The sequence below is a fragment of the Engystomops pustulosus genome, chromosome 7 (genome assembly GCF_040894005.1).
Source record: "Engystomops pustulosus chromosome 7, aEngPut4.maternal, whole genome shotgun sequence".
NCBI classification, from domain to species: Eukaryota; Metazoa; Chordata; class Amphibia; order Anura; family Leptodactylidae; genus Engystomops; species Engystomops pustulosus.
In genome coordinates this window covers 110,092,373-110,236,551 of record NC_092417.1, presented here as the reverse complement: position 1 = coordinate 110,236,551, position 144,179 = coordinate 110,092,373, and the positions used below count along the sequence as shown (strand labels likewise).

General features: G+C 42.7%; 1 long non-coding RNA gene across 1 annotated transcript; it reads right to left on the bottom strand.

The window, feature by feature from the left end:
• Positions 1-67,211: 67,211 nt before the first annotated feature.
• Positions 67,212-137,908, bottom strand: LOC140068928 (uncharacterized). Its single transcript, XR_011848637.1, has 4 exons — positions 137,830-137,908; positions 76,087-76,160; positions 74,338-74,381; positions 67,212-67,454 (listed from the first exon to the last, which is right to left on the bottom strand). It is a non-coding gene; the product is annotated as an uncharacterized lncRNA (long non-coding RNA).
• Positions 137,909-144,179: the final 6,271 nt, after the last annotated feature.

Below are 144,179 nucleotides of genomic sequence, written 5' to 3'. Positions count from 1 at the left end.
ACAAAGCAACGGAAGTGTCCTATGTGAATGGAGCAGTGGTGTACATTTCTGACCATTGCTCCATTCACTTCCTTTGGGTGCAGTAGATGCTGTTCCTGGCAGTGCAATACATTGAGAATTTGGCATTAAACACAGCACTCCAGTTCCATGGTGCATTTCAGTGGACTCGCAGGAACCCATCATAGTGATCCATGGGAAACAGATACTATTCCATAACCCGTGGATAGGGACTAAGTGCCATTAGTGGCACAACTCCTTTAAGCAAATAATTATGTGCAGTAGATTATTGTTAGGCTATATTATCGCACTTCAGTTTAGATAATAACATGAGAGTAAATGCAAGAAAAGTCTTAGGAAACCATGGTGATATATTTTGCATTCTTCCCATTCTCTTGGTATTTACTTGTGTATCAGCATTGAATGTTCATGTCAAATAAAGTAGATCAAGAATTGTGTTTAGTGATAAATATCTATCATTAGGGAGAGAACAGCAGTTTAGTTTTGGAATTGGATGCGTAGTTCAGCGTGTATAATCTCAGCATATGTTGTAATAGAATGCGGGAATTCACTGCTAGTTTCCTTTTTTTTTGGACGGAATCTTTAAGCTTGGATCGGAAAACATGATTAACTGAAACATTAAAATGGAATTTGTATGGAACTTAGGAAGTGGAAAATATGAGTAGACATTAAAACGGATGCTCAGCTTAGATTTAGTGAATGGATTCAATTGTGTGTTGTACAGTAGAAAATAGACGGCACAAATGACCTGTTACGATATACCTATAACTGCTGTAATTCTTCAACTGATAAGACAAAGTGTCTTACAACTTCCTGGGTGTAAGACTCCTGGCACTATACTACTATTCCAGCAGTCTCTCCTGTGTGTTTACAGTAGAGATCGGCAAAACGATTCTAACAAAGTGGGAACAATTTTTTTCCCCTTTTGACACCAAAATGGCCATGAGCACAACGTGTTACATGGGGCAGAGAACTCTGGGAAGAAGAAAGGAACACCCTCGATCACATTTGCAGACAAGGTTCACATGTGCAAGGTTTTGTATTCCCCAAATTTCAATTCTTTTTTGTTGCTAAAGTTGATATAAAGATATCCGTGTAAAATCAACATAGTTGATGGACTGGGTTCGTCAGATACAACACTTAGTTGGCATGGCCCAGGAGCAGGTCAGCGGCCCTCACCTGTCCTCAACTAGCCTCTGTCCTGTTAATTTCCCTCAGCCAGAGATCTGCTAGGTGGTCTGGGCTCAGCGCCACTATACAGCGAGGACAAACTCTTTGAGGACAGTCAGAAGCTGCTTGGCAGTGAAGAGGTGGGGCAGACATCCGCTTCTTCATGCAGTAGGCGGGAAAGTAGAGATGTGAAGAGTGGCATGGAAGGTTATGTTGCACTTGCAAATAGTCAAGCTGTGCATACTATTGACGAAAATAGCAGGGACAGATAGCCGGGTGAAGCAAGGGCTTCATCATCATTGTCAGGAGAAGAGGGTGTCAGCTTGCGCGTCAGGCAGCGAAGCAGGCAGAAAGTCACTACTGTTGCTTTGAGTCAGCAGGGTGGCAGCAGTGCGAGGATGGAAGCCAATGCTGTGGGATACAAAACCTGCTTCGTAGGTCCAAGTAAGCGGTGGCACAGGGGCTCAGTGAGGCAGCGGTGTTAGTAGTCACTGAGTGCAGAGTGTTGGCTGTAAAATCACCAACTCAGCGGTGTGGCAGTTTTTGTTAAGACGCCAGAGGAGCCGAGCATGTGTATATGTAGAATCTGCGGGCAGAAAGTGAAGCGTGGCCAGGTAGATAACGTTGGCACCACAGCCCTGCATCAACACATGCAGCGTCACCATCCAATGGCCTGGGAGAAACGTGTCTCAGATGTGGTGATCCATCTTGCTGCCGCAGCAACAGCAGCAGCACCTTGTGGCACACATGCCACTTCAGCCAGTCAGGGCTCCAGCACCTCTCCCAAAAGGAGCTGTTTGTCTTTGACATCATCTTCTGGTCCAGATGCTCCTGCTCCTTTCTATGCATGGCGCCAGCAGTCATTGAATGAGGCGATTACATAGAGACAACCATCCTAAGGTGCAGAAGCTTACTGTGCTCCTGTCCAAGTTATTGTTACTGCAGTCCCTCCCTTTCCAAGTCGTGGACTCTGCACCCTTCAGAGAACTAATGGCTTGTGCCGAACCGAGGTGGAGAGTTCCCAGCCGAAATTTCTTTTCATAAAAAGGCAGTACCAGCCCTTCACATATATATAGAACAGAAAGTAGGCCAGTCCTTGAGCTTATCGGTTTCTTCCAAGGTGCACAGCAGCGTTTCCACCAGTTGGAATTCCAGCCTCCGTATGTTAGACCGCCTGTATGAACAGAGAAAAGCCATTAATGATTTTTTTGATGATGCAAGCGGACAGGAGTAGTCCCCTGTGTAAATTTGATGTCAGCCACTGGCAGCTCATGCGTGACACCTGCCGTTTGCTCAGACCATTTGAAGAGGCCACGTTATTTGTCAGTCACCAGGACTACAGGATGAATAACATCATTTCACTGCTTCATGTCCTGGAATAGATGCTGAAAAATCTGTCTGGTCAGTGAAGAAGTGGCAACTACATCTCATGGCCACATGAATCCAGTGGGGGCTGAACTGGAGGAGGAGGAGGACACAAGCAGAGTCTGGTAAAATTGGTGGTTTTTCTACTCAGGTGACAGGAGAGGAGGAGCAGGATCATCCGCAGGAGGTAGAAGACGTGGCAGTATACAGTGGAGATGGAGGCCGGGAGTCCCTCAGAGTCACTTGCGCAGATGGCCCGCAGCATGCTGCTTTGCCTAACTAGTGACAGCCAAATAGTCAACATCTGGCATAGGGATGACTCTCCACCCTCTTGGATCCTCGCTACCGGTCCAAAATGGGGGTCCAAAACAGGTGCTTTTATTCCAGCTGCCTAGAGGGAGGAACAACTGGTGTAATATAGAGAAATACTGTGCAGACAGTTAGCAACTGCCAATGTGTGCCATTATCCATCCTCTGTCAGGTCTGACCAGGGGATTCCTCTGTCATCGCTCACGTACTACTGCCACGGCTGCTGTGGGGAGATGGGGGGAGGGGTAGGAGAAGTAGCAGCTCCATCAGCAGCTGCTTAAGGCCCCTTTCACACTTGCGTTGCAGATCACGTCAGAGTTTGATCAGGGTGCGATCAGGGTTTGGTCAGTGAAAAACTGACATTTTGCATCAGAGTTTGTTCAGTGTCTCAGTTTTTCACGCGCATTTTCAATGCAATTTCAATGCGCAATGAAAGGACTCAGGACTGAGCTCTATCTTTTCTATGGCAATTGCTGCGTGAAAAAGGCATTGCACTTGCATGTGTCTCTGAGTGCAATGCATTTTTGATGCCTCTCCATAGACTTGTATGGTGCGTTTTTTTACACGCGTGACTTGCAAAAGTAGAGCATGCCGAGATTTCAATGCGCGTTAAAAAAAATGTGTGTGTGCGCGTGAAAAAGAATGCAAGTCTGAAAGGACCCATTGATTACAATGGGTCAGAGTGCAATGCAAGTTCTGCGTGTAAAAAAGCACGCGCAGAAAACATGCTTGAAAAACGCAAGTGTGGAAAGGGCCTAAGTCTGGAGTCCTTAATCACCAGCTTCCTTCACCAAACTAGTGAGGAGGGTAGCCGCCACCAGAAGCAGCAGCAGGACATGGAGCAGCACAGGTCATCTGCAGTAGTTTCCGGGCACCAATCCAATTTGAGATAATGTCTTCAATTTTGAGATCCAAATTTGTCATTTATATCAGTCTCTACATCAACCTTGTAGTAGTGTGGCTAACTTTGTGGCTAAGTGTTGCAATTAAAATCAGATAAACTCACACATAAGTCTTACCAAGATTGTCCTTTGTTGCTTATGGCAACCAATCAGAGCTCATATTAATGACCTGTGTCAAAATAGAATCTGAACTGTGATTGGTTGCAATACGCTACCTGTTGAATATCCAGACTAGATGCCACAACATGAAATGGCTCAAGTAGTTTGGTGGTTATGTTATGTTGGCAAATTATTAGAAAGTGAAAGGTAAAAATTTCCACTTAAAACATAGTCTATGATGTTCCCCGAGTCATAGGAGGTGGCTGTGCAAAATGTTGTGATTGTAAATACAATGGTGGGGATTAATTTAGTGGATATACATACATACACTCTTTGCGCTTTATATACTACTGCATTTAGTTACAATACTAGTGTCCTCCGCCATTCTAGGAGAACTCAAGGCAGAAATAGTACAGTACTTTGTCCCTTTCAGCTTTCAGCCTGCTAATTGAATGGAACACATCTGTAGTTAACCTCTAAGTTGCTTTTCTCATGCTGTGCAGGGAAGTCTATCGCTTCTCTAGATTATAAGTAGAGTGTGTGGGTTATGGAACCCTACCAAAAAAAGGAAGTTCTATGCACCCTTGTTCACTTACCCTTATATACTTTTATTGAGAAGCTTGGGAGTCCCTTCATATAAAATATAAATCTATTGCCAAGTTGTATTAAATGATAGCGCAAGAAAAAAAAGAAGCCCTCTGAAGAATCAGTGCTTAATTACAACTTAATTAGCATAATTATGCATGCTAATAGCATCTCAAATGAATAGCAGTTGTCAGGAGGTTGGGACCATCTGTAAGAGTGTCGGATTAATACATCATTTTTTATATCTAACAACGCAGTAACTCTTTCCCTGAAAGTGATTTTCATTAATCAAGTTCATTTTTATTATATAGAAAATTTGGCATTTTTCATTATGGGCTATTATCCCTTTCCCCATGCAGTCCTAATACAATACTAATGAGACCCCATGTGGCTGCTCCACATTGACAATGGCAGTACAGGTGTATTATTATAATTGTTACAAACAGTACATTGTATCTCTGGAATAGCCAAGTTCTAGCCTGAAAATATCACAGATTTGTTCCCGAGGGTCCTAATGCAATTTCCAGAGCTTTATGAAAAAAACATACATGTATGCATCTGGCTAGAGAACACTGTAACTCCTTGTTTCATCTACTGCACTGAAAAGATGGCTTGATGTAGTGCACAAGATGGGAGGTAGCCTTCTAAATATCTATGCAAGGCCAACAAGTCGAAGATGAAACATGACTGCTTACTTTTAAAAACAGTGGTGCTCCTTTTCATAGAATCTTTTGTCATCGACCTTGATACAGCCCAGAGTTTTGTAGTGTTTTCTATATAACAGTGAGAATCATGGAACTTTCAACTGAAGGCTTCTAAACATTACTTGAAAAACTTTCCAGTAATATAGAGTTCCACTGGCCAACCAGATGTTAGAGACTCCTATAGTGAGCCCAGCACCCCAAAAGTTCAACAAAGGACATCCCTGATTTATATACAAGAAAATAAAGTAAGGAGATATACACATATATATTTAGGGTTTGATAGGGTCAGATAGTGTTTGAGGTTGAACAATCAGGAAGCATGAACCCAATGGAAGATATGGTATTGGTAGGGAAGTTGGCCAACCATCTAGATGCCACAGTTTGTAGTGACTGAAACTTATTAGGTCATGCCTGCAGTTAAAACTGCATTGTTCTCAGTTTTGAGGTGGTTTTAGGTGCAGTTTTGTTAATTAAGCAGGTGAAAGATATGAACTGAATGGGTGAATTTCATTTTGAACGGGAAACCTGTTCCCCAAATGTAATTCACCTGTTCAATAAATGTAATGCACCAATTCAGTTCATGTCTTTCATTGGTTAAAATAACAAACTGCACCGAAAACCACCTCATACTGATGTCGATGTGAACACACCCAAAATAGCCTAATACTTTGCTTATTAATTTTAAAGCATTATATTATAGCCACAATGCAATTTTAACTTCTTGATTAATAAAATACTATGTAATAAAATATCTGCTAACCCCTCACCCCACCCAATAAATGTGTAAAAATATATAAACCAACATTTAAATTGGACAAAGTCCCCAACATGTGATACAGCTTCAACAAAAATTACAAAAGTAAATAATTTTAATATTTACCGAAAATAGTGACAGTGGCAGAAGAAAAGTCTACTGAAACATCAAAAATTAGGGGTTTTAGGATTTGGTATGGTCAAAATGATTTAGTTCCACAACAAACATTATTCTGCTAACATGTTAAACAGAAACTTTATAAAATTAGCTGATAAGTTATTAGCGCCTCCACTTGAAGCCAATATCAATCACAAGTCCTTTTGTAGAGAACAAGCCCTTATGCAGCATTCTTGACAGAAGAATAAAAAACTCATGGCATAATGAAATTGCATAGTTATTAAAGCCCAGAACAGACAGGCCCTTCTTGCGTATACCATGTGCAATTTTTAAGTGATCATTATGTCCAATAGCCCAAAGCAAACAGACACCCTTCTGACTTCTATTATCGAAATTAAATCCTATGGATATGTTACATATACAACAGAGTTTCCGGTGTAAATGGTAACGCCAAGTATCGGCTCAAATGGTATTTATACGCAGTCTTAGGGTGCAGTCACGCATTTTGTTTAACACATGTGCAACATCCCCCACCGGGCCTAGCCTTTTCTTGGTGAACTGGGGGCAGCCGGGGCCCAGAATACCAGAGTGGCTCGCTATTGCCGCCTTGGGCATGCTGTGGTCATGGTGCTTGGTATGAGGACTGGAGGGCTGACCTACAGTCTGTCTGATCTTCAGGAGGTTGTGTGTGCAAAAAATATGGAGGGAGAGACTGATGTAGTGGTTTCTCCCTGGGGTAGCCTGTTGCGGTAAACAGCCTGGATCCAGGGATCAGACGTAGGCAACGTTATGCAAATCAACTTACAGTTCTTTGTTCAAAAGCAGGCAAGGGCCAAACGATTAACAGCAGATTCAGCAAGCTGTTGAGAGATAGCTGGTCCCCAGCTGCTAGGATGCGCAGGCTGGGCTGGTAGAGATGGAGCTAATTCCAGATAGGGACCTCTGCTCTGGGCTTATGTCTCCTGACTTTCCCTCAGGTATCAGGCAGCGGCCTGAGGTACCTCTTCTTCATGTCAGTCTGGAGGACAACACTGACAAGGAGAAGGAGCTATTCGCAACCACCACCTTGCCTATGCATTGGCAGGGGTGTTGCACATGCATTTCAAAAAGCATTGCAACAGCTAAAGAGATGTTAACATTGCGGTACATTGTTAATGCTTGCGTTAACAGATGTGTTAAGTAAATGCTAATGTTAGCAGCTGTTAAATTAGGCAAATCTCTCTTCAGCTGTTAAAATGTTGAAACACAAGTATTTTAAACATAACATGTGACTAGAGAATTATAACTTATAACCTCCTTAATAGAACTTGGTTATAATGTTTCTTCAATCTTCACCTATTGATATCGCTGAGTCACTGATACGTGCACTCTTTTAGTACACAACATTTGCTACATATTCTTTCATAAACCTCTCCTTTTTGTCTTATAAAAAAAGTTTAGGAGTTGCACCCATAGAGAACATGCACGCTAGCATTTTCTGTTTCTAGTGCAGTCTCCTATGTCAAAGAATGTTCCTGCCATGATGAACATGTAACACGTGTGCCCTAACACACCACATAACAGCCAAATTATTGCCTATAAAGACTGTAATGAAAAATTATTGCTGAAAACAAACTTTGCAAGGCCAGCTTGTATAGATATTTTTCACTGAATGAGATGTTTGATGATGTACATAGCAGCACAATAGAAACATGATTCAACTGTACCCACAATAAACTTTCTGAACTTGTGTTTAAAAATGCAATAACCAACTATATGGAAAGTATGGAAAGTATTCAGAGCCATGTTTTAAACTTTGTGTAATTTCAGCCATATTAACTCTGCAACCCATCTTGATAGAAAAAAATAGAAATGTTGATATTTTTGCTAATTTATTGAACAAGAAAAACTGAAATACCCCATGGTCATAAGTATTCCGACCATTTGTTCAGTATTGAGTAGATGCAACTTTTGAGCTAGTACAGACATGAGTCTTCTTGGGAATGATGCAACAAGTTTTTCACACCTGGATTTGGGGATCCTCTTCGATTCTTCCTTGTAGATCGTCTCCAGTTCCGTCGAGTTGGATGGTGAACATTGGTGGAAGCCATTTTCAAGTCTCTACGGTGATGCTCAATTGGGTTTAAGTCAGGGCTCTAAAGCCACTGCTTTGTTATTTTAGCTGTGTTCTTAGGGTCATTGTCTTGTCGGAAGGTGAACCTTCGGCCCATTCTGAGGTTCATAGCACTCTGGAAGAGGTTTTCATCAGGATATCTCTGTACTTGGCAGCATTCATATTTCCTTCAATTGCAACCAGTTGTCCTGTCCCTGCAGCTGAAAAACACCCCCATAGCTTGATGCTGTCACCACCATGTTTCACTGTTGGGATTGTATTTGGCAGGTGATGACCCGTGCCTGTTTTTCTCCACACATAGGGGCAGATTTACTTACCCGGTCCATTCGCGATCCAGAGGCGCGTTCTCTGCGGTGGATTCGGGTCTTCCGGTGATTCACTAAGGCAATTCCTCCGATGTCCACCAGGTGGCGCTGCTGCACTGAAGTTCCCCGGAACGCACTGGAGTACACAGAGCCGGGCTGAGTGAAGGTAAGAGCAAGCTCCGCGACACATTTTTTTTAAAAAATGCGGCGGTTTTTCCGAATCCGTCGGGTTTTCGTTCGGCCACGCCCCCCGAATTCCGTCACGTGCATGCCAGCGCCGATGCGCCACAATCCGATCACGCGCGGCAAAATCCCGGGGCAATTCAGGGGAAATCGCCGCAAATCGGAAATATTCAGGTAACACGTCGGGAAAACGCAAATCGGGCCCTTAATAAATGACCCCCATAGTGTTTAGAATTAACACCAAAAAGTTCAATACTCGTCTCATCAGAACAGAGAATTGTATTTATCATAGTCTATGAATGCTTCATGTGTTTTTTGGAAACTGTATACAGCCTTTAATATGTATTGGACTAAGGAGAGGCTTCCGTCGGCACACTCTGCCATAAAGCACCACCCGATGGAGTGCTACAGTGATAGTTGACGTTGGGGAACTTTCTCCAATCTCCCTACTGCATCTCTAGAGCTCAGCTACAGTGAGTGATCTTATGTTTTTTGTTTACCTCTCTCACCAAGGCTCTTCTCTCATGATTGCTTAGTTTAGCTGGACAGCCAGATCGAGCAAGAGTTGTGTACGCCACAAGCTTTTTCCTTTTATCAATTATGGAGGTCACTGTGCGCTTGGGAACATTGATTGCCACAGAAATTATTTTGTAACCTTGGCCAGATGTGCCTGTGCCTTGCCAGTTCCTTGGGCAGTTCCTTAGACCTCATGATTCTCATGTGCTCTGACATGCACTGTGAGCTGTGAGGTCTTATATAGACGGGTGTGTGCCTTTTCTAATCAAGTCCAATCAGTTTAATTAAACACAGGTAGACTCTAATAAAGGAGTAGAACCATCTCAAAGGGGATCGGAAGGAAATGAACAACATGTGAGTTCAATATGAGCAAAAGGTCTGAACACTTATGGCCAGGTGATATTTCAGTTTTTCTTGTTGAATAAATTAGCAAAAATATCTACTGTAAATGAACTTTAATTTTTTTTCAGTCAAGACGGGGTGATGGAGTGTGCATTAATGAGCAAAAGAAAAGAACTTTTTTGATCTTACCAACTGGCTGCAGTGAAACAAAGAGTGAAATATTTAAAAGGGTCTATATACTTTCCGTACACACTGTACATGCTTAGGCTAATACACACACGGGCACATTTACTTACCCGCCCCGTTGACGCCGCCGATCCGGAATGTCTGATGAGGATTCTGAGCTTCAGCAATTCACTAAGATCATGCGTCCGATTTCTTGCATGTGTCGCTTCCCCTGCTGAGGTCCGCCAGAGTTCACCTTTTTATTCCCGGTGCATGTAAGTGCTGATCTTGCGACACAATTTATTTTTTAAATTTCACGGTTTGTACGAATCAGTCTGGTTGTCTGACGTCCACGCCCCCCGATGTGTGTTGCATGCAATCCAATCGCGTGCGCCAAAAACCCGAGGCAATTCAGGGCAAAGCTGTAAAACGTCGGGAAACCTGACGACAATGCGGTGTTCAGACCCTTAGTAAATGTGTCCCACAACATTCTTGGTCCATGAATGCTGGTCAATGTGGTAACCACATTGAGCAGACCAAACAGGAAACAACAGTGTTATACTGATAACATATGTTAATGAATATTTTTTCAGGAATTTTCAAATGTAGCATTATGCTATATACTGTTCACTAACCTGATAGACCTTTCAAGAAAACTGACTGTAGGTGGTCATAGATTATCTCCTACCTCTATGTACAGAGCAAGTCTAAAAAATGGACATGAGGCTGCTATAAAGCATATAACTAGATGCTGTTAAAAGAGCAGAGGAGATGCTTATGTAATACAACAGCCTCTGTGGTCATGGAGAAAAAAAGAGAATTTACAATCAGAAAATAAAAAGGCTATAAAAAAGGAATCTGATTACCGTATATACTCGTGTATAAGCCGAGTTTTTCAGCTCAAAAAATGTGCTGAAAAACTTCACTTCGGCTTATACACGAGTCAAGAAAAAATATAAAAACCGTAATACTCACCCTCCGGTGTCCCGATCTTCAGCGCGGGTCCCGATCTTCAGCGCGAGGCTCCCGATCCTCGGCGCGGTACCAGGCGGCGGCGGGTCCTCTTCTCTCTTCTGTAGCCGGCAGATCGCGTCCATGTGATCTGCCGGCGGACGCACAATAAGATGCAGCGGTGTCGCGGCTGATGACGTCATTAGCCGCGACACCGCGGTATCCTAGTGCGCGCCCGCCGGGAGATCACATGGACGTGATCTGCCGGCTACAGAAGAGAGAAGAGGAGCCGCCGCCTGGTACCGCGCCGAGGATCGGGAGCCTCGCGCTGAAGATCGGGACCCGCGCTGAAGATCGGGACACCGGAGGGTGAGTATTACGGTTTTTATTTTTTTATTCGCTTGGCAGGGGGCAGGCTGTATACTCTATGGGGGCAGGCTGTATACTCTATGGGGGCAGGCTGTATACTCTATGGGGGCAGGCTGTATACTCTATGGGGGCAGGCTGTATACTCTATGGAGGCAGGCTGTATACTCTATGGGGGCAGGCTGTATACTCTATGGGGACAGGCTGTATACTCTATGGGGGCAGGCTGTATACTCTATGGGGGCAGGCTGTATACAACATGGGGGCAGGCTGTATACAACATGGGGCAGGCTGTATACAACATGGGAGCAGGCTGTATACAACATGGGGGCAGGCTGTATACAACATGGGGGCAGGCTGTATACAACATGGGGGCAGGCTGTATACTACATTGGGACTGGCTGTATACTACACGGAGACTGGCTGTATACTACACGGAGACTGGCTGTATACTACACCCTCGGCTTATACTCAAGTCAATAGGTTTTCCCAGTTTTTGGTGGTAAAATGAGGGGTCTCGGCTTATACTCGGGTCGGCTTATACTCGAGTATATACGGTAATCAAGTTTAGAATGGTCAAAAATCAATGACACTATGAATTCTGATCCTGTCTTTGCCTATATGGTCTTTCAATATAAAATATTCTCAACAAATTGTTCCACTGTGAATAAATCATATAGAGCTACTTTCTCCAACTCTTATCTATGGTCCGAAATGGGAACTGAGCTGCAATAGCAGTCACAATACATAACAGCTATTTTAACTTAAACCTAATATGTGGATGTGGACGCTCTGTTTCTTGATATAATAGTGTATATGAAACCCATAATGAAACAATGTAGTTTTGCGGCAACCCTGAGACTGATAAATGACCCATGTCATGGATTCCCTGTAAGAGCAAATAATAATCCTGTCTGTTCGTTTCCTCAGCCTGGTGCAATTTGTTGCCCTGATGGGGTTAAGGTAATATGTTCTATATGTACATTGCATTGTCTTAGAAACAGGTGCAAACTTCCCCTTTGGTCCCAGTCCTCTCCATTAAAAGGGAAAAGCAGAAGAGCTAGTTATGAATGCATCGGGCTCCTGGGAGACCCTCTGACACGAAGGCATTTGCATTAGTTCCTCTGCATCAACATTATTGCCACAAATGAACATCTTTGCTGATACAGAATCCTTTAATCTAGCAGTGGTTATGAAGACTGAATTGCTCCCATTCTTTATACAAATGAGGCCGCAAGTATTTGCCAAATCACCTCTTACTGGGATTGACTCCATGGATGTCTTCCCCAGGGCAAATGCCTGCATAGTATATACTGTATTTGGTTATGCTCTAGACAGGGCAGAGCCTTCACTCCTACAGACGGATCGGTGGGATCTGTCTTTGTTCAGTGCAGCTCAGCAAATCCCATTTCCAATTAATTCCAGAGGGATTCCAGATATTGCTAGCCTTAAAGTCTAAACACTTGGATGAGGAACATCATACTTGTGTAAACTTGCTGCACCATGGGGAATTTATTAACCCCTTAGAGTACCAGCAACTCTGCCTTGTGTAGATTATATAAGTTTCGCTCTTCATTATCATAATGATCTGGAGTTAACTATCATGCTCTACTGATATATAGGCCATAGTTCCTTAGGGGCCAATTCCTGCCTTTCCATACATCTGCTGAATTAAGGTGACCCTCTGTTTTACCCATTTCGGACACCATATATTTTGGGTGCATCAGACCGTGTTCTGCAGGGAGAAACACACACTGTACATGTGCTGCCTGCAAATACTTCAGCCCTAGGTACCTGCTAGCCGGCAGTGCTGCGTCCTGCATATGCACATCATGGCGTTTCGCCCTCCTATGTGTGAGATTTAAAACAAGAGCACCAGAGGACTGGGACTGGCATGACCAGTACACCTGGAGTACTCCCACCACCCTGACTAGTTCCTTTCTGTGCATATATCTTTAATTTTTTTAGGAAAAAAGTAGCTTTTAGCGTTATATGAACATGCTTAGAGAACACTTAACAGCCACTATAATGTTTGTGGGTATGATGCAGCTGGTGACAGATTCCCTTTAATGGCCAATGCTAAATCCTTACTGGGCTCCTCAACTGTAATGTAAGATGTAAAATACCAGTCTCCTATGACAAGGAAACATCTTATGTGCTCCTAAGCCTCTTGGGCAAAGGTGTGACTTTGTAGGCGTGAGCACACTGCTGTCTCAATACTAGGGGGGAGGGAGGAGTTCCCCTGGAGGCAATGACTCCTAACAATATGATGCCACTTACCTCTTGATACTATCTTACTGACTGAACAATATTGATAGTAAAGGATTCAGAGATCCTATCAGGAAAAAGGAGTTCTGACTACTAAAAAGATATATTAAGAAATGAATCTGTGCAGAAGTAGACCCTAAAATCGTTAAAGAGCCAAAGAGCAAACATCGACTTTATGATAATAAAGCATGAGCATGTGACACATTGGGGAAAATAGTCATCTTCCAACATGAACATATCACACTTACTCAATATTATTAGCTTTAAAGAAAATCCTACTTGTCCTTAATTTGCTTGAAAGGACTGTAAGACTTTTAATTGGCCTATAACAATTTAGCTAAAGTAAGTTAGATTTTAATCAACACACTCATGAAATGGCAGTATTTTTAGCAATAAATTGCTAGTTAATAAACTTACTTGGGCTTTCTTTGTAAATGCCAACTAAAGACTTAAGCGTTACTTGCAAATTTAATTACTCATTTATTGCTCATGTAATTTTGAATTAATTACATGCCGAATAGATTTATATTCTATGTACTTAATAAAACTCTTTAAGTGCTCAGTTAGCAATCAATTGGTATTTAGGATGTTCTGCATTTACAAAAGAAAATGGCTTATTTTGGATTCCGGATTTCCCTGCCATCTGTAGGATCTGGATGATCAGTCTGTTTTGTGTCACGGCAACACCCTCGGCTTTCGAGGTGAACTTCATAACTCCTGTATTGTGCACCAGAGGTTTTATTTGCAATGTTAATGTGTCTTATTTTAATATTTGATGTGAGGTCTGTCTATTCTTTATCTATATATTCTCAAGAGAAAACCCTGATGGCACTCATTTTAGTAAAACTCAAGAATATATTCGGGTACCTAAATATCATGTTGTTTTCTGTTGTTTTATGAGGTCATTGTGCTGAAAAATTTGTAAGTAGACTTTTTACCCAGCAGGAAATAATTGGTTAAATACCTTGGTGAAATCATATTGGCTTTTGGTGGCCTCACTGTACAAGTACCTTCAGCACACGCCCCACACACCAACAACGTAGTTTCTGAGCACCAAGCAAGCTCCCAATTGTACTGAAATATGAGCTTTGAGTAAAAAAAAACTGATCTGTACATTTCTGTAAATACCTTTGAAAAGTCATATTTAATTTTCATGACTGATATAGGTTCCATAATAAAATAAGCTGTTCGGAAATACTTTCATTATTCTGATAACTAACTTTTTAAAGTGCAATTTTATATACATAGTAAAAATTAGTTGCTAAAACTGTCAGCTCCTTCTGAAGACTCTTCACTATTCAATAGGCATCCGGGTTAGCAGCTACCATGCTCTTTGCCAGTATTGGAAATGGTGGAGTCTCCTCAGTATGACCCCACTAATTCGAGCCACAGGACATGGGACATCGCATGAAGTCCTGAGTCCTGCTGACCAGTGACCCTGGACTCCAATGGACTGCAGTGAAATTTAACCAGGGGAAGTACCGTATGGTTGACCCCAGTAAGGTATTTACTGTGGTTATATTACTATATATACTCGAGTATAAGCCGACCCAAGTATAAGCCGAGACCCCTAATTTTACCACCAAAAACTGAGAAAACCTATTGACTTGAGTATAAGCCGAGGGTGTAGTATACAGCCAGCCAGCCCTCATGTAGTATACAGCCAACCAGCCTCATGTAGTATACAGCCAGCCAGCCCCCATGCAGTATACAGCTAGTCAGCCCCATGTAGTATACAGCCAGCCCCATGTAGTTCACAGCCTTCCAGCCCCCTGTACTATACAGCCTGCCAGCCCCCTGTAGTATACAGCCCACCAGCCTCCTGTAGTATACAGCCAGCCAGCCCTTTGTAGTATACAGCCAGCCCCCATGTAGTATACAGCCTGCTAGCCCCCTGTAGTATACAGCCCACCAGCCTCCTGTAGTATACAGCCAGCCTCCTGTAGTATACAGCCAGCCAGCCCTCTGTAGTATACAGCCAGCCCCCATGTAGTATACAGCCAGCCAGCCCCCTGTAGTATACAGCCAGCCAGCTACCTGTAGTATATATAGATCCTTGGCATAGCTTCTCTTCTTTTCTTCTCTAGCCGGCAGAGTCACGTCCATGCGATCTGCCGGCGGGCGGACACTATGGTGCAGCCGTGTTGACACTGATGACGTCATCAGCAGCGACACTTCTGCATCATAGTGTGTGCCTGCCGGCAGATGGCATGGATGTGACTCTGCCGGCTAGAGAAGAAAGAGAAGACAGAGACAGCCGAGGTGAGGTTTGTCAGCACATTTTTTGCGTTTTGTGCTGAAAAACTCGGCTTATACACAAATATATACAGTAGTTGCCAAACATACTACTGGTTTCCCAGCCTCATCAGTGAAAACATTTTTTGTGTATTTTTTTGTGGAATCATAAACTTCTATTGTCTTCCGTGATCCACATCCGTGAAAAAAATAGGAAATTGGAGGTTTCCAAGTTTATTTCACGGACAGTGGATCAGTTGAAAACAAATGAAATTTGAAAATATCCATTGAAAACAATGACAAGGGGTTTAAGAAAAGCACTGAATCACACCAATGTGAAAGAGCCCTTATGCAGTGTTATATTGCCAGGCAAAAGATTAAGGTCATCTGGAGTTGACCTCTTACAGAGGTGAGAGCTTGATAACAAATATTGGCACAAAAATTGTGTATATATAAAAAGATTGCAAGCTTTACTCTGCAGCAGCCCTTGCTAGTTCATTTTTGGCAATTAAGATGCTTAATATAACCCTTCATAAATTCCTTGTGGGATATAGTTTCTGAAATGGGATACATTTTTGGAATTTGCATAGACTCTAGCAACAGTGTAGGGTTAAAGTAATGTTCTCTTGTAGGTTTAAGCTTGAAAATGTGGTGATAATGCTAACTATACCCCTTAACACCTTAACCCCTTACCGATGTGCGGCGTAATAGTGTGGGTACATGGAGAGGGCTCACGGGCTGAGCCTTCTCCATAGCTGGGAAGCCTTTGCTGCATATTGCATATTGGTGTTATCGCCGCGATCGCATGGTGACGCATGGGTGTGACATCACTGGGCAGCGGCACTCGATCTTCTGAAGACCCGAGGCTGTCTCTTTTTAACCTATTCATTACAATGTGCGCTTTGCACATTTTAATGAATGAGGTGGAAAATCCCCATATACTGCCATACTGTATCTGCCTGGATTTGCTGTATAAATGTCTTTATACAATTAAGGAAACTGACAAGATTGACGAGTGCCGTGATCTTTATTCTCACAGATCTTCATCAGACCTCTGGCTGCCATTTAACTTCCCTGGCACCTCGCCTCTGTCTTTCTTCTTATCTGCTGCAATACTGCAATTAAAGGGTTAAAATGCCCGGTAAGGAGAGATTTCCCTATCGGGCAGACGCAGCGAAGACCAGGCTGTATGTAACAGCCGCTCAGAATTACGAAATAGATCATCCAAATGTGGCAACGGGTCGCTAATTTGGACAGTCTATGTTGTTTTGAGTCCTTGAAAAGTTTATACAATTTATATGAGGTGTAGTTTCCAAAACGTGATCATTTGGTTTTTGGCACTTGAAAACTATTCCAAACTTTCCAAATCTGCTGGGTCGCCGGTGACCTGGGTAAAATTGCCTAAAATTTTTTGTGTAGTATTTGATACTCCTACCCCTTTTGGCAATGACACATTTTGGCCTAGAGTGACTTTTTTTTATTTAAAATGTATTTTTCCATTTTTGCAACCCAAAATACAGCTGTGGTGTAAAAATGTTCACTATACCCCTTTTAATTCCTTGGGGGTGATTATTTTCAAAATGGTCTTATTTGTTGGGGATTTTCAATTTTTTTTGGACCTTAAATGGGTTGGCCACTTATATGAAACCTTACAGGGTAAGTATAAGACTAGAGATGAGCGAACATACTCGTCCGAGCTTGATGCTCGTTTGAGCATTATCGTACTCGAAACTGCTTGTTGCTCGGACGAATACTTCGCCCGCTCGAGAAAATGGCATCTCCCGCCGTTTTGCTTTTTGGCGGCCAGAAACAGAGCCAATCACAAGCCAGGAGACTCTGCACTCCACCCAGCATGACGTGGTACCCTTACACGTCGATAGCAGTGGTTGGCTGGCCAGATCAGGTGACCCTGGAATAGACTAGCCCCTGCCCGCGCTGCTCGGATCATTCTGTGTCTGGATGCCGCTAGGGAGAGAGCTGCTGCTGGTCAGGGAAAGCGTTAGGGTGTTCTATTAGAATAGTGTTAGGCAGGAGTGATTCTACAAGAACCCAACAGCCCTTCTTAGGGCTACAATAACGTTATACATTTTTTTTTATTTGCTTGTGGCTGGGCTTGCTGGCACTAGTAGTGCAGCTAGTACCATATTGTGAGGAATTTGCAGGGAGACTTGCGACCGTTGTGTTTAGCTCTTAGTGACACGCATATCCACCTCAACCACCGAAGTGGGACAATTTATTAGGGGTTTGAGTAGAATTAGGCAGAGTCTGCTGATTTTTTTTTTTTTTTACCTTTATTTCATTTTATAGCTCAAACTCATCTTGCAAAGCAGTGTGCTTTCAGTGTAGGCTACAAAATAGCCATAGGAGAACCCCAACGGCTTACTTAGGCCTACAATAGCGTTATATTTTCCTTTTTTTTGTTTGCTTGTGGCTGGGCTTGCTGGCATTAGTAGTGCAGCTAGTACCATATTGTGAGGAATTTGCTGGGAGACCTGCGACCGTTGTGTTTAGCTCTTAGTGACACGCATATCCACCTCAAACACCGAAGTGGGACAATTTATTAGGGGTTTGATTTGAATTAGGCAGAGTCTGCTGATTTATTTATTTTTTTACCTTTATTTCATTTTATAGCTCAAACTCATCTTGCAAAGCAGTGTGCTTTCATTGTAGGCTACAAAATAGCCATAGGAGAACCCCAACGGCTTACTTAGGCCTACAATAGCGTTATATTTTCCTTTTTTTTGTTTGCTTGTGGCTGGGCTTGCTGGCATTAGTAGTGCAGCTAGTACCATATTGTGAGGAATTTGCTGGGAGACCTGCGACCGTTGTGTTTAGCTCTTAGTGACACGCATATCCACCTCAAACACCGAAGTGGGACAATTTATTAGGGGTTTGATTAGAATTAGGCAGAGTCTGCTGATTTATTTATTTTTTTACCTTTATTTCATTTTATAGCTCAAAGTCATCAGGCACAGCACAAAATCCAGTTGTGTGCTGTCAGTGTAGGTTAGAAATTAGCCATAGCAATAGGATAGCATCGTTTTGTTAAAAAAAAATAAAAATAAAAAAAAATAAACACAAAAAAAAATTTTTTTTTAAAGTTTACACTTTAATTTGGAAAATGTTTAACCCGAGGGCTAGGGGTAGAGGACGAGGGCGTGGACGTGGGCGTCCAACTACTGCAGGGGTCAGAGGCCGTGGTCCTGGGCGGGGTGAGACACCACCTGCTGATGAGGGAGCAGGGGAACGCCGCAGAGCTACACTCTCTAGGTTCATCATGTCTCAAGTTACTGGGACTCGTGGTAGAGCACTGTTGAGGCCAGAACAGTGCGAACAGGTGATGTCGTGGATTGCGGACAATGCTTCTAGCCATTTGTCCACCAGTCAGTCTTCCACGCAGTCCACCCATGTCACCGAAATCAGCACTCCTCCAGCTCCTCCACCTCAGCCTCCTTCCCCCCAGTCTGCCCCCTCCCAGGAAAATTTGGCATTTGAACCGGCATACTCTGAGGAACTGTTTTCTGGACCCTTCCCACAGTCACAAACCACTTGTCCGGTTGCTGCTGAGCAATTTTCCGATGCCCAGGTTTTCCACCAGTCGCAGTCTGTGGGTGATGATGACATTATTGACGTAGTGGAAGAAGTGTGTAAAGAGGTGTCGGACGATGAGGAGACACGGTTGTCAGACAGTGGTGAAGTTGTTGTCAGGACAGGAAGTCCGAGGGGGGAGCAGACTGAGGGATCGGAGGATGATGAGGTGACAGACCCAAGCTGGGTTTATAGGCCGGGTGAACACAGTGCTTCTGAGACGGAGGCGAGTCCTATAGCAGAACAGGTTGGAAGAGGCAGTGGTGGGGCCAGACGGAGAGGCAGGGCCAGAGCTGGTGCATCAGCGCCAAATGTTGCCCGTAGTCAAGCTCCCGTGGCGAGGGCTAGATTTTCAGAAGTCTGGAGGTTCTTTAAAGAAACACCGGATGACCGACGGACTGTGGTGTGCAACCTTTGCCAATCCAGGATCAGCAGGGGTTCCACCACTACTAGCTTAACTACCACCAGTATGCGCAGGCATATGAATGCTAAACACCCCACTCAATGGCACCAAGCCCGTTCACCTCCGGCCGGGCACACCACTGCCGCTTCCGCTGTGTCATCTGCTAGTCAGCCCCCTGCCCAGGACCACGGTCCAAACACCTCCCGTGTGAAAACCCCCATCTTCGCCTCCACGATCCTCCACAGCATCCACCAGCGTTCAGCTCTCCATACCCCAGACGCTGGAGTGCAAAAGGAAGTATCGCGCTATTGTGCCATGCTTGGCCCATGTGTTAAATCTCATAGTTCAGCGTTTCCTCAAGACATACCCCAATCTGTCTGATTTGCTCACGAAGGTGCGCCGCATCTGTGCGCATTTCAGGAAGTCCAGCACAGATGCTGCCACTCTCAGGCAGCGCAGCGCTGCCTCCAACTGCCCGCTCACCGACTGTTGTGCGACGTGCCCACGAGGTGGAATTCAACATTAACCATGTTATCCAGAGTTTACCAGCAGCGCAGAGCGATTGTAGACTGCCAGATGTCAACTTCCACCAGAACTGGTAGTCAGGTCAGTCAGCTTCCTCAAGTCTACAATGAGGAGTGGACGTGGATGTCTGATATCTGTCAGGTGCTGAGTAACTTTGAGGAGTCAACACAGATGGTCAGTGGCGATGCCATCATCAGCCTCACCATCCCGCTGCTTGGCCTGTTGAAAAACTCTCTGGTCGTCATGAAGTCGGAAGGAAGAAGATTCCCTTGTTGATAGCCAAAGCACCCTTAGGTCTGTTTCTCAGCGCATATCGGAGGAGGTGGAGGAGGATGAGGAGGAAGAGGAGGAGAATGTTGGCGAGACAGAAGAGGGGACCATTGTTCAGTCCTTCACTGTTCAGCGTGTATGGGCAGAAGAAGAGGAGTTGGAGGAGTTGGAGGAGGAGGAAATGGGCAGTCAGGCCAGTGAGGGGAGTGAATTCTTGCGCGTTGGGACTCTGGCACATATGGCAGATTTCATGCTAGGCTGCCTATCCCGTGACCCTCGCGTTCAAAGAATTTATTCCAGCACCGATTACTGGGTATTCACTCTCCTGGACCCACGGTACAAGCAAAATCTTTCCACTCTCATCCCTGGAGAGGAAAGGAGTGTGAGAATGCATGAATACCAGCAGGCCCTGGTGCACAAGCTGAAACAGTATTTCCCTTCTGACAGGGCTAGCGGCAGAGGGCGTACTTCTGCGGGACAAGTAGCGAGGGAGAGTAGGCGAGCAGGCAGCTTTTCCCGCACTGGCAGGGGTACGCTTTACAAGGCCTTTGCCAGTTTTATGTCACCCCAGCAAGACACTGTCACCTGTCCCCAGTCTCGGCAGAGTAGGGCTGATCTTTACAGAAAGATGGAGAGGGAGTACGTAGCTGACCATACCATCGTCCTAAATGATCACACAGCTCCCTACAACTACTGGGTTTCAAAGCTGGACATGTGGCACAAACTGGCGCTGTACGCCGTGGAGGTTCTTGCCTGCCCTGCCGCTAGCGTGTTGTCCGAGCGGGTTTTCAGTGCAGCTGGTGGCATCATCTTTGATAAGCGTACACGCCTGTCGACTGACAGCGCTGACAGGTTGACGCTTATCAAGATGAATAAAGCCTGGATTTCTCCGGATTTTCATTCTCCAACAGGTGAAAGAAGCTCAACCTGAATAATTTATGCACTCCTCCTCCTCATTGTCCTCCTTCTCCTCCTCTTTGTACACTAAAGCATAGGAAACTGGCTATTTTTTGCCAGGGCCAACTGGCTCTAGCTATAGTATTCTATGTATTTAATTTTTCTGGAGGGCCACCTACCCGGTCCTCTGTTTTAAGCAATTTTTGGGAGTGCCACATACAGGCACTCAATCTATTTAATTTTTCTGGAGGACCACCTACCTGCTCCTCTGGTTTGAAAACTTTTTTGGACTGCCACATACAGGCACTCAATTTATTTAATTTTTCTGGAGGACCACCTACCTGCTTCTCTGGTTTGAAAACTTTTTTGGACTGCCACATACAGGCACTATCCAAATTAAATTGTCTCCATAGCAGCCTCCACATGTCGTCTTTTTAGCTGGCTCCACACGTTGTCTCCATTGCTACCTCCACACGTCATCGCCATAGCTGCCTCCAAAAGTCGTCCATATAGCTGCCTCCATACATTGTCTCCTTATCAAACGAACTGTGTCAGGCAGAATTTTGGGTTGTTTTCATGGATTCCACATCAAACTTGTTAACTTTGTCGCCACCCTGCTGTGTAATCCACAAAATATACTGGCAAACTTTTATCATTTACCAATATTATTTCAGCGCTTCTTGCGCATCTGTTTACATTCCCCTCACCCGCCATATCCTAAACTTATAAGAACGCTACTACACTTGATCTTATACAAAAGGTTCTTAGAAGTGCTGTTTGGGGAGTAGCCTAGAGACAGGGGCTTGGATTGGCGAAAGCTCGCCTGGCAGCGGAGCGCCAGCTCCATCTCAAGATCCAACTAACATAGTTTTAACTGCAGCACCTTTAATCTACTACTAGTTCACTGCCTCCATACATGGTCCCCTTATCAAACGAGCTGTGTCAGGCAGAATTTTCAGGTGTTTCACCAGATACATAGTGGAACTCGGCCCATCTGTCGCCGCCATGCTGGAGACCTGAAGTTGCAATCATAGCAGCGCAATATGGATGCCCCATACTGTCGCTCTTAATCATGGAACCATTTCCGTAAAAACAATTAAAAATAGAACCACTATGCTATTCCATTATTCCTAGGTGAAATATTCAAACGACCCGGCCTGATTTGAAAATTATAATTTTTTCAAAGTAAACGCTTCTGGCTCCCAGGCCCATTTTGGGTGGGGAGGAGCCGAGAGACAGGGGCTTGAACAGGCGAAAGCTCGCCTGACTGTGGACCGCCAGCTCCATCCCAAGATTAGGCAGCCTCAGAGGCATCCATGCATGCTGCCCCTGCTGTTTCCTGTCCATTTTGCCTTCACGATCATCCACAGCGTCCACATGTCTCATTTCAACTCTCTATACCCCAGACGCTGGAGCACGAGAGGATATGCAGCACATCATTCCCTTATCAAACGAGCTGTGTCAGGCAGAATTTTCAGGTGTTTCACCAGATACATAGTGGAACTCGGCCCATCTGTTGCCGCCATGCTGGAGACCTGAAGTTGCAATCATAGCAGCGCAATATGAATGCCCCATACTGTCGCTCTTAATCATGGAAGTCGTCCCCATGGCTGCCTCCACATGTCGTCCCCTTATCAAAAGAGCTGTGTCAGGCTCATTTTTCGGGTGTTTCACCAGATACGTTATGGAACTTGGTCACTATGTCGCCACCATACTGTGTTATCGACTAAATATACCGTCAACCTTTTGTTCACATAGGAAATCATTTCACCTCCTTCGGTGAAACCTGAGTCTAGAGATGAGCGAGCACTAAAATGCTCGGGTACTCGTTATTCGAGACGAACTTTTCCCGATGCTCGAGTGCTCGTCTCGAATAACGAGCCCCATTGTAGTCAATGGGAGACTCGAGCATTTTTCAAGGGGACCAAGGCTCTGCACAGGGAAGCTTGGCCAAACACCTGGGATGGAAACACCACGGAAATGGACAGGAAACAGCAGGGGCAGCATGCATGGATGCCTCTGAGGCTGCTTAATCGCACCATTATGCCAAAACTATGGGCAACAGCATGGCCATGACAGAGTGACAGAATGAAGCTAGATAGCATGTAAAACATCCAATAATTGACCCTGACACTATAGGGGACGGCATGCAGAGGCAGCGGCAGCAGCGGCAGGCTAGAGAGTGGCATGGCGACATACTCTAAATGGACTCAGGCTTCAAACCAATGGGTGGCAGAGAGGAACCAAAGGAGGTGAGCAAGAAGCGCTCAAATAATATCGGTACATGATAAAAGTTTGCCAGTATATTTTGTGGATTACACAGCAGGGTGGCGACAAAGTTAACATGGAAGCCATGAAAACAACCCAAAATTCTGCCTGACACAGCTCGTTTGATAAGGGGACCATGTATGGAGGCAGTGAACTAGTATTAGATTAAAGGTGCTGCAGTTAAAACTATGTTAGTTGGATCTTGGCATGGAGCTGGCGCTCCGCTGCCAGGCGAGCTTTCGCCAATCCAAGCCCCTGTCTCTAGGCTACTCCCCAAACAGCACTTCTAAGAACCTTTTGTATAAGATCAAGTGTAGTAGCGTTCTTATAAGTTTGGGATATGGCGGGTGAGGGGAATGTAAACAGATGCGCAAGAAGCGCATGATGCGCATGGAGCTGGCGCTCCGCTGCCAGGCGAGCTTTCGCCAATCCAAGCCCCTGTCTCTAGGCTACTCCCCAAACAGCACTTCTAAGAACCTTTTGTATAAGATCAAGTGTAGTAGCGTTCTTATAAGTTTAGGATATGCCGGGTGAGGGGAATGTAAACAGATGCGCAAGAAGCGCTGAAATAATATCGGTAAATGATAAAAGTTTGCAAGTATATTTTGTGGATTACACAGCAGGGTGGCGACAAAGTTAACAAGTTTGATGTGGAATGCCCTGTAATAGCTCTTGGGCGGTGTGCCTTTTATCGCCTAGGCTCAGCAGTTTGAGCACCGCCTGCTGTCGCTTAGCGACGGCACTGCTGCTGTGCCTAGAGCTACCGACTGATGGCGCCATGGCCACGGATGGTAATTCGGAGGAGGAGGAGGTGGAGGAGGGGTGGGAGGAGGAGGTATACTAGACCTTTGAGACCTGGACCGAGGTAGGCCCCGCAATTCTCTGCGTCGGCAGTATATGACCAGCCCCAGGGTCAGACTCGGTCCCAGCCTGCACCAAGTTAAGTGTAGTAGCGTTCTTATAAGTTTGGGATATGGCGGGTGAGGGGAATGTAAACAGATGCGCAAGAAGCGCATGATGCGCATGGAGCTGGCGCTCCGCTGCCAGGCGAGCTTTCGCCAATCCAAGCCCCTGTCTCTAGGCTACTCCCCAAACAGCACTTCTAAGAACCTTTTGTATAAGATCAAGTGTAGTAGCGTTCTTATAAGTTTAGGATATGCCGGGTGAGGGGAATGTAAACAGATGCGCAAGAAGCGCTGAAATAATATTGGTAAATGATAAAAGTTTGCCAGTATATTTTGTGGATAACACAGCAGGGTGGCCACAAAGTTAACAACTTTGATGTGGAATCCATGAAAACAACCCAAATTTCTGCCTGACACACCTCGTTTGATAAGGGGACGATGTATGGAGGCAGCTATATGGACGACTTTTGGAGGTAGCAATGGAGACAACGTGTGGAGGCTGCTATGGAGACAATTTAATTTGGATAGTGCCTGTATGTGGCAGTCCAAAAAAGTTTTCAAACCAGAGGAGCAGGTAGGTGGCCCTCCAGAAAAATGAAATAGATTGAGTGCCTGTATGTGGCAGTCCAAAAAAGTTTTCAAACCAGAGGAGCGGGTAGGTGGCCCTCCAGAAAAATTGAATAGATTGAGTGCCTGTATGTGGCAGTCCAAAAAACTTTTCAAACCAGAGGAGCAGGTAGGTGGCCCTCCAGTAAAATGGAATAGATTGAGTGCCTGTATGTGGCAGTCCAAAAAAGTTTTCAAACCAGAGGAGCAGGTAGGTGGCCCTCCAGAAAAATTGAATAGATTGAGTGCCTGTATGTGGCACTCCCAAAAATTGTTTAAAACAGAGGACCGGGTAGGTGACCCTCCAGAAAAATTAAATGCATAAAGTACTATAGCTAGAGCCAGTGGGCCCTGTCAAAAAATAGCCAGTTTCCTCTGCTTTACTGTACAAAGAGGAGGAGAAGGAGGAAAATGAGGAGGAGGAGGAGTGGATAAATTATTCAGGTTGAGCTTCCTTCACCTGGTGGAGATTGGAAATTATGAGAAATCCAGGCTTTATTCATCTTAATAAGCGTCAGCCTGTCAGCGCTGTCAGTCGACAGGCGTGTACGCTTATCGGTGGTGATGCCACCAGCTGCACTGAAAACCCGCTCGGACAAGACGCTAGCGGCAGGGCAGGCAAGAACCTCCAAGGCCTACAGCGCCAGTTCGTGCCACATGTCCAGCTTTGAAACCCAGTAGTTGTAGGGAGCTGTGTGATCATTTAGGACGATGGTATGGTCAGCTACGTACTCCCTCACCATCTTTCTGTAAAGATCAGCCCTACTCTGCCGAGACTGGGGACAGGTGACAGTGTCTTGCTGGGGTGACATAAAGCTGGCAAAAGCCTTGTAAAGCGTACCCTTGCCAGTGCTCGACAAGCTGCCTGCTCGCCTACTCTCCCTCGCTACTTGTCCCGCAGAACTACGCACTCTGCCGCTAGCGCTGTCAGAAGGGAAATACTGTTTCAGCTTGTGAACCAGGGCCTGCTGGTATTCATGCATTCTCACACTCCTTTCCTCTCCAGGGATGAGAGTGGAAAGATTTTGCTTGTACCGTGGGTCCAGGAGAGTGAACACCCAGTAATCGGTGCTGGAATAAATTCTTTGAACGCGAGGGTCACGGGATAGGCAGCCTAGCATGAAATCCGCCATATGCGCCAGAGTACCAACGCGTAAGAATTCACTCCCCTCACTGGCCTGACTGTCCATTTCCTCCTCCTCCAACTCCTCCAACTCCTCTTCTTCTGCCCATACACGCTGAACAGTGAAGGACTCAACAATGGTCCCCTCTTGTGTCTCGCCAACATTCTCCTCCTCTTCCTCCTCATCCTCCTCCACCTCCACCTCCGCCGATATGCGCTGAGAAACAGACCTAAGGGTGCTTTGGCTATCAACAAGGGAATCTTCTTCCCCCGTCTCTTGTGACGAGCGCAAAGCTTCCGACTTCATGCTGATCAGAGAGTTTTTCAACAGGCCAAGCAGCGGGATGGTGAGGCTGATGATGGCGGCATCGCCACTGACCATCTGTATTGACTCCTCAAAGTTACTCAGCACCTGACAGATATCAGACATCCACGTCCACTCCTCATTGTAGACTTGAGGAAGCTGATTGACCTGACTACCAGTTCTGGTGGAAGTTGACATCTGGCAGTCTACAATCGCTCGGCGCTGCTGGTAAACTCTGGATAACATGGTCAGTGTTGAATTCCACCTCGTGGGCACGTCGCACAACAGTCGGTGAGCGGGCAGTTGGAGGCGGCGCTGCGCTGCCCTGAGAGTGGCAGCATCTGTGCTGGACTTCCTGAAATGCGCACAGATGCGGCGCACCTTCGTGAGCAAATCAGATTGGGGTATGTCTTGAGGAAACGCTGAACTATCAGATTTAACACATGGGCCAGGCATGGCACATGTGTCAGTCTGCCGAGTTGCAGAGCCGCCACCAGGTTACGGCCGTTGTCACACACAACCATGCCTGGCTTCAGGTTCAGCGGTGCCAGCCACAGATCAGTCTGCGCCGTGATGCCCTGTAATAGCTCTTGGGTGGTGTGCCTTTTATCGCCTAGGCTCAGCAGTTTGAGCACCGCCTGCTGTCGCTTAGCGACGGCACTGCTGCTGTGCCTAGAGCTACCGACTGATGGCGCCGTGCCCACGGATGGTAATTCGGAGGAGGAGGAGGTGGAGGAGGGGTGGGAGGAGGAGGAGGCATAGTAGGCCTGAAACACCTCGACCGAGGTAGGCCCCGCAATCCTCGGCGTCGGCAGTATATGACCAGCCGCAGGGTCAGACTCGGTCCCAGCCTCCACCAAGTTAACCCAATGTGCCGTCAGCGATATATAGTGGCCCTGCCCGGCAGCACTCGTCCACGTGTCCGTGGTCAGGTGGACCTTGTCAGAAACGGCGTTGGTCAGGGCACGGATGATGTTGTCTGACACGTGCTGGTGCAGGGCTGGGACGGCACATCGGGAAAAGTAGTGGCGGCTGGGGACCGAATACCGAGGGGCGGCCGCCGCCATGAGGTTGCGAAAGGCTTCGGTCTCTACTAGCCTATAGGGCAGCATCTCCAGGCTAAGCAATCTGGAGATGTGGACATTAAGGGCTTGGGCGTGCGGGTGGGTTGCACTATATTTGCGTTTCCGCTCCAGCGTCTGGGGTATGGAGAGCTGAACGCTGGTGGATGCTGTGGAGGATCGTGGAGGCGACGATGGGGTTTTTGTGGCAGGGTCCTGGGCAGGGGGCTGACTATAAGCTGACACAGGGGAAGGAGCAGTGGTGTGCACGGCCGGAGGTGAACGGGCTTGTTGCCACTGAGTGGGGTGTTTAGCATTCATATGCCTGCGCATACTGGTGGTAGTTAAGCTAGTAGTGGTGGAACCCCTGCTGATCCTGGTTTGGCAAATGTTGCACACCACAGTCCGTCGGTCATCCGGTGTTTCCTTAAAGAACCTCCAGACTTCTGAAAATCTAGCCCTCGCCGCAGGAGCCCTCGCCGCAGGAGCTTCACTAGTTGACACATTTGGCGCTGATGCACCAGCTCTGGCCCTGCCTCTCCGTCTTGCCCCACCACTGCCTCTTCCAACCTGTTCTGGTCGAGGACTCTCCTCTGTCTCAGAAGCACTGTGTTCACCCGGCCTATCAACCCAGCTTGGGTCTGTCACCTCATCATCCTCCGATCCCTCAGTCTGCTCCCCCCTCGGACTTCCTGCCCTGACAACAACTTCCCCACTGTCTGACAACCGTGTCTCCTCATCGTCGGACACCTCTTTAGAAACTTCTTCCACTACGTCAAGAAGGTCATCATCACCCACAGACTGCGACTGGTGGAAAACCTGGGCATCGGAAAATTGCTCAGCAGCAACCGGACAAGTGGTTTGTGACTGTGGGAAGGGTCCAGAAAACAGTTCCTCAGAGTATGCCGGTTCAAATGCCAAATTTTCCTTGGAGGGGGCAGACTGGGGGGGGAGGAGGCTGAGGTGCAGGAGCTGGGGGAGTGCCGATTTCGGTGGCATGGGTGGACTGCGTGGAAGACTGACTGGTGGACAAATTGCTCGAAGCATTGTCGGCAATCCACGACATCACCTGTTCGCACTGTTCTGGCCTCAACAGTGCTCTACCACGAGTCCCAGTAACTTCAGACATGAACCTAGGGAGTGTAGCTCTGCGGCGTTCCCCTGCTCCCTCATAAGCAGGTGGTGTCTCACCCCGCCCAGGACCACGGCCTCTGACCCCTGCAGTAGTTGGACGCCCACGTCCCTGCCCTCGTCCTCTAACCCTAGCCCTCGGGTTAAACATTTTTAAAATGAGAGTTTTTTTTTGTGTTTTTTAGTTTTTAAAACCAAACGATGCTATCCTATTGCTATGGCTATTTTCTAGCCAAGTATGAAAGCACACTACTATGCCAGATGAGATGACGCTGAGTTATTAAAAAAATAAACGTAAAATAAAAAAGGAAATGGCAGACTGTGCCTAATTGAAATCCAACCCCTAATAAATTTTCCCACTTCGGTCTTTGCAATGGATATGTGCGTCACTAAGCGCAAGACACAGCGGTCGCAAGTCTCACTACAAATTGCTCACAATTTGCTAGTAGATGCACTGCAGCAAGTACAGCCACCAGCAGATCAACCAGAAATCAAATATATATAACGCTACTGTAGGCGTAAGTAAGCCGTTTGGATTCTCCTATGGCTATTTTCTAGCCAAGTATGAAAGCACACTACTATGCCAGATGAGATGACGCTGAGTTATTAAACAAAATAAACGTAAAATAAAAAAGGAAATGGCAGACTGTGCCTAATTGAAATCCAACCCCTAATAAATTTTCCCACTTCGGTCTTTGCAATGGATATGTGCGTCACTAAGCGCAAAACACAGCGGTCGCAAGTCTCACTACAAATTGCTCACAATTTGCTAGTAGATGCACTGCAGCAAGTACAGCCACCAGCAGATCAACCAGAAATCAAATATATATAACGCTACTGTAGGCGTAAGTAAGCCGTTTGGATTCTCCTATGGCTATTTTCTAGCCAAGTATGAAAGCACACTACTATGCCAGATGAGATGACGCTGAGTTATTAAACAAAATAAACGTAAAAAATAAAAAAGGAAATGGCAGACTGTGCCTAATTGAAATCCAACCCCTAATAAATTTTCCCACTTCGGTCTTTGCAATGGATATGTGCGTCACTAAGCGCAAAACACAGCGGTCGCAAGTCTCACTACAAATTGCTCACAATTTGCTAGTAGATGCACTGCAGCAAGTACAGCCACCAGCAGATCAACCAGAAATCAAATATATATAACGCTACTGTAGGCGTAAGTAAGCCGTTTGGATTCTCCTATGGCTATTTTCTAGCCAAGTATGAAAGCACACTACTATGCAAGATGAGATGACACTGAGTTATTAAAAAAATAAACGTAAAATAAAAAAGGAAATGGCAGACTGTGCCTAATTGAAATCCAACCCCTAATAAATTTTCCCACTTCGGTCTTTGCAATGGATATGTGCGTCACTAAGCGCAAAACACAGCGGTCGCAAGTCTCACTACAAATTGCTCACAATTTGCTAGTAGATGCACTGCAGCAAGTACAGCCACCAGCAGATCAACCAGAAATCAAATATATATAACGCTACTGTAGGCGTAAGTAAGCCGTTTGGATTCTCCTATGGCTATTTTCTAGCCAAGTATGAAAGCACACTACTATGCCAGATGAGATGACGCTGAGTTATTAAACAAAATAAACGTAAAATAAAAAAGGAAATGGCAGACTGTGCCTAATTGAAATCCAACCCCTTATAAATTTTCCCACTTCGGTCTTTGCAATGGATATGTGCGTCACTAAGCGCAAAACACAGCGGTCGCAAGTCTCACTACAAATTGCTCACAATTTGCTAGTAGATGCACTGCAGCAAGTACAGCCACCAGCAGATCAACCAGAAATCAAATATATATAACGCTACTGTAGGCGTAAGTAAGCCGTTTGGATTCTCCTATGGCTATTTTCTAGCCAAGTATGAAAGCACACTACTATGCAAGATGAGATGACACTGAGTTATTAAAAAAATAAACGTAAAATAAAAAAGGAAATGGCAGACTGTGCCTAATTGAAATCCAACCCCTAATAAATTTTCCCACTTCGGTCTTTGCAATGGATATGTGCGTCACTAAGCGCAAAACACAGCGGTCGCAAGTCTCACTACAAATTGCTCACAATTTGCTAGTAGATGCACTGCAGCAAGTACAGCCACCAGCAGATCAACCAGAAATCAAATATATATAACGCTACTGTAGGCGTAAGTAAGCCGTTTGGATTCTCCTATGGCTATTTTCTAGCCAAGTATGAAAGCACACTACTATGCAAGATGAGATGACACTGAGTTATTAAAAAAATAAACGTAAAATAAAAAGTAAATGGCAGACTGTGCCTAATTGAAATCAAACCCCTAATAAATTTTCCCACTTTGGTGTTTGAGGTGGATATGTGTGTCACTAAGAGCTAAACACAACGGTAGCAAGTCCCCCTGCAAATTCCTCACAATATGGTACTAGCTGCAAATAAAAAAAAAAAAGTATAACGTTATTGTAGCCCTAAAAAGGGCTGTTGGGTTCTTGGAGAATCACTCCTGCCTAACAGTAAGCTAATAGAACACCCTAACGCTTTCCCTGACCAGCAGCAGCTCTCTCCCTAGCGGCATCCAGACACAGAATGATCCGAGCAGCGCGGGCAGCGGCTAGTCTATCCCAGGGTCACCTGATCTGGCCAGCCAACCACTGCTATCGACGTGTAAGGGTACCACGTCATGCTGGGTGGAGTGCAGAGTCTCCTGGCTTGTGATTGGCTCTGTTTCTGGCCGCCAAAAAGCAAAACGGCGGGAGCTGCCATTTTCTCGAGCGGGCGAAGTATTCGTCCGAGCAACGGGCAGTTTCGAGTACGCTAATGCTCGACCGAGCATCAAGCTCGGACGAGCATGTTCGCTCATCTCTACCTGAGTCCATTTAGGGTATGTCGCCATGAGACTCTCTAGCCTGCCACTGCTGCCGCTGCCTCTGCATGCCGTCCCCTATAGTGTCAGGGTCAATTATTGGATGTTTTAGATGCTATCTAGCCTCATTCGGTCACTCTGTCATGGCCATGCTGTTGCCCATAATTTTGGCATAATGGTGCGATTAAGCAGCCTCAGAGGCATCCATGCATGCTGCCCCTGCTGTTTCCTGTCCATTTCCGTGGTGTTTCCATCCTTTTCTGAGGTTTCCAGGTGTTTGGCCAAGCTTCCCTGTGCAGAGCCTTGGTTCCCTTGAAAAATGCTCGAGTCTCTTATTGACTTCAATGGGGCTCGTTATTCGAGACGAGCACTCGAGCATCAGGAAAAGTTTGTCTCGAATAACGAGTACCCAAGCATTTTAGTGCTCACTCATCTCTATATAAGACCCTTATAGGTTCAACCATCATAGTTACCCTAGTAAAGTTTCTCTACAGTCTATGGGAGCTATGGATAACTTGTGGACTCCAGACTTCCTGTGATGTCAATTGTGTTGCTGGCTTCCAGCGAAATGAAGGGGCAGTGCAGTCATTACTGTATGCACACCCCCTTTGTCATAACTACTCCCATGCAGTGGTTTGAATGGGGCACAGATGTCCTTGGCTCCAGCCACTTGCATGGGAGTGGTTAACATAAAAGTGAAATGCAGACAATAGTGACCGCACAGCCCAATTCATCCGCTTATGTGACTCCTTTGAAACATTTAAAGGTTTAATAAACTTCCTTAAAGTTGGTTTGAATATTTTGAGGGGTTTCTGTTTTAGGTACAGTGTTTTCTATTTCTATTTTCAGAATCACTTAAAAAAATGTTTTTTTGTGGTTTAAATGGTGAAAATGTAAACAAATTGCTCTTAAAGTTGTGACACATGTCAGATTCTAGAAAAAGTTTTTTTTTAGAAATAGTAAAATCAAGATTTTGGCGTTAATTGCCCCTAAGTGTTATTACAGGCAGTCGCTGGGTTACGTACAAGATAGGTTCCTTGGGTTTGTACTTAAGTTGAATTTGTATCTAAGTCGGAACTGTAAATTTTATAATTGTAGCTCAAGACAAAAAATTTTTTTGTCCAAGTGACAATTGGATTTTCAAAACTTTTTGCTGTATTGGGGCCAATGATTATCAATAAAGTTTCAATATAAACACCTCACAGCTGATCATTGCAGCCTGGGACTAAAGGAAAGCATCCAAAGATCACAGTGGGCAGAGGGGTCCATCTTTAACTAGGGGTTGTCTGTAAGTCGGGTGTCCTTAAGTAGGGGACCGCCTGTATTTTACTTGTTTAGCTAAATATTGTATTTGGGCGAAGGTGACTTGTTCCTCTGTGCTTTGGCAACAGGTTAACTTTAGTAAATGTAGTATTGCCTATAGTTGAGAGCTTGGTGGGAATGACACATATAGTGCATACATGAGGAAAAATGACCAAATTATTAACCCAGTGCCTCAGAATATGACTCCTATGAATGCTGGGAACACAGCTCTACAGTAGAGTATGAGCCTTAGGTAGAAATACATTTTCCATGAATAAAGAGACACGTTTGTAGATAATTCTTAAGTTAATGTTCAATACACATGTTTTATCCACCAATATTCAACCAAGATGTCGAATTTCAACATAGATAATTCCCTGTTATGTTCCTGGAAGGAAGAGCCCTTTAAAGCGGGCAAGGAAAGAATCAGTCTCTTGGCCTTTTTATGCAGAGATAAATACATGGTGGCTGGGGAATAAAGAGACAGGTCAAAGTGAAGGGAAGAGGTCGGCGGAGAAATGAAAAAGCTGTTCTGCTGGGTCTGCTGTGAACTTCTAGATAAAACAGAATTGTTGAATCTCCAACACTGCATAGTGCGCTCTGATTTCCCTTGCTGTAAGGGGTCGGGTAAGGCAGTTTACCAGCTACACATTACTGAGCTTGTAGCAATGTTAAGGATGTAACTTTTATGTCTTGCTGAATGATTTAAGAAATTATAAACTTTAAACATACGATATGTGATAAAGCACTTTGTTAAAAAAAAATACCAGAATGTCAAAGGGTAACTCCAGTTGCAATTATTATGAAAGTCAATATCATTATGAAAACATTTGCTTTGCCCCTAAATCTGAAAGTCTGATAAAGAAATTTCAAATGTGTATCTTTATTACAAAAATTGCTTTACCCTATTTAGATATAAAGTGGTAGTGACTATTACATGCCTAGACATTGTACAACACAGCCTGCACATGATGTATAAGGAAGTGGTTAATAAGCCCATACTGCTAACGCACGCAGTTGATTTGCAAATTTGGTTGGTTGCCCAGGGAAACAGACAACAGTATATCTATAGTTGGTTGTCAGAAATGTAGCAAGCCATGGAGTGAGTTAGATCATCTAACAATAAGTTAACATAAAATCCCACCGAAATTGGAGAGATTCCTTGATAATCAGTTAAAAAATATTTATGTCACAATGGGGTAAATGTATCACAAGTCTGGCTTTGTCTGTCTGTTTTTTGGGGCTTTTCTTGGCTTTTCTGCTGGTCATATGTATTTAAGTGGTTTTTCCTTATTGCTTCATGTGGTGTTTGGTCTTTGGTGAATTTGGGACTTTTTAAAACAAAACTTGCAAAAAGTCTCCTAAAGTTACAATCAGTTCCAAGCTAATTTCTATGCCTGGTGAAGGGCAACCGTAGATTTGAAAAAAATATACAACTTTTTTGTAACTTTTGCAACTGTCAAATCTGGATTCAGGTGATAACTCAGGGAACACTGCACTAGACAATAGCGAACATTGAAAGGAGACTCTCAATAATTAAAGAAAAAGGCACGCCAAAAGTTTGATAAATGTGCCACTAATTGAGAAATGCTGCTACAACCGATTTGTAACAAAATGTGTCCTCATCAAACCAATTCTGGCGGTAAAACTATTATTACATTATTATTCATTTTATATCATTTTATGGCAGCTTTTAATTGAGCTATAGATATGTGCTTATCAACATCAACTGTGCCGGGCTGTACAAATGTCCTCCAAGTTACATTTAAAACACAGCGCTGCACTACTGTTGTCTCCAATGTGTCTGAACAGACAAAAATTTATGGTTCATAAGAAGCCGGAGTATAATGCAGGACAACCTGGTGAGGGATCATGTATAAGGGATTGATAAGAAGTTAGAGATCTGTGAGACATTCTGAGCTGTCCTACTATCATACCTAGAATATCTATGGGTCCATCATGCATTACACATGTACTAGCCAATGAGAAACATGGTATTTATATTACTTTATATTAACCTTTTCATGCCCTCCATTCAAATCTAACTACAATGCACTGGTACTAAAGCCACTAGGACCATTTGTCATGTAGCACTTGCAGTTGTCACGAGACTCAGAAATTGGGTTGAACATACTGTATGAAGCAGAAAACGTTTCTTTTTAAGGACTGGTGAGTTTCTGAATGTAAGGACATCTCTTAATTCAAAGAGATAACCAAATATGGCCACATTTTATCATGTAAACTTTGTTTTATCATTGATTTAGTTCATTCTTCATTCAAATGGCCTCACCAGAAAACATTAAGGCTGATATCATTGTTATGATGCAAAGTTTATTTTCTGCATTGGTTGGTATTAACAACCCTCTATAAAATGCCCTAATATCACCCAAAGTTCATTTATAGCTGAGACCTTCATTCAAGTCATTAAGTAAAATAATCATTTGGATTGTATTCAACACATTTTCCTGATTAAACGTCTGTTCAAGCCAAATAACTGCAACGTTTTTTTCTTCAAACTATAAAGAGATCAAAGGTCATTTACAATTATAGGTGATACAAAATAAAACAACTACAAACCATTGGCAGTATACCCCATGCTTCCTCAGTGGGGATAAATATTGTGCATACATCTTGTGAAGTAACATCTGTCAAGTGGTCAAAGACTTTATTGTTTGGCTAACTAACCTAAGGATGCTATACAGTACTGTATGCCAGAGGTTTCTAAAAAAAACTCAAGAGAGGAACCAATTTTACTAATACTTGCCATTGCCCTCTCTTCTCATGGATGAAAACTTCCAAAAATATGGTAGAAATAGCTGTGGACTTGCCTGCCTCATGAGCTGGTCAAAGGAAAGCTTCAAAAGGGACGTAGGTGCTGTCTTACAGCAAAATAACAGTAATAGTTATATTATAATATAGAACTGTGTTACCCATCCTTTCCTTTTACTTCCTTGGTTGATGCTAGATGAACATATGTCTTTTTTTTTTTTTTTTAAACTTTTTATTTAACAAAGAGAAGCATACATTAATCAGGTTACAGTGTGAGTTCACATAACATATAGTCATTTCACAAACTTATAATCAACTCTCAAGACAGCTAACCCTTCTTGATGTCAGTTAGGCGTTCAACACATTGATTTGTCAATTTAAACTAGGTCGACAGCTATCTATAAGATGTTAGGTTAGGGTAAGTCCAAAGTCTGTCTTTAATGTTGATGCGAGAATGAATAGTTTTCCATCCGACATGAGCTAGATATGGGCTAGATATGTATACTGCTGCGGATTATCCTGGACATCTTATTCATCTGCGATCAGTCCATCTGTAACTGTTATCTTAGGCTTCTCAGGAAACGAGAACGACAATAAAGGGAGTAAACAATAAACATTCACCTATTGAAACAGGTAAAGTAACTTTGCCCATGAATTCAGGAAGTATAGGTACATAATCCATCTCCTATTCCTGGAAAAATTTTGAGGTTGCCCAGACACCCCACTGTTTGGTAAAAGCGGCTAGGGAGTTGTACTGAAGGGAGAGAGCTTTCTCATAAGCGTAATTTGTATTTACTTGCTCTATGACTTCTCGGATGGACGGGCAGGGGGATTGTTTCCAGTGTCTGGTTAAAGCTAATTTGGTGGCCATTAACACATGAGCCACTACGGTTCGCACATTAAAGGGGAGCTTGTTAACATCTATAAGCAGTAGGGTTTTTTCTGGGGAATCCAAATTTTCTGAGACCCCAAGGTTAGAGATTATAGAGCTTCCTTCCATAGAGCTCTGATTTTAGGACATAGCCACAAAGTGTGTAATAGTGTGCCTCTCTGCCCACAAAGTCTCCAGCAACCCGGGGGGGAAGAAGGAAATATTCTATGTAACCGTGAGGGGGTAAAATACCATCTCATTTGAGATTTTATTATAGCCTCTTGGTGTGCAACACACCTAAACGAGGAGTGCGTTACCACTAATGATTTTTGCCATTGGGTTATGGGCAGAGAGATATTGAGATCTCTCTCCCAATTGATCATATAACGAAGTTTAATCATCTCTTTCTTGTTGTTGAGTAAGTTGTAAAAAAGTGTAATCCCTTTCTTTTTCATGTCTTTTTCAACCATGTTATCTATGTAAATCAGCAACTGCTGAGATAGGTAAACAATGTAAGTGTTACGCTATGTATAGGTATAACTTTGTAATGAGTTATTAATTTTTTACATTCTGCCATCTAAATCCAGATGATAAACCACTTACTCATTGATCCAGATACTGTGATTGTGGTAATCTTCTTATAGATTATCGTGGCCTCCTCCCTTCTAAAATCAACTTTTAAAATTATGCTAATAAGCCAAATGGGCTCTGGTGGCATTACACAGGCTGTTACAGTGTGCAGGAGCATGTCTTACCTTACACACGGCTCACTTGGCACTTCCCTTCTGTTTGCTGTAATCTCACACAGTTGGAAGGGGGAAGTGCTCCAACAGCCTGTGAAGTCCGAGCATTTAGGGGCCCTTGCAGGGGCATAACGATCGTGGTCACAGGGTCTTACTGGGCCGCTGGAAAAGAAGATATTACAGGAGGGCCTGGGTTGCACGCTAGGAAGATATGACATCCATGACCCTCCTATAATATATCTTCCGCGGCAGTTCCACCGATAACGTGGGGGGCTGCGGCTGTCACAGATACAGAGCTGTCCTCCGAGACAGAGCAGGAAGTGATGCGCGCTGACACTTCCTGCTCTGTCAGTCTTTTCAGCAGCGCTCGGGCCGTCATTATGCTGCCAATGCTGCAAAGAAGACAGTCGCTCGTCACTGATGCAAGTGTATATTTTTTTCCATCCCGCTGCTGGTAGGAAATATGGGGTGAGGGAGGGGGTAGCTCCAAGTATGTAGTAAAGGTTGGGAGGGTTAATAATGGCTCTTAGCATGTAGTAAGGGGGTGAGAGGGTCAATAATGGCTCTGAGTATGTAGTAAGGGGACAAAAGGTTAATAACGGCTCCTAGTATGTAGTAAGGGGGTGAGAGGGTTAATAATGGCTCTTAGTATGTAGTGAGGGAGTGGGAGGGTTAATAATGTCTCTTAATATTTAATAAGGGAGTGGGAGAGTTAATAATGGCTCTTAGTATGTAGTAAGGGGGTGGGAGGGTTAATAATGGCTTTTAGTATGTAGTAAGGGGGTGGAAGGGTTAATAATGGCTCTTAATATATAGTAAGGTGGTGGGAGGGTTAATAATGTCTCTTACTATGTAGTAAGTGGGTGGGAGGGTTAAGAATGGCTCTTAGTATGTAATAAGGAGGTGGGAGAGTTAATAATGGCTTTTAATATATAATAATGGGTGGGAGGGTTATTAATGGCTCTTAGTATGTAGTAAGGGGGTGGGAGGGTTAATAATGGCTCTTAATATGTAATAAGGGGGTGGGAGGGTTAATAATGGCTCTTAATATGTAATAAGGGGGTGGGAGGGTAAATAATGGCTCTTAATATGTATTAAGGGGTGGGTGGGTTAATAATGGCTCTTAATATGTAATAATGGGGTGGGAGGGTTAATAATAGCTCTTAGTATGTGGTAAGGGGGTGGGAGAGTTAATAATGGCTCTTAACATGTAATAACGGCCTGGGAGGGTTAATAATGGCTCTTAATATGTAATAAGGGAGTGAGAGGGTTAATAATGGCTCCTTGTATGGAATAAGGTGGTGTGTGTGTGTGTGTGTGTGTGGGGGGTAATAATGGCATTTGGTGTGCAATAAGGGGACTGGTGGGGATAAAAATGGCCCCGAGTATGTAATAAGGTGGTAGGGGGGTAGTAATGGCTCCTAGTATGTAATAAAGGATTGGGGGTAATAATGGCTCCTAGTATGTAATAAGGGGGGAAGGGGTTATGATAATGGTTCTTGGTATGTAATAAGGGGGGTAGGGTGGGAAATAGTGGCTACTGTTATGTAATAAGGGGAGTAGGGGGAGTAACACTAACTACTGGTATGTGATGGGGGGATAATGGCTGTGTTGGCTATAGTGGTATATTATAAAAGGGGGCAGGGAACAATGGCTTCTGGACAATATAATATAAGAGGGAGGATGGGTACTCCTTGCTGGAATTTTAAGGGGCTCCTGGTTAGAATATTATAACGGGGGGGAGGGGCGCTGTATATTATAGGGATGGGCCTCCTGGAAGGTATACCATAAGGGGGGCTCCTGGACCGTATAATAATAATGGAAGACAGCTGGACAATTGGAGGCTGACAGAATATTTATAACTGGGGGCTGCTGAACAATGCACTAACTAAATTAATTAATACAACCAAAATGTTGAATGCTCTAAAAAGACTAAGTCAAATGGATGCCAAACAAATAATTTTATTGAATACACAAATACACGGCAACAAAAGAGTATCAATAAAAGTATAAAAACAGAGAGTGCCAAAATACATATACAATCAAAAGCCAATTAAGGGGATAAGATTCGGTTTATAGGACAAAGTAACACTTAGAGCCATACATAGAAGTCCCAACCAATAAGGGAACACATAGTACCTCATATGGAGTTAGCACTAAAGTATAATTACCTATACCAGTTGGACAGGCACACGCTGTACACCCCGACACGTGTTTCGCAAGTAGCTTTATCAAGGGGAGTGTCTTAGATTGTACTAGGTGAGGCTTATATATATATATATAAGAGTCCACCAATGAGAGAAAATATGACCTTAATTAAAGATTATGCGCTCTTGTGTCCCAAAAGGCGCAGGAGAGCATAGGAGAGTGAGCTGGATCTTAGCGATCGCGAGACCCTGTGACGCGTCCGCGAAATCTCGGAACTCGCGATACTACGACTGAAGCCGCAAGAGTGAGTTGCGCATGCGCAGTAACTCGGCCGTGCATCGGACAGAGAGTACTGAGGCGCAGCCGCAGTAAAGAAGAGGGATTGACAGGTAAGTATATAAAGAAGCATCTTTTTATGTGGGGCAGCGCTGGCCAGTAGAGAAAGGAGGACATAGTAGGGCAGATTTATCAAGCAGTCTGAAAGTCAGAATATTTCCAGTTGCCCATGGCAACCAATCACAGCTCAGCTTTCATTTCACCAGTGCTCATGAATATTTTAAAGGGGAGCTGTGATTGGTTGCCATGGGCAATTGGAAATATTCTGACTTTCAGACTGCTTGATAAATCTGCCCCAGTATATTTTATGTGCAAACTACCGCTAAAAAGGAAAAGATCAGAGCCACATATCCTAATACCATGATGAGTGTATTAGATAAGGAAAATCTAATGTCTATATATATACACAATTTACATATATCTTATGTGCAAGCACGCTAAAAATCATGATGAAGACAACAACCTCATAAATAAAGTGACAAGTGCATACATAATAATAAATATATATATATAACAGAATAAAATGACTAGTAGTCACATATTTTACATAGTGAAATGACAATAGAAGTCAACCAACATACAATTAATTAAAGTGACAAATGCATGAAGAGTATTAGTGTATATAAATAATATAATGTACATATGTCTTATGTGCAAATAGCGCTATAAATAGTAGTAATACAGACAAAGATTACATAAATAAAAACATAAGTGCATACATTATAGTAGGTATATGTAGCTATCTGATAAATGCATACTTTTACAAAGTGAAATAACATGTAGAATATACGGCACCATAACTATACCAATACGTATACATCTTAGATATATTGAAAGGGGTAGGTAATACCAGTAAAATTATAAGATCTTAAGTATGATAAACCAAAAAAGTGACGTGCAAAAACGTGCAAAGTGCAAAAAGTGACATGCAGTGATATTGAATAAAATACTTATGATGCAAAGGACAATGGTCAGAGAAAGGGGGAGAAGGAGGGGGGATGCAGGAACGGAGGCTGATGAATCGGGGGACAAAGCTCAGCGAGTGTCACCTGTTGCTAGGCCAGCGGTGAGCGGGGGAAGAAGAAGACTTTAGCTGGCAGACCAGCAGTTATACGATGCGGAGCCGCAGAGTAGCTCCGCCCCCAGGATGGAAGCAGCAGCAGCAGGAGTAGTTAGAGGGCAGAGGGAGGGGGAGGGCGCTGCAAGTGGGGTGCAGGCTTTTCTGGTACCCCTTGCTGGCAGTGGAGTTGGTCAGGGGAAGGGACTCACCCCAATGGCTATGGAGACAGATCATGCGTGCATTTTCTCTCCTGTTTTTTTTTTTCCCTGCAGGCGCAGCGCAATGCAGAAGGCGACATTTTTAATGCTGTGCGGTTGGCCCTTGGGCACGCTGGGAACAACAGTGACGGCTCCTGCATCAGGACTAGCGACTTCGGCTTTTCCGTAGTTGACGGCGGCTCGATTGGCGGCATTTCCACAGACGGCAGCGGCATTGGAGGCTGGACGGACGGGTCGTTCGGTGGTCACCTTAAAGTTGAGTCAACAGTATCAACATTCACACATGATTTACGGGGTTCTGTAGGAGCATCTGTTCCGAGTGTTCTGTGCCAGTAGTGCGGAGGTTACTGTGTGCAATACTAATATGGGAGAGATGGGTGAGATTTTGAAGGGGTTGAAGCAGTTAGTGGCGTCCTAGAAATGGGCGTTGGGATCACAGCAGAGAGGGCTGGTGGGGGCCTGGGCTGGTGCCGCTGCAGTGGTGGGAGAAGAAACTATAGTTCCTCTGGTTGCTACGGAGGCTGGGGTTCAGATGGAGAAGGAGGATAGGTCAAATCAACCGCTGCCAGTATCAGATGCAGCTAGGAGAAGTTTATATTTGTGCATGGATGCTCCCTTAGGGGCTTACTTGAAGTAGGAGGTGCGGGAGAAGATTTGGCGTTGGGAGAATATAGATATTTTCATGTTACTGCCATTGGAGAGATTTAGCATTGAGCACTGGGAGAAGGGAAAAGAGCATCTCAATGAGGAGGAGGAGGAGCGGGCCGTTATAGATTGATACCATGCATGTTTGGGAATTGGTTGCAGGCATTTGCTATTCTAGGGAGCATGATAGGGGAGAAGAATCCAGAGTGTTGCTCGGGTTTATTTTGCTATCTGGATACAATATGGGAAGCGCATAAATCTTATGGGGGCGTGGCCTGGCTACGATATTACGAGCAGTTTAGGCAGCCTATGGCAGTCCAACCTACCCTTCAATGGGATCATAAAGATATTGCATTATGGATGCGATTGATGAATGCGCCAGGAGGAACGGGGAGGGGGCAATACAGGAGTTACAGTGGAGCGGGTGGTAACCCCCTTTTGTCCACGCCCGATGGGGCTAAGGCAGGAGGCACATCAGGCGGGCCTAAAATAGGAGTCTGCTGGGCATATAGTGGACAGTTCTTGCAAGTGGGGAGCGTCATGTATTTATAAGCACCAATGTGCAGGCTGTGGGCTGTCCAATCACCCAGTCTCCCAGTGTTTTAGAAGAGGACGGGGGCAAGGAGCAAAGGCTGTAGATAGTGCTGGAAAAGGGAGTGACACTGGTGAGACTAGACCCCATAATGAGGGGGTTAAATAAGTACCCAAATAGGTTAAAGGAGGAATTGCTGGTTAAGGGTTTTCAGGAGGGTTTCCGTATTCCATTTAAAGAAGTTTTGTTGCATTGTGGGATTCAGAATTTGCGTTCGGTGATGGAATACTCTCATGTTGTGAGGAAAAGATTGCGTAAAGAGGTTAGGTTGGGGAGGATGATAGACCCCTTTTTGGAAAAGCCAGTTGGGAACTTACGTGTTTCTCCGTTAGGTGTAGTCCCAAAGTTTAGGATGATATATCATCTATCTTATCCAAAAGGGGGTTCTATAAATGATGACTCATTTAGCTCCCTTTCTGCAGCATCTTATAGGTCATTTGACGCAGCAGTGGAGTTAGTATGGGAGGCCGGTCAAGGGGCGTTGATGGCAAAGGTGGATGTGGAGTCGGTTTTTCGGTTGTTGCCTGTACATAGTGGTTCTTTGCATTTGATGGGCTGTGTTTCGAAGGTGGTTACTATGTGGATAGGTGTCTTCCTGTGGGCTGCTCCATTTTGTGCGCCTACTTTGAAGCTTTCAGCACGTTTTTGGAGTGGGTCTAACGGGAGAGGGCAGGGCTTAAGGGAATCATACACTATTTGGATGATTTTCTGTGTGTGGGTCTGGCTGAGTCCATGGTTTGTCAAGTGTTCTTGGAAACAATTTTGCACGTTTTGATAGCTTTTGCGTCCAATTGGCGAGGGACAAGATGGAAGGGTCTTGTTCATGCCTTTGTTTTTTGGGTATTGAAATTGATGCGGTACGCATGGAGTGCAGGTTGCCATTGGATAAGCTGGAGGATTTGAGGAGAGCGGTGCAGGAGGTGCTAGTGAAAACATTTAATTGAAGTTACTACAGTCATTGATAGGCAAATTGAATTTCGCCTGCAGAATAATGCCTATGGGGCGGGTGTTTTGCAGGCGATTGGCACAAGCGACAGCGGGTGCTTGCCGTCCGGAGCATTTAAATCAGTTGAAGAGGGATCACAGAGAGAATTTACGGGTATGGGATGAGTTTCTGCTGTTGTATAACAGAAAAACGATGTGGATGGAGGCCCGGTTTTAAATGAGGAGTTGCATTTATTTACAGACGCAGCTGGGTCTGTGGGTTATGGTGCATATTGTCAAGGTGAATGGAGTTGGCCTACAGACTGGTGTGAGAGTGGATTGACAGTAAACCTGTGCCTGTTAGAATTCTTCCCAATTGTGGCGGCAGTGGAGTGTGCAATTGGCTTATCGATGCGTGGTCTTTCACTGCGATAATATGGAGGTAGTACAGGTCTTATTCAAACAATTGGCATCGTCCCCTCCGGTGATTGTATTATTATGACATTTAGTGATTTTGTGTTTAATGCTTAACATTTTGTTTCGGGCACTTCATGTGCCAGGCATCAAGAATAAAATAGTGGATGCTTTGTCTCGCCTGCAGCTGGAGAGGTTCCGGGAAATGGAGCCAGAGGCAGCGGGGGATCTTATTCCTTTTCCGATACATCTTTTTAGAGTTCAGTGCTGTGAATTTGCTGGCTTGGGTAAGGCAATCACTAGCTCCTTCCACATGGAAGGCGTATCAGGGTATGTGGAAACAATGGTTTGAGTTGGAAGATGGAGGGAGGAGTGATGGGTTGTCGTGGAATTATGCAGAAGGCTTGCTTTGTGTTTACAATGTTTGAAAAGGGGGTGTCGTTATCAGCTTTGTCCTTTTTGTTTTGGTAGGGGGGTCGCAAAGACGTGACTCAATCTTTTGTGGTACAGCAAGATGTAAAAGGTTTTCTCAGGGGTCGTGTGCAGGCTGACCGGAGGCGGACAATATCTTTTTCATTGTTGCAAAAGATTTGGGATGTTTTGGGGGAGTTTTGTTTGTCAGAATACGAGTGCTGTTTATTTCAATTGGCTTTTGCGCTAGCATTTTTTGGAGCTTTTCGCATAGGGGAATTGGAAAGCCCAAGTAGAGGCAAGCATCTGGGGGTACAATTGCGGCATGTGGTACTGGTGAATGGGGAATTGAGGATTTACATTTTTGGGTCAAATATAGATCAGAGTGGTAAGGGATTGCTAGTGCGCTTGCATGGCTTGGGAGGTCACAGGGTTTGTCCGGTGGCAGCTTTTAATGATTTCATGCGAGTTAGAGCCGCAGGAGGAAAATCGCTGTTGGTGCATGAAGATAGGGCGGTGTTGTCACGGTACCAGTTTGTTGCAGTGTTTTGCAAATGTTTAAAGAGGCTAGGACTGGTGGCCAGGGATTACAGCTCTCATACATTCCGTATTGGGACGGCTATTGAAGTGGCGCGCTGGGGCCTGTCTGAAGTGGAGATAAAGAGGATTGGGTGTTGAGAATCCGGTAGGTTCCGAACGTATGTGAGGATGCATATGGTTGAATGAGTAAAATGGGTTTGGTGTGCTGCTGTTTAGTTAATTTTGTTTCATTATTATGTGGCAGGAAGTGTGTGCTTTGGCTTTTCGGCCATTCCTTCATATTTTGGGCCAAACGAGTGCGTTTTGGGAGTAGGTGTTTGGGTTTGAATGCCGAGTGTGTGGAGGTGAATTGGCTTGGTGGTCAGGGGTTGACATGGGATCAGGTAAGACCCCGTTTGCAAGATGGTTTCCTGAGGTGGGGAGCCCCAGATGTGCTGCTGATACATGCCGGGGTAAATGATGTGGGCAGTTATCCCATTAGGGCCCTGATAAAAGCCATGAAGCGGGACATGTTATGTTTCTGGGATTTTCACCCTCAAATGGTGTTGATATGGTCGGAGATGGTGAAATGACAACACTGGAGGAATGCAATTTCCAATCGCACGAGACTTAAAATTAATGGAAGTGTTAGTAAATTTGTGCGTCTGAATGGGGGATTGGTTGTGCACCATGAAATGTTGGAAAGGGACCGGATGGAGTGCACCTTCCAGAGGTCGGGTTGGATGTCTTCAATTTTGGTTTGGCTGAAGGTTTGGAATTTGCTTTGCAGGTTTGGCACTGCATGTCGGCTTAAGGGGTCACGCCGGCATGCTATGATGGGTTATTGGCAACAAAATGAAGTGCAGTTGATGGAGAAGGTGGCAGGAGATTTATGCAATAGATGGCAGTTAAAGTTAAGGCTCGCCGGGGGGGGAGGGGGGCGCCCTGGGGGACAAGTTAGATTTATGATGTTTTAGCAGGCATGGTTTCACCGCTTATCTGGTTTGTTTTGCGGCTGGTGGATTTGGAGGCGTGGCTAATCTTATACAGAATTTTGAGAAATTGAATGATGTAGGTGCCACCGTAAAAATATGGGTTGCCAAGCACCTTGTCATTAAGATGTTATATGTATTTATTTTATATGTTATTAACTATTTTTGTCTTTTCAGAATGTATTAAAATTTTTAATAAAGATGTGACCATCACCATTACAACGAATTTAAGTGTTTGGTATTTTTTATTTTAGTTAGGTGGTGGTAGGCAGTTTTTCTTTTCACCTGATGGGGTTAAACCCATGTTAGCCATCGCCTTGTCATGCTTTGTATGGGATAAAAAGAAACCTGTTGGAACGAGAATATTGGAGGTTTCCTTCACACACCTGCTTAAGCATTTTGTGTGTGCTTCTCTCCTCTGCCACTCACTTATTAACCGATTTGCTTCTCAAGTGACTGAGCTGTATTTGGACAGCATGTAAGGTCAAAGAGTCCCACTACTAATCAATGTGGAGCCTTGTACTTAAGGATTAAGCAGGATCTGGCAATGCATACACTTATTTATGCTTCCATTAAAAGCCACCCATGTAGTAGCTCTGTTCAGCCTGAGAGAGGCTCCTTAGGACTTCCGAACACAGCCAAGTGGTTGATGTCTGGGAAAACAGAGCAGGAACAGCAGTCTTTCACACATACAGTATATTTCATGTGAATGCAGAGTGTCTGCAATCCAAACCTTCAGTGCACTACTGCTGTATAGCTAGACAAATACACATGATTTCCCAGGTAAGGTGATATTCATCAGGATACGTCTCTATGCACCTTCAGGCGTATTCACACATAGCACTTCAGTTGCGTTTACAATGTGTTAAAATTATGTTAACATTGGGGCACATTTACTAACAACAAATTCAGTTTGCCTTTGTAGTGTACAGAGGGCACCAGATGCAGGATTTCTGGCACATGTTCTTCACAAATCTGGTGCCTCCTGCCCTGTTCCGACAGAAGTCACCGCTTTTATTTGTTGCAGCTTTAACATGGTGCATGTGACACAATTTTGTCGGACTTTGCATGTTAAATCTGGTGCACGGTCCGACTGAGCCCTGGAACGCCCGCTAATTTGTTTTGTATGCTGCCTAGGGTATCATGCGACACAAATATAGCACAGGCACTTCTTAACCCCTTAACGCTCTGTGCCATAGCTCTACGGCGCAGAGGTATAGGGAATGTATGAAGAGGGCTCACGGGCTGAGTCCTCTTCATACAGAGGTGGGGGTTGTTGCATATTGCAGCAAACCCCCACCGCTAATAACCGCGGTCGGTGCTTGCACCGATCGCGGCTATTAACCCTTTCGTTGCCGCCGGCAAAGTCGCCGGCAGCATTTAAAAGATGGCGGCGCGCGGGCGCCGCCATCTTTATTCCGGTTGCCGCACCCTGGAACGTCATCAGGGGGCCGCGATCGGTTGCCATGGTAGCCTCGGGTCTTCGTTTGACCCGAGGCTATCTGGCATCTGCAGATTCGTTACAATGAGCCAGTGGCTCATTGTAATGAATGAGCTGCAAAAATGCCATATATTGCAATACAGAAGTATTGCAGTATATGGTAGGTGCGATCTGACTATCTAGGGTTAATGTACCCTAGATGGTCTAAGAAATAGTGAAAAAAAAAAGAAAAAAAAGAAAAAGAAAAAAAAAAAAAAAAATTAAAAATTCAAATCACCCCCCTTTCGCTAGAACTGATATAAAACATAATAAACAGTAAAAATCACAGACACATTAGGTATCGCCGCATCTCAAAATGCCCGATCTATCAAAATATAAAAACGGTTATGGCCGGTGGTGACCTCCGAGATGGGAAATGGCGCCCAAATGTCCGAAATGCGACTTTTACACCTTTTTACATCACATAAAAAATGGAATAAAAAATGATAAAAATGTCACACAGACCTAAAAATGGTAGAATTGTAAAGGTCGGCTCATATCGCAAAAAATGACACCTCAAACAGCTCCGTGCGCCAAAGTATGAAAAAGTTATTAGCTTCAGAAGATGGCAAACATTTTTTTTTGTATTTTGTCAACATTCATTTAATTTTTGAAAATGTATTAAAATACAATAAAACCTATATAAATTTGGTATCAATCCGATCGCACCGAACCAAAGAATAAAGCTGAGGTGTTATTTTGAGTGCACAGTCAAAGTCGTAAAAACTGAGCCCACAAGAACGTGACGCATGTGCGGTTTTTTTTTAATTTTTCCACATTTGGAATTTTTTTTCAGCTTTGCGGTACATGGCATGTTAAAATAAATAACATTACAGGAAAGTAAAATTTGTTACGCACAAAATAAGCCCTCACACGTCTGTACACATAAAAATGAAAAAGTTATGGATTTTTGAAGGTGGAGAACGAGAAATGAGCGAAAAAACCCTGCATCCTTAAGGGGGTAAATACCTGTGCAATTTGCACTAAAAAGAACATGCAAAGTCTGACAGTGGGGCTCATTTACTAAGGGTCCGCAGTCTGCACTATTGTTGGAATACCCGACGATTTCCGATGTGCGGCGCATTCAAAAAGGGTTTTTGGCACACGTGATCGGATTTTGGTGCATCGGCTCCGGCTTTCACGCGACACAAACCGGGGGGGGGGGGCTTCGTTCTGTCGGACGATCCGATTCGGATTTAACAAAGCAATTTGTGTCGCAAGACAAGCACCGGGAAGAAGAAGGTGAACTCCAGTGGACCTCAGCGAGGGAAGTGACACATGCAGGATATCAGGCGCACGAGCTATGTGAATTGCGCTGCGCAGGACCGGGTATGTGTTTACAGTGAAATAACAATTGCTGCGTAAATGTGGCCTATCTGGGTACATATTTACAGGTGTTTCTTTAAAGAAATCCCTTCTCAATATGGTTTATTACAGCATAGAGTAGAAGACTCAGATGATGATCATTCAGATGATGAGCCAGTACAATTGTGGCTGGATGGTTGTTCATCATATGATGGATATAAAGGATATCATTACATCATGGAGGAGGTGCATCTTGCCTGTAAGAGCAGTATATGTGTCGGGTCACTTGAACCATCCATTTACCATGGCCGCCTTGTAGTCAGTGGCTGCAGCTTCTTCTGGCAAATTCATAGTCATGTCCTTCGTGACCCCATCAGGCTTCAGAATTGTCATAAATGTATCTACAAAAAAAATATGTCCATCTAATGAATCTGTGACTGGGATTTTCACGCATTTATTGCAACGGTTTTTATTTAATGTTCACAAAAACAATGATAACTGCTGTTATCACCCCTAGGAAGGTTTCCCTAACAAGAAAAAATAAAAAAATAAAACAGATCACACTTGGGCCATCTTCTGTGTAGCCCTGGCTAATGCCCTCAGATGAGAATTGTGCACGTATAGTGTACACATCAGTAACAATGGATCTGTATTCTATCTGCTAAATCAAAGATAGCATAAGAATGTAAAAAATGAATGAGCCATAAGTAACCACTACAGATGCACCCCTAAAATTAAACCCATATCTGATGTACCAGTTTTCTTTTGTAGACATGCTATATGGTGTGTGCAAAAAAAAAAAAAAAATTAAAATATCTGTAAATTCCATTGATAGAGCACATTTCATTACATAGGCACCTAGCACCAGTATAGACTACAGACTACCTTGTCCTGTGCGCAAAGACTTTTTGGATGCTATTCTTGCTGATGAGAGGTAAAAATAAGCAGATTCTGCATCCATTTTCCCTTTAAATTACTGCATCTGGACATCGAAACAGATAAACGGGATACCAATTTGTACCGGTCCAGGGGGAAATCTCTTGGGTCAATAACTGTCCGTTAATCCATTTATCATTGCCCACGCTCTGTGTGAGCTATTTGGACATGATCGCATTACTGAAAATAACATGGCTATGGTGACTGCATCTCTCTGAAGGTGGCTTCTATAATAATTATATTACATGTATTTCCTAAGCAGCCAGTAGCAACGAAATACTGTATACAGAAAGTAATTGATGTCATTCAGTTGGAAACAATACATTAGTATGGACATAGGAAAGATCATTTGATGAATTTCTTAACAGAGGTATTAATTTGTACATACTATGTGACTTCATTCTTCACAGAAACTGTCACCTTGTTTGCCTTGTGATATACTTTTCTCATCTCAAAATTTGATGGAAGGTAAATCTATGTAAAGTCCATCAAGGATGTAAACACTTAACAATCAGCTATTAGATAGCAGATAGGTGACCCTTGTGACAGGCCTCCAGAATTGAGCCACAGTGTACAGTCACCTTCCTCCTTTGTGTTAACACACCCTAACTCCTCACTCTGAACTCAGATGGTTGAACTGTTTTGAAATTGCACTAAAAATGTACATTTTATTTGCAAAATAGGCTTTGTTATATGCTGTACGGGCTGTCCACTTCACTCCTTAACTACTTTATTAGTAGTAAAGGGAAGTGTATTATTTGGGGGTTAGCAGATTGTACTTCAGCATTGTGGGGAGATTTTAGTGTTGTTTGGTGGCATTATTAAACTAGCTTTCCAAAGTACATCATAGTTTGCCCTGCTGCTCAACAATAGTAGCCAATCAGATTGGCCTCTGGGAGAGGACAGGTTTGTTTTAATTCCCTCCCTGCTGTGGGACAAATTTTAATAAATAGAAACCTGTGTGAATCCATTTAAAAGGAACAGAAATTGATCATCAGTTTTTTCACCAATTTAAACCCAACCGCGGCACCTAACATACAGTTAAATGCTGGCCGCCATCTTGGATGCCCGATCGCCGCCCCCTGCAACGTCATCAGAGGGCGGCGATCGGTTGCTATGGCAGCCTAGAGTCTCATATATATATACATACATACATATACATATATATATATATATATATATATATATATATATATATATTACAGTATATAGTATTAGCAATCGGAACCTGCAGGGTTAAATTACCCTGGAGGATCTAAAATAATGTTAAAAAAAAATTTAAATAAATTTAAAAAAATGAAAAAATAGTAAAAAAAAAGTAAAAGTTTAAATCACCCCCTTTCCCTAGAACTGATATAAATATAAATAAACAGTAAAAATCATAAACACATTAGGTATTACTCGCGTCCCAAAATGTCCGATCTATCAAAATATATTAGCGATTTTTTCCAGGGTTTGACCCCGTAACGGAAATTGGCGCCCAAAGCCACTTTTTTGCCATTTTGAAAAATATAAAAAATTCTATAAAAAGTGTTCAAAAGCCCATACAGTCCTAAAAATGAAAGCATTAAAAACGTCATCAAAAGTCACAAAAAATGACACCACCCACAGCTCCGTACACTGAAGTTTGAAAAAGGTTTAATTTTTTAAATGTATGAAAACATTATAAAACCTATACAAATTTGGTATCCTCGCGATCGTACCAAACCAAAGAATAAAATAGACATGTGATTTGGGGCGCTCAGTGAAAGCTGTAAAATCCAAGCCACAAGAAAACGGCGCATATGCGGTTTTTCATCATTTTCACTGCATTCTGAATTTTTTTCCTGCTTCCCAGTATACGGCATGGAATAATAAATACCATCACTATGAAGTTCAATTTGTTACGCAGAAAACAAGCCCAAACAGAGCTCTTTACATGGAAAATTTAAAAAGTTACAGATTTTTGAAGGTGGGGAGTGAAAAATGAAAATGCAAAAACGGCCACGTCCCTAAGGGGTTAAGTCACTGATTGCCTATAGTGTGGGCATCAACTGGAATTTTTAAAATATGAATGATATTGGATAGTATTTGGAAATGAACATGCAGCAATGAGCGAGTTAAACAGATTAATAGTTTACTCATGACTATACCTTCTATATTTTGACATCCTTTACAAGCAATAAACATTAACCAGTGTTTTCTGAGCTAGATCAGCTTTTATGCTTCTTACATAAAGTTATACCCTGCAAGGATTCCAGAGTCGTTCTATTATATACCGCAGTTGTTTTTTCCCGCAGACATTACATATACTCAAAGCAAGTGTTGAATTAAGCGACAACCCCTAGAAGCCGCTTGTTACAAGTAGTTAATGAACTGTGGCCTGTGATAGTTAATGCTCTGTGAAATCGGTCATTAATTTTAGAAGCTACCGATTTCTGGGGAATTGGTGCAATTATAAAGCTTTTATAATCCAGCAACAACAAATGGGAGAGAAAAGATGAAGGAAAATATGAAATAAAGGATAGGAATGATCTCATGTCATGTTATTAAGGTAGCTTATTTGCAGCCATAAAGATGGGGCTATTACTAACTAAACTTGTACATAATGATCTGATTTATTGTACATAAATCTCAATAATTCAATACTCTCGCTTCTCTTACTCTTTTGTACAGTGCTACCCAGTGCCAATAACCTGTGTGCGATTAACCAAAAGTTGGCCTACGCTTAAGACGAGGGGTATCAAACTCAATCCCACCAAGGGCCCTATCAGACAAATGGTTTGCGTTTAATGGGCTGATTGTATTTTTAAGACTTGTAACTCTTAACTATTCTTCTTTAAAAATGCATTACAGCCATGCCCTCAGCATAGACCATAAAATTTTGATTATTGGGATTGGGTGTTCTTAGCCGATATGTAAGGGCAGAATATTAGATTTATTTGCTAGTTCCTGGACCAGGGACTTGCATCAAGGTTTGGCCATGGGTAATGTGGCGTTGTTTCTAATAGCTGAAATAGGTTTTCAGATGCTGCAGATCTTGTGGGCTCGTAACATGGTAGATGATGCCCACATGCCTTGTGTTTGATGCATGTGCTTTAGATAAATAGCTACTTCAAACCTCCAGTACTGCATGACTTGCTAAAAATAACAAATACCAACTAGAGATGAGCAGACCCCACGTTTGAGTTCACATTCTGGTTCTCCCAGGCTACCTGGACATGTTGCCGGATTGGCGGCTGCACAGCCAATCCAGCAAATTGACATGGCTATCAACTAGCTATTACTTCTGCTTTATCTCTCTTGCTCTGTTAGCTTAATATTAATTTAATATGTAGTCAAGTGGTCTTACTTCTGAAGTAGTAAAACTTACATCTGCATTTCCTTTATGTACTTTCCCTCAGTAGATATATTGGACACTGCCCACACACGTCTTCAACTCTATTTTATGAGTTCACCATTTTATATGTTCTTGATAACCCATTCCACTTCTGGATTAGTTACAAAGCTGTTTATTCCATTCCCACTGGGATCTCATGTGCCAAAGCTGTTTTGCCAATATTCCACCAAAGTAATGGTGACTCCTTCAGTATAATTGTGAATGATTTCAGAATTGGGTTGGGATTTCAGAATTATAAGCTGTTATTTTGTGGCCTCAATTACTATTTCTATTCCAAACAATTCTGAACATTTTTTTCCTTTCTAGGAAGTCACTTTGCTTTTACCCAGTTTATGAAGATTATTATTATTATTAGAAGATGTGCAATAAATTCTAAGAGCATCGCTCAACACAACCCTTCATTTTACATTTAAGTGTTTCTTTAAATATAGCTCTCAGTTGATCTGGTGGTCATTTGGTTAGGTGTTATTCCAGGACTCTTACCAGAGAACATATTTTTTGGTGGTGACTCCTGTTACACTTTTGATCACTTTCCTTTTGCTTCACATCTTAATACAGAGAATAATTATATATAGAATGCAATGGGTTGGTGGGCCGGTAGAATCGGGATACATAACCCTGTCTTTATGGTTTGTGGAATTCTTGGTTTGGAATTATTAGGAACCTCAGTCCTGTGCTTTCTGTATATCTAGTTGCGTTTTTCAATTTCTAGATTAGCTCACTGGAAATTTTGAAGAGACAAATTCTTTTTAAATTATACCTTCAACGAGACTGCAAAATAGTATTACCTCTTGGATTATTCTCAGTTTTTTTTCTCGTTTTAATATTTACTTATACTGCTGTGAGTCTATGCTTCAGTATTATACAATGATTGCTATACAGTATTTGTTTAAGAAATTTTTATGCTGTCCTGTATTATTTAACTTTTTACAAGGGACAAAGGAAGTAGGACAAATCAACTATGTTAATAGTTATTTAAATTTGCTTTAGTTATGATAGATCCATCTATATCTGGTAAGCAGCACTATAAATGATGCATAATAGTTTGGGGCCCTAGAGCGCCAGGTTAACCGTTCCTCCTCTAATCCTCAGAGCAGATAATAATGTTACATATGCCCCCAGATGCGTTTTCATAAAAATATTTTATGGTGAGAGAAAAATACAGCATTAACCGAGATGCTCCTTCTATAAGACCTCTACGGACATTCCTTTGAAAGAAATTTATGGAAAAACCATAAGACAAGTACTATGCCTAAAAAGTAAAGTGGAATGTAAACAGGCACAAAAACTATAAAATGTACTTATTTGGTTGAAAATGGAAATGTAGCAAAATGTATTAGTAGCTTTGTAAAGTCCTTGCCAAAATGTCCTCTATCCTCAGTGTCAGAACAGGTGGCATTAATTTGTTTGTATCAAATCATAACAGGAGTAAAAGCGGTGCTGGCACTACTCTCATACACCTTGAGATCCTGAGCGTGGCGGGACCACTGTTGGGGTTTAATGACTGGCGTTATACTGCAGGGACGTGAAGACCACAGAGGTGCTCAGCGCAGGAATACAGTAATCGCAGGTAAGCAGGAAAGATGACCGCGGCACTCAAGTCTTCAATTTTTATTCAGATATACACACTGGTACAGGACGCATGTCAGCGTCCTGTACCACCTGTGTATATCTGAATAAAGATTAATTTGTTTGTGTTTTTTGTGTGTAAACTGTGGCTTAGGTTTCTGTGTTTGGATTGATTGAGCGACAACCTGCTTTTAGTAGTTCAGTCCTGTCCAGCTAGCGCCAAGTCTGGTTGTGGTTACGCTGTTGCTGTACAGGTCCATTACAAGCTTATTGTTGTTGTAGATTGGTGTTTCGCCCACCATGGAATTTTTTGATGCATTATTATTATTATCATCATTATTTGTATATATTTGTTATATTTTTAGCTACCAGTTTTTTAATAACCAATATATACATTTTACACTTTGTTTATTTCCTGTTTATATACCTCTTTCCATTTTTGATATATATGTGGTAAGTGCAAATTTGGCTATCTACCGTGCGGGGAAGCAACACATGCAGGATATCGGGCGGACGATGCACTTTGGGTGAACTCCGTCGGACAGGTAAGTAAATATGCCCCACTGTATTATACTTAGCCTAGAGCCTGAGAGGTAGGTATTTCAAAGAAGTCCAAATATAAAAAAATTTATGCTCCATGTGACAGCGGTGACTTGTGGCTGCCTCTACGTAGGCACAGCTGCCAATATGCTGGTGTCTCTGTGGCTGATTTCTCCATTTAGCATCCTGACCACATGCCTCTGTCTCATGCTTTCAGCTGATAGCTTTTGGGTCCTCAGAGGTGCATGAGCATCACTTGCTAGTATTTAAAAGGCCTGCCTGCAACAAACGTCTTCCCAAAAGGTAATAAGGTTTGGAATTCTATGTTGGGTCCCTGGCTATAACTCTTGTACATCAAACCCGTGTTCTGACCCGTGTGATCTGACTTGCTATAATATCCACTCTGAGAGGTAGCGGCGTTGTGTCCACGTTGCAGCAAACACTAGATTCCCATAAAAAAGTAAATGGGTGAAAACTGGGTAAATGGGTACAGCTGTACAATGCCTTTTGCAAGCAAGACCAGCAAGATGACAAAGAGATTTCAGATGTCACTCTTTGTAATAGCTCTGTGGTAGAACATAATTTATCAGTTACTTTTAGTTTGTTCCTTTCATCATCATAAAAGATTTGTAGTAAGAATCTTTTCAGTTCTTAATTCTTTTTTGAGAAGGTCTTAGCCTTAGTGTTCTTAACATTCTGCCTGCTTACTTAGGAGAATTGTTTTTATTTAGCATATTCCTATCTATAAAGCGGTTACTTTATATGTCAGGTCACAGAAAGGCCTCCTAGGCTGCACATATAGGTTTAATATGCTGGAGAAGCATTATATACACTTATACTGTTTAATCACTTTTATTAATCATTGTCTGTTAGTATGTCAAGGAAATGCATTCTGCACACTTCTAACAGGAATTTCTGTATGTATAGGATGTCAGATATATTGTGAGGGAATAGAAATAAAGAATGAATAATTTTCCAACTAACTTCACAGTATGTTACATTACAATTCTTTAAAGTGGGACAATACACGTCAAAGATGGCACCACATTAATACTGCACTAATCTTATTAGAAAAATAATTCTGTGTGGAAATAAATCCTTCAACCTTCTTTGATCACATTGATGGGTAGCAAAAAGGTAAAGATATTTTAGAAATATATGGATATATGGATATGACTTTTGCATTGGATGAGGGCCATATTATTGTGAATACAGAGAGGTGCAGAATGCTCAAACATTATAGTAGAGCTGTTATCTAGGGTCTGGGATCTGGGGTAGAGTGGTCTCTGCCAAGCCGTTTCTGCCCTGATGTGTGAAGTAGATCCAAAACGCATAATGCAGTGTTGCCATAGGTCACAAAGAAAGGTCATCAAGCCTTTAGATGAAGAGTGTGGTAATATGGAAGTCATATTGGCTTTCCTATTTACCTTAAAGAAGTATTCCAGGAATCAGCATATTTCATATAAAAATGGGTCCTTAAATATAAGCTTATATCTAATTGGTTGTTATTTAAAATTTTGCTCCTCTTAGCAGAAAAATGCTGTGGACATACAATGAAGAAATAATGAAGAAATAAAATGATGCTGGTCCTTTAATCAGTCCAATGATTTTCTCCATGCAGAGCAGACACAGGACAGAAGATGGCCGCTGGTCATATGACCACATGACATGTCCTGCACCTGCCTGGGGAGGTCATGTGATCATCATTAAGTTTGGCTGTAGTCGGTTGGTTGCAGTGCATCCAGTATGGCCAGTGCTGTGGTGAGACATCATCTTAACCCCTCTCCACCTTCAAAAATCCATAACTTTTTCATTTTTCAGTGTACAGAGCTCTGTGATGGCTTATTTTGTGCTGCACAAATTGTACTTCTCCGTTACATTACTGTATTTTTTGGACTATAAGACGCACTTTTTAGCAAGAAAAAATCTTGCTAAAAAGTGCCTGCGTTTTATAGACCGAAGTTCAGCTGAGTGTGTGACTATGGATGATGCAGAGCTGAGTGTGTAACTATGGATGATGCAGAGCTGAGTGCGTGTAACTATGGATGATGCAGAGCTCAGTGCGTGTAACTATAGATGATGCAAAGCTGAGTGTGTAACTATGGATGATCAGAGCTGAGTGTGTGTAACTATGGATGATGCAGAGCTCAGTGCGTGTAACTATAGATGATGCAAAGCTGAGTGTGTAACTATGGATGATCAGAGCTGTGTGTATGTGTAACTATGGATTATGCAGAGCTGTGTGTTTAAATGTATGTCTGTGTGTGCTGTGCTTTAGTGCGACCAACGGATATTTTAATTGGTGTAAAATATATTTTTCCTTTTTTTGGAAGCCTAAATCTGGGGTGCTTCCTATAGTAAGAAGCGTCTTATAGTCCATGCCGTGTACTAGGAATCTGGGAAAAATATTCCAAATGTGGAAAAATTGGAAAAAAATCAAATACGCATCACGTTCTTGTGGGCTCAGTTTTTACGACTTTCACCATGCGGTCCATATAACACCTCTACTTTATGCTTTGGTTTGGTACAATCACAGTGCTACCAAATTAATATAGGTTTTATTACGTTTGAACACATTTTCAAAAGTTAAACGATTGTGTACGAAAAAGATAAAAAGAATTTCCCCATCTTCTGACGCTAAGAAATTTTATGAATCATTAAATCGAAGTATTAAAGCTTCATTTTGTGACTAATGAGATTGAGTTTTGTTATATTGATTTATTTATAGCATCATGGGTTTTTGTATCAGATTTTCATATTCCTGGAATACTCCTTTAAGTGAAGGTTCAGTGATAGTATTGGGGTGTAAATGCTGGATGACATATAGTTTTTGACTCTATATTCCAAATTCCAACCCAAATATAAGGCATGCCTGCAAGAGGGAAAAAAAAAACATGAATGGCCTCACATTGATTTCAATTGGAGAGGAATTGTTTTTCATGGATTAAAACAAAATGTATTTACACAGTCAACCGTTTTCCAATTGGATAGACCTCATAAATTCTTTCTCTAATTTTGAGCTATAGTCACACAGCCAGGCCATTTCTTGTCTGAGAAAAACTAATTTCATCCGTTTTTTGTGATCAAGTTTTATCCATCTGTTTTTTATTGATCTATAAAAATAATACAAACTATATGTACATACAGTCCCTTAAAAAGGCTACATAACTTGGTCCATTCCAAAAGTATTGTATTTAGTGTAACCATATGCTATTCGTTGTGATGTGAATAAGCCCTTTGGGAGTTCAGTGCAAGCTCTATGGTCTAGGATAAAAGTCTTAACTGCTGCATTTACCCTTATGTTTTTCATTCCTGTAGTACATGCTTGGGTCCCAAACTCACGTTCTCATATTAATCGATAAAGCTATGGCAGATTAGGGAGCAGTCGTTTCCTTGCACTGCCATTCACAGTAGAGCCCCTAGACATAGCGTTACTTGGTCCCCCTGAGTATATGGTATTTACCAGTATTGTATTAAAAAAGCTTTTGAAGAGGTTGGTTCTATATCCCTATAGTTGCATAAAGTGAATGGAGATGCATCAGTGCTTGGAATAGGCTATCAGTAGTAATTCCTAACGAACACATTTAATATAGAGTTTAGATCTTAGATCAATGTAAGATAAGATCATATGTAAAGGGCTGCAGAAAATATTAGTTCTTTATTGATTAAAAAGGCGTAAAAATCTAGATGGCCACCAATGTCTTGTACCTGAGATCCCTTTAACAGTTTTTTTTTTTCGGTTGACATTGCATGCTTGTAGCACACATACTAATGTGCAAGCTGCCTTAAGGAAATCATTTTTATATTTATCATTACAGGGTATCTATCATGCTAGCAAGGACTCAATTCACAAAGAAATCAATGAGTTGGATCACATAACAACCACATGCTTTTAAGCATTACAAATGGTCTTTACTTTGACGTTTAATTCATCAGAACGATATTGGCTGGTTTTGCTACTACATAATAATAATAATACTGACACTGAACTTGTTACCTAAAAATAACCTACCTGAAAATCTGAAGCTTTTTTACATGTAGTGGCAGAGGCTGCATTTCCATTCTTTACTCGACAGGTTGTACCCAATGATGCCATTGCCTTGCTTTATCTTTTGGAAAGAATAGAGGGTTCATATAATCAGAGATGAAGAGGACTGTGAACAGTGTCTCCATAGAAGAAGCAACCAAAATAGCTAGTAATAGTTCTCCAATGACATTGCTTCCTTTACAGCCTGAGCTACAGATTCCTCCCATGTCTCTGTAATAGTTCACTACATCGCCCTAAAGAATCTTGCAATATTGTCCCTACCAAAGAACCATCATACAGTAAGGCAATGATGAAAGAGGCCCAGTTCAGGTTTTCTACACCCCAACAAAGACTTAGTTCTCTTAACTTTTGAGCCCTTGTGATTGAGTCCTAGAAGCAGACATCTAGATATGCAGGTATCATAGAGGAGGTTCCTTAATTAGGTTATAAGATGAACTTTGGCAGAGTGGCAAAACTGATGGTAACTGAAATAAGTGGATAGAAGACATGAAAACCGGTCAATGTGGCTTGATTATAAGAAGATACCTAGATGATTCAGGTATGCCATCAAGTGCTGTGCTAAGAGCTGTGCTCAGTCCATGCAAAGTGCCTCAGGAACTTTAGACAGGGGGTAACAGTACCTCCAAAATTGGTTTGCCTATGAAAGTAGATTCTCAAATTACAATCTCCTAGTGATGTTTATACAATAAAGATCACTTTTAACCCCTAATCTCCCAGTGATGTTTATACAATAAATATCATTTTTAACCCCTTACTTTACAGTACCCAGTTTTATAGCTGTTTTAGCTCCTATCACTCTCTGTGCAGACACTTTATGATTCCTCTAGTTCTGTGTGCTGACAATTTGGTTAGATTATCAGGGTACAAGGTTTATATACACTTTCATTTAGCTTCTGAACATTGCACTAGTATCTGACACAAGGAAAGAGAAATGTGTCTGTGTGAGTTTTTCCTGCAATGCAAGGGGTGGGGGCTATAGGCAGAGAGCAGCTCAGCTCAGTGCAGTGTCACACAGAAAAACAATATATCACCTGTTTACCCATATAAAATCTCCCCCAAAGTCAGGAAAATATTACTCTTCTTATTACATTCTCACATGAGATGAGTCAAATTTAGTGGTTGAGGCCCCCATTATGGTTCTGTAGTACCTAAAAATATGCTATTTGTTTCATATTAAAAATAAGGATGTCATCTTTCAGATCAGGCCTATGCCTAAAGAACCAGAATAAAGGCAGATAAAGGCATAGGGGCTGATTTATACATCTGTTTACAACAGAATTCTGTCATACTATGCCTTAAGAAACAGTTTATTCCACATTTATCAAGTATTTTACTCAGTTTTCAGGCACTTCTATGACTAGTACGACAAAAGAGGTGTGACCTATGAAAAGGGGGGCATGGCTTAATTCCAAAATGTCAGTGTGCCAAAAATAATGCTAACCTGAACTTTGTCCCTGTTTTCTGGCATCTTAAGTTGTCTAAAGAGTACAAGACAGTCTTTTGTTACGACAGATTTTCCATCCAGCATCAGTCTAAATTAACTCTGCACTGTCTTTCCCTATGACATTTTTTATAAATCTGCCTCAAAATTGGAAATGTGAGCTGCAGGGAAAGATCCAGGGGGACAGTAACGCCCCACGCCGGCCCAATCCCGTCCGGCCGCGCCCTACACTCGGCCAGCCGCGCCCCCCCCCCCCCTTCACGCCCCACTGGCGTGAAGGTGGCGGATCGGGGCAAATAATCCCAAAAGCTAGCAATAAGATAGCATTTGTGATTATTTCAGGGCCTCTGCGCCGCTGGCGTTGCGCAGAGGTCCTGATAAATATCCCCCCCAGTTTCCACTTATTTTTAATGCCTGTCCAGTTCTGTAGCGCACGGAACCAAAAGCTATAAGTGATCTGAAGAGATTCTTATCTTTAATATGACGGCTGGCCTGGTAATGGGAGCAGCCACTGGGGAGTGGGCCGGCTTAGAAATAAACGCAGCTTAGGCCCCTGATGTGTCCGGCTATGCTGGAGCTGTGGCATGGCTATCGTACTCCCCATATAAACCCCATTGGCCCAAATATAATAAAAATGGTGCACTGTGCATTAGTTTTCTTTCCACTTGCTTTGTGTACGTTGCGCCATACTTTGTAATAATGTCACTTGCTCTTAATTTAAGAGTTTGAAGGGTGTACAGACAGTTGCACCTATTTTTTCTTGGTGCACTTCACTTCATGCTGTTGCAACTGAATTGTAGTTATGAATGTGTCCTAAACCAAGATGGTGGAAAACTTTGTATATTTTCCAAAATCCCCTAGTGGAGCATCCATGGCTATAAGACTCCACACGCCTACACGGCAGTCTTAATTGGCAGTGTCTGTAAGGAGAACTGTTACTTCCCGTCCAAAATTAGGAACATGTACTTACACGCCCCATTAAGTGCACAGTATCAAAAATGTGCAACTGCAACACAGTTGCGTCGCACAGACATGATAAATACACGTGAAAGAACCAAAAGACACTTTTTATATGCAAACCAGGACAAAAACTGGCCCAGACACAATAATATGTCTGCCCCAATGAGCTAAACTTTTATGATTTGCACATGTATAGCTGTATGTTTAGCGTCAGTCTGTACAGCAGCTATCTACGTACCTGCTTAGCATACACTTGCTTTGCTATTCTCTATCTTTTCTGTATGAGAGGTCTCCTTACATATCTGCATGACCCTGAACAATCAATGGATTGATGGATTGTGTTAACATTCATTGGACAAATCAAGGAGGAACTATGGAAGGACTACAAAACCGCTCCTTAAAATATCTATTTCTTTGTATACTCCAGGGTCTGGAGCTATTGGCCTGTCAAAAGGGACTTGTCTTTTTCAAGGTCACAAAATGAAGTTGTGCATCATATTGCTACCAGCAAAATAGATTATTGATCGGTTTTAAAGGAACATCATTTTGTGACAGTACTGCCTGCGTCCTTAACTAGAAGCTTATAACTGTTTGATGAGTTAATAAGGATTTATGTCAAAAACAGGACCATGTAAATTACAGGATTAGGAGATGCGCAGAAAATGGCTGCATTTAGGACCAGCACCATGCCAGTCCAATTGTTATGTCTGCTCCTATGATGTAAATAGTTGTTAGCATTGTTGCCATTCCACCTAAATAAATCATGATGAACCCACGAAGATAGAACAACACATTTTTGTTATCTTTAGTAGATGTTCTTCTAAAACCAACAATGTGCGAAAAGTCTCAAAATGATGAGATTTCTGAATAGGCAACTAATATAACATAATAAAAAAACATTATGTATACAGTAGATATGAATCTTCCCAAATGTATAGGAGCGTATGCATATGTAGACTATTGGTGAAAATTATCTGTACCTCCTTTATAGAAAGTAACTGTTATTTGAGGCTGTTTGGGCCTTTAAATCTGCACATATTCAGTGAGAATCGTCTTCATATTTCCTCGCCATTCATATGAAGTCATTCATTCTCTTAACCACAATTTTTTTTTCTGAATGACAGCACCATCTGCTTGATTGTTTCTTTTCCTATAAATATATACAGTGTATATCCAGTATCATTGTATGAAGTAATAGCCATTTACGCAGAGATTTTCATCCATCAATAATATCATTCCTCTAAGAATATCTTCATGACCTCGGCCTGCAAAGTTAATCCCTCACACGCATCCTTGTGCTGTATCATATGTCTCTCTTATTAATCTTTAATTGCATTTCTATGATGTCATTATTGGACTATAGGTGGCAGTGAATCAAGGTGCACAGCAGGGGCCATGATCTGTACATTAAAGCTTTAGTCGGATTCATGATATATGAACAGGTCTGATAAATCATTACCTTCAAAGTCGAATTGGGACACTAAACTTAGTGTAAAAGCTATGCAATGTACTATACATACACATTTTGTTCTATTTCTACAGCACCAACATATCCCACTGCGCTATACACATATCACTCATTGTCACTGCCAAAGTTTTTTGAGTTTGAGTAGAATCCCATGTAACCATAGGACAGTAAATATGAACTCCATTAGCCCAGGCTACCAGTTCTGCAAGCATTTGTGCTAACCACTAATTTTAGTATGAAATAATACTACAAAAAGTATGATTTTTTGACTAAGAACACTACTGCAGGCCAATGTAAGCAACCACAAGAGTGCCACGCACCCTTCAATTGTAATGTGAAGGTGCTAGAACAAGACCCCCATTAAACTAATTTTGATACCCTTAAGGAAGGCCAACAGGTGTAAAAACCCATAACCCCTTTCAATGATTTATATTTAAATTCATTCATTTTGGCAGTCCCAGGGGGTGAATGCCTATATCGAACCATACCCAATGCATTGACCTCATATTTTCACACACACATTGCACTGTTGCGTGTTAGCCATGAACCAGTTCAAGATGACTCTGTATGAGGAATACCTGCTTTACGACAGTTATTTGATCATTGAGGTGAGCACCTTCCTCTATTTATGGTACTGCTTACGTTTTACTTTACATTGATATTAAATACGAGTAATCAGGGTATTAGTGTTCAATAGACCCCCGACTTGTTTTTCAGCTGTTGTGGTTTCTTTTGTCATTTATTACATGAGCTATGGGTACTCTTTCATCACCTTAATAATTCTCCTTTCTCAAACATGGCTTGGGAAAGGCTCCAGTCTATAGGAGGTGAGCCTTTTTATCAAGCTTTGAGCCGAAACGTTCCACTGAACATGGATGAAAACCACAGTTTTTTACTGGATCTACTGGAGTTCTATGTTTTGTCTATTTACTTTTGTGGAAGGACGTCAGCCTGTCCCTTGAAAATGTGCACCCACAAATAAACAGATCCGGTGCTGCTAAAGAACTTTCTTATTATGTTTATGTATTTCTATATATATATATATATATATATATATATATATATATATATATATATATACACACACATTAGTATACAGTAGGTTTAATGTGTATACATAAAAACATCAGCACTGTAATTAGGGACTGGATACATATTAACCCCATACCTAATAAACACTAAACAGTGATTTGTAAAGCGTTCTGCTGACACCCTTCTCCTAGAGCACCTGAGGGGTTAAATGTGCATGACCTAAATTCTAGGACCATTATGCAAGATTTGGGATTGGAACGTTGGCATGGGAATAGCCCCAGTTTAATGAATGCTACAATTAGAATTTGACTGAATTACACACAAATAGCTCTGCACACAGTTTAGACCTGCCCCTGGGGAGCTATGGGCAACTCAAATTTACCCTTAGGCATTTCAGGGTTTTTTTTCTTCATTTTGGAGTCTGCATTCTATTCTGTAATTTTCGTTTTCAGAGTCTGAAATATTGAGTTGACCTCAATAATGGTAAAAAATGTAATATCCCCACATTCCTATAGTAAACTTTCTGCCACTCACGCATATGCTGCCACTCCGGAGAAAAAGGCTGAGTCTCCAAGAGTCAGTCACTGGTGCATTCTTTGTGGAGATGCTCCTTGGGAATCATTAGTGCCCACAACAATCTCTGTCTAGTCTCGCCGTGACGGTAAGAGTAATTTACAGCATATTTACAAACACAGAAAGGCTTTGGTACAGAAATGATTTATAGTGTTCCCTCACATTGGCTCCAGGGCAAAAAGATTTCAGTTTGTACAGTGTTGTTGACTATAAGTAGCAAACAAGATGATATCATCAGGATCTGTGCGACTAATGTAATGATTTCTTGTAGCGAAAACAGGTCTATGTAAGAAGAAGTAGCAGGGTCGAGTTTGCTAGTATAGAAGAGCTGGGTTTGTCATTTGGGAGCAATGACTTCTATCAGACCCGGTCCCAAGCAAGATTCAATATTGCAATGAGGGCAACGTCCTAATGTAATGCCACAGGCGCTTGTTGATGCCAACCAATGAACTCAATTTGGCCTCATAATTAGGCACAGAAATAATGGCATTTATTTGCACCCTTAATAGAAGTTACACTGTCTTTTACTGAATCCTAGGACTTAGCATGACCCCCCCCCCCCCAAGTTCTCCTGGGATTTGCTTGCTCCGCTGGCCTGATCGTAATTAACATTATGCATCTTGAAACATGCAATGTAAAACCCAGAGTAACAATAACTAGCCACTGGCACCATGCAAAATTTTTACATGCCAAGAGATATTTTTTCCTCAACCTAACTTCTCCTCATAGTGTGCTCATACAACATAATACAACAAAAAACCCCTTCTGTGATTTTCACACTGTATAATTCTGTTAGTGACCTCTATACTGTATAATGACTCTTTTGTGGCCACCAAAGTGTATAATGTCCCCTTCAGTGGCCCCTACAATATGTAATATCCTCTTCAGCCCCCACCAATGCAGCCTACCCACCAATAAGCCCCCTTTCTTTTTCCTACTTATATTCCTCCCTGTACTTATGTTGTATCCTTTCTCTAACCCCAGTAATAATTGATCCCTCAACTTTCATGGTCCAGAAATGTATGCAGCCCCTATTTATCGTGTCCCTTTTCTTTAGCCTACAGTAATAATGCCCCCAAAGTGGTCCACTTTTATAAAAGTTCCCATACCCATTTTGGCCCTCTTTTCTTTTTGTGGTAAATTAAAAAAAAAGTAGAACCTATTTCTTCTCACTCATCAACAACAATACTCCTTCCTTCTCTGATGCTGTTCTCAGTGGCTCTGCAGCAGGCAGCCACAATGGCATAATCATATTTGCTTCTTTATACTGTCTAAAGCAGGAGTGCTCAGCTGTTATTGGGTTGAGAGTCACATTGTCATACAGCTCACTTTTAAGGGGTCACAGTAGTACCCAGAAACCTAGATGAACCTAGAACCACAGTACCGTACTAAATACCATTTCAGAAACCAGATACTTAATTCAGACAATAATTAATTTAGACCCCTGATCAGGCTATAAATGCAGTGCCAAAACCAGACTATTAATAATACAATTTGCCTCAAATCAGATAATAATAATACTGGTGACCACAGAGTAGACAATAATAATACTGGAGAACCCAAAACAGAAATTTATAACACTGGAGACCCCAGAGCAGACAAATTAGAGCAGGAAAAAAATTACTGCAGTCCACAGAACAGTCAACAATAATGGAGACACAACAGTAGACAGTAATAATGGAGATCTCCTGATCAGTCAATAATACCAGAGACCCTGATAGAACCCAGAGTCGAGTGCCCCCCCCAAGTAGTAAGTACAATAAATCTGACAGTATTCAATGCTCCCTGGTGCTCTGCTGGTCTGGGTGGTGCTCTCGGTGCTGATGCACCCAGCATCAGGACACTGAGAGGACCAGAGAGCGGTGAGTCAGATGTACTGTACTCATCACTACGTGGCTTCCTGCACCAATGTGCACATCTATTGGTGATCACAGCGCTTTCTGTTGGGCAGGATGGTGTGGGTCACAATTTAATTCTTTGCAGGCCACTGCTAAGGCTAATGACTGGCTGCAGCAGTGACCTGGACCAGGAGTGTAGCTGAAGGGCATGCAAAAGTGTAAGTCGCTCCCAGGCTGGGGGCTCTATTACAGATATATGGATAAAACATATCCATATACTTTCTATACACAATTTTATTAGACAGTCTTTCAGCTATATAACAACCACCTACCCTAATATGTCATATAATGGAAACAGTAATGGATCAAATGGGACTACATAGACCAATCCTGGTAATTCCTAATAGTAGTATGATACAATAATTCCATACCTGTCCCTGTACAGTGAAATTATATTGTATAAAGTGTACACTATACCCCATAACCCTGTTAATTGTAATGTCATCATTTTATTTTACTTCTTACCATTTCAATGACTCAAGGACTTAATTTCCTCCCATATTTAAGAATTAGCTAAAAAAAAAAACAAAGCAAACCAATATCCTAACAAGCTTAATGAGCTGCTCTTTATTTACAGAGTCCTTATTTTAATTGGTGCACAGGGTGAGGTTTCACACATCTGCATAATAGAGCATTTGCATACAATTAGCATATATCTGTAATAAGCAGCTGCAAGCACATACTACCTAGAATGCAAAAACTGCTCATTGTGCTGTCCGGTGCTGTGATATAGAATCAGTCCTATTGTGTTTTGCTTATTTACCGTCATATTATATGTTCACTAATCAAACCTTTCCACATAAATTACCTGGCAAACCCAAGATGCCTTAAATTAGACATACCTAACACTACAAGATCTTCTGTAGCATCTTTGGAAGTACTTCTTAAAAAAAAACATTTTTATGCTCTGTAAATGCGATTGTCCAAAATGGTAACATCCCTTATCTACAGGATAAAGCTACCACACCACAACAGTTCCAACTATTGTATTGTTTACAAGGTTGTACCAACCTCTGTCTTTGCATCCCTGAAAGTCTTTGCAGCTTTAGACAACTACTTTACACAAGGACTTCTTTCTGACCACCCACAATTACATTAGAGGGTGGTCCTTGATCATCAGGTCCAAAGTCGTTAGCAATCCATGTTTGTAAAATAAGTTATGTGTAATAATGAGAAATGAGACAGAGAAAAAGTACTGAACATTTACTAAAATGTACAGGTACAGAGTAAACTAGTGCCATGCATTGCTTAGATGGGATGTTGGCCCACTCGGCCACACAAAGACTGTTCACATCCTGAAGGTTCTGTGGGCTCCTTCGTTGGACTCTGAGCTTTATTTCTTTCCGTAGATTTTCTTTTGGATGCAGATCAGAAGGTTGGCTGGATCATTCCAGCACTTTTATTTTCTTTCACTGAAACCAATTTATATTTCCTTGTCTGTGTGTTTGAGATAGTTGTCTTGCTGAAATCCTTGTTTTATTTTCATCAACCTGGTAAAAAAGGCAGCAGATTTTTATCAAGAATGTTTGGGTACATTAGTCCATTGATCCTTCATTCAATTATATGAAGTTTTCCAGTGCTGAAAAACAGCCCCACACCTCTGAATTCCACTTTAAGTCTTTATACATACATCCTTAAATAGCAGGTATCTGCACTGCAAAAGTAGAGCCATAGGCACGGACTAACAAATTTTGTGCACTCCCATATCAATCTAATATATTTAAATGACTTGATGCTTAATGCATAAAAACAGTAGAGTAAATAAATACACAGTACCCCACAGTAGCCAATATAGTCACAGTGCCCCCCAAAGTAGCCATTAGTCACAGTGCCCCACAGTAGCCAATAGTCACCATGCTCCCACAGTAGCCAATAGTCACCGTGCTCCCACAGTAGCCAATAGTTACAGGGCCCCCAGTAGCTAAATTACAGTGCCCCAAGAACCCCATTGTCACAGAGTTTCTGTTTACCCCATAGTCAAAGTCCCCCCAGTTGCCAATAGTAACAGTGGCAACTACATTCAATAGTTACAGGGCCCCCAGTTTAAAAATGTGCCCCCCATAGCTGTCCCGGGTGCTCCCACGACCCATATCTTGGGTTGCGGGCTCATCCGTGTCCCTCTGTGTTCGCAAGCGCGACGCTCGTGCTGCTTACCTCTCCCCGCTCCTGATCCCGGTCCTCGGTCCCTGCGCTCGCGTACCTGTCTCCTATGGAGACGGTTTCAGAAAATTTAATGGGTCAGTGCATCATTAATTGGCGCTGGCCCTTTCCCAGAATTGTATATAAACCTGCCTCTCCCTATACACTCTGCCGGTTCTTTGTGCCTCATAGTCTTAGAGAAAGCTTTCCTGATGCCCTGTGCAATTATCCTGATTTACAGTTGTGACCTCGAATCCATTCCTGACCTTGCTCCTGTGCTGCCCGTACTGACTTTGCGCTACGTCCCCGACTCTGATCCTGTGTTGCCTGTCTTAACCTTCTGCCTGTCCCCGACCACGCTGCTGCCTCACGATTTTGTACTTCGCCTTGGCCGCCACCAGACAGGACAAAATTGTGTCTGTTGAATGACCTGGTGGTACCACGCCGCAGCAGGTCCAACCCACTTTGCGGCGGGCTCTGGTGAAAGCCACTTAGACTCTGGTCCCTGGTGTTAGCTAATGTCATCATCCGCGGTGGTCCAGAGGATCCACTATTACTTATCCTGACAATAGCTATTAGTCACAGGGCCCATCAGTCTCATCAGTAACATAACCAATAGTAAAAGTGCCTTCTCATAGTCAATAGTCACAGGACCTCATGGTACCAATCGAGAAAAGAAAGTACTCACTTCCTCGGCTGCTGGTATCCTCTGCGCAGGCAGGAGACACAGGATCTATCTCTCAGGTTGCAGGATTATTGTTGCCTGTGAGATGGTTAAGCCAGAGCAGGGAGTGATCAGCTCCCAATTTTGTCGTTCCACTATGGGCTGAATCTGGATTGCAGAGCAGATACTGATCCCAACCAGAGATGCACAGGATATGATGACTTGTAACATCATCACATCGCAATCAATGAATGGCAGTTTGTACAGGGGAAAGACATGTTCATGTCTGCCATGTTGATAATTTGTACTGGTGTCTTAAAGGCACACTGGTATCAGAGGGCCAAATTTATTTGTCAGCACCCAAATGGACCCTTTCAGTACCTTTTGGCCGCAGCACTTGCCTGTGCAATCCGGGTGCTGGCGCCAGCCCTGGTCAATAGTATTTTTCCTAAATTTGTAGGCTGGCAAACTATGTTAGCAAATTGTCCCAACCCCTTGGAGTGTTAGATGATTGTGTTACCTACCAGTTTTTCTTCAGGGGTTCATCAGGGGGCTGCGGATGAGCCCATAGAAATACATGGAGCAGCAAGACAGCAGCAAAAACACAGCTGTATCACCTGAGGAAGCAATGTTCGTGTGCATGACGGCTTAGTTTGACATTTTTAGGCTGATATATAATGGCTTTTGCCTGATTCAATTTTGGTCTCCTCCAACCACAGGGTATTCTCCCAGTAGTTCATTGAATTGTCTAAATGTTGGAAAAACTTTGTATGCGATTAAACATGCTTTTTTGTTCAGAATGGAACCTTGCGTGGTGAGCATGCATACAGGCAATGGAGGTTGAGTGCATTACTTATTGGGGCACGTTTACTAAGGGCTGTGCACCAGTTTTCTGTCAGACTTTGCATGTTTTTTTAAAGTGCAAACTAATAGCACAGGTATTTAAGAAGTGTCCGCACCACACTTGTGTTGCAAACAACTGTTTTGTGGCAAGGCTACACTAGGCATCATGTGACAAAAATTTCTGCACCAAAAAAGTGTTGGGACAGTGCAGAGGGCACTAGAATCATGAAGAACGAGCTCCAGAAATCATGAACCTGGTGCACTCTGCACTATACACAGGCAAAGTGCAAATAATAAAGTTTGCACTGTTCTTAGTAAATGTTTTCTTGTACCTGCACCTGCTGATTCCAGGTATTTCTGGAGCTCTCTACAGGTGGTCCTTGGCTCTTGGACAACTCTTGGCTCACTGGAACCTGCAGTGTTTAAAATGTAACTGTTTTCGGATCTTGTGTGTTGAATAATTTTCTAATATAGTTCATTAAACTATTCTGCTTAGTTTGTAAAAAAAGAAAAAGCTATTCTCTCCTATAGAGATGCATATTCCAGACTGTACAGTGTGCGTCTATGGAGGCTGCATGAGCTCACATCTAATCTCGCTGTGTTTATACAGCTCTGATAAAGGATGATTAACACTTTCCCCTAAGCTTGATCTTTGAAAATAATGCTCATAGCATACTGTAGCCAGGCAAAGATCATAAAGAGTTAATACTCACAGCTGTGTAACAAACAGGAGAGGAGAAAGAGACCTGTCTTTAATCTGGTAGACAGATTTGCCATAGTAACATATAAGTAACAGTGTAACTCAGGGGCATTTAGCAGCCTGTTTCTTACAAACTAAGGAGAAGTTCTTAATGAATTCTATTAGAAAAATGTTCACAACACACCCCCACCCACTCTGAAATTCTTATGTAACTAGCATCATCACATTGGCTTTACACTTCATGCAATGTTTCTTGTGTGACACCTTGGTAATGAGACAACTTTTAATATGCCATCAGTTGAACCCGCTGATATAATTGTTCACTAAATGGCAGGATTGCTTTCTAATTACAGATGAATTCCAGCAAATGGTATGACTCTACATGGTTTGTGCCCCTTTCTTTTTTCATGTGTTCATGCTTTTTCCCCAAGTCATTTCACATCATTACACATAACTTAAATTTGTAACATCTATGGTTTGATTTCTTTCTATGGGTTATTACTGACATCTGGTGTAAATTTCATGTCAATAGCATCTGTAGAAATACTGTATATTTGATGTGTTCAATACTTCACTTGCTGTATCTATAATCACAGCTATTGTGGGATCCCTCGAACCTTCTTCAACTTAGAACAGCTGGAGGCGGCTTTCTCTGTTGTTTCCGTACTCCCCTTAGACCTCAACATATAGAGCCCTGGCAAACATCACAGATTTTTTCAAATTTATTATATACCTGTTTTATGGTGCATTATTAGCTTTGTATATGGAGCAACCATATGGTTACTGTACATTGTTATTATCAGAGCACTCTATAGCACTACCACTTCAGCACTGGGCAATGCAACGTTTTACACTATATGGCAGCACTGGAATTATTATGTGTTTCTTGAAGAGAATTTGAAGTTTACGTACCCACAGAAAGCCCACAGAGGACATCTAATGCCTTATTGGGGATTTCCATGTGATAGGTCACTAAACGTAGAGCGGCGGGGGTCCCTCACCATACAGCTCTGCTTTGTGTGTAGTGGTTAGACTCAGAGAATGCACCACAGGTCACCTCCAAGTGAAAAGTAGCTTCACTTCTTTATCAATCATTTTGCTGGAAAACCACTTTAAGTTCGGGGTTATATGGGATAAACTCACAGCGGATTGGCAAATCTTATCTATGTGCTATTGCATTAACAACTAAAGACCATCAACCTACATCCACCCACTCAATTGCAATTCTGCTGCAAATAGACCCCAATTTTACGTGTTTGTGGTACTAGAATATGGAAAACTCCATTGCTGCAAATGGAAAGAAGCAAAAAGCACAACATGTGTGGTTCCAGCCTTAATGTTTCAGTATGTTTCAGTCAAATCCCATGTTGTTCTAAACTATGGAGACCTGTGCCAGTCTTTATTGCATATATATAGACAGGACCAAGACTTCTTGGCTGTGAGCAGACATCTTGCATGATAAAGCTGTCTGTTTTCCATTGAATTTACTTTAAAATGTATGCAGTGTATAATTTCTCCTGCTTTGTTTTGCAGTCGGATTTGCCAAGAGCGTCTGATATTGAGTTGCCGGCGACAGACAGCCCCTTTTATTTCTTCAGACAGCTTCTGTAAAGCTTGATGTGGAATTTACATAATCGATGAGGTAACCCTGTCACCTTATACATAGAGTCTTTAAAGAGAATAGTTTTATGCAAATAAGATATTGATGGCGTAATGATTAATTGGACCCCAGGCTTTGTTAATATGCAATTGCTGTAGTGCAGTTACGCATTTATAATCATCATTTAAACTAGTGGCCGGCCTGAAGTTGCAGACAGTTGTACAAGAGTTTGTAATAGATGACAACTAGGATTGGTATTCCAAGTACAGTATTACCTAGTGGTAACATAGTGCTACCAGGATGGTGGTAAAGGTTCATTGGCTGTTGGTGCAGATCAGTTGAGCTGAGGAGGTCTATTAATTCGGCACTTTATCTTATTCAATCAAATGTAAAGGCATTACATACTGCACAGATGTAGCAGAGCTGAATTGTTCAGTGTTCATATCTGGAGATTATTATTAGAGCAGGATGTATCTGGAATAATAGAATCAAATGTAGAGCCCCTGATGGGAATTCTGTTGTAATTTATTGCCTTACTCCATATATCCAGAGTCCAAGACATTTTTAGACTAGTAAGACAGAGGAAGCATTGTCTTGTGAAATAGGGTGTGGCTTCTCAGAAAAAGGGGAACACCCAAGAATTTTGTAATTTTTTCTGGCGTATACTGTACCTAGTTATAAAAGGTCCAAAGTACCACTAGACAATCGAAAACTCTGCCAGATTTAACATCCAGCACAATTTGATTTAATAATGAATTGTACCGAGTGACAGACCAAGCTCAGCTGCCTCTCACAGAATAGTGCATTTACATTCAGAATAGAGCTCTAGTGGATAGTGAATTATATTTATGGTAATATTTATTAAGAAGAAAATTGTGCTAAAGGAATAAACTAATATTGGTTATAATAACCAATCAAATATGAGAGATTTTAATTGGAATTGACTCATAGCCATGGGCAGCAGCAATGTTTTTTTTGCCATTTTTTCCTGCATTAAGCGTGTCACTGGTTCTTCCTCGTCATTAACGTCACCTAATTAATGTACATATATAGAGACAACCGACACCTGCCATCACCTCATTAGGACTGCAATGTAAAGCTGTAATGAAAACGAATACACACAATGCTAAAATAGAAAAAAATAAAACTATGAAAACAGAGGCATAATTTGAAGGAGTGCAGATATACCCTTTGTATATGTGTATACCTAAGTATATTTTACATGCTAAGGATCATACTACTTACGTACAATACAAAACAGACAAAAACAGGCCTTAAAGATTTCAGGCTATAGCACAATTTTACACCTGAAAAATGTCCCCCTACTGATTCTAAGTGCAATAGCATCACCTATAATGGAATTGTATTTATGCTGCTTTACTCTTTTGTTTATGAGTAATCATGTCTTTGTCCTGCGTAATTTGCATCATGTTCAAAAGTATTTAGCACATTCCAGAGCTATTCAAAATACAGAAGCTAATAAGTGCAGGTGATCTAGTTACATGCAAGTCCCTCTCATTTATTTCACCCTGCCACGCTGAGGCCAAAGGCTCAACTGGCATCATGGTAGATTCAGCAATGAAAATTAACCATGGATAAAAAGTAAACAGTCTCACACCAGGCCACATCCCAGTTTAGGTCAACATGAACATGTCTTTCATTCTGATCTTAGGAAATAGTTTAGCTTGCCGGTTGAGCCAAACTCCACTGTTAAACCCGACAGGGTTCCCCTTCAGCTCTCTATTGGTTCCAAGTGGCTTGTCACAGCTCTCTGTGCAAATCCATTTCTCATATCACAGCAGACACAACTACTACAAGGCATGCAAAATAACTTGCCTAAAACTACTTGTCTAAATTTCAATCCTAATAAATTTGGGCAAGGTGGTTTTTATTAAATAGTGGTTTTAACTAAAGATATATCTCCAATAACACTCCCTGGCAGAGTAAACTGAATTCCTTTTCCAGACATTAAGCGAAATAATAAAATTACAATTAAATTCCTGACTCATTCTCATTATTAGAATAAACTTATGATATTCATAGTAACCTAAATTTTACAGTTTATTTAAGGGTTAATGGATGTTTTCCAAGCTGAGTGACATTATTAAGAGTATAGTGCCTTGTGTAAGTCCCATTTGAAACAGCTGAATAAATAGTGTAACTGTGCCACCGGAGCCATGATTAAAGCAATGGTATGAAGCCGTTCTTAAGAAATTAATATTCATGGCCATTTTATGGGTCCATAAAAAAATAGTGTATACCAATATTTTCCCTTAAGATGAAACTGGTGCCAAGTCTCACAATAATATGTTCAGAGAGTATAAAAAATAAAGTTGCAGAACACTGTTTGCAACAAGAACAAGGGCAAATTATCCATGGAAGCTAAAGCTTAAAGGAAATCAAAATCAAGCACACCGAAACACTTACTCATAGATCCAGGCACTGACACTGTGGCTATGATATGGTGGGATCTGAAAGATAAGATTCTTACCTTTAATATGGCACAAAAATCATGTTTTTGGTAGTATAGAACTGAGGATAGAACTGAGGCCATCTGAACTGAAAGTCCCTCTGCAGCATCTAAACAGCATCTAAACTTGCAGCATCTAAACTTGACTCTTTTTCGCCCGAGTGGGCTGCAAGTTTAGTGGGATGAAGTATGATGTGAGTGTCCCTTTAAATGGGCGCATGTACCTTGAATGTATGTTATTATTAGTAGTAGTGACTTTGAAGCAAACCTGTCACCAGATGTTTTTAGTGAGAGGTTCCAATATGCTATGCTGATTTTAAAAATGCCTTTTTCAGCATTCTGAATCATTTCAGTAGTTTATAATAATTTATTTTACATTACCAGGGAGTGTGTGGTGCGCCTCGGGAGGTGGGGGGGCAGCCTTTGTGCCTGTGTCTCGTCATACATTCTCCCTCTCTTCCACTCCACAGGGAGCTGTAGGAGCATGGAGGAGATTGGTACAGGCTCACACAGGCTGTAGCTGGCCACCCTACCCGGGACCACATGCTGCTGGCAGGGAGCGAGGTCATTTAAATTAAAGTAACATATTGCTGGTTTGGCGCCAGGTTTCCCCTTGGTCAATTATAGCCATGGTTAGTTGCTAGGGGAGTCAATTTGCTGGATTGGCTGTCGGAAATTTGTCCTGGGAACCAAATCCAACTGGGAAAGTCTGGTTCACTCTCCTCTAAAAATAAACTATTAGTGGTGATAATCAGCATAACATAGGCTAGTGGAACTTGTCACCAGATAAAAATTACTTTCCTGGTGACAGGTGGGCTGCAATGTAGTTTTGGGGAGCCTTAGGACCATGATCTGCTGCTACCTGGGGCTTTCTATCGTTTACACAACTGCTATCTTAGATTGTCAGCTATGCTTATGAGCCATAGGGTGGGGATTACTGCCACCGCCTTCCATGCCATAAGCGTATATTGTGATCCCCAAGCACTGGCTTCATTGTCAGAGACATATTGAGAGTTCTAGTTTTCATTATTCAAGAATGACAAGTTGAAGATCTCTGGTCTATGATAAGGTTTGTAGTTTGTATCATAAAGCACATTTTTTTTAAATTTTTGGGATGAGGAATCATTCCTACACAGTCTATTCAGGGAGATATTTAAGGCTTGAACAAACTGGTAGTGTAGTAGAATGCATTCATCAAGCCTGAAAATAAGATGGAAAATGTAGGAGCCAAGAAATAAAAGGAACATTTTTTCCAAATAGGAGTGGGCATCTACAGTTCACTCCGAGTTCAGGTACAAAGGAAATCAGGGTCCCATAAAACGTGGGTGGTAGCTTATTGGAATTCTTATTAAAATATAAGACTGGGTAGAAAATTCCTAGCAGTAGACTGAGACATTGAGCTAAAGCGTAACTGTCTGCAGGGTGTATTTATTAAGCCCAACCAAAAATGACACCTTCAAATTGTCATTTAAGAAAGGATACATAGATCAACAATGTGCATGTGTCAAGACTGGCAGACAGCGTGACGAGAGCTGATGTGGCAGGGCCTGTCAGATGGAGGCTAGGCTGAAATGCACACATCTAAGGCCAGGTTTTAATGGAAACATTGAAAGGAATAGAAAAGCGCAGTGCATCTCAAGGTTTATAATGAAGTGTTTGTGACAGTGGTGATGATTGTCAATGATTATGACACCAAAGCCTCTCACCTGTTCACAGCCTCGGAATTCCTTCCAGACCCTGGAAATCCACACATAAAGCTCTCCTATATCAATTCTCAGTCCTGTGAAAACATATCAGTGCAGACATTTTATTACACAGAAGCCAATGTTGTCTTTATTCAGAGTATTGTGCTTGGAAGGATGTAACGGATGAAATTTGTCAAAATGGGAGGAAAATAATCCTTGCCAGCAGATTGCCATTTGCTTTATTTTGGAAGTCTGAATTCTAGTAGAGCGATTACGATAACTGGTGATCAATCTTTTAGGTTTATTTTATGAATCGGTAACCTTTCCTAGTGGACACCATGGAGTTATTGAAATTCCTAGAAAGCAAGATAAATCATGAGAATGACTTAGCCACAAGAGGATTGCCTGATAGGTTCCTGGAAAATGATGTTATAATGTTGTGATAATGCACCATTTTATCCCTTTTGCTGTCTGAGACAAGTGAAAGTGGTACAGACACTTGTTATTCATGACTGAATGGGGGATCTTCAACTTTTTCCGGCGATTCTCAGTTTCTTTAGTCTGATACTCATATGAGATATTAGTTATAGGGCAAACACAGTCGTTTCTGCCACGGCGTTCGGCTGCAATTTACCTGCGGCTGGATAGAGAGTTCATCTCTTGCAAAGTTGGAAATCTGCTCTAAGAATCTGCTGCAGTACTAAACGCCATACCTTTATCTTGCAGTTTATTTAACCAGTATTTGGATAGGAACTGTATAAATCACTATGCTGTCACTATAAATCACTGCAGGTTAGCTGTCCATGAGTCTACTGTGCCTAGCCCACAGCAATTGTGCCCTGTGTGTTCCTAGCCTTTGGATCATTCATATGGTCTGTGTATGGTGGCCATATTTCATGCTCCAAAAGTTGACTAGGAACACAACTTCAAGCATCATAGTTATCCTTGAGGGGCTACTGTAATGCATCACTACTTAGAGGACAATGGTGCAAGGATTCAATACGTTGATAATTATGACGCTTGGAGTCCTGCTCCTGGGACAGGGCCTGGTCCGTGAAATATATATGAATAAGCACTCTGTTTTCTGCTTTCCAAGAGAATAACTGAAACATCATTGAAATTGATGTTAAAGAGGACATGTCACCATATTTTGACCACCCTGAGTAACAATGCCTGCTGATAAAGGGTTTCAAGTCCTCCCCATATCACCTAAAATTAGCTGCCAGTGAGGCCCTGTATCATAATCACAGACATTTATCTAATATGCAAATTAGCTTTTGTGACTCGTGTCTGGTATCTGTGACTCTTCTCTCTCTCAGGCTGGCAGTAAACCACAGCCCATTATTCTGACAGACAGCTCTGTGTCTCTTCAAATCACTGCCCTGTCGCCTTGTACTTAAGGACTGCTTATATTCAACTACAGACATATAAAGCTCTATGTACAGATGGGAAATATTGGGGCTAATTTACTTAGGGTCCCGTGGCCGCATTCTCGTTGGATTTCCCGACTGTTCGGGGATTGCGCCGGTGATTGTGTCACACACGATTGGACTTTGGCACATTCATTCGGCTTTCATGCGACAGAAATTGGGGGTGGGCCGTCAGACGATTAGACGGATTCAGACAAACCGCGGGATTTAACATTTAAATAGTATCACAAGCCAAGCACTTCCATACACCAGGAAGAAGAAGGTGAACTCCGGCGGACCTGATCAGGGAAGCGACAGATGCAGGATATCAGGCGCATGTTGGTAGTGAATCGCTGAAGCTGTGCATTCTCGTCGAGGAACTCACCTCGGGGATCCCGCAGGGACTGGTAAGTAAATCTGCCCCATTGTTTCAATTTTTTTACACAGTTCTTTATGTTACATTCATGATATGTGATCAGAGTGATATCATCGCAGGTCCTTTGCCTTCTAATAATAATAAATGAAATCACAGCAGCCTCCATGGAGGATGAAGGGGATTAGAAGTCCATGGAGGCTGTGACTTCATGTGGTCAGATACATGCAAGGGGTATAGTTTGCTTTTGTTAAGAAGCTAAAGGACCTGAGATGATGTCACATGACATGAACTGTGACGAGTAAGGAGGCATTAGGTGGAGTAGATGGAACGGGCCGGATGAGCAGGACACGTCCTCTTTGATGCCAGATAATATAAGATAAAAGTTGATTTATGTGGATGTAAGCGAAACTATTTTTAGCTAAGAGAAGGGGGTCAGTCTGTTAATAGAGCTCTATAGGAACCTGTCACTGGCTGTATATGTGCAAATGTGGTGATAGGTTCCCTAGTCCCACCACAATCTAGTACATTATATTCCTATTGGCAATTTTAACATGCCCAATGTCATTGCTTCTTCAATTAAAGGAGGCTAAGGTGCAATATTAGACACTGCCTGGGTAGCTGAATAGAAGTGTTTCTGCAAAAAAGACCTCTTGAAATCAAATGTAATTGCAGTAGGATATCTCCCAAGATCAAAGAATTCAATTTGCCTGATTCTTACCTCTTCAAAATCTGCCATGCAATGAGAAAAAGGAGGCACCATTTACATTAGACAGTTGGCTGAACCCATGGAAATTAGATTTAGCCAATTTTCATCTAAAGTATATGGGGGCCATAACTGGGCCCCAGTGCCGAATCTGTAACATCATGGATGCAGCTTCTACTTCTGCACTCCCATAACCGTAAATCAATGATTGGGCATGCATTTACTTCAACCTTGGCGTCTGTCACGCCCTAGATCAGTGGCACAGTTTTTTTCCATGCTGCATGTTCATTGTTTTACTGACATCAAAAGATAATTAGCAAGTGTCAGATGCTAATTATTTCTTACAATATATGCCAGGAGCAGCACCAGCTATGTAGCGTATAGACTGAAATGTTTCTGTAAGTGTTTCTAATCTGTTAATGGAAGGAATAGGCTGGATACAAAATCCGGAGCTAAAATATCATTTCACACAATAAAGCAAAATACAAAGAAAGTGCTTATGTGATCAACACCAAATCCTGTCAGAAAGTTGACACGTTTCTCTAAACAACTTCCTAATGTCACATTGCATAGTCTCGCAGAATAGGAGAGATAATTATTAGAGATGAGCGAACACTAAAATGCTCGGGTACTCGTTATTCGAGACGAACTTTTCCCGATGCTCGAGTGCTCGTCTCGAATAACGAACCCCATTGAAGTCAATGGGAGACTCGAGCATTTTTCAAGGGGACCAAGGCTCTGCACAGGGAAGCTTGGCCAAACACCTGGGAACCTCAGAAAAGGATGGAAACACCACGGAAATGGACAGGAAACAGCAGGGGCAGCATGCATGGATGCCTCTGAGGCTGCCTAATCGCACCATTATGCCAAAATTATGGGCAACAGCATGGCCATGACAGAGTGACAGAATGAAGCTAGATAGCATCTAAAACATCCAATAATTGACCCTGACACTATAGGGGACGGCATGCAGAGGCAGCGGCAGCAGCGGCAGGCTAGAGAGTGGCATGGCGACATACCCTAAATGGACTCAGGCTTCAAACCAATGGGTGGCAGAGAGGAACCAAAGGAGGTGAGCAAGAAGCGCTCAAATAATATCGCTACATGATAAAAGTTTGCCAGTATATTTTGTGGATTACACAGCAGGGTGGCGACAAAGTTAACATGGAAGCCATGAAAACAACCCCAAATTCTGCCTGACACAGCTCGTTTGATAAGGGGACCATGTATGCTTACAGTTCATGCCAGTCGCTGCACTTGCTGCCAGTCTCCTTTCGAATAGTTTAAAATAATAATAACCCTCATCCATAAAGCTCTGTATAATGCTGCACCCCCCTACCTCTCCTCTCTTATCTCAGTCTATCGCCCAACCCGTGCTCTTAGATCCGCCAGTGATCTTAGATTAACCTCTACCCTAGTGCGGACCTCCCACTCGCGTCTCCAAGACTTCTCTAGAGCTGCACCAATTCTATGGAATGCTCTGCCCCGGACTATCAGACTAATACCTAACCTCCAAAGTTTCAAACGTGCTCTTAAAACCCATTTCTTTAGGCAAGCCTATAACACTCATTAACTGCATGAAGTTTTAACTCTTCTACTAACCCGTCCTGTGTCGTCCTCCCATCTGTTATCCAGCAACCAACAGGCACCAGACTTCTCTGCAGTCCCATTCACCCTGGACCTGGTATATAAGATGACGGCTGAGTGTTTCAAGCGACAGCAATTCCATTTATTATATTTTTTTCTATTCCCTAAGAAGAATGGCTTGACCATTAAATATTCTTTTACCTCGTGTTACCCCATCATCTTCATAAACCGTAAGCTCTGGCGAGCAGGGACCTCACTCCTGTTGTTCCATACAAATGTTGTGCTCTGTTACATTACATTTGTATTTGTTTCCTATGATTTGTAAAGCGCTGCAGAATATGATGACGCTATATAAATAAAGATTATTATTATTATGGAGGCAGTGAACTAGTAGTAGATTAAAGGTGCTGCAACTATGTTAGTTGGATCTTGTGATGGAGCTGGCGCTCTGCAGCCAGGCGAGCTTTCGCCAATCCAAGCCCCTGTTTCTAGGCTACTCCCCAAACAGCACTTCTAAGAACCTTTTGTATAAGATCAAGTGTAGTAGCGTTCTTATAAGTTTAGGATATGCCGGGTGAGGGGAATGTAAACAGATGCGCAAAAAGCGCTGAAATAATATCCCTAAATGGTAAAAGTTTGCCAGTATATTTTGTGGATAACACAGCAGGGTGGCGACAAAGTTAACAACTTTGATGTGGAATCCATGAAAACAACCCAAATTTCTGCCTGACACACCTCGTTTGATAAAGGGACGATGTATGGAGGCAGCTATATGGACGACTTTTGGAGGTAGCAATGGAGACAACGTGTGGAGGCTGCTATGGAGACAATTTAATTTGGATAGTGCCTGTATGTGGCAGTCCCAAACATTTTTCAAACCAGAGGAGCAGGTAGGTGGCCCTCCAGTAAAATGGGATAGATTGAGTGCCTGTATGTGGCAGTCCCAAAAATGTTTCAAACCAGAGGAGCAGGTAGGTGGCCCTCCAGTAAAATGGAATAGATTGAGTGCCTGTATGTGGCAGTCCCAAAAATGTTTCAAACCAGAGGAGCAGGTAGGTGGCCCTCCAGTAAAATGGAATAGATTGAGTGCCTGTATGTGGCAGTCCCAAAAATTGTTCAAACCAGAGGAGCAGGTAGGTGGCCCTGCAGTAAAATGGAATAGATTGAGTGCCTGTATGTGGCAGTCCCAAAAATGTTTCAAACCAGAGGAGCAGGTAGGTGGCCCTCCAGTAAAATGGAATAGATTGAGTGCCTGTATGTGGCAGTCCCAAAAATTTTTTAAAACAGAGGACCGGGTAGGTGGCCCTCCAGAAAAATGGAATAGATTGAGTGCCTGTATGTGGCACTCACAAAAATTGTTTCAAACAGAGGACCGGGTAGGTGGCCCTCCAGAAAAATTAAATGCATGAAGTACTATAGCAAGAGCCAGTGGGCCCTGTCAAAAAATAGCCATTTTCCTCTGCTTTACTGTACAAAGAGGAGGAGAAGGAGGAAAATGAGGAGGAGGAGGAGGAGTGGATCAATTATTCAGGTTGAGCTTCCTTCACCTGGTGGAGATTGGAAATTCTGAGAAATCCAGCCTTTATTCATTTTAATAAGCGTCAGCCTGTCAGCGCTGTCAGTCGACAGGCGTGTACGCTTATCGGTGATGATGCCACCAGCTGCACTGAAAACCCGCTCGGACAAGACGCTAGCGGCAGGGCAGGCAAGAACCTCCAAGGCGTACAGCGCCAGTTCGTGCCACATGTCCAGCTTTGAAACCCAGTAGTTGTAGGGAGCTGTGTGATCATTTAGGACGATGGTATGGTCAGCTACGTACTCCCTCACCATCTTTCTGTAAAGATCAGCCCTACTCTGCCGAGACTGGGGACAGGTGACAGTGTCTTGCTGGGGTGACATAAAGCTGGCAAAAGCCTTGTAAAGCGTACCCTTGCCAGTGCTGGACAAGCTGCCTGCTCGCCTACTCTCCCTCGCTACTTGTCCCGCAGAACTACGCACTCTGCCGCTAGCGCTGTCAGAAGGGAAATACTGTTTCAGCTTGTGCACCAGGGCCTGCTGGTATTCATGCATTCTCACACTCCTTTCCTCTGCAGGGATGAGAGTGGAAAGATTTTGCTTGTACCGTGGGTCCAGGAGAGTGAACACCCAGTAATCGGTGCTGGAATAAATTCTTTGAACGCGAGGGTCACGGGATAGGCAGCCTAGCATGAAATCTGCCATATGCGCCAGAGTACCAACGCGTAAGAATTCACTCCCCTCACTGGCCTGACTGTCCATTTCCTCCTCCTCCAACTCCTCCAACTCCTCTTCTTCTGCCCATACACGCTGAACAGTGAAGGACTCAACAATGGTCCCCTCTTGTGTCTCGCCAACATTCTCCTCCTCTTCCTCCTCATCCTCCTCCACCTCCACCTCCTCCGATATGCGCTGAGAAACAGACCTCAGGGTGCTTTGGCTATCAACAAGGGAATATTCTTCCCCCGTCTCTTGTGACGAGCGCAAAGCTTCCGACTTCATGCTGACCAGAGAGTTTTTCAACAGGCCAAGCAGCGGGATGGTGAGGCTGATGATGGCGGCATCGCCACTGACCATCTGTGTTGACTCCTCAAAGTTACTCAGCACCTGACAGATATCAGACATCCACGTCCACTCCTCATTGTAGACTTGAGGAAGCTGACTGACCTGACTACCAGTTCTGGTGGAAGTTGACATCTGGCAGTCTACAATCGCTCTGCGCTGCTGGTAAACTCTGGATAACATGGTCAGTGTTGAATTCCACCTCGTGGGCACGTCGCACAACAGTCGGTGAGCGGGCAGTTGGAGGCGGCGCTGCGCTGCCCTGAGAGTGGCAGCATCTGGGCTGGACTTCCTGAAATGCGCACAGATGCGGCGCACCTTCGTGAGCAAATCAGACAGATTGGGGTATGTCTTGAGGAAACGCTGCACTATCAGATTTAACACATGGGCCAGGCATGGCACATGTGTCAGTCTGCCGAGTTGCAGAGCCGCCACCAGGTTACGGCCGTTGTCACACACAACCATTCCCGGCTTGAGGTTCAGCGGTGCCAGCCACAGATCAGTCTGCGCCGTGATGCCCTGTAATAGCTCTTGGGCGGTGTGCCTTTTGTCGCCTAGGCTCAGCAGTTTGAGCACCGCCTGCTGTCGCTTAGCGACGGCACTGCTGCTGTGCCTAGAGCTACCGACTGATGGCGCCGTGCCCACGGATGGTAGTTCGGAGGAGGAGGTGGAGGAGGGGTGGGAGGAGGAGGAGGCATAGTAGGCCTGAAACACCTGGACCGAGGTAGGCCCCGCAATCCTCGGCGTCGGCAGTATATGACCAGCCCCAGGGTCAGACTCGGTCCCAGCCTCCACCAAGTTAACCCAATGTGCCGTCAGCGATATATAGTGGCCCTGCCCGGCAGCACTCGTCCACGTGTCCGTGGTCAGGTGGACCTTGTCAGAAACGGCGTTGGTCAGGGCACGGATGATGTTGTCTGACACGTGCTGGTGCAGGGCTGGGACGGCACATCGGGAAAAGTAGTGGCGGCTGGGGACCGAATACCGAGGGGCGGCCGCCGCCATGAGGTTGCGAAAGGCCTCGGTCTCTACTAGCCTATAGGGCAGCATCTCCAGGCTAAGCAATCTGGAGATGTGCACATTAAGGGCTTGGGCGTGCGGGTGGGTTGCACTATATTTGCGTTTCCGCTCCAGCGTCTGGGGTATGGAGAGCTGAACGCTGGTGGATGCTGTGGAGGATCGTGGAGGCGACGATGGGGTTTTTGTGCCAGGGTCCTGGGCAGGGGGCTGACTAGCAGCTGACACAGGGGAAGGAGCAGTGGTGTGCACGGCCGGAGGTGAACGGGCTTGTTGCCACTGAGTGGGGTGCTTAGCATTCATATGCCTGCGCATACTGGTGGTAGTTAAGCTAGTAGTGGTGGAACCCCTGCTGAGCCTGGTTTGGCAAATGTTGCACACCACAGTCCGTCGGTCATCCGGTGTTTCCTTAAAGAGCCTCCACACTTCTGAAGATCTAGCCCTCGCCGCAAGAGCCCTCACCACGGGAGCTTCACTAGTTGACAGTGGCGCTGATGCACCAGCTCTGGCCCTGCCTCTCCGTCTGGCCCCACCACTGCCTCTTCCAACCTGTTCAGGTCGAGGACTCTCCTCCGTCTCAGAAGCACTGTGTTCACCCGGCCTCTCAACCCAGCTTGGGTCTGTCACCTCATCATCCTCCGATCCCTCAGTCTGCTCCCCCCTCGGACTTCCTGCCCTGACAACAACTTCCCCACTGTCTGACAACCGTGTCTCCTCATCGTCGGACACCTCTTTACACACTTCCACTACGTCAAGAAGGTCATCATCACCCACAGACTGTGACTGGTGGAAAACCTGGGCATCGGAAAATTGCTCAGCAGCAACCGGACAAGTGGTTTGTGACTGTGGGAAGGGTCCAGAAAACAGTTCCTCAGAGTATGCCGGTTCAAATGGCAAATTTTCCTGGGAGGTGGCAGACTGGGGGGGAGGAGGCTGAGGTGCAGGAGCTGGAGGAGTGGGGATTTCGGTGACATGGGTGGACTGCGTGGAAGACTGACTGGTGGTGGACAAATTGCTCGAAGCATTGTCAGCAATCCACGACATCACCTGTTCGCACTGTTCTGGCCTCAACAGTGCTCTACCACGAGTCCCAGTAACTTCAGACATGAACCTAGGGAGTGTAGCTCTGCGGCGTTCCCCTGCTCCCTCATCAGCAGGTGGTGTCTCACCCCGCCCAGGACCACGGCCTCTGACCCCTGCAGTAGTTGGACGCCCACGTCCCCGCCCTCGTCCTCTACCCCTAGCCCTCGGGTTAAACATTTTTAAAATGAGAGTTATAACTTTTTTTTTTTTTTTACTTCTTTTTGTTTTTTTTTGTGTTTTTTTGTGTTTTTTTTTTTGTTTTGTGTTTTTTGTTTTTTTTTGAGTTTTTAAAACCAAACAATCCTATCCTATTGCTATGGCTATTTTCTAGCCAAGTATCAAAGGAAGCACACTACTATGCCAGATGAGATGACACTGAGTTAGTGCCTAATAGAAATCCAACCCCTACTGAATTTTGCCACTTCGGCCTTTGCTATGGATATGTGCGCCACTAAGCGCAGAACACAGCGGTCGCAAGTCTCACTACAAATTGCTCAGAATTGGCAAGTACATGCACTGCAGAAACTACAGCCACCAGCAGATCAACCAGAAATCAAATATATAGAACGCTACTGTAGGCTTCAAGAAGCTGTTTGTATTCTCCTATGGCTATTTTCTAGCCAAGTATCAAAGGAAGCACACTACTATGCCAGATGAGATGACACTGAGTTATTGCCTAATAGAAATCCAACCCCTACTGAATTTTGCCACTTCGGCCTTTGCTATGGATATGTGCGCCACTAAGCGCAGAACACAGCGGTCGCAAGTCTCACTACAAATTGCTCAGAATTGGCAAGTACATGCACTGCAGAAACTACAGCCACCAGCAGATCAACCAGAAATCAAATATATAGAACGCTACTGTAGGCTTCAAGAAGCTGTTTGTATTCTCCTATGGCTATTTTCTAGCCAAGTATCAAAGGAAGCACACTACTATGCCAGATGAGATGACACTGAGTTATTGCCTAATAGAAATCCAACCCCTACTGAATTTTGCCACTTCGGCCTTTGCTATGGATATGTGCGCCACTAAGCGCAGAACACAGCGGTCGCAAGTCTCACTACAAATTGCTCAGAATTGGCAAGTACATGCACTGCAGAAACTACAGCCACCAGCAGATCAACCAGAAATCAAATATATAGAACGCTACTGTAGGCTTCAAGAAGCTGTTTGTATTCTCCTATGGCTATTTTCTAGCCAAGTATCAAAGGAAGCACACTACTATGCCAGATGAGATGACACTGAGTTATTGCCTAATAGAAATCCAACCCCTACTGAATTTTCCCACTTCGGTCTTTGCTATGGATATGTGTGCCACTAAGAGCTAAACACAACGGTAGCAAGTCCCCCTGCTAATTCCTCACAAAATGGTAAAAGATGCAAATTAAAATAAAAAAAGTAGAACGTTATTGTAGCCCTAAGAAGGGCTGTTGGGTTCTTTGAGAATCACTCCTGCCTAACAGTAAGCTAATAGAACACCCTAACGCTTTCCCTGACCAGCAGCAGCTCTCTCCCTAGCGGCATCCAGAGACAGAATGATCCGAGCAGCGCGGCCAGCGGCTAGTCTATCCCAGGGTCACCTGATCTGGCCAGCCAACCACTGCTATCGACGTGTAAGGGTACCACGTCATGCTGGGTGGAGTGCAGAGTCTCCTGGCTTGTGATTGGCTCTGTTTCTGGCCGCCAAAAAGCAAAACGGCGGGAGCTGCCATTTTCTCGAGCGGGCGAAGTATTCGTCCGAGTAACGAGCAGTTTCGAGTACCCTAATGCTCGACCGAGCATCAAGCTCGGACGAGCATGTTCGCTCATCTCTAATAATTATCTTTGACAACTTTGCCAGATAATTTTTTCCATTTTCCTATACCAAACCAGGGCCCTCCTTTATACCTTCTTGTCAAAGCAAATTCATCAAGTAAATCGAGGCCTGTGCTAGACTGCCAAAGTCTTCTGGCATCCCAAGGGGGGTTATCTGTTTGAAATTTTTCCAACTACCTAATGACAGCCGTTCTGACATTACACATAATAGGTAATGCTTTGTGTTTTCCTCCTTTAAATCTATCCTCCTGCACATCTAATGCACAAATAATATGCAGTGGTGTAACAAAACTCCAGTGGGCCCCACTGCAAACTTAGAATGGCAGTCTCCATTGCCTAAACCCTTGCTGCCGGTCCCATCCCACACATAATACATCAGAATACACATATATCATATATACTGTACACTCCAAAGATACATGCAAGCATACGCTACATATGCATAACACACACACACACATATATATATATATATATATTTTTTTTTTCTGCACACACCAATAATCCAAAGGCAAAATATATCCTTGGTGGAGTAAATCTGGGAGAGTCCCTTGTTGAGAAGGACCTAGGGGTACTAGTAGATCATAAATTGAATAACAGCATGCAATGTCAATCAGCTGCCTCTAAAGCTAGTAGGATCTTGTCATGTATCAAAAGTGGTTAGGGATGTAATATTACCACTATACAAAGCATTGGTTCGGCCTCACCTGGAATATGCTGTCCAGTTCTGGGTACCGGACCATAAAAAGGATGCCCTGGAGCTTGAGAGGGTTCAACATAGAGCCACAAAAATGATAAGGGGTATGGAGGGGAGGGTCTTAGTTATGAGGAAAGATTAAAACTAGAGATGAGCGAGTATACTCGTCCGAGCTTGATGCTCGTTCGAGTATTAAGGTACTCGAAAAGGCTCGTTGCTCGGACGAGTATTTCCCCTGCTCGAGATCGAGCATTTAATTAAACAAACACAGTGAAGAACAATGAAGAATAGAATAAAAACAGTGAACACAGTGAACACAGGATCATTTAAGTGAAAAACACAGTGAAGAACACAGTGAAGAATAGATTACAGATGTTCGGCACATCTGCTTACTTGTCGGAAGATACACGTGGAACGGGGAGACATCGCACACCAGGGAGACATCGGGCGCAGCAGAGACACATCGGGCGCAGCAGAGACACATCGGGCGCAGCAGGGAGACATCGGGCGCAGCAGGGAGACATCGGGCGCAGCAGGGAGACATCGTGCGCAGCAGGAAGACATCGGGCACCAGGGAGACATCGGGCAGCAGGGAGACATCGGGCAGCACGGGGGAGACATCGGGCAGCACGGGGGAGACATCGGGCAGCACGGGGAGACTTCAGTGGAAGAAGAGGAGCGGATCCCGGGACAGCGTATCTCCTCTCCCGACAAGTAAGCAGATGTGCCGAACATCTGTAATCTATTCTTCACTGTGTTTTTCACTGTGTTTTTCACTTGATCCTGTGTTCACTGTTTTTATTCTATTCTTCACTGTTCTTCACATCTGCTAACTTGTCGGGAGATAATATACGCGCAGAACAGTGAAGAATAGATTGCAGATGTTTGCATACATCTGCTAACTTATCAGAAGACATTCTTTTTCAATTAAATAACACATTTTATTCCCGAACCATGGTCCCTTTGAAAAATGCTCGAGTCTCCCATTGACTTCAATGGGGCTCGTTATTCGAGACGAGCACTCGAGCATCTGGAAAAGTTTGTCTCGAATAACGAGTACCCGAGCATTTTAGTGCTCGCTCATCTCTAATTAAAACAACTAGATTTATTTAGTCTGGAAAAGAGACGACTACGAGGGGACATGATTAAAGGACACCTGTCATCAGGTCTGTGTCACTGGTCCTGTCACCTCTACCTGTTGGAGCAGCTCACAAGGATCCATCCCAGCCTTTATCTAGTTATTTCATACATGAATCATAATAAAATAATCTATTCTTTATTATGTAAATGAGGTTGGTCACATGGTCAGAGGCAGTGATGTCACTCCTGTTACTCCGCCCCTCTCCTCCCCCTGCTCATGCCTGTGTGTAATGTATAGTAAAGCATTGCTAGTGTGTGTGCTGTATCTGCTGACATGCTCTCCCTCCTAATACATATGTGAGAGACACAGACATCAGCTACACAAGTACCTGACATGTTCTGCTATAACATGTGAGAGACACAGACATTAGCTACATATGTACCTGACATGTTCTACTATAACATGGCTGCCTGGAGCTGTTTTATCTCTCCTATACACAGGCTGCAGGGGACGCCAGCACCAGGAAGCACATCATTATACAGCCTCACACCATTATACAGGCTGTTAGGGGGTATGGCTGTGCCTCCCACTCATGAATAAGCTGGACAGCTTGAATATGCTAATGACTCATTGGACATTTCACAGGTCATTTGCATACAGCTTTAGGACCTTATTGCTTAGGTTTACAGGCATGTAGAAGGACAATGAAGGGATAGATGCAATGCTCTCTAATGGCAGTTTATGAAAATCTATTTAGATTAGGGGGGTTATTTTGCATGATGGGTTCTCTTTAATTTATTTAAATATATGAATGGTCCATACAGAAAATATGGTGGTAAATTGATTCAGATTAAATCAAATCAAAAGACGAGGGGGCACTGTCTCCGTTTGGAGAAATCAAGGTTTAATCACCAGAGGCGACAAGGCTTTTATACTATGAGAACTGTCAATCTGTGGAATAGCCTGCCTCAGGCGCTGGTCACAGCAGGGACAGCAGAGAGCTTCAAGAAGGGTCTAGATGCCTTTTTACACCTAAATAACATTGATGGTTATGTTATTTAGAATTGTTTCCCCTAAATCCCTTCCTCATCCAATCCCTTCCCTTCCTTGGTTGAACTTGATGGACAAGTGTCTTTTTTCAACTGTATAAACTATATATATGCTACACATACAAATATGCACACACCATATATAAGAAACACTCAAATATATGGGGGAACATTAATATATATACCCACACGAATACAATACTAATAATATTGCAGTAATTAATATACCATATACAAAAATATATACTAGCTGGGAATATACTGCACACAACTATATAGTGCCAAAAATGTATTACAGTCCAGGGCTGCCATAAGGCAGATATAGTAATCTCATACTGTATAACTCTGTTGTAGCTCTGCCCTTCTACCTCCTTATCTTGGTGGCTCTTCACAGATCACCATTCAGCAATCCATATGTAGTCAGCAGCTAATAGTACTGTTGGAGTCTATTCCTCTGCCCCTTATAATATACTGTCCAGGAGACATTCCCCTCCCCCTGATAATAAACTTTCCAGGTGCCCATCCCCCTTTATAATGTACTGTGCCATTTGGGCGTGAGGAGGCGCACCCCCCAGCAGAGTTGTTGGGCACAGACAACGGATCATGAATGCCAATGTAAAAGAGCCCTAACTCGAGACAAAGCTTTTTTTTACCCAATGACAGTTTTATTTTCCAAATTTTGTGTCATGGGAACAAGTATTATCAATAAAACTTAATTTCACTTCACAGCTGATCACTGCAGCCTAGTACCTACAGTCACACAAACATGTGCTTGCCCGGCCAAAGCCTGGTGAAGCACATGTCGGCCTGCTGCAGAGGAGGAGGTGAGTGGTGCTCGCCCCTGCCGTCTGCATAAAAAATAGTCCCGCTTTGCTGTTCTTACAGCCACGCATGCCCGCACACTGTACTGAGCCCCGACGCCATAACCATCTATAGGGGACATATATTTTGTGGCTGGGTATATGTGCCCCCGACGGTCATGTGAATGGGGCCTATAGTAGAGCATAGAGAGAGCTTCACAAGATATCACAGTGGTCAGAGAGGTCCATCTATAACTAGGGGTCATCTGTAAGTCGGGTGTCCTTAAGTAGGAGACCGCCTTTATTCACTTTTAGACATATCTGAAAAGTTGAAAGGCAACATTTAATACATAAAATATTTGCAGTAAAACATTTTTATTATTAGTGGAGGGCTGTAATCTCTCCCACTCAACAGGAAATCTTCACGTAACCAAACTGACCTCATGCTCCATAATGAGTCCATTCCATGCAGTGTTATCACAGCATAACAGACCACACTGGCCTCTCCATTATGTAATGGTCCTTTGCTGTGCTGCTCTCATAGTTCGTGCAAAAACGATATTTGGTGAAAAAATAGTAAGACAGGCTGATCGCAGAGGGATCGCAAAACATTGACTCATGCTGTAATGCTGCTTTCCAGGCCCAAGTTAATAAGATCTGCATTTATCACAGTAAATTATGACTCATTGTTGGGATGAAAAGTGTGAAATCTGTTTCCTACTTTCCTGCTTGTTAATAGTTACATTTTCTCAGCAGACATGGCTCCCAACACTGTTCCTGCTAAATATTTACAACAAATCTCGCCAAATCCTTGACGGGATTAGACATATTCTGAAAATGCTGGATTTTTAAAATAAATTTCCATTAATATTAAATACGACTAGCAATGTTTTCCATCAGTGATTGAATGAGATTAGGTTTCTTTTAAAATGTAGCTTAATAGTTTTTCATTGCTGCCTGTTATTGGTGATCTAAGTCTAAGCTCACACATAGGGAGGACTCAGCAGCTAAATAGCCTCAGACTTGGCTAAACAAGCAAATACATACAGTCACTTAATTGTTTATATAGGGGTCCATAGTTTAATTTCCAAAATATTGGCACAGTGATTATAACCTCATGATTATGTTACGTGAGGCCTCTGAACCGAATTTTAGTTCAGTTTTATTTATTTATTGTTTATTGTGTGTGTTCAGTTCATTCAAAGCAATAAAAGGTGCATAGAACTGAAAGAGAACCCGCACTTTTTAGTGAAATATTTGTTTTCCCCATTGAAATAACCATTTTGCATCACCTGCACTGTTCCTGTTCCTCTGTTGTGCTCTTTCAAGACGTTTGAAAATATTGATATTTGGATTACACTTTATCCTTTAGCAGTGGTAAGGGGTGTAACTACAGTGGCAGCATGCATAGCAGCTGCTATGGGTCCCACAGTGTCAGGGGCCCCAGTACCGACCTGTCAAAGAATGGAGGATATGCACCATTATATCCATTATATACTGTGCCTTGCGAAAGTATTCGGCCCCCTTGAACTTTTCTACATTTTGCCACATTTCAGGCTTCAAACATAAAAATTGTAATTTTTTGATAAAGGAGACGCCAGTGGGACATAATTTTAAAGTGGAACTAAATTTATTGGATATTTTAAACTGTTGTAAAAAAAAAAAAAAAAAAAAAAAAAAATTAAAAGTTGTTTGTGCATTATTATTCATCTTCCTTAAGTTAATACATTGTAGCGCCACCTTTTGCTGCAACATTTTAATATTTTCTTATAAATTTTAACCAAAATGTTAAAATTTGTGTGTTTTGTTTTTACCATAAAACCACATACACCACAACATTATAAACATGAGATGGCCGCCGTGGCTTTGTCCCGCAAGAGCAACATAAACCTGGAGCTAGTCCTGTCTTTCGGGGTGCTGAAGACGCATGTTCTTTGATTAACAGTGTCCCACAGTAGTCAATATGATTACTATGTCCACACAGGAGTCAATATAGTCACATCCCCCCATTAGCCCGTAAAGTTACAGGCCCCTTCCCTGCAGCCCAGTACAGGCTCAGCCCCCAACCAACTCACAGGCTCACTCCCCAGTATGGTCACATGGCCTTCCCTCCTCCCCAGTGTAGTCACAGGGCTTTTCCCCTTCCCCAGTATAGTTACAGGTACTCCTGCCCACCCTAGTATAGTCACAGGGCCCTCCCTTTCCAGTATAGTCACAGCTCCCCCCTTCCCAGTATAGTCACAGGGCCTCCCCCCCCCCCTTCCCAGTATAGTCACAGAGCCTTCCCCATACCCCAGTATAGTCACAGGGCCTCCCCCACACCACAGTATGGTAACAGGGTTTCCCCACACCCAAGTATAGTCACAGGGCCTCCCCCACACCCCAGTATAGTCAAAGGCCCCCCCCACACCCCAGTATAGTCACAGGGCCTCCCCCCTTCCTAGTATAGTCAAAGGGCCTCCCATACACCCCAGTATTGTCAAGGAGCCTCCCCCACACCCCAGTATAGTCACATGGCCTCCCCCACACCCCAGTATAGTCACAGGGTCTCCTCCCACCTCAGTATAGTCATAGGGTCTCCTTCCACCTCAGTATAGTTACAGGTCCTCTCCTTCACTCCACTATAGTCACAGGGCCTCTGCCACACCCCAGTATAGTCACAGGGCCTCCCCCCCAGTATAGTCAAAAGGCCTCTCCCCCACCCCAGTAGTCACGGGAGCTCCCATCCTTACCAGTATAGTCACTCACACTTCCATGTGGTGGGCTATATCTATGTATTACTGGGGGGCTGTGTATGTGTACTTCTGGAGGGGCTGTATAATGTGGCCCTGGTTACACAGGTCTCCAGGGCTGCTACCTGACACTGTCAGGGGTGGTTTACTGCCAGATTCTGGAATGCAAATATTCACTTAAAAAGACTATCTTATTCTACCTTTCTCATTTCAATCTATTTTATCTTATGCCCTATTTATGTGTCTATCTATCTTATATCTATCCCATATCTATGTATGTATCTTACTAAGGCCCTGTTTCCACCCAGCTATTATTTCTCTTCTGCTATATCTTTCAATGTATATATTTTTGGTTTCATGTGTTATAACCGAGATTTTTCTATTGTGATATGTTTTTATGGCTATTTGAAACCATTAATAAAAGTACAAAGAGTAGTTTTAGATCAGGGGTGCAGAAACCACAGGCCACATGACGCTCGCAGAGCATGGAGTATCGGCCCACGCCATGCTGCTCGCAGATCACATAGCAGATAGTGAGTATGAATTACGGGCTGGCTGCAGTCGGGGCACAGTACTGTGCCCCATCAGAACCCCTGCGTTGAGTCTCCTCAGGGAAGCTGCTTCCTCTAGAGCTGTACTGGGGCTGCACTGCACACTGACAGCCCGCCCTCACTTCCTGTACAGCCAACAGTGTGCTGGGCCCAGCTGTAGTGTGAGAAATGGTTTACGGGAAAGAGAGTAGGCAGACCCTGTCCCCCAAGTTATGTCTTCTTGTCCCCTGGCTGCTTTATTGTGTTTTGTGCTCATCCTACCCCCCCCCCCAGCCCCCCTCCGTCCTCCTATATTATGGTCAGCTCTGGGGAGTCTCCTGTATAGTCGGCTATCAGGGTTGTCTCCAGTATTATAGTCTGCTCTAGTGGAGGGGGAGCTATATTATTATTATTAATTATCTGATTTGGACAATTCCGATAATCAATATTATTGTATGGTTTGAGTACTTTATTGTATTAGTTATTGTACAAATTAGTATTAGGTTTCAAGGGCGCCATTTGTCCTGTACTGTTTTGGGCAGTTCCAGGGTTCTGGTTACTATTTGAGCGGTATGAAAATTTTGAGCAATTTATTTCCCTATGTGCAATAGGAAATTGCAATAGTGCAATTGCTCTTGAGTCGACCATGAATCTCTTGATAACAATCGAATGGAAATGAGTGAAGAAAATGGATATATAATGAAAGAAAGCAGAAATCAAAATAAGTAGAACATTGGAACATTCAGATTAATGTACATATCAAATCTAATATCCTCTTTTCATCTATTTCCAAATGTTAAAATAAATTGTTACTGTGTACACATAATTCCAATTGACTTGAGAGTGAATTTCCTCCTTAACTAATTTGCACTTGCATATCTTTTAGAGTTAATTGAAATATAGCTGTCTATAAATATAGCTCTGTGTGCTGCTGCTCAGCGTTCCTCTCAGTAAGTGTAATAAATCTCAGAGGCGTGCGCCTCGGAAAAACAGATATTGATGTCAGCTCAAAACAATCAGAAAATTGACATGTTACCATTAATACCCATTAACATGCATCCTGGAACACTATTTACTATCACTCTCAGCCTCTTCAATCCTTGGACTTATTTACCGACTTTCAGTTATGAAGAGAGTTGAGAGAAGATGTATGGGCCCAAAAGAAATTGGTTTGTCCTGACAAGAGTGTTCATCAGGAAGAAGCAGTTGCTGGTCTGAGGCGGTCTAGACTTTTTAGACAATGGGGGTGTATTCGTCAGGGCTTCTGCGCCATGACACTTATTGCTAGCACTTTTATTATTTTCCCCTTACTTTCCTCATACCAGAAAAGTCGCCATCTGTGCTCATTTCTAGAGCCAGGTAGGACCTGGCATAGAAATAAACAGTGCACAGTCACCCACCAGATACATCAAGAGACCGGAGCCTAGTTCACCTCAGTCAGCAGTCTGAAAAGTGTGCAAGCGGCTGGATTGCTGATTGAATCTACCACACCCAGCTCTCTGCAAACTTTGCCCTGGTCCAGCAATGGTTACATTCTCAGATTCTCAGAGCGCTGCCCCTTTCACCTCTAGCAGATTTCCCACCTTGTGTGCTTTACTCATTGCTGGTTATAGTCCCTTGCTAGCTCTATTGTCCATGCTTCATTGCTATACTTCAGTACTTCTCCCATTCTAAACTATCCTATGTGTATTATTTGTTTTATGCTGTCTCAGTTGTGACCCATGTTGTGTTTGCCCCATGGGTTGTGACCCATGTTGTGTTTGCTTTACTTGTTTCCTGTCTGTACTCTAGCGTATGGAGGGACTGTCTTTGACATTGTTCCATGTCACCTAGGATGCGCATAGACAAGCAGGCAGGGCTGTTGGGAGTTTTAGGGTGTACTGTGGTATCTGTCGTCCCTTAGTCCAGTGTCCCCATTACAGCCACCATTTATTCCAGCAGTTATCATGCTTAACCAGTTTGAGCTTGGCAAGTTTATATTTGGACTGAAGTGAAATTAAGGTTGTGCTTTTTAGAGAAAAGTACCATAGCACATAGGTCCAGGATGGACATTCCTGCAAATTATGGAACAAGAAGGCAAACAATGGGGCAGATTTACTTACCCGGTCCATTCGCGATCCAGCGACGCGTTCTCTGCGCAGGATTCGGGTCTTCCACCGATTCACTAAGGTAGTTCCCCCGATGTCCACCAGGTGTCGCTACTGCGCTGAAGTTCCTCGGAGTGCACTGAAGTTCACCGACCTATGCTGGGTGCAGGTAAGCGCGTGTCAAGCCACACCTTTTTTTTTTATAAATGCAGCGTTTTTTTCTGAATCCATTGGGTTTTCTTACAGCCATGACCCCGATTTCCGTTGCGTCCATACCGGCGCCGATGCGCCACAATGCGATCGCGTACGCCAAAATCCCAGGCCAATTCAGGGAAAATCGTCGCAAATCGGAAATATTCGGATAACCCGTCGGAAAAACGTGATTCGGGCCCTTAGTAAATGACCCCCAATGTGTCACGGGTGCTCCTGCGACCTCTCTCCAGGTTCACAAGCGCACCCGTGTGCCTCCCTGTGCCCCCTCTTCCCTTCTGCAGCCTCACTCACCATCGCTGGCTCCAGCGGCGGTCCCTGCGTGCATCCCCATCTCCTAGTGCACGTGCCGGCTTGGTAAAATTTAAAGGACCAGCACACCGATATCTAGTGCTGGTCGACCGCCTTCCCTGGTGAATTGCCAGCTCCTTCCTGTGTTCCCTGCCGGATCTTTGTGCTTCCATAAATGAAGACAAGGTAAGGTACGTGGAGTTCCAGTGTAAACACAAGGTGGTCTAGGACAGGGGCTACACCGTCTTCCCCTGGAATCGCATTCTGTGAACAGTGTCCAAAAATTGACCACACGAAAAAAGGCTTTAAAGCATACTTAATCTTTACTTAAATGTTCCAATAGAACTTCCAATCGTGTATCGTTTAGTAAATACATACATTGCATCACCCTTTATTCCAAAAACATTGTTTTGTATATCTTTCTTTCAATAAATGCTTGCACTAGACAACGTTGCCTTGGGATCATGTGAGTTATTCACTGGTACTAATATATAGCATTCCATCAATCCAAGATATCTGTATTTTATAATGAAATAGCAGAAAAGTTAAACTCACGTAGGTTCGATCCCCTAGGGCAGAGACTCTATCTCACCTACACACCAAACAGCGGTGTTTGGTGTGTAGGTGAGATAGAGTCTCTGCCCTAGGGGATCGAACCTACGTGAGTTTAACTTTTCTGCTATTTCATTATAAAATACAGATATCTTGGATTGATGGAATGCTATATATTAGTACCAGTGAATAACTCACATGATCCCAAGGCAACGTTGTCTAGTGCAAGCATTTATTGAAAGAAAGATATACAAAACAATGTTTTTGGAATAAAGGGTGATGCAATGTATGTATTTACTAAACGATACACGATTGGAAGTTCTATTGGAACATTTAAGTAAAGATTAAGTATTCTTTGTGCTTCCATGCCATTGAGAAAGCTGTGTTCCTTGCCCTGTGCATTTATCCTGATTTCCCTTTGTGACCTGACTTTGCTCCTGTGCTGCCTACCGCTAAGGCCCCGACTCTGATCCCATGCTGCCTGTGCTGACCTCCTGACTTTCCCGACTCCTTCTCTGCCTCTTGTTTCTGCACCCCGCCTTGGCCATCACCGCAGAAAAAAATTGCTCCTGTGGAGCGACCTGGTGGTACCTCGCCACAGCAAGTCCAACTGCGGTGGGCTCTGGTGAAAACCGGGTACCACTTACCAGGTGTCGTCTTACATCATCGTCCGCGGTGGTACAGAGGATCCACTACCCCTGAATCCTGAAAAAGTAAGTATTCATGGTAGTGAATTCTTCATGAATCCAAAAAGGGTAGTATTTATGGCAGGGGAATCTTCATGTATTCACTAATTAAAGTATTTGTGCTAGTGGAAGTTTTAACCAAACAGGCAATGCCTTTCTATTTTTTTAATAGAATAGTCCTTCTATAAAATTTTATTACATCCCTATTCATTGAATTAAAATATGTATGACATGCATGAGCTTTATTTTAACCTATGTTTCCTAATGATCAATCCAAGATGTGCTACACATACTTGAACACCATTGCCGCAGCCCTCAAGCAGAGATTGTGTGTTGCATACACAGTAACATAAGTATTACTGTCTATGAGCCAAAGATAAGATAGCGCTACTATTGAGCAAAACTGAATCCTACCATTTTGGCTACCTTTACGGGTCTTTGGTTTTCTTCTTTGACGTCCCATACAAAGTACACTTAGATATGAGCTTAAGATACATTTTTATGGCAGACGGATTACAATAATAGAGACAAAAGTAATCTTCTCAGAGCTACTTCTTGCCGGGCTCATGTAACAGAGCTTCTTTGTAGCAATATATATATATACAGCTGTGTCTACTGGATTGTGCCCAAGGGGTTGTACATCATAGTTTGCTAAATTTTAATCATGCTAATGTTTGCATTTGTGTAGAGTTCACATGTCCCACAAAGCTCTTAATCCTCAGTTTGCAATGCTAGGCAGAATGCCCAGACTCACTTGGGTCCTCCCTTGCAATTGGCACTTGTTCTATTCACTGCTACAGCGGGTAATACATTTATGTATCAGATAAGCGCTCTGCCAGGAGAACTGCCCCATTAGGCTAGAAGCCTATGCCTTGGTAATATTGGTAATTAATTAGAAATTAAAATGGACTTTGCTTTATTTTATACCTTGGGTCTTGATAGACTGATAGCAATGCAGATAGCAGTACACCAGAAACTGGCACTCCAACCTAGCTCTGTGGCATGTATCGTCTGCCTTTGTCGACTTAAGGAGCACAGTGGACCTCAGTTTGTATTCCACTGTACTGGATCAAGACTAAAGCCTTAATAGTTCATACATAAACATATGTATCCCAGGACTTTCAGGCATCTGCTTCTGGTGGGTTATTGGATTCCCCCGTGGTTGATTTACCACTCTATGTAAGGGTTTGTCTGCTGTTTACCAGCAATGGTAATTTTTCTAAGAAATGAAGTATCTACATACTGGTCTTTGTTATTTTGATTCATCAAACATTTAATGTTTAATGTAGTGAGGATAAAGCCAACAATAGCTGGGATTTCAAGCCACTTTTCCATGCTGGTATTGTCCAGACCTGACCTAGAAAACGTTCTCGATGTGATATTGGTATACAAGATATGGGTAGATTAATTGTAGTAACAAGAGAAAGTTATGAATGCATAGAAGCTTATGAATTTCCCCATAGTAGTGAGATAGTGTCCCTATACATTGGTTATGTAGCGACAGAAACGCAAGCTAAAGATGTTGTGGTATCACATTTACAATACAATGCAGTAAAGATCTTGCTACTTCTGAAGAAGTAAAATTGACCTAGAAAATGTTCCTGATGTGATTTGGGCAGACAAGAAATCGGTTTAACTAAAATTTACATGGTATCAAAAACCCTAAAAGAACCTGGTGTACCCCAAACTGGCAAAATAGAAGTATTTGTAAAATAGAAGTAATTAGTAGTATTGTGATGGTGTCCCTACACATTGGTTGCGTATGTACTTAAAAAGCCACCGTTCATGTTGTAGCTTTTCCGTATCCTTTTCCAGCTTTTATTTAATGACTTTTGGTCTGCGTATATCATGTCTATATCTCTTAAGGACAGTTACACACAACACTGGAGAAATATGTTTGCACGTCTTGTAATAAAATTAGCCAAAAATTATCTTTTGACAGTCTATGCCCCTATATTACTTTATAATAATATATATTACAAATAGAGATGGGCAAATATAATGAATCGGAATTTGTTTAGCATTTTAGGAAAACTTTGATTCGTCACGAATCTGAAGTTTATGGTGATTCATGGGAACAAATGTAATTTTTTTTTTTTAATTAGAATTTTTTCCTGTTCACATGGTGCGGTATTTCATGGCGTCCGCTGCTTCTGTTGTGCGTTGCTGCTATGGACCCGGGCCTGGAGCCAAGGGGGCTATGCCTGCCAGTACGGGTGCTGGGGCGGTGATGGACGCCATGTGATGCCGCACACAATAGCGTAGGGACCCACCAAAAAGAGGTCACCTTGAAGTGGTTGGTGGGCTTATACAATTTGATCAAAATGTAACTAAGAACCTCGAGTTCGTTATATAATGTAGCCTAGCGGCAGTAGATCATTGTATCATCTGTGGATGTGCGGTCCAGTTCTTTTTCTCTCCTCATGTTGATTTGTCTTTTCCGTTTATGGCTATGAAAAGTGCCCCCAGTCATTGTAAGGTTGTATGCAACCTATGTCACATTCAAGGGCAACTGACGGGGTCTGCATAACAGAAACAGTCAGAGAGAAGGGTGAGGCAGCAGGCTAATAATGTGCAGTCTGTGCAGTTTCCTTAAATTGTCAAGTAATATTGGCAAGTATCTTTGCAGTGGCCTTCAAGAATGACATTTTTCTCTGGAAGGTCCTTGGCACTCCTGTTTATCCCTGGTTTCTATTATAGGTGGATGCTTAGTTTCACTATTTAAAGGGATGTTCCTTTTTAAAACTTATATGGCTTTTCCTGCTACATCGGATCAAAACTCTCTAAAAAGAGAATTATGAAAATTATAGAATGATAAAGGTAATGATACGGTATATGCTCCTAAAGATCTGTGATTTTCTAAATGATTTATGTGTATAACCTTATTTATACCAAAAGAACACAAGTTACTGATTCTTCAGAATTCTGATGTGAAACACATTGGATGGTAATAGCTTTGTGACTGACAGTAATGTAGAGGTAAAGTGCAGTCCCGAATTCCATATTGAATGCTGCATCAGTAGCGCTCATCCTGGAATTGACAGTATTGAAGTAAAAAGGTTTAAAGTATTGAAGGATGAGCAACCTGATACAAAGTACTTTGGAGACAATAGCTTTTAATTGCATGCAATCCATAAATTACCATTTCCTCTCATTATTACAGTGGCTGCCATTTGTACCAAATGATTTTTTCTAGAGGATTTCAGAACAGAAATCCTATTTATTGAGCCAAAAGACACACTCTCTGCACACACAATGGCAAAAGAGTACAACTTTATTTATCAAGGACAATAATGCATAGTGTTATGGTTGCTTAACTATCCATACATTACACATCGCCAATAGCCATGGCTTTGAATAACTATATGACGGGACTTGATATTTTTGTATTGAAGGTTTTCCTTTGTTATGTAAATAATGACAACTTCTAACCCTACCTCTAAAACATGTTATGTATGGATACTTGTCCCATGGATATTAATCCTGGTATTTCTCCATAGAAAAAATACTGCACAGGGGCAACAACATTGAAACAGTCATGAAAAAACAAACAACGTTCTGACTACTTCCTTTAATCCTTGGTCAAAAAACATCAGCTTGTCTTCTGTGGTATCCTTGAGGCCCCTGTCTGAGTCAGAACCTGGGCCCACTAGGGGATCCTCTAACATCCTGCTAAGGCAGTGATGGCGAACCTTTTAGAGGTCGAGTGCCCAAACTGCAACCCAAAACCTGCATATTTTTTTTTCAAATGGCCAAAACAGCAATTCAAGCAGTAACTTATTGCAATTTTCTTGCTCCGTGCTGTACCACAACTTTCAATGGGCCTGTGAGGGCACCAATATCTTTGTCAGAAGGAGAGGAAATATGGGTTGTCACTGGAGAAAGATTTAGGGGTCGCACAGGAGGGGCTCCAATGATAACCTGACCCTGTCCACACCTCCTCTCTCTTCCTGCAACCTCAGGTATACCAGGATGCTCTACATTAAAATAATTCTAAACATGGCAAGTCCTGAGACTGCAGGAGGATCCCTGTCTGGCGAACTCTGCCATGGTGCAACAGCCTGAATGCCCACTGAGAGGGCTCTGAGTGCCACCTCTGGCACCCGTGCCATAGGTTCGCCACCACTGTGCTAAGGTAATCTAACTGCACTGGAAATGGCAAAGAGAATCCTTATTCTTGGTGTTATCTAAAACTGCTACATCCTAATACAATATCTGCACCAGACCACTTAGCTATAATGTATTATTTATAGAACCAAAATATTTGCATAATGAAGAGACATACGGCCAGCCTGCACACTAGTTCTCCGGGTCCACCACCTGGACAGGAGATATGCAGTTTTTTGCTATCTGTGAAGTTTGACGCACAGTGTACTTCACTTTGTCTGCATGCCATCTTATGCTAAATATCACGCCAAACCAGAACAAAGGAAGGCGGATTCCATTAACTATCCCTCTGATGAGTCGGGAGACAAAACACGTCAGGGAAGGTGACGCCAACAGGGGGCATGCGCTATTTTGACAAGGACAGATGTGGACTGCCCTTTGTGAGGGCGGGAGTTAAAAGGGGTGTACTCAGGGACAGTTTAGTTCCGTGTGCCCCCTATACCCACCTGATTGAGCTGATGTACGTCTGAACCATGGTAAGAAAGAACCATTACATCCATGATATACCAAAGGTAAAATAGACGTATATGCTTAGTATAGTCACTTACTTTCACTTCTGCGTGTAAGTTGGCCTTGTAGGTTGGTATTATAACTTCTTGGCTAAAAACTACTACTGTTGTGCGTTTTAAAATATATTTTTTCGATTAAAAGTTACATTTTATTATTCTATTCCTCCTGTGTACCCCCACATGATTGTTTTCTATGTACTGTATATTTGGAGGTTACTACGAGAAATATTGATATTTGCTGTTCTTCATAATGAAGAGAAGCCTTCTATGCTCAGGTATGACTAAGGACTAACACGCAAAGCATTTTTAAAACATGAAGAATTAAACTTTTGGATACATTTCTTGGACTCATTTGTATGGGTGCTGGATACCCCGTTTTTCTTCCTACCTTTTTCTCTTATATGCTCTATAAGGCGCCTGGTTTTGGTTTAGGACATACCCATTGTCCCGCTTCGAGATGTGTCCCTTCTCCTCATCATGTGAATTAGCTACAGTACATCAGGACCTGGGCCCACCAATCCATAAATTCATACAGCATTTCTTTTTAGTTTATTTTTTAATTGGTAAAGATTAGAGATGAGCGAGCACTAAAATGCTCGGGTGCTCGTTATTCGAGACAAACTTTTCCAGACGCTCGAGTGCTCGTCTCGAAGTCAGAACCTGGGCCCACTAGGGGATCCTCTAACATCCTGCTAAGGCAGTGATGGCGAACCTTTTAGAGGTCGAGTGCCCAAACTGCAACCCAAAACCTGCATATTTTTTTTTCAAATGGCCAAAACAGCAATTCAAGCAGTAACTTATTGCAATTTTCTTGCTCCGTGCTGTACCACAACTTTCAATGGGCCTGTGAGGGCACCAATATCTTTGTCAGAAGGAGAGGAAATTTGGGTTGTCACTGGAGAAAGATTTAGGGGTCGCACAGGAGGGGCTCCAATGATAACCTGACCCTGTCCACACCTCCTCTCTCTTCCTGCAGCCTCAGGTATACCAGGATGCTCTACATTAAAATAATTCTAAACATGGCAAGTCCTGAGACTGCAGGAGGATCCCTGTCTGGCGAACTCTGCCATGGTGCAACAGCCTGAATGCCCACTGAGAGGGCTCTGAGTGCCACCTCTGGCACCCGTGCCATAGGTTCGCCACCACTGTGCTAAGGTAATCTAACTGCACTGGAAATGGCAAAGAGAATCCTTATTCTTGGTGTTATCTAAAACTGCTACATCCAAATACAATATCTGCACCAGACCACTTAGCTATAATGTATTATTTATAGAATAAAATATTTGCATAATGAAGAGACATACGGCCAGCCTGCACACTAGTTCTCCGGGTCCACCACCTGGACAGGAGATATGCAGTTTTTTGCTATCTGTGAAGTTTGACGCACAGTGTACTTCACTTTGTCTGCATGCCATCTTATGCTAAATATCACGCCAAACCAGAACAAAGGAAGGCGGATTCCATTAACTATCCCTCTGATGAGTCGGGAGACAAAACACGTCAGGGAAGGTGACGCCAACAGGGGGCATGCGCTATTTTGACAAGGACAGATGTGGACTGCCCTTTGTGAGGGCGGGAGTTAAAAGGGGTGTACTCAGGGACAGTTTAGAATTTTAACAATTCTTATCCACACACTGATTTGCAGATTTTAAAATCCAGAGCATGTCAATTTTCTCTGTGGTTTTTCACCTCCAGTTTCATCCCATGTAATGCACAGGGCGAAACCGTGAAGAAATCCATGGGAAAATTAGCATTCATATATGATGAAATTCAATGCAAAAGTTCTCCACTTCGTGTGCATCTCTCATTAATTAAGCATGATTTAATAATAAAATATATCATATTAATTTGAATTTAATATGAATAGATTTTCTTATCTCTGCCTTTCTTGAAAAGTATCTTTTTTTCCAGTTATCAGATGAAATCTGGTTGAGGAGGCTCCAAGATTGCTGACAACAGCACTGTACAGAGGCATCTAGTTGACCCATTCCATTGGGGAGATATGCGCAGGCTCCTGAGCTTAGCAATGACTTTCATTGAATTAACCTATGCTCAACTGTTTAATTTATGTGAAAGGCTTTTATGTCAATTAATTAATTAATTAAGATTCTTTTTTTTCATCCTGGATACAGTGATAGGTTCTGAGAAAAAGAACAAGAGACCATATGGAATAATCTTCTCTAGCAATTTTTTTTACATTTTTTAGTGATCATTGTTTAGTCTTACTAAGCAAGGGCTTGTAGGCGCCATAGAGACAGAGCATGTTTAAAAATTCATTGTTAAAATTCAAAATTAAAGGAAATTCAATATTAACCCCTTAAGGACCAAGCCACTTTAGGGCTTTTAGTGGTTATAACTGTCACAAGGGTCACGGGTAATCCCGGGTAGTTGCTCCTGGCAACACCTCTCCTCGCTCCTGGTTCCCGTCCGCTGCCTGTGCAGCACCGTTAGTTGGTGCTGGCCATTTTCCAGAAATCTATTTAAATCTGCCTTTCCCTGCACACCCTGCCAGATCTTTGTGCTCTAGAGAAAGCTGTTCCCTGCGAGTTATTTCCATGTATTGACCTCCCATTGTGACCTTGGACCTGTTCCTGATTACACTCCTCTGCTGCCAGCCCTGACCTCCTACTTCGTCTCTGCCTTTGAACCCCTGCCGCCTGCATTTACCTACTTCCTGTAGTCGACCAGGAGATTGTCTGCCGATTGTGTACCTCAACCTTGGCTGCCACCGTGGTAAAAGCGCCTGTGGAACGACCTGGTAGTACCACGCCGCAGCAAGACCAACCTGCTTTGGTGAAGACTGGGTACCACTTAAATTCCGGTCCCACGTGTCGGCTTGTGTCATCGTCTGTGGTGTTCCAGGGGGTTCACTCACCCCAGGCCTTGACAGTAAGATCCGGCCATGGACCCCGCCAAGGTTCCACTTATAAGAGTGGCTGATCTTACCAGCATTGTGTACCAGCAAACCCAGCAGATTGCTGTGCAAGGAGAACAGCTAGGCCAAGTCACCGCCACTTGCCACTCAGCATAAGCTTCAGATTCCTGCAACTGCTCCTGTGACTTCTGCTACCCCAGCTTGTCTTCCTGCAGCTGACCCTAGGCTATGACTATATGATGGAGTCCCAAGCTGTGCAGGGGCTTTATTACTCAGTGCTCCCAGCAAAATGAACTCATGCCATCTCAATTTGTCACGGAGTGATCCAAGGTGGCATTTATCATCAGTCTCCTCTCCGGGAAGGCTCTGGCCTGGGCTACCCCTCTTTGGGACAGAGATGATGCCGTCATGGCTACTGACGCGTCATTTCTTGCGGAATTCCGGTCCATGATTGAAGAACCTGCACGGGCCTCCTCTGCTGAAACTGCCCAACCATGGAAGGCCAGCATTGCTGAACCTGCGCCAAGGCTACTTGTCAGTGGGAGAATATTGGGTTCAGTTCCGCACCCTGGCCTCCAAACTTTCCTGGAACAATGCAGACCTGATTGCCACCTTTATTTAAGACGAATTGGATGCACGTGACCTGCCATCTACTCTGAATGGTCTCATCATATTGGCACTCGGATTGACGTGCGGTTTAAGGAGTGCGCCAAGGAGTTATGCCACAAGCAACCCGAAGTCCTTCAAAGACGTCTACCTCACCTGGTTCCTGCTTCCCAAAGGCCTCTCCAGCCTCCGGCCATACCGTCTTCAGAGGATCCTATGCATGTGGACAGAGCCAGACTCTACTCCCAGTAACATTAGAGAAGACATCAGGGGAACCTCTGCCTCTATTGTGCCAGTCCAGGGCACTTCATAGGGGCTTGTCCTGTCCGTCCTCATCATTAGGGAAACACCAGCACCTAGGGTTCTTGGGAGAAGTGTCCCACTTGGGAGAAGTGGGAGAACCACTCGGGAGAAGTGGTTCTGCAGGGAGCTTCGTGGATGCCTCTTTGGTCTCCCGACATCACATCCCTATGGTCCTTTCAGAGAAGCCTCTGGTCATCTCCTCGGTCAGTGGCCAAACTCTCTCTCCGATCCAGTCCGATATCGCACTGAGCCAATTTCCCTGCAAGTCAGTGCTCTGCATAAGGAGAGATTGTTCTTCTACATGCTGCCACGCTCTACCATGTCCCTTCTGCTGGACCTTCCATGGTTGCAGCTCCATGCACCTCTCCTTAACTGGATGATGGGGAAATTCTTCATTGGGGCCCACAGTGTCAGTCCCGCTGTATGGTGGCATCTCTACAAGTACTCAACTTGACCTCCGCCGTGACTCCCTTTGGAGAGCCTACCAACGTCTTTTTTGGTTAACTTGTTTTGCACAATAAAGAACTCATTTGTTGGGAAATGTCCTTTTTTTTGCATCACCGTGTTCTAAAAGGCATGCTGCAAAACTGGAGTGGGAGGTCAGTTGTGATTGTCAGATTATCATAGTGTCTATAATACTGTTTGACCGGTGCCAATAGGGTTGCCCATAGAGGTACAGAGCTCAATTGGTGCACGTGGTGCATTGTGTTGAAAAGAAAAGTAATAGTGAAGTTTTGAAGTTTTTGGAATGTGTCAGATGATCTCTCTTGAATGTACAAGTGAGAAAACTTGATCAGATTTGGAAACAGACACTTAGAGCCTCTAGCTTTGATGGACGGACCAGGACAGGAGTGACAGGAATCCTTCAGAGTGCCCATTGAAGAAAGAGACAGGCTATAAGGGACATTTCAAAGTTTTTGATGTGGAGAGAATTTGAGAAAAAGATTTATTATATTTTCCTCCCTGGAAAAAGGAAAAAAAAAGATGGCGTCTAGGATCCAGACCAGCACCCTCTTAGACTCCACCCTTGTACCTGGTGGTTAGAGAAGATGACACGCCCCCTACTTCAGTGGCGGCCATCATAGAACAGTTTATTTTCTGTTTAACAGTTTAAGTCCCTGAAGTTAATTGCCTATGACTCTACTCTGTTGGTAGCCATAAAGGCTGGTTGAGGATAATAGTTGTAGAAAACAAGTTGTTTTTGTTGTAGTTTAGCAGCTGAGCATCCTTGGAGAATCTTGATAAATGTCTGGAATAAGAGCCGGCAAAGGTGATTTCACCTAATTCCTGGTTTCTGCTAGGATAATTCTTGAAGTGGGAAGTTGTTTGGTTTATTATGGTCCCAATATAACTTATTTGATCCTGACGATTATAGAAAAATTACCAAAAAAAAAGAAAGTGTTGCAATGTCTCCGGTACCTGCTTTTTGGAGTTTAAAGGGTAAAGGAGATGGAGAACTAGGGGGCTGTGAAGTTGTGTTATCTGTGTTTTGTTATCTTGTGGCTCACCGGCTGGTAACTTTGTACATGTTTAGAAAAGGTGCGGGGCCCAATGCTGCGTCTGATGTTTTAGCTGACAGCCTAAAAGGCTTGGATGGATTTTGCTTGTAATGCAAGAATGCAGTTTGCCCTGTATGCCACATGATGTCTCCCTGTGTACTCCACGAACAGACTGGCAGACTAGCCCCTTACTGGATGTTCTCCTTTTACAGTATGCGATGCGTGCCTCCATTTTGCAGGTTTGCCAGGGTGCGTCTATTGACCTTATGTGTTTTCTGTTCCAGAAGGGTTGCAAAGCTTCCGGAGACAAATTCCAGGAGAAGGTGGTCTTCTTAGGCCACTGCTTCTCAGTCACAGGCAGACAACTGACAGAGGAAAGAAAGCTGGCAGTCTAGAATATGCCCCTGCCCTGACGCCCTAAGCCTCTTCACATGTTTGTAGGACTGGCCAGCTACTGCAGGCTTGGGATAAGGTCTGCTGCCTCCATCCTGATGCTTCCCCGTTTATGACAGCATTGCCTCTCCCCCATTTGCCCTTAGTCAGGAGGCAATTGATGCATTCCACAGCCTTAAGCTGGCAAATCCTGTCTGCCTTGGTCCTAGGCACACTGGACCAGACAATTTATTTTATTTTGCACTGAGTATCTAGGCCACGTCACAGGTGTCCTAGTCCAGAAACATGGTGCCCTCCCCATTGGCCCACTATTAAGCCCAGTTAGACTCAGTAGCTGCAGCCAGCAATCTGCTCGGCAAGGCCAGTGAGTTGATCATGGATCCTTGATCACTCAGTTACTGTGTAAACCCCACATGACTTGCACAGTGTCCTCACCCAAGTGCAGCTCAAGCATCTGATCAAAGGCCAGAGAGCTCAGACTCAAGTGTGCTCTCATGATCACACTGAACATCACACTGAAATGGTGCACAGCTCTGCAGGAGAAGACTGATGCTTCTATACTTGGATATACAGTGGTCAGTGGTGCACATGAGGTAGTAAAAGCAGAACCACTCCCTCCACATAGGTCAGTGCAGGAGGTGGAGGGACGGCACTTAGGGAAGTGCTACAGCTTGCGGAAGCTAAAAGCGGAAACATCTATACTCAAGGTATAGTTCTGGGGTCTAGGAGATTTCCTCACCTCTGCAGGGACCCCCTTTAAGCATGGCACGCTGATTAAGAGTAATCGTAGCGATACTGGAGGTAGAGGTTGCCTTCAAATCAGCTCTGAGAGCACTCAGACCAGGTGTTCAAATATCATGAGATGAGAGGAAAGAAAAGAGAAACAGGTGCGCTGACCTCGTGTAATAGTAAAAGAAAATGATAAATATGATAAAATTTAGCCGCTCACCATAGTCAAATGCACCTTTTTGGTTATCACGTATCGGCAGCCCGTGGTCCCTTGGCAACTGCAAGTTCCGTACCAGTCAGCGGAGTTGCAGAGAGATATATGGAAATTTCCTTGAAGGAGAAAAGGGAAGCGTCGGCGCCGCGTGGATCCAAAACACTTAGAACAAATGATAGTTTTCAACTATATCACCGCCAGTTTTGTTGAAGGTGGAGAGCAGTTGCCACCTTCAACAGAACTGGCGGTGATATAGTTGAAAACTATCATTTGTTCTAAGTGTTTTCGATCCACGCGACGCCGACGCTTCCCTTTTCTCCTTCACGGGAAATTTCCATATGATTAAGAGTAATAAAATTAAAAGCACACACAATTTGGTAACTTCACAAGCCAAGTGCAAGTATGTGGCTGACAGGGTGGCAAAGACAGCTGCACAGATGGAACTCAGAGACTGTCCTGAAGTCTCAATGGTGAGTTCTGAGCTAAAAAGTTTGATCCACAGGTGTTCCAGTCCCTGGTGGCCCAAATGCCATTCGAAGAGAAGGAAGTGTGGAGGAAAGCTAGAGCCCAGATCTCGATGGGACCTGGATGCTGGGAGAGAGGGTCTGCCTGCCGAGAGCCCTGCATCCCACAGTAAGTCAAGTAGCCCACGGACACACACACATCCAAAATGGCCATGCTAGTGCTCATAAACCGCCAGTGTTTTGAATAGACTAGACCTGTATAGTCTGTACCCGCCACAACCCGGGTAAGGTGGTAAAGACCCTACAGAAGTTGACACCCAAGCCGCTGTATCCCTCTTCCAAAGACTCCAGATGGATTTTATGCAGATACCAAAAAGTGGTACATAGGAATACATTCGTGTGTATATTGATCTCTTTCCAGGGTGGCCAGAAGCTTTTCCCACGACCAAGGTTACTGCCAGAGCTGCAGCCATGAAGTTGGTGAGTGAGATTTTCTGCAGGTTTTGGACTCCCAGACACCATAGAGTCCGGTGACAGAACACACTTCACTGGACAGGTAAATACTGAAACCTTGTCCCTCCTGGATGTAGAACAGTTCCTACACACCCCTTACCATCCCCAAGTTAGTGGTGGGATTGAAAGACTACATGGCACTCTTATGTTAGAGATCCAGGAGGCCATGGAAGAAACAGGGAAACCATGGCTTGAGTGCCTTCCTGTTGCCCTCTATTCAATTAGGACCACCCCCAACAGAAAAATGGGATTGTCCCCTTTTGAGATACTTTTTGGCTGTGCACCCAGACTAGGCCCCTACTTCCCACAGACCCTATAGCTGGTGGCATTAAACCAGGTGGAATATGCCAGACATTTGAGCCAGGCCTTGGAAAAGGTCCGCAAAAGTGTTTCTGATTCCTTTCAGATCCAATCAGTGACCCCAGTATGCATAACCTGAAGCCTGGAGACTACGTGGTGGTAAAGAGACACACCAGTGAGAGTCTGGAGCCTTGCTACGACGGTCCTGCTGACCAGTGCCACGTCTGTGAAGCTAGAGGGAAGACGGCATGCTTCCATGTTTTCTATTGCAAACTTACTTATTCCTCTTGCTAGCTGGTCTCTTCTGACTGACTGTATGCTCAGGGATACCCTAACCATGACTATTACTGTATCTATAGGGCTGACCAGGATTTACCTACGGTTTGTGCAAGACAGTGACCTTCTTTGACATTGACAGCATGGGTAACCCTGTAGCAGTGTCTGATGTGTACTGTATTCGTGAAGATAGGAGAGTTAGGTGAAGCCTGCCTAAAGGCTTGGAAGGTGAGTGCGCTGTGATAAAATTTGTGCATTCCTTCCTCGTCATCCCCAAGGATAAGTTTGATTAGACTCATAAAGAAAAGGTAGAGAATCCCAAAGGATTCTGGAGGTCAAAGACAATGTTTATATAGATACAGCGGGAGCATTAAGGGGTGTCCCAGATGAGTTCAAGGTTCACAATCAGATATGGGCAGGACTAGAGTCCATTATTCCCCAGATAGCCATGAATGAAAATGTTGATTGGGTTAACTGTTTTTATTGTAATCAGCAGAGATTTGTGAATTATATCCAAGATGGTTTCCAGAATTGCATGGCTTTGGACATGATTCTTGCTGAGAAGGGAGGAGTCTGTAAGATGGTGGGAGCAGCTTGTTGCATGTACATACAAAATGACATCGCCCCCTATGGATCCATTACCCATGCCCTTGAAAAGATTGAAGGACTGTCCAGGAACTCAAGAGAAACTCTGGAGTGGACACTATGTCCTTCACTTTGTGGTTGGGGGATTGAAGGGTTCCCTTTAAGTGGGGGTGATATTGGGGATTGTGATTTTGCTCTTGTCACTTATTGCGTGATGTGTGGTCCCCCTCATCAAGTCCACCATGTCCCAGATGGCTGTCCAGGCGGTAAGAACCGTAACAGGAGAAGTGTCCGGAGTGGAGGATCTACTGAGCCCGGGCGATCGCCGAGACGTACATGTACATCGGGATCCAGCAACTGACCACATTTCCTGACATACATGCATGTCCTATTGCGTTAAGGGGTTAAAGTAAATCTACCATCACAATCAAGCATGATAAACCAGGCCACTTACCGTATGTACTTGAGTATAAGCTGATTGGGGAAGCTGCTGCTGGGCATTTAAATAGTAGGGGAGGCTGCTGCGGTGCATTTTATTAGTGTGGGGAGGAAGCTACTGGACATCTTAGTGAAGATAGGCTGCTTCTGGGCATTTCATTAGTGAGAGGAGACTGCTGGGCATTTCAGTAGTGAGGGGGAGCTGCTGCAGATTTCATTGTGTGTGTTTTTTGTGGTAAAATTAGCTGCCTCAGCTTATATTTAAGTCGGCTTATACTCATGTATGTACGGTACTCGTAGATCCAGGCACTGATACAGTGGCAATCTTCTTATATTTGTTTTCCATGGTCTCCTTCCTTCTAAAATCCACTATTAAAATTATGTTAATAAGCCAGAAGTAATGGCCCCACAGAGGCCCTCTGTGCTGTCTCACTCTCTCCCCTGCTCCATCGGCACTTCCCTCTGTCTGAAGTGATCTCGCTGCATGGTGAGAGGGGGCAGTCCTCCTGTGCAGTGTAGCAACCTGTGAAGCTACAGCACAGTGGGGCTTTGGAAATGCCCCACCCCCAACGCCCTTGTGGCTAATTAGCATAATTTTAAAGGGTGCTTTAGAATGGAAGAAGGCCATGGATAACAAATATATAAAGATTACCAGTCACAGTACCTGGATCTATGAGCAAGCACCCCTTGTTTATCATGTTCAATCTTTTAACATCTGTTACATAATATGATAATTTTACTGAAGAGGAAAGTACCATCTGAGAAAGTTAAGCACAGAGATGATTGCACTAATAAGCTGAGATTCTATAAGCTGACATTGAATCTTTGACAGATAGTTGACTATTATCTGGTATAGTCCTCCATGCACCTCTGCTTCCCATTCTTGGGAATCCAAGATCTATTAACTATTACTACAGGTGATAGCTGAACAAATTGTTTTTCTGATGCACAAAAGCAATGGGAATCTGCGATAACTTTTCTTCACAGTAAATTATTAACCAAGAAGCAACAGGTCACTTGTTTTCACTTTGGCTTTGATCTAATTGACTTTTGCATTTGTTTAACTATTGAAGATTATCCCATAACTTTTCAGGTGAAAATCCCTCAAACAATTACTAATCACTGCAGAGAACCTTCATACGTTAGGACCGGTGAGAAAACCATGGTGAAATACACCTAGATGTGATAGATTGTCACATTTATACTTCTCATCACATGCAACTTCTTGACAAGTTAGGACCAATTAATGAAATATCATTGTAAAGGGCAAAACAGTTTGTAATCATAATTGTGACTCAAAGCAATAAGGTCCCGAGATGCAATTTGTAAGAACAACTTATCTACCAAGTGTCCCTATAATCCCAATGGTTTGTAAAGTGGCAGAGTTTGGTATGTGGCAGTTTCTCTCTTTAGGCATGAGGCCCTGAAATAATTGCAAATGATAGCTTATTGTTAGCACTTGCGATTATCTGCCCCAATCCGCCACCTTCACACCAGTGGGGCGTGAATAGGCACCGCGGCCGTCAGTGGGCCGGTGTGGGGCGTTGCTGTCCCCCACACTGCCTGGCGTAGAATGAGTGCTGCGCAACAGCCTGCCTGATACATCAAGAGGGGGAGGCCTCTTGATGTATCCCTCTATGAATATGTAGCGGCGGGCATATCATACGCTGGAGCATGAGTGCTGGCCTATTATAAATGTCCCCCATCTAGTCAATGTGGGTTATTTATCTTTCATTTTCTTGTGTTATATTTACGCCTTTTTTGGCATATGTGTGCCAAAATTTGTGACTTTTCCACTTGTGTAGCAAAGTTATGAGCAGGCATAGGCAAAAGTTTAGAAGGGGTTTGCAGAAAAGTCTATTACCCATAAAAAAAAGACAAAAAATGTCCTGACTAAAGATAAATGACCCTCAATGTATCCCATAGTTTTATTTATTTATTTTTTGAGTGATATATCTTTAAATTTCAAGAAAGAGTGCAACCTATGCCATAGTCATGCGGGGAATTCCATCAGACTGAACACTATAAATGTCAGTCTTATAATTCCCTGCTCCTTTGCTCATATCTGCTAAGAGGCTACGGCCAGAATGAATTTTCTGCTATAGTCTCTGCCAGTAAATCCGTCTGGTGTGCATGCCCCTGGTGTTGTAGAAGCCAAAACAACATATATTTTCTATTTTTCTGTTTATATACTGTAGTTGTACAAGGGCTTGTTTTCTGCGTTACAAATTGTACTTCCTAGTGACGACATTTCATATTCCATGTTACTGGGAAGCTGGAAAAAATTCCAAATGCAATGAAATTGTAGAAAAAACTCAATTTGTACTACTTTCACTGTACGCTCCAAATGACACCTCTATTCCTTGGGTCAATGCAATCACATGAATACCTAATTGATACAGGTTTTATTGGGCAAGATCTATTAAACTGGCTGTGTTGATTTCTTTCTAACTTTGCACTGAAAAGAACGTCCTTGGAGGTGGCACATGTATTTAAAAAAGTGTTTGTGCCAATTTTGTAAAAATTGTAAAAATTTTAAAAAATTCAAACCTTTTGTACAAATAAAGGAATAACTGATTTTATATATTGGACTTGATACCTAATATGTTTTTTATTTTATTTATTTTTTTTAGTCTAGGGAAAGGGGGATGATTTGAATTTTTAGGTTTTTAAAAAATTGTTTGCTACTTTTTGGACTCCCAAGGGTACTTTAACTCTTGGGGATTTGATCATTCTGACCATATAATGCAATACTAATACACTGTTATAGATAAAATTTGCATCCTTGTTAGAGAATTTTGTGACAGTTTTGACAATAGATTCTGTAGATAACAAGGTCCTTTGATAATAAGGAAAGGAAAATATGATTCATGGGAAAATCGTTATAATCATAACTTGTTATTTATTGAAACGTTATCATGGTCAATGTTAAATGATGCCCTATTCAGTATTCATTAAGAGGTCTACATGGTTTCTTGTTAAGCTCCTGCCTCTGTGTGTAGAGCTGAGGCGCATCATCCAAAAACATAATATCTGGTAGAGCAGCTTAAAAAGAAGGATGGTTTCTAACAAGCATTACTTAGAGAATCAAAAAACCTAAGCTGTAGAGAAATGCATTGAGGGGATTCCCTGTTCCTAAGTGCTCCTGCTGTGATAAATTGAGAAGACTTCAACAAAATAATGGGGGAGTCACAAAATTTAAGTAGGGGCCCCTTCAGCTTCTAGTATTTACTATCTACACTACAGGCTTCATAATTAATTTCTGAAAGAGCAGATAAGACCTTGTGGAACGCATGAAGTCATGCAGCTCACATGGAGAAATCCGAGGTGCTCCTTATTTTTTCCTTATTTTCTCTCCCTCAGACCTGTGAGTCTTAAATTAGTCATAGTCTATCCCTGCTCTCATTTCTTTGTTCATTAGCATGTCGGAAAACCTATTAAAAGAAGAAAGCAAAATTAATTTAATTTGCAGGCCTGGCGTCTGATGTTGCACGGCTTGAAATTGAGAGGCAGACGCTTCCCGTGTAAGTTAAAGGCAGTTTTTATTCGCATTTTCAACTTTAAAAGCGAAATCATTTTGTTTTAGATCAAATAACAAAAAAAACCCTTCTACTATATCAGCGCTCTATTTAATAAAATGGCAACTTGAAAGAGGAGAAAGGGGGTAATTATGCTGTTACATTAAAAGAGTGAAAATTGCTTTATGGAATAAAAAATGGCAGCATAGAAGATTCTTTGACTTCAATGAATCCAAATGAGTGTCCCGCCGAGTGCAAGGCTTTGTGAGATGCATGTTATTTTTTTGTGCAATTTTATGGTCAAAACGGTGTCAAATTGTTTCTCATCCAGGTCATACGCTTTTGTTGCTGCTTGTTTAATATGATGATCATGATTATTGTTATATGACCACGTGCTTGCTGCTTATCTATTTACCATATGAATATTTGTCTCTAAGATTTTTGGAATTTGTTTTCAAGATTTTATAAGCCAAGTGTTAAAGGATTGAGAAGCCATTTAGGAAATATGTTGTAATTTTGGTTGTCCTAGCCATTTTTCTTTGACTTCATCTGACAGATCTATGTTAAGACCAGTATGTATGGTTATACCTTTATAAAAGTTCCTTTAATCTGCTTTGGATAATCTCTGTTTTCTTAATATTAGAGGTCAACCTGTGCTGATTAGAGATGAGCGAGCACTAAAATGCTCGGGTGCTCGTTATTCGAGACGAACTTTTCCAGATGCTCGAGTGCTCGTCTCGAATAACGAGCCCCATTGAAGTCAATGGGAGACCCGAGCATTTTTCAAAGGGACCATGGTTCAGGAATAAAATGTGTTATTTAATTGAAAAAGAATGTCTTCTGATAAGTTAGCAGATGTATGCAAACATCTGCAATCTATTCTTCACTGTTCCGCGCGTATATTATCTCCCGACAAGTTAACAGATGTGAAGAACAGTGAAGAATAAAATAAAAACAGTGAACACAGGATCATTTAAGTGAAAAACGCAGTGAAAAACACAGTGAAGAATAGATTACAGATGTTCGGCACATCTGCTTACTTGTCGGGGTGATACGCTGTCCCGGGATCGCTCCTCTTCTTCCACTGAAGTCTCCCCGTGCTGTCCGATGTCCCCCGTGCTGCCCGATGTCTCCCCCGTGCTGCCCGATGTCTCCCCCGTGCTGGCCGATGTCTCCCCCGTGCTGGCCGATGTCTCCCCCGTGCTGGCCGATGTCTCCCCCGTGCTGGCCGATGTCTCCCCCGTGCTGCCCGATGTCTCCCCGTGCTGCCCGATGTCTCCCCCGTGCTGGCCGATGTCTGCCCCGTGCTGCCCGATGTCTCCCTGTGCTGCCCGATGTCTCCCCGTGCTGCCCGATGTCTCCCTGCTGCTTGATGTCTCCCTGCTGCTTGATGTCTCCCTGCTGCCGTTCCGCGCGTATCTTCCGACAAGTAAGCAGATGTGCCGAACATCTGTAATCTATTCTTCACTGTGTTCTTCACTGTCTTTTTCACTTAAATGATCCTGTGTTCACTGTGTTCACTGTTTTTATTCTATTCTTCATTGTTCTTCACTGTGTTTTTTTAATTAAATGCTCAATCTCGAGCAGGGGAAATACTCGTCCGAGCAACGAGCCGTTTCGAGTACCTTAATACTCGAACGAGCATCAAGCTCGGACGAGTATACTCGCTCATCTCTAGTGCTGATACATGAGGAACCTGCTGCCATTTTGATCACATGTAAGAGGTCACATGAAGGATTTTCAAAAGAGCCATATGTGAAGCAGTCTATGGAGGAATTCTCACTGGTATGAGATTATAATTATCTTATGTGCGGGACGCTAAGGAGAACATCATATAGTTTGGGGGCCAGTAAAGATGGGTGGTTTTATACTCTGTGGGCATACTAGGGGGTGCATTAAGGGCATCATAATTTTGAGGCTTATAAAGTTTTCTCTGCATATTTTGCTGAATATGCTGTTAGTGTCCACCACTGCTTAATTGTCTATATAATAAGTTAACCACGGGGTTCCCTGCTGTTGAGATATCCAGAGATAACTGCGCACTAGAGAGATTAAAGTGAATCCAGTGCATTCTCATTGTAGATAATAATAGATCCTGAATGATGGAGATCTGCTCCATTCTGTACAGCATTCTCTTAGTGTCAAAAAACACATAACCTTCAGACTTCTCTTAACGAAACACAATACGCAACCCTTACTTCAAAGTAGTTCAGAGTTTGGTTGACCCCTGTATGTAAAATGTCTGCATCTACCTGCCAACTAAAACCAATACCAATCTCATTCCTGAAATAACTTTTCCATCTTCAACCAGTTCCGCTACTGATTCATTTAATTATGTGCGAGGATCCAGCAAGGCCAGGAACACAGAATAGCCTTGGAGGCTGACCAGATGGATAGACTTGTTATTTGTAGTGAAGATATTGCCAATGACTACTTCCACATGGTCTACAATAAAGCTATAAGCTATTAAGGAGAGATTTGCGAAGCCTCATAGACTCCAGACAGGGATGCAGGATTATCTACTGGAAGACACCTTTTTTGTAAATCACAATTTGAATGCATGAATATAATGCGTGAACTAAAGCAAAGACTGACACAGGCAACAAATTAAGCTGTGGTTGTCACCCACATTTATTACCAATAAAATGAGACCAAAATAACATCAGGCCCAAATGATTGTAAGTGGTATATTTATTACACATGTTCCTATAGAACAGAATTTACTATAGAACCTAGATAAACACACAGGGGTTGGTGATACTGTAGGATGTCATTATCTTATATCAGTAACTCACATGAAACCATAAGTAAATGACAGATTTTCTGTGGAGCATCTGTTTGCTTATATAAAATATGTCTTAAAAGGAATGTACAATGCATACAATAAGAGCTGTGTAACCATTTCTTTGTGTGTGTGTTATTAGTAGCATAACTGTGAAATATGTATTTATATTCCAGGACTGTAGCTGGACTTGGAGCATTGAGCGATGTGCTTAACCTGCCTTGCCCCTAGGTCTCTGAATTGCACTACTTCACATCTCCTTATTTCTGCTCTGAAAGACTGCTGTAGTATCCAACTAGTCTGCTTCAAGCCCAGTTAACCCCTTTCAGACCAAGTTGTTTTCCATTTTTGCATTTTTTACCTCCCACATTTCAACTGCTATAATGTTTATTATTTCTATTTTGAGAGCCATATACGGACTTGATATTTATACGACAAATAGTACTTCCTAGCTGCACCATTTACTATTCCATTCAATGTACCAGGAAGCTGGAAAACAAATCCAAACGCTACCTAAAATTTTGCCTTTAGCTCTGTCCTTCAAATGTATTTTACAAAAACTTAATAAAAAGTTTGGTAACAAATAAAGCAAAATTAGATTACAAAGCATGTTCATGTATATTAATTACTTAATTAATTAATTAATTGTTTCTTTTATCAGGCATTAAAGTTACCACCAATTGGCCTGTTGTTGTGTCTGATCCTGGCCCCACCAGGCGATCCAGATGTGCTTTTATCATCATACGCTACATGAATGGTTTTGTCAATGACAAAAAAAGGTGAACAATCATATGATATGAAAATAAGAAGCATTAATCCTCCAGAGCTTCCTTTCCTGGTGTCTAATGACTTTGGTGCCATCTCATTGACAACATGTGGGCACTATTAACAACCCTTGGGTAGAACATCGTTTGAAAGAGATTACTACATGTGAACACAGGTCAATCATTCCTTCCTAGTACTGTTAAGGACTCTCTCATGCCCTCAATACATGGAGTGTCTGGCACCATGCAGGAGATCTTTATTTGTGTGCTGGATCTTCCATAGACATGTTATTCAGAATATCCCACAAATCTGGGAAATGTGGAGATCTGGTAAAAGTCAACAACTTAAACTTGTTCATGCTGTAGGGGACCCTGCATTACCCATTACTTACATGCATTACCTTAGTGTATCCTGGTGTATGATTTCATCAGCTAAATAATACATATGATGTCCATACGATGTAAGTGAAATGTGATGGACCATGTTTCTTCACCCATTCTTTCATCTTTGTACAGTTCGGATCCTGATATGCATAGCTATAAGCTTTTGGAGATGCCCAGGGTTCAGCATGGGCTGCAGATCTGCACCCATACTAAGGACCATTAACAAGACCTGGCATTTTGCAGATTTAAGGATGTGGTTATTTTACTCTAAAGAAGATATCAGGAGTGTGTCTGGAAGGGATGATGTGAATGCGGAGTTGTGAATATGGAGTTTTGGCCACTTTCAATTATTGCTTATTCCCATCGGACTTTCTCGCTATGTAGACTTATACAGTTATAAGAGTATTTCAGCCAAAGAACCGTCTGGTTTATTGCTAGGATTTGCTGTTACTTTCAGTTTACTGAATGTCAGACCACCGATAGTCAGAATGAATAGGTGGCAGCCCTCGGCAGAGTGCCTTCGTTCTTTCTGATTAACTCCCTTTATAGGGCAACTGTCTGTGCATGTAGAGAAGTGACTATTTTATGACAAATTCTGTATGTGGGAAAAGTACTCCAGAATGCATTAGTCTACATCAAATAATCTTGGTTTATAATCTACATTAATAATGTGTTTAATGGAAAACCAAGGTGTTAATAGTGAAGGATGTATTTGTTAATGTGTAAGTGTTCTGTAATGGTCCTGCACTTTGTATCTTCTGACAACACCCAGGGTGGAGCCCTGATAGCCGCCTTTCTTCCGAGGAGTAAACAAGTGGTAAAATAATAAATGGTTTAACTAATGTCTTGAGGATTCCAGGCCTTGGCATGAATCTAAGATTATAATCAGTCCTTCCATCCAAGTCTAATTGCACATGTTAGTTAAGAATGACTGTGGTGGCATGTAATGTGTTATGCTAGTTATCTTGCTCCGTTAACATACACTTATGTACGGCTTGGTGAAACCTGAAAATTAAGAAAACTTTAAGCAAATATTGTTTTTTGTCTCTCCTAAATAAATAAATACTTTCAGCTCTTTACTAGGATGTTGATGTGGTGATGATGGTTTCTACCAGATACTACAGTCAGTGGCATGTATGTGCTTGTTTTACATGGAGACAGGTTCCATTATTTTATGGAAATTATTTGCATAAGGAACAAGCTGCTAGAGGAGGCTAGAGGAGTATGATGCAGGAGATACCGACTGTTCTGCAAGGATTGCTAACACCTGAGTGATATGCCCACTCCTCCAGATTCCACACATCCCTCTTTAATGTTATATTATTAGACTCTGTATTAATTACTTTACAGAGTTTAGTGTAATCTGCAAATATTGCAACTCTACTGTGTTGTCCCCTATAAGGTCATTAGTAAAAATATTAAAAAGAAAAGGGCCCACTAATGACCGCTGTGACACCTCACTGGTAACTATAACCCAAAGTCACAAATTTTCCCTTGTCTTATCAGTCTCATTTTAGGTACCAACCATTTAAGTCGCACTATATCAAATGCCTTAGAAAAGTCCTGATACACAACATCCACAGCCTCACCCAGGTTCAGTCTAGAACCTCCTCATAGAAGCTGATAATATTAGTCTGACAGGACCTATGCTGATAATGGGTTATAAGGTTATGCACAGTGAGATACTCCAGGATAGCATCTCTAACAAACCCCTCAAAATATTTTCCCCACAACAGAAGTGGAACAGAACCTGTCCTTAAAGGGGTTTTCCCACTAAACATGTTAGGCCCTATCCACAGAACAGGGCCTAATTCGCTGATCGGTGGGGGTCTCAGTGATGAGACCCCCATATATTACAAGAACAGTGGGTCCAAAGTACCCCCCGTCAGATCCCTCATCGAGCAGTCAGTCACACATGGTCTGGCGGCCCTGTACATCTCTATGGAACTGACATAGAGATGAATGGGGCAGCCCGGCCATGTGCAAGTGGATGCTCCGCTCATCTCAAAGATAGACAACATACATAGGACTCCATTAGACCCCCGTTCTAGTGATCTGTGGAGGTGTCATCACTGAGCTCCCCACCAATCAGCAAATCAGGCCCTATCCACAGAATAGCTTGTTTCATGGGAAAACCCCTTTAATGAATCTTTCAATATTGAAAATAATGGATTATCTATCACAGTACATAATTCATGCAGTACCCGGAGTGTATACCATGTGGGCCTGGTGATTTGTCTATTTTAGTGGGGATTTTCCTGGGTAAAGACAGTGGAGAAGGCAACATTCAATAGATTGGCCATTTCCTTATCTCCATCCACCATGACCCCCAAATTATTCCTCGTAGGGCCCACACTCTCCGTTTATAGTTTCTTATTTATATACTTCAAAAATAATTTCAGATTACTTTTACTTTCCTTGGTAGTATTTCTTTCAGTCTCCATTTTTGCTTACATATTGGGACTACTTTACTAAGGGTCCTGCGGCCGCATTTCCGTCGGGTTTTCCAACATTTTCGGGGATCGCGCACTGGGACAGGTATTTAGTAGGTGACACAAATCGGGGGTGGGCCATCGTACGATACAACGGATTCGGACAAACCACAGGATTTAACTTAAAAATTGCTTTGCAAGCCATGTACTTACATGCATCGGGAGGCAGATGGTGAACTGTGGCGGACCTGAGCAGGGAAGCGACACATGCAGGATATCGGGCACACAATATTCTTGGATCGCGGCACAGTGCATTGTCGTCAGACAATGCACTTTCGGAATCTCTTCCGGACCAGGTATATAAATGTGCCCCTATCTGTTTTATTTATTTATTTATTTTTCTCTATCCAATTGCCTCATTGTTACTTTTGTGTGAACAAACATTCCCCTGTGCAGCATGTTTATGTTCTAAGCCTCTTAACCTGCAACCACCATCTAGTCAACCACCAAGCGCATTGCCTGTATTGAGCCTATGCTCTCAGATTCAGGACTGAGAAAATAATAGATTTAAGAATGTGGTAGGCATCCCTATCTATTTACATAATTAAAGAATGAAATTTGTGTCCCTTTAAACCTGCTCCTCATAACTGTAAAGTCTGACAAGAGAGTTTGGCATTTTAAAATTCTTGTTGGACACCACTGCATTACATTACAATAGAATCTTGTGAATTGGTCCAAAGATTTCAATGTCCTTTGGTGCTCAATACCATGTTTCCCCGATAGTAAGACACCCTCAATAGTAAGATGTAGTGGGTGTTTTAGGGGGGTTGGCTAATGTAAGACGTACCCCCGAAAGTAAGACATAGTTACAGCGGTTTTCGGCCGGTTAGAGAATGAGCGGAGGCAGAGATCGCATTAACGCCTCTACAAGCGTCTCTGACGCATGTCGAGGCAGTTTTACCCTTTGAAAATACCTTGATGCGTATAAATCCGCATCTCCAATCTCTCTGTCTGAGCCGGGAGCTGCAGCCTCTTCATGTTACTGCTGTAGCTCCCGGCACAATAGAAGATAGAAGGTTATGTGACCGAAACTCAGCTACTCCGTACAGGCTCCGGTCACATGACCCAAGGCAAAGGAGACAGGGCTGCACACTGTGGAGTCTGCAGCATGGAGCTCAGGGAGAAGCTTCCTGCTCTGTGCTGCTCTGTGTTACTGGAGCAGGGGCAGGGAAGCGCATTTCAGCCTGGACCAACTAGACTCAGCCCTGCAGTCAGTGCCCATCAGAAACACTGAAAAAGTATGTATGTTTTTTATTTCTTTTTTTCCAATATAAGACATACCCTGAAAGTAAGACATAGTGGGACTTTTAGGGGTAAAAAGAAAGTATGACACTGTCTTACTTTCAGGGAAACACGGTAGCAGTGGCGTAACTAGAAGCTGATGGGCCCCAGTGCAAAGACTGTGCCAGGCCCCGGACTATAATGTAGGGTTAATAGTAATAGTCTTCTCATACGGGAAAGTGACACCATAAGGGCCCCCTAAACCTCTTGGGCCCCCTCAAGTTACGAGCCTGCTCAATAGCTGCCATCTGAAGCTAGTTTGGTGTTAATACCACTATAGCTGGCATATATGATGGTAACTATTTTCATGGTCTGCTTGACCCCATCTTATTCATAAACACATGGGATGGGCTCTTACTACATCAATTCCAGTGCTTGTTTGTTTTCTATCATTGCAACATCTTTGCTGCATCAAAATCATCTTCTTTTTTTATATTCATAATACTGAAAAGACCTGGAATGTTCCCTCTCTATGCAGGTGGCTTTGTAGTGCATGCACCTATGCAAATGGAATTTTTGCATTGGTCCAAAGAACGAAATACTAAATATGTGTGATATATGGATGTCGATTTTTAATCATTTAACTATATTATAATGGTTTGCAGTGTATAGCATATATATGCATTGAATACTGTGCTTTTAATTGTAAGACTGTGGGCCAGATTTACTAGTGGGTCAAACTGCACAATGTGTAGCTGGCAACAAATTAGAGCTGACCGCAGAAACCACCTGATATACTAGAATATTGGAAGTTTACCTTACCTGAACAAGCATGAAAAGCAGCAAAAACTGTAAAAAAGTGAACTTCACATATTTGATCATATGACTGTACATTAAACTGTACACTTAATTGTCTAAAGAACTAAGAGAAAGCTTGTGAAGCTGGGCTGAATGTCTTCTGGTATCTTTATTTAACATGTATGGCACCCCAAATTCACTATGGTCAGCCAGAAGACTTATTATGGACTAGAAGGCCCCAAATATTCCCAACTAATATGAATCTGTGGGAAGGTCTGGCAGAAAGACACAGTCACCACCATGATCATGGCCCCCCAGGGGAAGGGGGACAGAGATGGGACCCCACAAATCAGGAGAATGAGAGTTTGGTTTTACACTAGGTAAAGGACTGGTAACTAGTCAGACATGCCATCTGCTGCTCCTTTCATTATCTATGGAAATACAGCTCTCGGACATCTCAATTAGCGCCCTGTGACCAGCTGCTCGATTCATTTGGAGTTACAACTAACCCCCATTCTTGTGATCTGTGGGGTTCCCACTACTGGTACTACGACCAATAATCAAGTGATCCCCCATCCTGTGGATAAGGGAAAACTTAATGTACCTGGACAACCCCTTTAATTCCTCCTGCTTGCCTCAACCATTCATTCAACTCAGACAATCTTTTGATTTAAAACTCTGTCCTAGTAAATGCAAAATATACGTAAATCAAATACAATCCTAGTAATTTTCCAGCAGAGAGATAATTTGTATCAGATGGTTAAACGCTACGATTGTGGCTGTTTTGAGTCTTAATTTCTGTGTGAAAATCTGAGGATTGGGCATTAGAGGGCAGTGTTTTTCAAAGCTAACACATTTATCTGGAATTATTAAACAAGTCAAGTGATCATTCATTATGGCTTTGTAGGAATTCCCAGGCCTTGTCTCTTTGGGGCTGCTGTCATTAACTCTTTCAGCAACTTAAGTGCCTTTCATGAAAATAGATCACATAATACATAAAAACTGTATTTATATGGAAATGACTAGGCATTGTATGACACAGTAAATCAGTATACAGGCAACACAACAGCACTGGGACTGCAAACATTTTTATCTCAAAAGGAGGAGACGTCGAAATCAACATTCTTGGAGTAAACATGCTGAGAGAGAACGCCTATAGAATTTAATGTATGTACATGTTATGTAGATGATCAAAAGAGATTTCCAAACCCTATTAGGCTCACACAATGTACATGAATTTAACATTTGTATTTAAAGAATCATAACCTGCTACCTACAAAAATTCAAGATTTACAGAAGATATTTGCTGGGGTCACCTATTTGCTGATTTAGACATTGTGAAGGACCAGAGTCATACCTCCAAACTTTCATAGCAGGGAAATAAAATATCCTCTATCTCCACCCCCACACAGTATAATTTCCCCCTTAGTGCCCTTCATCTCCCCCTTTTGTATTGTGCTCCCAGCTCCCCCTCATATTAAAGCACTCTTTTACTGTTCCCTCACAGCAATACCCACTCTTATTTAGCGCCCCAGCACATCACCCTCAAGCAGCTCCCCGTTCATCTCCTCTCTTCTGCTACATGTAGCAGTGAAGCCGAGAGGGATGGATGCTGATGCCATCACTGCTCAGCAACATGCAGTACAGGTACAGGAAAAGTTCTGGGAGTTGCCGGCTCTGTAATTAACTCTGTCTGCATCTGTAGGAGTTGATGTACCTCCTGCAGGGTGGGACAGTGGGAAACAGCCCAAAAATTGTGACTGTCCTGCCAGATCCGAGACAGTTGGGAGGTATTAAGAGCATTGGATCAGAGGGAATGATAAGGCAAATGTGTTATATATGTTCATGGCATACAAGGAATAGTAGGGGATAGAGAAGAGCCATTGTTCTCCACTAGATGGCTGTTTTACTTGGGTCTGCCAGAAAGTGTTTCCCAGCACACCGTGGAAGGCTCACTAGGGAACCTAGGGAACAGTTATTTTATATGTGAATCTGTAGTGGATGGGAGAAAGTCCTGTTTTCTCCTAAAATTACTGTAACCACAATACTGTAAGTTGCTTTGTGAGCATGTTAGAGACTGTCACCATTTAGCTCACAAGAGAACTATAACTGCTAAGCTGTGTGCCCACCAGAGAGCTGTATCTGCTCAGACTCATCAGACAAGCTTAGTGCAATTACATACCTCCCAACTATCCCAGACACGGTGGGACAGTCCTGTTTTTTGGGCGCTCTCCCGCCGTCACAGGCGGCTAGGAGAATGTCCCAGACTGCCCCTTTATTCCCTGCACTGTCCCGCCTCCAACTGGTGCCCAAAATTACAACTGCAGAGTAGCCGAAGTATCAGTAACAGGAGGAGGCGGTGCATCCTTCTGCTACCTCCTCAAATGAAGTCTAAAGGAGTCATGTGAGGATGTAGCTCCGCCCCTCCATTGGCTCCGCCTCCTCCTTCAAGTCAGTCTGTAAATGCAGTGTAAAATGCAATGTTCCCAACTTGTGGCTCTGCAGCCGGTGCAAAGCTACATCTAGAAGTGGCTGTTAGGACATGGTTGGAAAACTGTAATATATGATTCTATTAAACAATTATGTACTCCCTCACTTTTTTCATAGAAAATGGAAGGGCAAGCTATTGTGGTTTACCCTCTTATTCTTGGAAAGGACTCGCAGGACTCTGACTAATACAATGTCTGTTTGTAGAGAAAACCAAAATCACCACAATGTTAGTTGCGCACACTTTGTCATTGTTAGGATAATTAATCACGTCACTGGGTGATTTTAATCCAAGTTAATAGTTTAGGATATTCATCTTTATCCTTTATCAGGATACAATAGCCTAAAAAACTAATTATTGATATAATTGTTTGTCAGTCTTACACTATAGTTAGCTGCTGCTATAAAATAAGGTATTACCCCTCAAATGCCCCAAACATGTCATAAAAAGAATTCACCTTTGAGTGACAGTTTCATCATGCTTCATCTGCCTAGTTTGCCTAGATTGCTCTGCAGCCACTGTCACCTCTGCCAGTTCAGCATGTGCCCAGGATAGCGCTACTTTTATTTCTTCAGTCGTTGCCACACTAAAGGATGTAACTCTGCTAGAGGGCCACATCTTGTGACATTCTTCAGTCAAGCACTTGTGGGAAGGAGCACTGGCCTGGTTACGTTCTGACTAGCAGAGGTGCCAACATTTTCCTTGTCTCAACCTGAAAAATGTATTTGTATATTTCACAGAATCCCCCGGTGGAGCTGTAAGTCTCAAAGACTCAATAGCTGTAAGTATCCACATGCCTGCAGAGTATCCCTAAAGAACCTTCTTACTTCCTGATCCTAACAAAGGCGCCAGCAGGGCACTTCCAGGGCATAACTTGACAACTTGTTGAGGAGTATTGCTGTGTACGATGACAAATGGTCATATGACAAAGGTCACAAATAGGAAAACGATAATCGACTAGTGTACAGATTATCCTATGACCTATTATCAGGGCTTCACCTACTATGATCTGTTTCATTCTCATTCCAGAGTCTTGTTATTGTAGCAGAAGCTTTTGGGTTCCCTCAGGTAACAAAGCCCAAATCTGATTATTGCCTCTCAACTTTGTGACCCCTTTTTAACACTATATGGGGATTCATTACAACTCTGCAGGTTTGTTGTGCTTGTTTTTCACCTTAAATGTCTCTTAACCATAACTGCATAATATCCTGTGCCAAATATGGTATATGTCCGTTATTGGCGCAATTATGTACATGCAACTTTTTAAGCGCAAAACCAAGCACAGCAAAACTGTTGCGATACTCCCTCCCCCCTTATAAACCATCTATATTATTGACTTGCTTACTGATTTATGCTTATGGTGATACAAACTCTTCTTTAGTTTATGAGTGTACTAATATATTGTATATTGTAGAAGGGGGTCATCCTACTCATCAGCATCTATTGTTTTGAATACCACTTATAGGCCACTCTGATATTTTACACAGTGAGTAATGTAGAATCCCAAAGTTTACCTTATGGCTTCTGGTATAAAAATTGTTTATGCACTATATTTTCTTGGTTCATGTTCCTTTACATTTTATTTTATAGTATACATTATTGCATTACGTTTGTAGTGAGTTCACAATGTTCTAATGTGATTATTCACTTTTATAATGTAATCTGGTGATGTCTCTGTGGGTTTTGGGTCCTGAGAGCTTGCTAGATAGACTCCATACATGAAGAAATAGTAAGGAGACAAGAGTTTATAAAAGGGATCACTTCAAATTGAGTTAAGCCCCATGCACACAACCTATGGTCTTTTCTGTTCTGTATGTATGGCTGTATTCTGGCCATAAATACGGGATGTATTCAACTAGTATCCGTATAAAATACAGTGGGCTGGCAATTGATGGATGTCTGACTATTGGCTGGTTGACAGAATGCACCTCCCACAGGTTCTGGATACTGCACATATATACGGCAGTGTCACAGGTGGTCCCGTGACCCATATTGCCCGTGCCTCTCGCCCCCCCCACCAGCGCGTTGCACGCGCAACTTACGGGTCCTGGCTCCTGCTCCGTCCTGTCCGGTCCCGGTGGCTGCTGTTCCGTCATGTCCAGTCGCGGTTGCTGCTCCGTCCTGTCCGGTCCCGGCTGTTGCTGCTCCGTCCTCCATGCAACTCCTAGGCCAGGAGCAATTTCTGTGGGCACTCAGACCATCGCCCCAGGACAGAGTTCACCAAATAGGACCAAATCTTCCTGCAGTCCTAGGCAACTTATGCGACACTTCTTTGGAACTGCAGGAAAAGTAAGAAGGCGTTGACAGGACTAGATTATCTTTGAAGCTCATCCTGCTGGACCCTCCATTCTTTCTCTACAGAGAGACCCTGGTGAGAAGCTACTATGAGAGTCTGATTTGCCCTCCTTCTTTCAACTTTATTAGTGGCCTCAGGGGGCCGATACGATTGAAAGATGTGGAAGAACAGGTAGGGATAAGTTACTGCTTGAAATACCATGTTGGCACTTCACAGTAAATAAGTGGATTTTGGTTGTAGTTTGGGCACTCAGTCTCCAAAAGGTTTGCCATCACTGTCCTAGGCCGTGCGCGTGCCAGCTTCTGCAGATTTGAAGGGCCAGCGCGCCACTAATCAGCGCTGGCCTTTCTAAGGTAAACTATATAACCCTGTCTCTTCCTGTTACTCTTGCCGGATCTTCGTGCCTAGAGCCTTAGAGAAAGCTGTGTCTATGCCTTATGCTGTTTGTGTTAATTTCTGTTTCTGACTACGCTCCTTTGCCACCTGCCCTGACCTGACTCTGATCCTGTGCTGCTCGTCCTGACCTCCTGCCTGTCCCCGACTACAAGATTGCCTGCCGTTTCTGTACCTCGACATTGGCTGCCACTGCGGACAAGTCACGCCTGTGGAACGACCTGGTGGTACCACGACGCAGCAAGTCCAACCCGCTTTGCGGCAGGCTCTGGTGAAAACCGGGTGCCACTTAGACTCTGGTCCCAGGTAGTGGCTTGTGTCATCATCAGCGGTGGTTCAGAGGATCCACAACCTCTAAGCCTAACAGGCAGCATACAGTGTGTAGCCATATGCAGCACGTATTTAGCCCATATTTTATATGTTCCCATTGACTTCTATGGGCTATACAGAACGGAAATATGGTGGAAAATAGGACATACTGTATGCTTTTATGCGTCCAGCTCATGGTACGGTACAGTGCACAATACGGGCATGTACATGGATGGCCGTGTTGCTCATTGGAATGCATAGGGCTGTATGCTGCCCATATATATACGGCTGTTTTTATACAGTTGTGTGCATGAGGCCCTAGTTGGAGAGATTATGAGGTAGATACACAGGAAGTCCAACACCACAGGCATCCAAAGCACAGGGAACCAACTCACAGCATAGGAGAGAGATGCCGAGCACCCACAGGTCTATTTACACTGTCCCCAATAGCAACAGGGTAAAAACCCATTATTGGTACAACCTAAAGGCAGAGAACTATAGAGAGCATTCTGCCACAGAAACAGTGGTGCTGTGCATCAATCAAATTGTGTCTATTTGGGCATTTTGACAGTGTGGTGGCTTTGGGTTTCATCTACAAGACCTCAACGAAAATTAGAATATGCATCTGTGGGCCAGGAGATTATTACTATACAAGCTGAATGTATAACCTGCGGATACACCATGCTACTACACTCCCTGATCTTTTATCCACATGGACACCAGAGCAAATGTTTGGGGTTAACCTTCTTACCACCACTTTATAATCACAGCTACTTTTTATCAATGAGTAATGAGGAGAACTTAGAAATACCTGCTAAATATTAATTATCCAAAAGTATACCTTCTACAGATATTTGTCTGTATAATACTTTAATAGGAGACATCAAGAAGGTGCAAAGACTTTTTCATCACTGTTAAATCTATGAATCTATGTATAGTTTGTTTCTAGGAAACAACGCTGCCAAAGTCTACAGTAAGCAGAGTAATAAAAAATAAAGATTAGAAAGCAGTTTGTACTGGTTACTACTGTACAAAGTTTTACACGTTGGAAAGTGACAGGTTGTCTTAACCTGTGATAGGAGAAGTGACACTTTTGATTCAATTGTCTTTTCAATACTGGAATAGCTAAAACATAGATAAAACAAAAAGAATATGATTGATAAATTGTAATGTCATGAACATCAGGCTTTGTGTATGGGGGCAGTGCTGGAACTAATGTTGGCCTCTAAGGTATTAAAGCTCATGGATTCCTTTCTAACCCCTAAAAGAGGACTATATATCTTGTATTTTATGCATTAAAGGGAACCTGTCATAAGGTTTTCACTATAAAACCTTATGACAGTTTCTCACAAAGATCGTCTTAAATTTTCCACTTATTGCTCATATCAATTATAAAAAAGTAGCTGGCACCTTGCCAGAAGACTCCCCAGTCACAAGGCGCTTTTTATTTTTCAGCCAAATCACAGTGTGAATTGGCTAATGAGAGGATAAGAGCAAGATGAGGGAGACGTTGGCTGAGTAACACAATGATTGGCTGAAAAGAAAACATTTCTGAGGGAGGGGGGAATGAAGGAGTTGGTCGGGTCACACAGTAGCTCACCTGAAGAGAAAACATCCCCCATGTGCCTCTGAATATGAATAAGTGTATATGCCGGCAAGATACCAGCTACCTTTTTAAAATTGAAATGAGCTGTGAATGAGAAATAGTAAGAAGACTTCTGTGAAAATCTGTCATTAGGTTTACCTTTCACAATTCACAATAAGACTATTGTGCCAAAATGTAAAATCTGTATGAAGGCTCTGAACTATATGGTATAATTTATAGTAGTGGTATCCTTGCAAGATTACAGAGGCATTGCTAGAGGTTCAGCAAGGGGGGGGGGGAGTGCAACCCCAACCAGAGTGTACCAGTATTTCACTATACAGTGACTATAAAGTGATAGATACCGGCTCTCCTCAGCCCTCCTTATTAATAATCACAAGACATAATGTAGCGACTTCTTATGGGGCATTTATAATTAGATGGGGCACATAGGACTCACATCTGGAGCTCCCGGTGCCTTCCTGTGGGACTACTGTCCTAGAAGATGGAAGACTCATCCTGCAGGGAATCCTAGCATCATAGATTAATATTATACTGACCTGGGGAAGGCTCAACATACAGTACATATTTTATTTGCTTAATGTATTTGTATGAAGCTGGCCTGAATCCAGGGGCGTAACTAGGTGAGGCAGGGCCCCATGGCAGATTTCTAAATGGGGCCCCCTTTCCGCTTAAAAATATACATATTACACTCATATATACACACACATTTATACACCTATACACATAAACATACAGTTCTTCACTCTATACACACATTTAAATACTCTTACACACATACATATAGAGCATATACGCATCACATATACACTCATAGAGTGCCATATACAGTTGTAGAGCATATATACACACATACAGTATATTTACACCATATATACATACAGCATACACACATAAACAGCAAATATACATCACATATATGTTATATATCTTTAGTGTTAGGTAGGATGACCGGGCCCCCTGACACTGCGGGCCCCATAGCAGCTACTATGGCTGCTACACCTGTAGTTACGCCACTGCCTGAATCACAGTTTGGTGGTTTAAACAAAACTTGGATTCTCAAAGTTTTTTGGATGGTTGACAAACAAAAGGAATTTCACTAAAGAAGAAAAGTACCCCTATAACAAAGAGAATAAACACCTAAAACTAGAGGTATTCCTATGATGACATTGTATTCTTTAAAGTGGCTCCACCATTAATGAAAAGTATCAGCGTTAGTTCCTGTCTTATATTTGCACTCATAACAATTGGTGTTTGCAATTTTTGACATGATGGCTGATAGTAGATGTCTTGCTGTGAAGTTCTTAACTCCGTCATTGTCAGCTCTGGTTTGCACAGTTCACTGAGTAGAAACTAAATCTACGATGGACTTGCAATGAACCCTTTGTTGGACCTTTAATCTCTGCACGGCTGCAGCTCGATGGCAGGTTTTAAAGCAGAGAAACGTGCTGAGAGGCACCCTAGGTAATGAATGAAAGGCTGAAAGATCATAGGACCTAACACAAAAACAGGATGATGTCATAAGAGACAAGCCACAGACCCATTCACTTCAAACCATGGAAAGACTTTCCCTTAAATTGAGAGCAAAGTCCAACCCTGTTTGTAAAAGACACAGTGAGATGTGTTCTGGGTACAGAGGTCATTGTCTTCAAGTAATTTGCTCAATTCCTTCTCCATTATTGCACTCAGTTCCCTTTTCAAGAGAACACAGCGGCCCCGACCCCAGGAACTGTAATAACCATATACAGATTATTAGTCTGCTATCAACAGTTATCACGGTTTATGTCTGTTCTGATAACAGCTTGCAAATACCTCAAAAGCTACTTACAATTTACCTTACGGAGGATAGTCAGAAAATAGGTACGTATAGTGCTGACATATTCCTTGGCACCTAAGTCTATGCAGGGGCGTAAATGGGAAAGCCAGGGCCCCATACCAAAATTGTGCTTGAGGCCCCCTACACTCAACAGAGTTTTCCATCCCGAAAACTTCTAGAGTACCTGCACATGGTGCATATTACCTGTGGATTTGCAGATGGTATTTCTATGCAGTAGATCTGCGGTGTTATTCAGTAGTAATGTAGTGTATGATATATATGACAATGTCATACATACATGGTGGACAATAATCTGTAGCGGAAAGCTGATTTATGATCACCAGCAATTAGAAAACAAGTCAATTATAGCTAAGGATGATGGCGCAGATATCAACTTTTGCATAGCATTTTAGTAAAACAGCTGAGATACATGTATAAAGGAAAATGAGGTACAGCCAAGCAGATGGCATGTACAGCATATGTACAAACGAAGCACATGGCATATATAATGTCACTACAGAGCATGTATTGCACCTACAGTACAGCCACAGGGTATTCATAAACATACAACCAGCCAGTGTGCACAAATAAAGGCACAACCATACATAGCACATACATGAATATCTATTTTATATCTGTTATCTGTAATGTACATTACATTGTGAGCATTTTAAGCCCTCTTGCCTCATAGCTCCCCATATAGGCCCCCTCCCAAGTCACATCACAAATGTCACATCTCCCATTATTTACAGACACACACATTGTCAACAGTTAGGCCTCTACACCCTCACCTTAGGTCATCTACTCATTTATTACATCATGCCTGCCACTAAGGAGTTAATATGCTATCTATTTATGTTATGTTTGAAGTTAATGTAACTTTCCTGGAGAATACCAGGCTTGTGATTGGTTGGAAGGCTTAGAATAGTCAAGAATTGTCTAGACAAAGTCTACAAATCTAGGCTCTGTCTAGGGCTCTGGGTCAGTCTCACTCTTAAGATTACTCCATAAAGATTCATCTCTGCACAGAGCTTGCTGCTCCTGTAGCAGAGCCAACCTGAGACAACCTGCCATTTCCAGCCTTCTGACCACTGGATCAAGGCTAAGATACTCTTAAATACCTGCTCTACACCAAAATCATTGCCACAGCCAACCAATCCACCATGTTGTGTGTGCAGGAAGGACTGTTTACAGCCTGTTACCTGCTGATATTCTGAACTGTGTGCCATTAAAAGAAAAAGGAACACCCTTGATGACATGTGCAGACCTGTAAGCCAATCAGCAACCGGCAGGCTTATGTGATGTCACACAGCCCTATAAAAACAGGTAGCCATTTCCAATTGCGGCATTTCACACTGCATGTGCTGTCTCCAGCGTCAAGCTGCTTGTACTGTACTGTGCTGCAGCGATTTCTGTTCCAATCCCAGGGTGTCCATTTTGGGGGATCTGTATACCCCAAATAGCAGGGGGTTTTTTGCTGCTGAAGTGAATAGGAAAAAATCTGTGTAAAATCCACATATTTTCTGTAGTGATTTCTGCTCCTATCCCAGGGTGTCCGTTTTGGGGGATCTGTATACCTTAATAGCAGCAGTGTCTCGCAGTAGCAAGTCCTTTAGTAGCAGCTTAAGTCTGGAGTCCTTAATGAGCAACTTCCTTCACCCACCTAGTGAGGAGGGTAGCCGCCACCAGCAACCGCAGCAAGACATAGAGCAAGACATGGACCCTGGTGGTGGCCTACTTGGACAGCACTTTACCACCCCAGGTAGAGCATCCCCTGGACTACTGGTCAGCCAAACTTGATGCATGGCCACAACTTGCAGAGTTTGCAGTAGAGAAGCTGTCCTGCCTGGATAGTAGTGTGGCATCAGAGCGAGTGTTCAGTGCAAGGAGAACTCGCCTGTCCACCCGTAATATGGAGAGAATGACCTTTGTCAAGATGAATCAAGCTTGGATCGGCCATGATTTCAACACACCAATGCCTCAGATTAGATCAGCTATGACGCCTCCCCCAAACGTTGAGAAATGAGTCTGGATTCTAACTACCTATCTCAGCCAATATTCTGATGTTGCCCCCTGCCTGATGCCACACATCTGTTGTCAGTTGCTCCATCTGCCTCCCCTCATCTTTACCAGAAACTGGAATTGTCACCCACCTCCACAATCTGTCATTGTGCCACTCTCTGGACTACCACGTTGCTGCCAGCTATGGAATTTTTCTTTGTGCCACTCTCTGACCTCCTGCTGCTACTGTTGCCGTAAGCTCCACACTCTATCATTTTGCCACTCTGCGGCTTATCATGTTGCTGCCACCTCCACACTCTGTCATTCTGCCACTCTGTGGCCAACCATGTTGCCGCCACCTCCACACTCTGTCATTGTGCCACTCTGTGGTCTAGCATGTTGCTGTAACCTTCACACTCTGTCATTGTGCCACTCTGTGGCCTCCTGCTGCTGCTGGTGCCACCTTTCCAGTTCTTTTTTGGCAAAGATATTTTCATGAAAATTGTAATGTATTATTTATGTGGCGTCGCTTCAAATTTAAATTGAAAATATCAACTTCAAATTCATTTCAAACTTCAAATTTGTTTCAAACTTCATCATTGTGCCACATTGTGGCTTACCATGTTGTTGCCACCTAAATAATTTGTCATCATGCTACTCTCTGATCTCATGCTGCTGCTGCCACCTCTATGTGCCACTCTGTGGCCTCCTGCTTCTGCTGTCACCTCCACACTCTGTCATTGTGCCACTCTGTGGACTAGCAGGTTGCTGCCACCTCCACACTCTGTTATTGTGCTATTCTGTGGCCTCCTGCTGCTGCTGCCGCCACTTCCACGCTCTGTCATTGTGCCACTCTGTGGCCTACCATGTTGCTGCCACCTAAAGAATTTGTCATTATGCTACTCTCTGACCTCATGCTGCTGCCGCCACCTCCACACTCTGTCATTGTGCCACTCTGTGGCCTACCAGGTTGCTGCCAGCTCCACACTCTGTCATTGTGCCACTCTGTGGCCTCCTGCTGCTGCTGCTTCCGCCACCTCCACACTCTCTCATTGTGCCACTCTGTGGCTTACCAGAACAGGTTCTTTCGTAATCCATGGAATCATCTGATGTCAGTGTAAAAAGAGTGCACTCTTTGATGTTATAGTGGGATCTTGGCCCTCAGATCATTCCTTTCGAGCTGGCACTTATTTTGTGGCCTCTGTAAGTGCCCATGGAATTGAAGATTGAAGTGATTCTAAGAGTGGCGGCTGTCATGTGCGTGTCATACAAAAACACAGCATTGTTTAAAGACCAAACCTCACTCTCTATGCATATTTGAGCATGGCACAACATTCTACAACACCTTACAGGCTCTCTGCAGCCAGGAAATACCTGTTTTTAACGTGATACGTCATAATTCAATTCGGGTCGAACTGAATTTCAACAAATTCGCCCATCTCTACTCCCCATCACCATCTGACTGGGAATTCCTTGCTTCAGACACTGTGGGATGATCCAGGAGGATCCCTTATCTATATTGTGGCCTACCCCTCGTCTTGCATCTCCTTGCTGGCTTTAGTGGCATGGATGATATCTGTTTCTGTGGATCAAGCCACTGCAACATATCTTGGCTCTAAGCCACAATACAGACAACCACTGTGGTCCCTGGGAATCCAGCAGCCTCTACACTATGATCTGGTCCCAGTAGAGTAATATTACAACAGTAGGTATGCAAGGATACAGGGAGGGAAGTAGCGGCCCCATCAGCTATGATTACTGCAGCCTGGGCCCCCTTCCACTGGGGCCACCCATCGCAGCTGTAACAGTAGTTCTGCTACTGTGTTTATGTTCCCCCAGTGTGGCTCACAGTTTTATTTCCCCAGTTTGATCTCAGACATATACAAAAGAGTCATTTCCACAGTAATCATAGAAATCCATTAATTTGCTTTTAATTTGGAAGTGGACACCAGAGAACCCGTAAAAATTTTCTCTTACCATCTTAATGGTAGACAAAAGGAAAGTCCAGAGCAGTACAGCAGGATTGGATGCTAGGCTGTGTAGTTCCTGGTCAGTATACATCTAAGGAAGAGGCAGCACTATAGTGATGCAAATGGTGATTTTTTTTATTCCATGATGTGATGTTTCAGAGAATTACCACCTTTTTCAAGCATGATGCTGTTTAACGTCACGAGTCTGTGAAATCTGGCCAGTGCAAAGTCCCTTTTTCATTGACCAACTGTGGTTGTGTGATGTCGGCTCAAGACAGGGTTGAAACAGCAGGTATGAATTTTGAGACCATTGTTCACCTCAAAATCTTCCCCCCTTCTTTCTGTGACAGAAAGTCAAGGCTCAGCCTTGGAGGTCATGGTTTCACATGTAGATAGGAGTGAAACAATAGGGCTTATTGTTCTTTAAGGTTGCAACACTTTTTTATCCTTGTCACAACCAGCACCTCATTGGCAGCTGTGTCTGTTTGATAGGTTTGCAAATGAACAATCTTTCATTTGACTGACAGCAAAATGAGAAACGGTGAAGAGTTTAAAATGAGTATTTTTTTTAAAAAAATGTATCATTGTATCATTAGCAACCAATCACAGCCCAGCTTTCATTTTCCAACAGCAGCATTAGGATTGAAAACCGTGCCATGATAGTTTTGCCTGTAAATAGATTCATACATTTTCCAGACATCTATTAGTAAGTTTCAGAACTTTATACTGTTCATATATATTCACATGTAGACGGATTAAGTACTATATGGACAGATGTGAATTTTGTATTATTGCAGTATCTTGTTGAGCCCTTGTTCACATCATCTTGTCACCGACACGTCCTTGATTCATTTTACAGCTTTTTTTCCCCTAACACTACTTTGGCTCATGTAGTGAAATCCCTGTCGATGCTCAGTACTAGAGATTCATGTCAATGCTGATTTCTGTCCCGGCTGCTCTTATCATTTATGATAATCTCAGATGTCAACTCATTTGTAACACATTTAACAATGCATCGATCACAAACCCCAATGCTTCCTATGTTCTGCAGCGTCGCAAACCTGGAGAAAGGACGGAGAACAGCCTGAAGACAATTTTCTTTGGATTCGAGGAGTTAGAATTCTGCACCAATAGATTGTTGTCAACTCAATTCACTTGTCCTCAGGAAGCCCCCGACGGACATCATGTCACCTCTAATCCATTTATCTCTTCCTTGGGTGGATTGTATTTATGCTTTTTTAGATTTGTTTTGCATGGGGACTGCTGACCTGGCACCTTTCGTACTATCTCTTCAGCAGCTTCCGTTATGATAGGTTAGCAATTCTGGGATTGGGCTCTATGTATGGGATGGGGACTGCAGCACAATTAAAGTGACTGTGTTATTTGAGACCTGAAGAGTCCCACAAGTTCAGGGAAGGACATAATGCTCTGCCATTTAGGGTCTAACCACAAATAAAAGCCACTCTTGAGAGGAAACACGTGTAATGCTTTTTTTGTGGCAGGCCATTTAAGATGGCTGACTACAACAATTTTTAACATGTTTAAAATGCATGTAATTACATCTAGTGAACAGGAAACCACTTAATTGAAATTGTAGAAATGTGTAGAAGACAGAAGACACTCTGGCGGTGTCATTTCCCACCTGTCCTCTAAATAAGCATTTGTCATTCAGACTATGAAGCTTCATTACAGCTAGATGTAGCTGGCCAATAGCAATGATAAACTTGTCAAGCAGTTAGTTTGATATTAAAACACAAATTAAAAATAAAGGGAACCTGTTACCACGCCGATCTTCCCAAGCCTACACACAGCACCTTCTTCTGTAATATGTACGTCCCTTGGAGGTGTTTTAGCATATTTCTAGGTTGCAGCATGAATGAACCATCATCTTTTATTCTTTTAGTAGGAAGCAGTCAGACAGTCAGGTGACCCCCACCTCCTGCAGTCATGTGACACACGCCTCCTGCAGTCAGATGACCCCTCCTACTGCAGTCAGGTAACCTGGCTCCTGCAGTCAGACTGCTCTGCCTATTCAATGCATCTTAATTCCCTTCCCTGCCTTCTAATTGTGATGTCATTCTCTGGCTATTTGGAGATCTAGGGCTGTGCCATGTGTATGGAGTGGGCTGAGCAGGAGGTGGGGTTGCCTGACTGTATCATACAATAGAATAAAACATGATTTTTCATTCATTCTGCAACCTAGAGGAGGCTGTTGTTATTAGCAACAGGTGGAAATCTGAAATAATTTCCCAGTTTAGGGCACTCCAAAGAACTGCATTAGGCTACTCATACTTGTGCTGCTATAGTGAATGGATATTCTTACTGCTTATAAAAGTTTATATAGAAATACTTGGAAAGGCTAGACCGGCATGTTAGCATTTACTGCTCCAAAACATGATAAAGGTGCTCCTGTCATTGAATAGTATTCATTAATACTAAGATTGTAAAGGTGCTCCTGTCAGTAAATAGTGTGCAGTAATGTCTAGATTGTAAAGGTGCTCTTTTCATTGAATAAAGTGCATAAAAACCAAGATTGTAAAGGTGCTTGTGTCATTGAATAGTGTTCGGTAATTCCTAGATTGTAAAGGTGCTTCTGTCAGTGAATAGCATGTACTAGTACCAAAATTGTAAAGGTTCTGCTGTCAGTGAATAGTGTGTACTATTACCAATATTGTAATGGTGTGCAGTATGTACTGGTAGGCCCCAGTGGGCCACATGAAGTTGAGGTGTAAGTCAATTACATAAGTGCCTTAAATTCCATGGGAGTTACTTTGCCATGCTTTTCCTCATTTGGAAGTGCAGAACCGTCTGCCCACCCTCGTTGAAGACTCTCTTAGATGGGATTCCAGGGCCCATCCTACTTGCCCCAGATTCCAGAGAACTTTTATTGGAGAATGAGGGTGTGGAGGTTGGACCATCTGATGGAGTTGGAGACTTATGATGACAATGAAACACAACTGCCAACGCCAGTTATTCTTTGGACGAAGAGGTTGTGTTCAGGAAGCCCTGGTCAGCTAAGGGGGCTAAGGCACAGCAGTAAGCAAGTAGCCACGTCGTCGACTGCTACTGCCCCATGCCCAGGGACCCAGAAAACAAAGGCCTTGCCCCAGGGTGTCTGCAGCATAGTATTTTTTCTCACAGAATGCTGAAAACAGCACATGTGTCATTTGCACATTGTGCCACCAGTCCATAAAGCATGCCCAAGGCCTTAACAATCTGAGCACTTCAGATATGATCAGGCACATGCAGAGTAAATCTCTGGTCCTAAATAGGAACATTTCCAAATAGTTGGCCTTACAAATGCTCCCATCTAGACCAGTTGAGATGCACAGGTTAAAAGACTTGATGGTGGCTATCCCACAGTATGAAGTTCTTGAAATGTTTCATTTCTGCATTCCCAGAACTTCAATTTAAATTTTTTCAGTTCTGTATTCCCGAAACTTTAACTTTTAACAGGCTGTAATCCTGGAACTTGAACTGGAAGTTTTGACTTTCATTGATCCATTCAGTGGTCCACTGCTCTGATGGCTCCATTTAGGTAGTTAATCCTCTGATGACTCTGGCATCACCACCTGGATGGTTTCTGTCAGGGATCATAAGGGTATTAAAAAGCTGGTGCACAGCTGCTTGTCAACTGCGAGACACTTTGCTAAGCAAAGATAATTATGTTAGGGCTGAATCGAAGTATCAATAACTTTATAGAAGAGGGAATACCAAGGACTTCCTCCTGCTCTGAATCCTTTTGGAATAAGAGGGAATGAAGGGAATGATTGGTTCTGTATGCTTCTACTGCTGCTTAGAGCTGGCCCACATGCCCGGGTGTAGATATTAGGCTCACACAGCTGGCACTGCACACATACTGTATATTGTAATGTAGCACATATTCAGCAGAAGTGTCTCCTGTAATCAGATGAAGCCATCGGATTGGTTTCTGGCTTCATTCATGCACAATTTGCAGATCTGTTAATATTCATAAAGCAAAGTCGGACTCCACCGATACCCAAAGGCATTGTCACTGCAAATGCCACCACGTTACTGTGCAGAGCGGTGGAAACGACATCAGGAAATGTGTCTGTTCTTAAGGAAGAGGAATGTTCATTATACATCTCTTACTGATCACTTTAGTGCAAGGCTTGCAGAAATGTTAGCCAGCAGACCAGTCACGGGTGGAACATTGCCCCTTCAATAGCCGCCAGCATGACAAGAGCTGGTATTCAGCATCACAGTCACACTGTTTTACTGTGTACTTAATAGTAGATCTCAGATACAGGACAGATGGCATTATATACCATAGTACTTAGATGAAGGACTATCATGTAATCTCTAATGATACTGGTACCTAATTGCTAATAATGAAATTCCCTTATAGACATGGAAAGTTTCACCTCATGGGTAAAAAGTCACTAAATTGTTAATTTTAGATGTATATTGAAAGCAATTTCATTATATATATCAAGGTTAGTGTCTCTTTTCTTCCAACTCTATATTCTTTCATTCCTTTGTTATTCCTCCTGGGAAATGTTCACTACATTGATAAATGGGAATTATTCCTCCCCTTGCATTTAGCAGTTTCTGTTCCCTTTTCTGTTATCATATGGCAGAAAATATTAGCACAGCAGACATATTTTTTCCACATTCATAACGGAAGGCAATCTTCCTTACATTGAAGTCAGTGGGGATCAGAAGGTTGGAGCGCTTGTCCACTTGTGATGTCATACAGGTGCACTCGCCATTATTATTACAGAGAATAATCAGACCTGTGTGCACCTAAGTGTCCAGCACAAGACCTTGGAAGTAATTTCTATCCACTGTAAGTAAACGTAGAAGCTTTCTATAGAAGAACGACAAGAAGAGATCTGGAAAACCATGAGTAAATGATACAGAAAGTATATTGGATAATTGTAAAACTTTTCTTTACAAAAATTATAACAATTATTTGCTGAAAATTGACAGCCCCTTTAACTGAAGATTTTCTGTTCACCTTCCCTTTTTAGTCTCTGTTAGTCCTCTCCTAAAACAGAAAGGGTAATGGAAACTCTCAAAGCAGGCATGAAATGAGACTTAGCTTGTTACGGCAGCAATGCTATTGTACAATAATTAATCTCTAAAATAAAATCACATTTTCTGAATCAACGCAAAATCACTTTATATTAAACCCAAACTCAAGCTACGAAGGAATGCCTCTGCACCAACCTTGGAATGTCTCCTTGTACTAACCTGCACCCGTTATATTAAAAAAAGGTGTTATAGTTCACTATACACATGAAGGAAAGTGGTATGTCAAGAAATATACCTTTTCAATTTTAAGAGCATCTAAATTCCGTTTCCAAGACTAATGCAATGCCATGTTGTAATGCAATGGCAATGTTATAGTGGAGGCTGATACCTCGCTTTCTTGAGCTATGAAAGAACGTTCAAGAGAAATACACACACATTATATATATATACATATATATATATATACATATATATATATATATATATATATATATATATATATATATATGTATATATATATATATAGTGTGTGTGTATTGTGAACAGGGATAGTCCTATGTAAAACTCACAAGTGAAGCACACATTGCATGGCCTCTGCCCTCTGTAAATGGTAACAGCTTTGATTTGATCTTTCTTCTCATTGTATCACATAATGGTTTGTAACCCTATGAGACTCATTGATTTTAATAACGAAAAAAATTCCCTGGTTCGATGGAGCTAATTGTTGGTGGCGGGCACAGTGCCAGCTTGTGTAGGTGTGAGAATAGTAATGGCATTTGTCTGATATGTCTGGCTGTGGAGTGGTTAAACCTTTTATTCTGCTTAACCCATCACAAATTCTGAGTTAAACCCTCTTGAAGATCTCCGGTAGTCTCTAATTATTTATTCATGCATGGATAGATTATCCTAGGGTTCCCCATAATCCTCACTTGGGGATCAGCAAGAAAATCTTGACTCCGTCACTCATTGTCCTATATTGGATGTTTGGGAATCAGGATCTTTATGAAGAATATGTGGTAGCATTGTATAAGGAAAAATCAGATGTATTTATACAGAGGTGTCTATGTACTATTGATACATTTATAGCTGTATTCTTATTAGGTAGTTGAAATATAGGTCAAGTGTATATTCAATTCAGTTTTCTTTCTTTCTGTCTATCTATCTATCTACCTACACAGTATATCTCTATCTACTGTGTCTATTCACATAAGGCTAAGTTTGACTACTACTAACAGATAGCTGTGCCGATATAAAGGAAGCCTATGCAGGAGGATGGGTTGAAAACACAAAGTGATTACTGTAAGGAGTTAAAGTATATTTGTGGATGTCTACCAGTGGAATGTCATAATATTTGTACAGTGGCAGATTTAATAATTATTGTAATATTGTAATAATTGCAATATTGTGTGTACATCATATTACTGCAGTCTTATGTAAATACACAAAAAACACATCATCACAATAAGCTGTGCCAAAATGACAAATGCACTTCAAAGTCAGCACTGATACATCTGGAAGAGAACAATATAGAATACTTTATTCAGGATGTTCTGGAGGAGCACTATTCACATGTTTGCCAAAAATGTAAAGTGACTTGATGACACGTGGAGAACTATTCTAGTAGGCTCCATAAATTGTGTTCATATATGAAATATTAGCAAAAAATAGAATCTTGTTTAATATTGAATAATCTTGACTAGTGTTGAAACCTTGGTTCTGGTTTGGGTCCGGCTCAACCCACCGCTGTTAATAATCGTTAACTGACAAATACTAAACAATGTTAAACTTTAATCATATTTGGTAAGAAGCCCATAGCACATGAATAAAATTCCATGACTACAGTAAAGACTGACATCAGCGCATTAAGAAAGAAGTGTAGCAACTGTAAGTTTGGCTGTATAAATCTCACTGGTGTATTATAAATGATCATCAGTGGTCAACTCAACTTTATAGCTAAATAATTGTTATGAGATTAGGGCCAGATCCTTAATTTCTTTCAATGGTTTTCCAAATGTTGTATTTAGAATTGGTGCTTAATTATTATCAATATGATTAAAAAATATTATTACTTCTACAATAAATACAGGTAAATAACTTGTAAGCAAGAAAATGATTGTGTAAAGTATGTGTGTATTTTATCTTGAGGAAACTAAATAATAACTATAAGGATGATAATAATAAGGATAATGACAATAATAATATTTTATTATTATATTAAAATCTAAATGAAAATCATCCTTTCAGAGAAAAAAAAAATCTAAGCTCCTTGGATTAGATGAATTTATTTGGAATACTTCGTTTTTGAAGAATAGTCACAATTTATTTGTAAATCCTTCAAAACATTTATTATAGCATAAGGCAGGATCTGTATCTCTTCTCGTTAATTGCCAGCACTAATTAACACCCCCTCCCCTCCATCAGCATGCTGAGTGTGAGTGTGTTTACTCACTTAGCGTTACACAATAGTCCACCACTTCATAGGCAGGAAGGCAGCTGCTTCCTACTCGACACAGTCGATAATGAAAGGGAAACAAGAGCATCGTCTTCCGTTCCAATCCATGTGCCCTCGTCAGCTGAAGAGTGAAATATGCGGCAGCCACGGTCTCTGCTGTCTGCACTGTGGCTTTTGTCTATGCTCCCCGATGACAGACACATTTTGAGAATAGTTTATATAACACAAGTGTTGTGTGTGTCTGCTAGGGATGTGCTCGCTGCTTGGCCTCGGACTGTAAAGAGTCGTCCCGGGCAGTACTGTTATTTCCGTGTGGATGAAAGATTCATATGATGATTCCCTTATGTCTTTCTAATGAACTATAACACCCCTCCAGATGAGCCCCTGAGCTTAGATTCAGACTAGAACTCTATGTTGTCTTCTCTTATATCCAGGTGGAGGGTTATTTTTTTATTACACAGGTGGATTTTTTTTTATAGCATAGGCCGCGACCCCCACAGGTGACACTTCCCAGGGGATACATGTATGGATATGGATTAGGAAGATATGTTTCCTTTGACAAGTCTAGTTCACCATCAGCCATTGACCCTTAAGTTGACAGAGCAGTGATTTCTATCTGGGTGTGACCCGGTATAGGGTTCATTGTCAGATATGGCACATATATCTTTGTCAATT